At 39.0% G+C, this 135665-nt stretch overlaps 9 protein-coding genes across 17 annotated transcripts; 7 read left to right on the top strand and 2 right to left on the bottom strand.

Annotated features, from left to right (window-relative positions):
- Positions 1–335: 335 nt before the first annotated feature.
- Positions 336–22297, bottom strand: traf2b (Tnf receptor-associated factor 2b). Of its 4 annotated transcripts, none has more exons than XM_017714142.2 (11): positions 22175–22297; positions 18464–18676; positions 17331–17409; positions 16978–17076; positions 11737–11898; positions 10133–10207; positions 9762–9836; positions 6207–6554; positions 2696–2873; positions 1604–1752; positions 336–617 (listed from the first exon to the last, which is right to left on the bottom strand). In XM_017714142.2, the coding sequence occupies exons 2-11, from the start codon at positions 18673–18675 to the stop codon at positions 399–401; spliced, it is 1596 nt and encodes a 531-aa protein (XP_017569631.1). In that variant the 5' UTR covers position 18676; positions 22175–22297; the 3' UTR covers positions 336–398. The 4 variants fall into 4 exon arrangements, with proteins under 4 accessions (XP_017569631.1, XP_017569633.1, XP_017569630.1 ...); XM_017714144.2 differs by lacking the exon at positions 22175–22297 and adding an exon at positions 21720–22019; XM_017714141.2 differs by lacking the exon at positions 22175–22297 and having other exon boundaries at positions 18464–21683.
- coq4 (coenzyme Q4 homolog (S. cerevisiae)) lies at positions 22139–32698 on the top strand. Of its 4 annotated transcripts, XM_037533695.1 has the most exons (8): positions 22308–22440; positions 24225–24238; positions 25409–25555; positions 25816–25912; positions 27760–27862; positions 27946–28075; positions 28351–28444; positions 30812–32698. In XM_037533695.1, the coding sequence occupies exons 3-8, from the start codon at positions 25459–25461 to the stop codon at positions 30993–30995; spliced, it is 705 nt and encodes a 234-aa protein (XP_037389592.1). In that variant the 5' UTR covers positions 22308–22440; positions 24225–24238; positions 25409–25458; the 3' UTR covers positions 30996–32698. The 4 variants fall into 4 exon arrangements, with proteins under 4 accessions (XP_017569638.1, XP_017569635.1, XP_037389592.1 ...); XM_017714149.2 differs by lacking the exons at positions 22308–22440; positions 24225–24238 and adding an exon at positions 22139–22277; XM_017714146.1 differs by lacking the exon at positions 24225–24238 and having other exon boundaries at positions 22284–22440.
- Positions 32699–43976: 11278 nt separating this feature from the next.
- On the top strand, positions 43977–53086 carry bspry (B-box and SPRY domain containing). The gene is made up of 6 exons (XM_017714102.2): positions 43977–44700; positions 46757–46855; positions 47868–48098; positions 49188–49213; positions 49347–49471; positions 51537–53086. Exons 1-6 carry the CDS (start codon positions 44344–44346, stop codon positions 52070–52072), a joined length of 1374 nt encoding a protein of 457 aa, XP_017569591.1. The 5' UTR covers positions 43977–44343; the 3' UTR covers positions 52073–53086.
- A 2115-nt stretch (positions 53087–55201) lies between these two features.
- On the top strand, positions 55202–60733 carry zmynd19 (zinc finger, MYND-type containing 19). 2 transcript variants are annotated; one of them, XR_001858596.2, is made up of 7 exons: positions 55202–55480; positions 56773–56832; positions 57272–57378; positions 57475–57615; positions 57874–58054; positions 59427–59620; positions 59819–60733. XR_001858596.2 is itself a non-coding variant. In XM_017714151.2 (6 exons), the coding sequence occupies exons 1-6, from the start codon at positions 55430–55432 to the stop codon at positions 59568–59570; spliced, it is 684 nt and encodes a 227-aa protein (XP_017569640.1). In that variant the 5' UTR covers positions 55203–55429; the 3' UTR covers positions 59571–60733. The 2 variants fall into 2 exon arrangements, 1 of the variants encoding a protein (XP_017569640.1); XM_017714151.2 differs by having other exon boundaries at positions 55203–55480; positions 59427–60733.
- A 793-nt stretch (positions 60734–61526) lies between these two features.
- On the top strand, positions 61527–74162 carry LOC108437203. 2 transcript variants are annotated; one of them, XM_017714150.2, is made up of 16 exons: positions 61527–61938; positions 62488–62705; positions 63112–63286; positions 63566–63800; positions 64152–64246; positions 65866–66065; positions 66720–66798; positions 66988–67166; positions 67838–68161; positions 68991–69389; positions 70307–70492; positions 70639–70708; positions 72513–72696; positions 72848–72922; positions 73098–73188; positions 73759–74162. In XM_017714150.2, exons 2-16 carry the CDS (start codon positions 62497–62499, stop codon positions 73832–73834), a joined length of 2577 nt encoding a protein of 858 aa, XP_017569639.1. In that variant the 5' UTR covers positions 61527–61938; positions 62488–62496; the 3' UTR covers positions 73835–74162. The 2 variants fall into 2 exon arrangements, with proteins under 2 accessions (XP_017569639.1, XP_037389638.1); XM_037533741.1 differs by lacking the exon at positions 61527–61938 and adding an exon at positions 61999–62114.
- A 206-nt stretch (positions 74163–74368) lies between these two features.
- tmem141 (transmembrane protein 141) lies at positions 74369–77869 on the top strand. Its single transcript, XM_017714103.2, has 5 exons — positions 74369–74524; positions 75219–75285; positions 75522–75605; positions 75765–75872; positions 77570–77869. Exons 1-5 carry the CDS (start codon positions 74471–74473, stop codon positions 77635–77637), a joined length of 381 nt encoding a protein of 126 aa, XP_017569592.1. The 5' UTR covers positions 74369–74470; the 3' UTR covers positions 77638–77869.
- A 5455-nt stretch (positions 77870–83324) lies between these two features.
- On the top strand, positions 83325–107755 carry sapcd2 (suppressor APC domain containing 2). Its single transcript, XM_017714152.2, has 6 exons — positions 83325–84357; positions 90116–90252; positions 97423–97569; positions 102872–102973; positions 103435–103548; positions 105759–107755. The coding sequence occupies exons 1-6, from the start codon at positions 83517–83519 to the stop codon at positions 105885–105887; spliced, it is 1470 nt and encodes a 489-aa protein (XP_017569641.1). The 5' UTR covers positions 83325–83516; the 3' UTR covers positions 105888–107755.
- Positions 107756–118313: 10558 nt separating this feature from the next.
- On the top strand, positions 118314–122741 carry LOC108437173 (uracil nucleotide/cysteinyl leukotriene receptor). The gene is made up of 2 exons (XM_017714096.1): positions 118314–118344; positions 121778–122741. The coding sequence occupies exon 2, from the start codon at positions 121803–121805 to the stop codon at positions 122739–122741; it is 939 nt and encodes a 312-aa protein (XP_017569585.1). The 5' UTR covers positions 118314–118344; positions 121778–121802.
- Positions 122742–126919: 4178 nt separating this feature from the next.
- Positions 126920–131859, bottom strand: LOC108437207 (zinc finger protein 391). The gene is made up of 2 exons (XM_017714153.2): positions 131319–131859; positions 126920–130714 (listed from the first exon to the last, which is right to left on the bottom strand). Exons 1-2 carry the CDS (start codon positions 131518–131520, stop codon positions 129219–129221), a joined length of 1698 nt encoding a protein of 565 aa, XP_017569642.1. The 5' UTR covers positions 131521–131859; the 3' UTR covers positions 126920–129218.
- Between the last annotated feature and the right edge of the window lie 3806 nt (positions 131860–135665).

Here is a 135665-nt window from a genome sequence, read left to right as displayed (position 1 = left end):
GGGCTAATGTAAATGTAGGTAGGTAAATATAGGTATTATTAGTATTATAATATATATTATATACATATTTTGTTTTATAGCATGGTAAGCAATAATGTCATGCACGTGGTACTTAATGATTTTGTGTGTGTGTGTGTGTGTCTATATATATATATATGTATGTATGTATGTATGTATGTATGTATGTATATATATATATATATATATATATATATATATATATATATATATATATACACACACACACACACACTTTATATTATGTATGTATATGATGTAAGCATGTGTTCATGCTTTATATATGTATGTATGTCTGTGTATGTATGTATACACACACACACACACACACACACACACACACACACACACACACACAGTTCAGTCTGTTGCATCACTCACTACAGCCCAGTAAGATCTACTATTGCTTTAATGAAAATGGTATCATCTCGCAGATAGGAACTCTTGCCTGCCAACTTAGCTAGGGGGCAGAAGAGTGGGCAGCCACTGGCGATATTCATCTCACTAATTGGCCTTTGAAAAGATGTGGAGCTGATGTCAGGTCTGAAAGCATCGATGATGTGCTCACGGTTATTCTGGTCTAACAGCATCAGAGTTACCTGTGAGAGAAAAGGATTCTGTAACTGCCCTCATCAAACAGTGTGTTTACAACAGATGAGAAACATAAATCTCTACAAATACATAAGTGATATCACAGAAAGGAGAAATGTGTAGTGATAATGTATTTGACTGCCAGATCAATAACTATTACACAGTTTTTAACAGAAGCTCTATAAAATCTAAAGATGTCTTCCAGAACCGTCACCATATTGCTGTAGTAAGAAAACATCTATAAAACAGTAGCTTTAAAGTTAAGAATGTGTTTTCCTTTACTAATAATGTAATTTAACATAAGATTTTATTCCATGTAATTGTAGACCATTGCTGATGGCTCAATGTTCAGGTGGCATTAATACAGAAAAATGACAGTGACCGTTTGTACAGTACTGTGCAGATGGTTTAAGCACCTGAGAAAAATAGATTTAAAAAGATATTTATCCAGGCAGTAAGAATTTATTTGCTCAAAAAACACAAATTAGAATAAATACCAGTAACACTAATACGACAAGTAGTGATTTTATGTATGTCTGCCAAACCTCCCCTCAAGGAATGCCAGTATTAATTGTAGTTATCATCTGATATCTGGTTTGGATTTTCAATACTTTGTTACATGTCAAGTTGCTGGAATTGGAATTTATCAAATCCCTGTGATGGCTGGTGAGATTGAGGAGAAATGTGGAACTTTGTTTTTCAAACTAGTACACAAGATGTTAACAACTTCTTAGGGAAAAAATCCTGTTTTTACAATATTTGTTCATTTGTATCTATTCTATGACGCATTGTGATTTTTCCAAAAAACAAAAAAAGAAAAAAAAAAAACACTAATTGCCAAGATAAATGATAAGCTAAGGTGCCTATGACTTTTGCACAATACTGCATGTTCCCACTTTTCTTTCTCTGACCAGAGGTGAATCACATTAACCAGACAGCTGTCCAAACAATTGTGAAAGAGTCAGATGAAGTCAAAGGTGAAGAATGTAGTCACCTTTTGGCTGAAAGGCCACTTGAGCAGAGCATCATATTTTCCCCTCATCACCACGAAGAAGAGTGAGAGGTGTGTACCTCTGCCTGTGCCGTCTCCGTTCAAATACAGCCTCAAACACATCTTATAGCCATACTTACTGGAATAGAAGGCTGAAACACAAAACAGTCAGTCAGACTCCCTTTAGACTGAGGGACAAAGAGGCACAACATATTGAAAGAAAAAGCTGTCCATGTGAATCAAAGGGGAATTCAGTCCTTGAGGCAAACATAAAGTGAAACTTGCTTATCATTTGCTACTGCTTTCAGATTTTGATCAAAAGACTGAAAATGAAACCACAACTTACGATCAACAGACTGGCTCATCAAAACACTAAAGCTAGGGTGGGTAATCCAGAAATCAGTGATTCTATGAATGTATTTTGCTTTTCACAAAGCAATCTTGAGGTAGAGGCCTGACCTCAGATCAGATTAATTCATATTGCTTCTAGATCACCATGCCTACTTCTGAAGTGGGCTTATGGATGATTTCATTTATCAAATGTGACATACAACACATACTTTACACTCATAGAAAATGGTGACCAATTCAGTGAATGTGATGAAACATTTCAGTAATTGTTACTGCATTAAAAGAAAAAGGGATATTGTTCAATATAGCCAAGAAATGTAATATAATTTTTTTCTGTGTTCTAGGGGTATCTTTAGACAAGAATAGTCATGTTGCATTTTCTAAAGACATTTATGCATGACCTGCTGATGAATGCAGCATAAGAGCTCAAACTTTGATCATTTGGATCAAACTGTCGTGTAGCCTGTTTCCAACACCTGGTACTGATTTAATCAGGTCAGTGAAAATAATGAATACCCATCTCAAGCTTACACATAAAGCGTTCTATAGTTTTTCATTATATGCCAACAATTTTCCAGGCTAACCTGGCACACCACCTTGGAGCTTAAGACAAATTAAGATGACATATGATTTGACAAAACATGAGAAAGTCTGATTACTTGATTAATGGTTAAAATCATCAGTTACTAATATAAATGAGCCCGACCCCCATTTCAGAACAACTGCGATAAATGGTACACCCACCTGGTGAGAACATGGCAGGGGAACGGCCAGCTAGAGCGTCTTGCCTGCGGCGAGAGAAGTCTGATATTTTCCAAACGAACACACCATCGTAAGTGCAGAACTGTAGTTCTCGTAGAGCCTGTTCAGATTCAGCCAGCTGCAAATCACGCATGGTCAGGGTTCGCTCTAGCTGACGCACCTGTCACACAGACACAGACCAAGGCAAGATTAGCTCAAGACCCAGATTATAATACAAAGCTCTTTGCACGATTCTGCATAATGCTCTACAAAACATTATATTATTCTCTGAAATTAGCATTTTAGCATGTATACTGGTCAGCTACAGATAAACAAGACAATGTAACTCTGAAGTACTTAAAATACACAAAAGGGGTAAAGTGGGCCTTTAAATCAATCAGTTTATTTTCTGCTTTGTGACTGCTTCTGTACTTGTCAAAACTCAAATCTACACTGCTTCTGACACGTCTCTTTTTAAAAATTTTTTCCTTCTAATGTTCAGTTTTTTTTCAGTTGTACAGAACAGAAAGCTCCCCACTGAATTCAGCATACGTTCATGAAAACACCTAACTCTCCTACTCTTTTTATTAATACAGTGGTGAGTTTTTTGATTTGCACAAGGATAAGAAGCATAAAAGCCCATCTATGGGTATTAACTTGGTCTCTGTTGTAAACCGGCCTACTTCCCTTTTTCCAGCAGCACAGTAGTAGATTTCCTAGACTAAAGACTTGGAAAAAACAATTCTGAAGTCTTGAAGGTGGAATTAATTTCTTTGAAAGACCACAATTGCTAAGGGATGGGCATTTGAGGGGCTGTTTGATTTTTGTTTATTTGTGGAGCTGGTTGGATTATTTTCTTAACAAAGAAAAATGTTACATGGCTAATTAAGGTTAGTACTATATCACTAATGCTAACAAGGATCATAGTTATATTTATCTGCATCTAGATCTAGTGGCTAGCAGTCAACATTTTTGGAGTGGCATAGGGACTCCCAAAGCTGCCAAAGGTTTTGCATAATGCATGCTGGGTACTGCAGTGAGAGAGCAATGATATGGACAAAAAAATATGAAAACTATACACACTGTACAATAGAAAATACTACAAAAACACTAGTTTTAGGCTGGAATACCCTTATAATGCTTTGAAGTAAGTGTCATGTAGGAGTTGCCTAAATGTTGTGTTCTACAAATAACTTGTCACTGTGTGAATTTCACTGTATTCCCTATAAATGACCATGACTGGATGGTCACCAATGATGGAAGAGACACTAATGGAGACGTGTCATTGTTAGTGTAGGCTCAGGTGGCTTTGCAGAGAACATGCAGTGAGCATCATAAATGGAATTATACTGACCAAACAGGTAATACAACAAAAAAATGGAAACACCTGTTATAACAAAGGATGAACAATGTAAGATGTATACAGGTGCTGGTCAACGAATTAGAATAATTTGAAATAGTGCAATCATGAAATTCTTTGAATGCATTTTTTGTGCAGAAAGCAAATCAGGTGTTCACCGCACCTGTCCTACTCGTTAGACTAATCACAGAACTCGTTACCTGTAGAAAATTTGCTCAGCTGAGCTTTCCAAAAGGCCCATTTAGGCCATTTAACTGTGACACTGTTGTTTTATTGAATTAGAATAATGGAGAAACCGTTTCATTGAATTAGAATAATTTTTATTATAATTACAATCATCACTTTCTCAGTATTTTGTGGCTGCCCCCTTGGCTTGTATGACTGCCTGAAGTCTCCGCGGCATCGATTTGACCAGCTTGTCGCAAGTTTCCGCACTCACAGCTTCCCAGGCAGTGGCGATGTTCTGCTTCAGTTGGTCCAGCGTAGTAGGCTTTCTGTCGCGAATTTTCCGCTTGACGATGGCCCAAAGGTTTTCAATGACATTGAGGTCAGGCGAGTTGGCCGGCCATGCCAAAACTTCAAGCTGTTTTTTGGTGAACCAATCTTTGGTCGACTTTGCCGCATGAGCCGGTGCAAGATCCTGTTGAAATATGAAGTCTTCTTCGCCGAACTGTTCCTCAACAGTCGGAATCAGGAACGTTTCCAGAATATCTTGATATACGGCAGCATTGACAGTCTTCTTGAGGAAGCAGAGTTTCCCTACACCTCAAGCGGACATGCATCCCCAGACCATAACGCTCTGGGGAAACTTGACGGATCTTTTCACGCACTCGTGGTTGTAGGTTTCGCCACCACGACGCCAGACACGAGGACCTTGGTCACCGAAGGAGATGCAGAAGCGTGATTCGTCACTGAAGACCACTTTCTGCCAGTCTTCAGCAGTCCACTCGCTGTGTTCTTTGGCCCACTTCAGCCGTTTCTCCATTTGTTTCTTGTTCAGCATCGGTTTTACTGCTGGAACGCGAGATTTGAAGCCGAGTTCGCGCAGACGACGGTAAGTGGTTGATCTGGAGACGTCAGCGCCGGTCTGCTTGTTCCACAAGTCGGTGAGCTCGGAAGTGGACTTGAACCGGTTGCTGACTGCGATCTTTCTCAGCTGCTTGTTGTCGCGAGCAGAAGTTTTTCGGACGCCGGAACAGTTGGTGCGCTTGCTGCAGTTTTTCTTGAGAGCTTTGCAGACGGAAGACTGGCTGATGCCGAGCTGCTCAGCAATTTTAGTTTGGGTCAAGCCTTGTTGGTGAAGGGCTTGAATTTGAGCCACTATTCCGGTTGAGAGGTCGCGCTGCTTACCCATGATTGATTTTACAACTTAGAAATTCTACTCAACCCTGACTTTATACTGCACAGTGAACACTCTTCACAGAAAACAAAAATTCGAGCATTTATTCTAATTCAATGAAACGGTTTCTCCATTATTCTAATTCAATAAAACAACAGTGTCACAGTTAAATGGCCTAAATGGGCCTTTTGGAAAGCTCAGCTGAGCAAATTTTCTACAGGTAACGAGTTCTGTGATTAGTCTAACGAGTAGGACAGGTGCGGTGAACACCTGATTTGCTTTCTGCACAAAAAATGCATTCAAAGAATTTCATGATTGCACTATTTCAAATTATTCTAATTCGTTGACCAGCACCTGTAAATTTATTGCAGAGACCGCAATGGCTTTTCTGCCAGTCACGCAAAAATCCTTGATTTTTTTCCCCCCATAAGCTGGATTCTTGGAGCGTGCTGAATTTAAAGAAACAAAACTGACTGAATAGAATCCATTGGTTCATCCAGGGCTGAGGGCCGACCATGAACTAATTCTAGCACATAGTCTTCTGCTGGTGTTTCAATTTTTTATTCTATACCTGTACCATTTATACCAGACCCTACATTCCAAAACGCTTAAATCTTTAATCGAATGTATTCCATGGCATCGCTTTGAGTCATTACCTACGCGAAGATGTGGTGCCTTCTAAGGACTGGCCAAAAGGCACACGGAACATCAGCTGTGCGAAAAGAAAAAAACACTACGATAAACCTGGCTTAATGAACTGCTCTTCTATAATTTGGAGATGTAGGGCATTTTCCGCTGCTGTGGAATGGTCGTACCTTGTTGGATAAGTTCTCGATCTTCTCCTGGTCCAACTGGTGCTGGCGCGTTAAAGCTTCCAGTCTGAGGGCAGTGCGTTCCACCTCTCGATTCAATACACACACTATGTTCTCCAGTGCTGTCATCTTTTGTTGCACACTGGGACCTCCCGCTACATTATGGGCAGCAGCGTGGACCCCTGGCGGAGCTGCATCTTCAGGTCCGCGGTACAGCCCAAGACCAGAGTCCTCCTGCCATTCTCCTGGCCCATCAGAGTGTAAACGCACAGAAGACAGTACGGCCAGCATGAGCCGCAGGTGCTCAGTGATACTGGTCTGCTCGTGTTCGTGCTGTTTGCCATTGTCAACCTGCAGGGGTACAAACAGTTAATATTGCGTTTTTGTGGATTTAATGTTCCAAATTACAGTCATAATATATTTGAACCTGACCATGACCAGTTTTCAACTATATATATATATATATATATATATATATATATATATATATATATATATATATATATATATATATAAAAGCAGTTTAGGCTAAAATATTCATTATAACAAACAATTCATTCACTCAGCTATTTTTGCAGCTTAGTTTCCATGTATAGACTCTAGACTGTGGAGTGAATGGTATGCTTTGACATTTTAATCGTGTTTATACCACATGAATCTCTTTACAATCAAAATCTTTTTATCACCTAATAGCAATTATTTAAGCTGACTGCTGTCATTTTCTGCTGTCCCTAGATTTCTGGCCTACTGTGCTGCAACAAACAAAACGTGAATTGTGTGTGCTGGGTTGAGAAAAATAAAGCAAAATAATGCCATAAATGCATTCTTTGAGACATCATGAGACTTCTGAAAACCAAAAAGTTCTAACTTGGTGCTCTAGCATATAACAAGAGGGCAGCACTGATTAATGTTTGTTATCTATGTGGCTAATTCTAATGTTTTTAGCAGGTATGCTGGTAGAATTAGCACTTTTTTCTGGCTTATATTTCCACTCTTGTGAAAAACATGTAGCTTCTGAACTTTGTGTGCACGCGCAATATGGATTTGAAAATAAAAGTAATGCTAGATACTAAACATAGCTAGCAAGTAAAGTGGCTAATAAGCCAGTTTGGCCACTTGTATTTTTAATAACTGCATATGAAAAAGGAAAGACAAATTATTAATTACAATTATTTATATGACATTTAATCAAGGGTGGAAGAAATCCATACTAACACTATTATTCTGTTCAGTTATAGTTTTGCTTTTATAATTCAGCAATTTGTGTTATGATAATGAGATGATTTTCTCTGTAAAAGGGAAACCCACACACAAAGATATTCCAAAACAAACTTTGTGTTGAATGAATCAGTCATTTATTTTTAGCATGTGATTATGTCTACTGAGATCTAGGTGGGGACTTTTCCAACCCACAGTGGAGCTATATGAATAGTCATGCGGGGGATAAGATAAAGTAATCTATTCAAATGGATTCAAAGAGGTTTTGACTGATACTGAAAAAGTGGTACAAGTCATGCATTACCGGTAAGTACATTAAAATAGTGCACCATGTTTTGACATTCAGATGTGTTTCACACCAAGTGTTGAAAGAATGCTAGGATGCCATGCATGCTTGGAATGTCTAGTCTGGCTCATTAACTGACTAACAACATCAGTTATATGGTGTAATTACAACCTAGGCTAGCCAGGTCTGGTGTTCTGCCAGCCTCAACAGGCCTAATTAATTACTACACATAATACTTTTTTTTTTTTAAACATATTCTTAAAGTTATGCTTAAAGTTGCCGTTGTATAATAAATGTGTCATCCAAGTGTTTTAAGAGGACTCGTATGAGCTCGAAAGACTAAAATTCAGCCAGCTAGCAAGCTAGAACCTGTGTTTTGGTTTAACTGTAAACTACTTTGGCTTTCCTGCTCTTGAATTTTAGATGTCTGTCCAGGAAAGAAAAATTAATTCCATCTCTGTACACAAACTGTGTTGGAATCCAAGCCTTTTATGTTAGCATTTCGTATGAGGTTTAAATGGCTTCATTTTATCCAATCAAATCATCTGTAGTTGCCTTGTTGGTGAACTGGTGAACTGAGGCATTAGGTTGCACTACAAAATGAGAACAGAAGACTAGGTTCTATATTGTAAACATATCTAACCACAACCTGAATTTGGTTTAAAAAAAAAAAAAGTTGCAAGTGTTTAGGATGAAAGGGTTGAAGTGGTGACCTTAGCTATACAAGCAGGCAGGTGCTGGTAGGCTGCCAGTGTTTATTTGTACAGCCCAGCGGAAGAAGTGATTTAGTCTCACAAGGCATGTTATAAAGTCAAGCTTAACAGTAATCTGGACCTGAGTTTTTAGTTAAACAACAACAATCCAGCAGATCAGAAACACTTTGACGCTAATTTTAACTGAGGTTATTTGAGCATACTTAAAGATGAAACGCCACTGTACGTCTTATGCCTGGCCCACACACTTAAAAGGACTTAAAAAAATCTTAATGAAAATGTGCATAACTGACACACAATGACTGATTTCACTGACTTTTTTTTTTTAAATTCTTAGCCACACTTAAGTCATCAAAACTCCCACACTACAAGATTTACTCAGAATAAAACTCCACATCCTTTCAGATTACAACGATGAGTCCAAACCAACAGTCCTGTCCCTCAGAACCTGAGATCTCACGGAATTACTTGTGAACAGACCACAGCAAAGCGCACATTACTGCTAGTTATGTGTGCATTTAGCAGTGTAAAGAAAATATTGTCACTGTCCAAAATAAAACACACATCTCCAAAAGGGTAACTTTACAGGAGAGGTCAAAAACATTCTTCATGTTTAATGTAAGTCAGTGTGAACAGATTTTATTCCAAGTCATTTTGGAGCATTTCTATTGGTCCATTCATCATGAAATTTTCCACTTGATGTATAGGACAGCCATCATCTTCAAATGATGCAGAAAACTAAAAGTCAACAAAAATGGAGATACATGTTTTTCTTTGGACAGCAACTATGTTTTTTTTTTTTTTTACAGTGTTGATTAAGATTTTTTAAATTATATATCTCTTTCTGTTTACCACTAATTCTGCTTGGTTCTCGTTGTTAATCTTTCACACATGACATAAATATTGTGTTTCATTTGACAAAGTTTAATATTAAAAATTCTAAATAGGGCTGAAGGGAGTAGTCTGAATTATACACACTCTAAACCCTGAAATTATCTGGAAAGATAATCATGCAAGAACCCCCCCCCAGCTCAATCACAATCACCTTTTTTATTTAAGCTAAGGTCCAACATGTCATCTGCCCAATAATTAACAGTTAGATAAATTTCCTGGGAAGTCCCTACTGTTAAAACATTTAAAAAGCACTACTAAGTACAAAAATGATACTTGCTGATATAATCAGTTTTCAGAATTCTTAGCTCCTAAAATCAGTATCAGTGATGAATCTGTATAGGTCAGGCCCTAACTGAAACCTACAAGCAAAGTACATAAAGTACTTTACAAAAAAAAATCTACTGATTAAGCATCTATGCATACATGTTATGAGAAAGGCATACACACCACTGCCCTGCAGCCAATTTCGCTGAACTGACAAGCAGACTTGGACTTTGCACATGATTTGCTATGCTCAGGAAACTGTGGAGAGAAAAAAGAGAAAGGTCTGTAATACATGCTCAGAGTCACAATAGGCTGCCTTGTGTGGGAAAAGGTGGCTAGTATGTTAAGCATACCGGTATGACTAGAAACAAAGCCTGCTTTGCTTAAAGGAACAGATTTGACAATACAATCTAGAACATTCATAGTTCAAAGGCCTGTACTAACATTTACACAACCCACATACTGGGGTGTGTGAGGGATGGGAGTTTCCTTTCATGTTTCAAAATGACAAGTTCAATAAAGAACCAACGTCAACGGTTGAAATACCTACTAACCTTTTCTCTGGGGATCTTCTTTTTACCGCAGTCTTTGCACTGGATGGGAAATTTCTGGCAAATTTCATCATGAGCCTGTAACAGAAAATGAATGATACAGGAAAATGGCTTTCAGACATTCCTAAGCAATTAATTCCTAAGAAAGATTTCCTCCCTTTAAACTAGAAATTGCAACACTTTACTTAACTGAGAACCACTTTCTTGGCAGAAATGAAATTCTGTGGCATTTCCATACAATGTTTCTCATCACTGTTGATCTGTGTCAACATTGTTGAGAAACCAGATGTACGTAACTTGCAGTTTTCAATGTGGAAAAACAATGAGGGATGCATAATCAAATATATATATATACACACACACACACACACACACACACACACACACACACACACACACACACACACACACATACACACACACACTTATACAACAGTTAGTTCCAGCCACGCGAGCTGATTGGTTGAGAGACATTCTAACCGTGCTGATATTTCGCCATAACATCACAGGTTTTTACACTATCACTCCGTTGAGACATTGTCGCTAAGCAATGAGTTTGACACCTGTAGGAGACGCTCAAGCCATTTGGATGTTTTTACAGAAACAGAAAACGGACACTTTGAAGATCACATTTGACCCACAGCTGATTTGATCAGACTACACTAACTTCCCAAAAGGTCTTACCACTGAGCAGCTTTTCATTCAGCAGCTCTGACAGAAGAAAACCTAAACAACCTGGAATCAGCCAGAAATGAACCGAATACCATTCGCCAAACGTGCTCAGTGGTAATGACAGCGAGTGAGCGGAGCTCATTATTATGACGTTGCAACAAGCTGCTCGTTAAGGAACTATAATTTGGCGGAAGGAATTGCGAACATTAAAGGAGCCCCCCTCTCACCACCCCTCAAGCCTCCAGGCCCAGCTCCCAGGAGCCCTTCTCCCTGCTCCCCATCCTGCCTTGAGAGCTCTCGGAGCACATCTCCGTTCCCTTCCTGTCCTTGGAATGGCTCTTCTCTCCCCTCCCATCCTATCCCCGCTCCGAGAAGACTCAGAGCTCATTTCCTTTACCCTCCCCTTACGGCCGGGGAAGACGTTGCCGAGGCCCCACCTGCCGGCGAAGACGCCAGCGCGACCCTGGCTTCTCCCACCTTCCCACCCTGGATGAGGACGACGGGGCCGGCCACGAGAAGAACCAGGACACAGAGCGAATCTCGAGCTCCACAGCTGAGTTGCCAGCTGGTGACGGGGAGGCAGAGCAACGAGCTCTCATGCTCTCTCGGCTCAGGTGCTGATGCTGATCTGGCTGGCAGCGTGAGCGCCTTTTAAAAAAAGCTGAGGGGGGAACAGAGAGGGAGGGAGGGACAAGCAGCAGCAAGAGACTGACTGAACAGCTGAAAAGCTTGAGTTAGAAAGATGAAAAGCTAGCCTAAGCCACTGAAAAGTGCATGTGAATTAAAGTAATGGCTGCTGCGACCCAGAACCCTGCCTCCAGCATCCTCCTCGAGTCCGGGGTAGCACATTCAGTGCTACAAGAGGCTACTGTATATGTGACATATATGCAGATATGATAGACACAGCACTTTATCAGAAGTTTGTAGTTATTTACCTTAATGTCTTTGAAGCTGAAGGAGACTTTGCAGTACTTGCAGTTCAGAGTCCTGGCTTCACACTCTCTCTCATTGTGACGGTCTTTGTCAGTAAGTAGGATAAACATTTGGCATGCTTCACACTTCACACGCTCAAACTCACATCGGCCTTCGTGCTGCACCTGGGGAAGCACATACAAGAGGAAATTATCTGTAGATTACAACTATTGCCAGTAATTTTCAACAATTTTAAGGAACTTCTGTGGAAGCTCAAAAATAAGCTGTACCAGTAACCTGATTACACAGAGTTAACCCAATAACCAGGGAAACATTCAACTGCTGTGGGTCTGTATATGGATGAGAATCTGGAAATGAGAATCTGTAATTCTGTGCCCTGTTTTTGTCTTGCATGCACACTGAAGCACGTGTGATCAGAATTTCTCTTCCTCTAGAGCAGGGTTTCTCAAATGCTAACCCACAACGCTGAGCTGCTAAGCATAAAGCACCTTGTATTGGTCCACAGGCTTAGTTCGACCAATAGAGGGTACTGCTGCGAAGAGGGAGGGGCATAGTTCATAGTGGGCCAGTAACAGCATTTTAAGTCACATCAACATGAGTAAAAAAAAAATTGTGCTAATAATACAATAAAAAAAAAAAAAAAAAAAAAAAAACGAACATTTTTAAATAACAAAAAAAACCTATAAACATTAACAGACCAGAAGTAGGCTAAATTAAACATCAGTTTGGGACTAAACAGCCGCAGGCACGCAATGCTTACAGTTAGCTAGCCAGAGATCCTCAGGGCGCTTGCACACATACATTTTTTAGTGCTGACCTATGAAACTTTCTCTTTAGTTTGGTCCATTCTGACATGTGTGGACACTCTACCCATACTCTGGTCTACACCAAACAACTGAACCATGGTCTGGCAAACATCGCAGGTCTTGGTCTGTTTACAGCTGGACACTGTTTAGCTGTTGGTGGGAACGTTGTGTTGGTCAACATCACGCAAGCAAATTCATCATCAGAGCATGCTTTCCTCCTTTTCTAGTAGCACATTAGCGCTGCAGTGTCTGCATAATCTGCTTAATACCCGTCTCTTTACAGATGCTCAAATTGTGCCTGAGGCATGAATTGCTAATAAAAACAGATGAGCAATAAAACTCATTTTGGTCAAGCAAGAGTGACCTGATTGGATGAACTCAAAATTGAACCCCAGTTCTAGAGCCCTACAGCACCCTCCATAGGCCACTTTGAGTTTCCCTGCAATGTGCGCTAAAAGCACGTGATGTAACTTAATGACATGAATTCTTACAGATGACTGACTTGTCACTAACATTTTAATATTTGTTTTATAAATCAGTTTCCAATTTACAACCAAGTGTTACATATCTTTAGCCCGACTTTTTATGACTGCTCCAAAAAGACAGGCTGCTGAGTTACAGTAGCCTTTTTCAGATATGAAGACATAACTGGACGAATAATGATAATATAGAGGTAAGTACAGTATGTGAATATTTAAGATTGTTTAGTTATGTTTTCATAATTAATTCAGCTTTTTTAAGTTCAAGTTCATGTTCCACTACAAGTTTTTTTTCCTTTGAAAGAAAATTGTAGCTGGGGTTCTTTTAGCATGCAGCCTTTGTTCTTTTGGCTATTACTTTTTTTTTTTTCCCTTTCTTTTTTTTTTTTTTTTTACATCCTTGCGTTGGACTCGCTGTTAGCTGTTGTAATCAGTTCCATATCCCTGTTCTTCATTTTTAGGAACAGCGACAAGATTTCCACATATTCTTGCAAAGGGCTTTAGATAAGAGAGACTTCTAAATAATTATCAATTAAATAAATTATCAACATAAATTAATGTAAAAAAATAAATGTGAGTAAATTAAAATTCAGATTATGATCTCCGCATCAGCCACAATAAGGGTTTCTTTTCTGTCATCATATTGGACTCTAAAAAAATATATATATAAATTTGCATTTCTTTTGGACAATAAAATACATTAGCATGTGCAATTGGAGCTTTATGCACGCTACTGTGTTTTCCATCACTATGTAGAAGAAGCATAATGCTGCCTTTAGTGTGCACAAAGTGTAATTTATATTGCTAAGGGCTTACTATTGATTTCTCAGTGTAACACTAAAAGGCTACCACATTATGATGTATATTTCTATTTTTGTTTGCTTGTTAAATAAAATTCCTATTTCTTTAAATGTGACAAACAAAAATGTAAACATATGACATCACAAAACTAAAGCAGAAAATGAATGTGAAAAATAGTTTAGCTAATAGGGGGTACAATTAATGAGTTGTAGCCTATGAAATTATTTTTTTTTCCTTTAAATGGAAATGGATCAAGCTGTTTGACTTTCTCAAGTAGGTTTGAATCATTTACGGCATTTGGCTGACGCTCTTATCCAGAGCGACTTACAATTAGATCATTTTACACAGGAAGGCAAAGGTGGTGTTAGGAGTCTTGCCCAAGGACTCTTATTGGTATAGTGTAGGGTACTTGCCCTGCTGGGGTATTGAACCCCAGTCTACAGCGTAGAAGGCAAAGGTGTTAACCACTACACTAACCAACCACATCAAGTCAAATCAATAAACTCCCATCAAGGAATCAAGGAATCCCATCATTTATAACTGTGCTTACCATAACCTTGTTGATAGCTTTAGAACAGAGAAACCTGCTGCTTAACTGCGGTTTATCACTAGCTTTGATCACAGTGCAATGGGGAAAACACTAAAGCTTTTATCCCTGCTCAATCTCCTTTCCAAACACAGGACGATGACACATTTTAGGCATTTTCCATTTATTCAGAACATCCTTTGAATACCAAATACATTTTGAAGCATACCTTCTAATTCTAATGCAGATATATCCAAGACAACTGATTTGTGCAAATACAAAACAAATCTATAAAAATGATGGGCTGAGCTCATGATTTAATCACATTTGGAGAACAGCATAATCTTGATCTTTGAGAAGTTCTCTTGATGGGAACATTCAATATTCATAGCAATAACTCCATGAGCTTTGTTAAGAGCTGATGAACAGTGTGTCCAAAGAGTTTGTCTTCTTTTAGCTTTGTCTTCATCCCAATATGCTGTTTTATATGTGCATGTATGCACACACACACAGCTAATCATATCACCAACTAGTGAACCAATCAAATGTGCTGCATGTAAACAAGATTATGGGCTATTTCAGTACTCTCCATGGTGTGTCTGATTTCAGTCATAATACACAAGGCTGCAGGCTCAATTCTTCAGGCGTAAACACTGGTGCAAGACTAAAATTCAGCAGCACAAGTAAAAATTTTGCACCACACAGAAGTATGTTTAAAAACCTGTTTAGATATTCAAATATATTTCAATTTAAAATGTTAAGCTTTCATAGGTGCATAAGGAGGAGGGCCTGATTGAGACTGCCCCTTCATATTTAGCCAACAAGCTAAAACTAGAGCCAAGTGGAGTTAGATGGTGAAGGGGCTCGTCAATTTCTATGCAAGCTCTTAGCTCAAGCTCCTGAATGGATGATGTGCCAGCATGTTTCGTTGCGGTAAAATTTAAAAAGGAGCAATATCTTGTACTCAGCTCCTGTATTGCCTCCATCGTGATTTGTAGTTACAGGTGATGATACACTATTGAAAATATGGTTTTGTATATAATATTCAATTTCTGTTAATAGATTTCTCTAAAATCATACACACTGCACCTTTAGGCTAATCAAGTTTCACTCCGGGATCAATAATGTATTCTGATAGTAGTAAAGACATAATGCAAGTGGGAGTGTCTAACCGAAAACCATTGTGATTTACAGCTTGTGTATATATCAAAACAGGACATGAAGTATAAACTGAACAGAAAGTTTGACCTTGGTCTTTACAGTGTGTGTGAAATATCAACAAGAAGCTTCCATGGTCTTTCATTTACTATGGCCATGAATAGTAAAAAAGCTTGAATAGTTACATAAAATTATGGAGAGTGTAAAGGGTAACTTTAGATCAATTTCCTGTTTAGCTTGAATTCAGAGTATACCACTTCACATTTGGCTTGAACAATGCATATAGAAGATCCATGCATAAAACATTCATTTGCAGCCTTTAACAGCTAATCTAGACCAAATGGAAGACTAGAGGTTTAATAAGAACATATTCAGGTGCATCTAGAATGAAATGTTTTGCAAGAATTCTTTTGCAACATCACACTGCATGCAGAGCAATTAACAACGACAAAGCACCCTGAACAACATGTTCATGCAAGTTTAACCACATTTCCGCATTTCTTGCAGACTGAGTCATACACTACATGTTCAACCTAACAGCTACTTGTGGGTTCAACTTCATGAGTACTGATGAAACTGATAATCAAGATATAAATCAGTCTAAATATGTCCAAAAGGAGTAAAGTGCAGTATGGCAAGATCACATGGTAAGAATGACTCATAAGACAATCATTTCATTCTAGTTTTACTAAATTTCAAGGGTAGGAAAACTCTGCTCTGAATATTCATCATGCAATTACTCACAGTAAGGTAATCGGTTAGTCATTTCCAGCTAGATATGACCCCGCACTAAAGTACATCTGAGAGAAGCTTCTTAGAATAAAGGAGGCACTTGAGTAATCAGACTTTTCATAATAATGGCAGTAAAAGTTAATATGCCTTTGCTCTTGCCAGATCTAATCTCAACCAAAAGCTATATTTTGCTGATAGCACAGAAAAAAACATTTCCCCTCACTTCACTTTTATTTCCACGGTTCTTGTTTGACATAAACGTTTAATGTGACATGGATCCTTTTATCTTTATCTTTGAGCAAAAACAGCAAAGGGATTGGCTGAATCAAACAAATAGGTTCATCTCGATCATTTTTTTAAGGGGACTTATCTGAGGTTTTGAGAACAGAGTTTCTCACACTGATACAGCTGTTAGTTATGCTGCCTGTGCGGGTGATTTCCAGAGCTATTTCGTTTCAGGCTTGAACAGTTTGGGACTTTCCACCCTTCCCCCATAGCTCATGCTTCCGCCCATTTGGCGACGGACAGTCTGGGTGTGGGTGTTCTGGTTAAGCCAGAGAAACCTGTTAAACTACAGTCTCTGACTAAACAACAAGCTCTAACTAAACACGCTGAACATACAACTTGGCTTATATTTGCTTAAAACTACTGCCAGGAAATACCTTTTAATGACATGGAATCACTCTTACGTGAATAAACATAAAGCAAGCTGGGAGTGAGGGGACCCTTTGATCATTTTACCTCATAGTCTTTCAGTGTTCCAGTCCAACTACAGCCTTCGTTTGGGCATTTTGCAGGCAAGCTATCAATTTCTCTCCGAGCAGCATTGTCTGGAAATGCCTGAAAGAAAGAAGTTAAACACAGCTGTCATTTACTCTTCCTGTAAGTCAGCAATTCTGCAAAAGCTGTTGCTGATTAACCATGTGCATGTGCCTTTACTGGGCATTTTGTGTTTTTTCTTCCTTCTTAGTACAGACACAGTGAAAGTACATTTCTTGCCATAATGTCTGTAACTAAATAAAGGAGGAGCAGTAGAAGGAATGGAATGCTCGCTCACATTAAGAGTAAACATCATTCAGAGAAAAGCTTCCTACCTCACAAAAATTAAGCATAGAAAGATCCACTTCAAATATACCCTCAGCACGGCAGGCTTCACAGGGTATGGGGCCACAGCTGGTGGGAATAAAACAGGTGATTGTAAATTGCAAACAAATCAGGACCTTGTCCCATACATGAAAGCAAACCATGAGACACAACAGTTGGATTAGCTCAGGATTTGCAATGTAGTGAGAAGAAAGGTGGAAAAACATTTAAAGACAGCATGTAAAGCATCTACACGACACGCAAAGCAAGGCTAAACCGAAAAGTGGAACTGAATCTGCACACTCAGTTTCCAGGAGAAAATTCAAGATTAGAAAAAGTGGGAAACTGTTGACCCATTTTCTTTTAATGAGTTTAAGTCACCACCCATTTCTTAGCATCTCCTTTGGGTATATTTTTGCCTCGTTGGTGAAACTGCGTCATAGGACTTTTCCCCAAATGTTTCAACAAATTAATCAGTGAATGTATATAAGCATGAGTAAAGAAATAAATATATATAATCCATTCTGCTCAGTTCCGCTCCTTCTACTCCTTATTAAAGTCATCCACATTATGTCCAAAACCCACTAGAGCTGTTACAGTTTAACTAAACCACAGATTTCAATCCATTTCTCCTGAACTTGTAGTGGGTCGGGATCTTGCATATATCGTAAATATTGTTGTTGTCATAAGAAAACCTATTAACTCCCATTATTTGTTTTGGATGTTACTGTATTTTTTTACACCACTTAATGTCAGCCGCCCTTTACATTGTATAAATTTAATGACAGATGGACCAAAATGGTTAAAAATTACTTTCAAGAATTTTAAGAATGTTGTTAACCTTCTTACCGCTTTGAAGATACAAGGTTTTCTTACAACAGCAACAATTTGAATGTTGACATCACTAACTTAAAATAACATTACTTCATGGTTGCAGAGCTCACCAAAGAAAGAGCATATGGTGATGACATCCTCTGCCACAAATGTTGGATAAAGGCAGTAAATGACGGAGGAGGAGGAGGAGGAGGATGGGACTGGGTGGGTCTGAGCAAGAAGAAGGAGAACTGGGTGGATCTGAGCAAGCCTGTCTGGGAAGAAAGGTGGCAAGCTCTGGAAGGCATGGGGCCAGGAGAGCCTTGGGTACCTGGTGAGCTGCTTAAAACAGGATACACAGAAGCGATGTCCACACTGGGCTTGAAAGGGCTTCCTAAGAACCTCCTTGCACTGCTGGCACTGGTATTTCGGTTCCATAGACACGGACAGTACCTGCCGTGGTATACCCAGCAATATGGAGTCCACAGAGGAGGTCAAAGATAGACGTGCCATTCCCTTCCATTTACCCGTAATGCTGCTCATCCTTTGAGACAAGAAAGCAAAAACAAAGGAATTCTCATTAGACATACAAAATACTGAACTTTATGACACACAATCCTAAATAAACTTTTGCTATGATTCAATTCGTATTCAAACTGAATAAGTCCATCTCTTAAGATACTGGTAAATAGGAATATGTGCCCGAGTTTTGTCCAGCAGGTGGCACTCAATTAGTGACAAAGGGCACATCCCAAAATGTTTTTCTTGCCTTCTTTACTTGATTTCTTTCCCAATCATCTAGTGAAAATTTGTGAGCACAACAAAGAAACAGAAAGCAATAGAGGATAGGTAAGGTTGCACTCACATGACTAATGGAAAAACCTCATCATCTCTCACCTAAACGCTAAAGCCTTCTGAGAAGAGATGCAAATCAAACCATAAAACCTATGCTATGCCCTTTTGGTAGTGTTTTACATATTAGAAGAGAATTTGTTCCATGTATGGAAACTAGGCGGCGATTTGCACATGGGAAATTGGGTGCAACTCAAAAGATGTAATTATCTTAATTAAAGCCTACACTAAAGTATCTTCGATAAGACTAACTGATCTCCTTGACTACTGGACCTGTTGTAGCACATTAGCAAAGTTGTAAGAAAACAATGAAATAAACAGTAATGAATCAGTTTCTTTTGGAAAGCTCTGATGGCATGTCAACAGTCAACGTCTGTTGCTTAATGACTGCCTGGTGTTGAGACACAAGAGAGTTTTAAGCAGGGGCGAGGTTTGACTGGTCGGTTGCATCCAGCCAGTCCCAACAGCCGAACAGTATAAATCCTGCCTGGTTTCTTTACAGACGTCCATTCAAAACTACCCTTTTTTTGATAAAATATACCCCCCCCCCCCTTTAAGCAGAACTTTAAGCATTCAAAAAGGTAGGATTTTTAAATTATTGTGCACATGACCACCCTCTTCAATCAGCCAATCAGCATTGTTAACGTCAACACGCTGTTTTTATAACATCACTGACACAACAAGCTTCCTTAAAGCAAACAGTGTGGTCCAGAGTGCATACTACCAGGAGTATGTGCACCACTGAGCCAATCCCTATGCAATTTATAGACGCTAATGGTAATGCTGCTCCAGGTCCAATAATACATTCCTGATTTAGGGGACAGCATTTTTGGGGCTACAATATCAACATTGCTGTTTGTTGGCTGTGTGACAAAATTAACTTTTATTTCAACACTTTGAATGAATTAATAAATTTAGTTGCCATAAAGGACAACTGCTTTCCCACTACACTACTCCTACAGTAAGGCAGCCAATTGTACAGATGAAATCACATGTAATATTTTCTCGGTTAGCTAGCTATCAAGCATAAAAAGCCATGGTTGCATTTGCAAGCGCTTTGCAAGTCATGTTTTTGCTATGCAGGAAATTTTCCCATTTCCTTAATCTGCTTGCTCTTTTAGGAGAATCTACTTGCAATGGCATGTCCCAAAAGCAAATCTCAATGTATTATGTAGAGAAGTGATTATCTTGGTACACACATTTTCATTCATTCTCTCAGTATCTACACTTCCAGTAACTCTTACAGCATTAGTGACATGGGGAAATGTTAAAGAAGAAAACTCTTTAGTTCCGAAAGAGGAACAGATGACCACATATACAGATTTGAAAGGGATGTGTCATGAATGTCTGGCAACTTTATGGTTCAGCATGAGGAAGCAAAATGAATGAAATATATGAATTAATCATATGTAAAATCATGCACAATGGATGTGTCCTTTCAAAATCAATACATTCTTATTCAGTAACTCCAGTAACAGCAGAATGCACCACCTCTTTTACCCAAAAACACCACAGTATTACTACAAGATTTTCATAGTGCTAGAGCCATGTCTATAATCTATAAAGATAAAGACCTTCTCTAATATTTCTGTAGTACTGCCTCATTATCTAGAATACATGTGTAGTAATCTGTAATAATTGTCTGAATTTACTAGAACTTTACTAAGAATACCGTAGAAAATCTGGCTATATAGTCAATATATTACTATAGAACTTAAAGTAACACACTTAATAAATTGCTCAATAAACTGTATACACAGTAAGCTCTTACTTGATTCAAAACATGTTATACTTTTAAATGAATTTCACTCAAAATATAACAGACACAGGACTTTACACAGCACATTTCATGAAGAAGCTGTGACAAAAGCATTTGTGATTCTGCAAAAATACACGTTTCACAGCATATCACTGCAATACGAATAACCACACTGTCTAAATTGTTGGACATTATCAGATCATCTGCAGAAATAAATGTGGATTAGGGTTTAAAATCTCTGACTGAAGAAAAATCCTTCAATTCAAAATGCTTGGTTTTGTCATATAAGCTGTATTTGTATAATATACATTGCAAATATACCATGTAATACTGCTGTGCAAGACAGCTTTTTGTTGCGCTGTATTTTGTATATTTACCATATAGTACTGTTGCTAAGTAACCGTTGTTGTGTTTTACTTTGTTTATATGCCTTATATTGCTGTCAAGCAACGGCTGTTTTCTCGAAACCACAGTTATATATGAACATCTAACCTAAAGTTTCTATAGTTCACAAGTTCCAATAAGACTGTTTTAGCACGTCTTTGCTAAATTACTAATCAATGCACAAACTGTTCATCATACACCGATATATACACTGATGTATATATACACAACGTAATTAGCTAATAATTGTTATTTTACAGTATTTCATGCATTTATTTGGGTAGTTATTTCACAGTTAGTTAGTTACCTACTTTTACGTGTTATAAAAAGGAAGGCAACTATTTATGAAGGACATATAGCTTAGGTTACACGTCTTACAGTACGTTATAGCCTTTTAAGCCTAAACGGTTACATGACGTGCTCAAATAGGAACAAGCATGTAGGTTACGTATTTAGCTATCTAGTAAGCTAGCTAAACAACAAGTATTCTTATCATTAGCTTTAGCTAGCTAGCTTACTGAAGGACACAACGTTAATAGACAAACCTATAACACGGAGCTAAAACTGTAACGTCAGGAGTGCATGTAAATACCTGAGTTAGTACCGGTGTGAAACAAAATAACTACAAACAGCAACATCGGTGAGAATAATCGAGGCTAGGTGCTCTCTCCTCAGTATGTTTGCTTCCTTCTTTGCTAACCTAACCTAGCCAGTCTAAAGTCAACACACTAGCGAAAACATTTAACTTCAGTAACTAGAAAAACGTTTCAACGAGCCTATAAAATGATGTGGGTAATGAAGGACCAAACGTCATAATATTTAAAAGAGTATCCGAATTTTGGTTAAGCTTTAGGTTAAATGAATCTGTCAGAACAGAAAGTCTTAACACCAAACTAACAGCCTCCCAGGGATATATTATCGCTACACGAGGCCGGCCTGTTCCACACAACTCCAACCAAGAACCCAATAGAGAAACCGCCCGACGGATGTAAACGCCGTGTCTGGGAAGTAACTGCTGACAGAGACCATATCGACTGCCTCACTTACCAAATTCTTCCTGCAAGTGCAGCGCGACTGCCTTTATAGTTAGGCAACACAACGTTGACTGTCTTTATAACGACAGCAGCTCTACGATTGGCGGCATATCAAGGTGACGTGACGTAAACTAGCTAGCCAGCCTCAGCAATGCTACAGCCACAGCCCGAGAAGCTTCAGGCTCTTCAAGATAAAGCGAAACTACAACTAAAGGATGGCTGCGTTTAAATTACCACGATATACTTACAATGTCGCGTCTCTCTCCGTTAACGGCAAATGTATGTTGTGTGTGCCAACTAAATATAACTTTCTAAATATCTGTCTTAGCTTAGCTTAGCTAGCTTAAGCTGCCTGTCTCGTGTGGAGTATTTCCTTAGTTTGCTGGCAAACTTTAAAGGTGAATTCCGCCGACTTGTCTCAATGTGTAAACTGTTTGATTTGAAATGCAGTTCTGTAGGTTAACTTAGACATTGCAGAGAGACGTCCTGCCTCTGATTTTTATTGGTGGTGATAGGAAGAAGGGGCCGAGACGTCTATAGCGCAAACATAGCCGTTTTATTTACTGTCCAGTTTGACTAGTGGACTTACACATGTCAACGGTGTGTTTATACACTGCTCAAAAAATAAAGGGAACACTTAAACAACACAATATAACTCCAAGTAAATCAAACTTCTCGTGGTAGCATGAGACGGACTCTACAACCCACACAAGTGGCTCAGGTAGTGCAGCTCATCCAGGATGGCACATCAATGCGAGCTGTGGCAAGAAGGTTTGCTGTGTCTGTCAGCGTAGTGTCCATAGGCTGCCTGCAACATCCTTCAGCATGACCGGTTTGGCAGTAATGGTGTGGGGTGGCATTTCTTTGGAGGGACGCGCAGCACTCCATGTGCTCGCCAGAGGTAGCCTGACTGCCATTGGGTACCGAGATGAGATCCTCAGACCCCTTGTGAGACCATATGCTGGTACAATTGGCCCTGGGTTCCTCCTAATGCAGGACAGTGCTAGACCTCATGTGGCTGGAGTGTGTCAGCAGTTCCTGCAAGATGAAGGCATTGAAGCTATGGACTGGCCCGTCCGTTCCCCAGACCTGAATCCGATTGAGCACATCTGGGACATCATGTCTCACTCCATCCACCAACATCACGTTGCACCACAGACTGTCCAGGAGTTGGCGGATGCTTTAGTCCAGGTCTGGGCGGAGATCCCTCAGGAGACCATCCGCCACCTCATCAGGAGCATGCCCAGGCATTGTAGGGATGTTATACAGGCATGTGGAGGTTTGACTTGTTTTAAGGACATTGCATCAAAACCTGTAGTGTGTTTTTCCACTTTAATTTTGTGTGTGACTCCAAATCCAGGCCTCCATTCGTTAATTAATTTGATTTCCACTGATGATTTTTCTGTGATTTTGTTGTCAGCACATTCAACTTTGTACAGAACAAAGTATTCAATGAGAATATTTCATTCATTCAGATGTAGGATGTGTTATTTGAGTGTTCCCTTTATTTATTTTTTGAGCAGTGTATGTAATGTTGTAATGGTACAGCAATAATCCTGTCCGTACTATTTTACTGCGAACGCCCTGCATTGGCCTGTAATGCCAATTTTAAAATGAAAGCAACATCTCAGACATCAGGCAGCATATTCTTAACCACATCATGCAATAACTTTTTGGTCATGAAGTAATTCAGAAGTCTGATTATCAGCACAGTGATTGTGTATTTTTTTTTTTTTTTTTTCCTAGAAAGAAGCATTTCACATCAGACCACTCTGAATGACTTTGTTTACATCTTAACCAATTAATTATGCACACATTTGGACAAATCAGTGGAATTCTGTTAACCCTCGCTCTTAGAAAGAGGGTTGTTTAGTAAAGGGAATGGTTCTATTTAGAGTTATATGCATGGTGAAATGGATCAGACTGATGCAGAATGTATTGTATATGGTTCTACATGGAATATTTTTGAAAATGGTTCTATATAGCATCAAAAAGGGTGGTTCTTTTGCTACAAGCTTGACCATAACAACAGAATAACACTTTTTGGCGCTTTTTTATGTGAGGAATTTTTTATAAGGTAAGCAAAACTTTAAAAGTTACTGAAATAATTCCAAAACTAAATAATATAGTTTTTATTTATTTACAAAGCTGTATTTTTTTTAATGTTCAGTTTAATTTCTTGGTGTCATGTGGCTTCACTGGTTTGGAAAGTGTGCGAAAGATGGGCATATATCTTGAAAATTAGATTGCTGAGGTTAAGGAATGGGTGTAATCGCTAATTTTCTTCAGTTCTTAGACTAAGTAATACCAAAGTGTTTTTTCAGATTTTTTGATATTTTTAAACGTTTTCTGATGTATTAAAGATTAATTTTTTGTGTTTTCTACAATGAAACACAATAAATGTGGACATTAAAATATCATATTTCAGTTGACAGTTGGGCAATAAAGCAAAATATAATATCACAATACCTTTTCACAATACATGATACATATGATATTTTGATACAGTGTACAAGTAATGTCATGTTTAAAGAGAATCGCCAAACAGGACTAATTTTACTCTTCATTTAATGCAACATGCAGTTGGGAAGTATTGATTTATGAATGATATTCACGATAAGCTCAGAAACACTATCATAATATCAAAGCTGATCACGATAACAACAAAAATATGGTCATATTGCCCAACTGTAGTTCAGATTCTTTTCATTACTGTTTACTAAACTGGCACGTAAACTGACTTTTAGAATGAAATAGTGGAGTGAAATAATTATGCCCTACTGCAGTTTTTTCCATTCATACAAGACCACACTGTCATCACCTTAAATGAGAAGAGATAAAAACCCTAAAATGTCTTCACTAGTAAATGGTTTTGAGGTTTTGGCTCAAATAACACACAAATACAGGTTGTCACTACTGCATATTTGTTTCAGGTTGTCCCTACTGCATATTTTCTCACTTTTCACTTTTGGTGCACTGAAACAAAATGTTCAGTATCTGTATTTTCTCATGCGGATCATTTCTCAAAAAGAGATGTCAGCATCAGGAGCATAAATATTTCAGTATCAGTCTGCACACCTCTACCAAGGTTAGTTAGATTTGAGTCATGGGCATATCTACTTTTTCTGACAAAACTCAATAATATAGCCAACTAGCTAGCTAGCCAACTAGTTAGTATGTGGTAACAATGTATGAATGAACCAAATGCATTAAACTAAGGCATTCCTTGAACATCTCTTTGCTGCAGTTTTGGCCAGGCAGCAGCACACCATCTGGAGTTCAGACCACCACTATGGCATGTTATATCCAGGCCACATCCAAACCAGCCCTCTTCAAAAAGCTCTGCTGGCTGTGGGATCTGGAGTAGCTGCTCTGCAGAATCCCTACAGACACGGTGAGGCTTGTATTGCAAATACTAGATTCTTGGATTTAATTGCTGACTGAAATTATCAAAAATTGATTGCCTTTTTACTTGCAATTAAAACTTACTGAAAAAATACTGAAAGGAAATGGAAAAAAGAAGATGCGTATTTATTTTCTGGAAGCATCAACAACAATAATGCACAAGTCCGTTATTGTGAATGGTGAGAGTATCATTGCAATATCATTTCAGTGTCATTGCAAATAAAGAACATATTGTTTTCCTTCCCGCAGATATGGTGGCAGTGCTTGGGGAGACAACCGGGCACATGGCCCTGATCAAATTAAGGAACAGGATGAGGAATGACCCTGAAGGTTACACCATTCTCACGTATGAAAACCTTTGTTTGTAAGGTTGCAGGTTCCTCATATAACCCAGTTACAATGACCTATATGTAGAGCTGATAACAATGTATTACCCAGAGACCCCATGCAATGCTAGACGATATTAATAAAATCATTGTAGTATATATCATGACATACAATATTTAAGATAGCAATAGTAAAGTTTGTGAATTCATGTTTCTGAGTACTGATACTCCTTTACACCAAAGGACACCAAATGTTACCAAACAAGAAATTGTGTTCTTTTTGAAAGTGTATTTTAAAGTGTTCTTTTCAAACAATCTAACATACAAAACAAAATGACATACAGTACCTTGCCAATGTGTTCAACCCCCTTCATTTGAATTACAAATGATACAGATTGTTCCATTTTTTATTGCAAACCAATATGCTCTTCAAGTATATTTTCAAAGTCCAAGTGCATTATTTGTCAGCAGATCTTGAAAAAAAAAAAAAAATCTAAAAATGCTCCTCACCCCTCATTCAACCCCTTCGGACTAGTACTTGGTAGATCCACCTTTTGCTGCAATAATAGATAAATCTGTTTTTTGCACATTTGCTCCAGATTGTTCAGGTTTGTTGGGTATCACTTGTGGACTGCAGTTTTCAAATAGGGCCACAGATTCTCAATTGGATTTAGATCTGGGCTGTGACTTGGCCATTGTAGAACATGCACCCTTTTGGTGCTGTTGGCCTTGTGCTTGGGGTCACTACCCTGCTGAAAGGTGAAGTTTCTCACAAGTCTTACATTTTTAGCAGACTGAAGTAGATTGTCTTACAGTATTTCCCTGTATTTGGAACAATCCAGTCATCCTTCAAATTTAACAAGATTCCCTGTCCCATCTGAGGAAGAGCAGCTCTGCAACATAATTACTGTTGGGATGGTGTTTGCTGAATTATGGGCAGTGGTAGGTTGTGCCACATATAGCATTTTGAATTTTGGCCAAAAAGGTCCTTGTTTTGTCTAATCTGACCACAAAACTTTATCCACTCTAATTATTTCTGGCAAACTCTGACAAAATTTGATTTGTTTTTTTCTTCAGTGGTGTTTTTTCTAGTCACCCTCCCATACAGGCCAGTTGTGTACAGAGCTCTTGATATTGATACCATTGACCTTCACTCCTCCACTTCATTCACAAGTTCCCTTCTTGAGTTTGAGGGACAGGCTTGTTTAGGCAGTGCCTAGGTGGTATGATGCAGGTTCCATTTTCTCACAATTGATCCAGCTGCGCTCACTGGAAAATCCAAACACCCAGATAATATTTTGTAGCCTTGTCCTATCTTGTGTATGTCTCTACCTTTATTTAATTAGAGCAGTCTGTTCAGTGGTACTTGAATTAAGGGGGTGTTTCATCCAGAAAAATTGAACATTTTTATTGATTCACAAGAATTGTAAGCCAGTTGTGTCTTTACTAGGATGATATTTTTCATCTGTTTGAATGTCCACAGAATGGGGTTCAATACTTATGCAAACAGCTAATTTTAGTTAGCAAGTTTTGTCACAAAATATTTTAATTTGAACATAAACCAGTACCACAGTACTTTTATCACTTTTAAATATCACTTTTTAAATAAAGTATGACAGCACAAAATATCAAAGTGTCATCTTGAAGTACAGATGTACAGAAATAGATACTTTTGCAAGGCACTGTATATTTCACATAACTAAGGTCCTGAGCAACATGCATAAAGTACAATATAAAAAGTAAAAAATTAACTAGATCACAATACCCTGATATATATTCATGGTGATATGTTCCTCAGCACTAATTTGAGCGTGCTCGTCTTTGTCATTGTAAAAAAATGTCTTCAAAACTTTCAAAATGTTTTCAGAGAACGTCCAAGGATCCGCCTGTCTACGCTGGACATTTCTAGTATGTCCACCCTTCCTGATGGTTCTCTAGGAAGAGAATATCTCAGATTCCTGGATGAGAATGTAAGTGTAAGAGCACAATTTAATTGATGCATTTTTTATCTGAAACATCTTAGCATCTTAGTGTTGTCTTTGTTCCTTTTCAGAAAGTCACGCCTGACACACGTGCTGATGTGAAATTTGTTGATGATGAAGAACTAGCATATGTGATGCAGCGATACAGAGAAGTGCATGATCTACTGCATACATTGCTAGGCATGCCAACCAATATGCTTGGTAAGTTTTACCAGCGTGATCTTTTAAGGGCGGTGTTACAAAGTCAGTCATATATAGTTGGTTCATTAGAGTTCAGTTTGTGTAGTTTTTATAAGGAAAATATCAAAAGACAATTAAGCACCACTCTTTGTGATTTGTTGCCCATGTTACCACAGTGTCAGATATTGTACAGCACAAATGATTAAGCACACTGTGTATGTGTAGTAGATATTACTTTGTGTATTAATTTGAGCGTTGAAGGAGAGTAATGGGAATATTTTTGCTGTATGTTATAGGTGAAGTTGCAGTCAAGTGGTTTGAGGCTGCTCAGACAGGTCTTCCCATGTGCATTCTGGGAGCAGCCCTGGGTCCACTTCGTCTATCCATCAGGTGAGGCCTTTGTATCCCTTGGGTTTTCATTGCACTGGATAAGAAAAGTACACATACTGTATGTATAACTCCTGTTCTAAAATCTGATTGGCCATGTACAAAGCCCTCAGTGCACACATATGAACACACACATTGATTAAATTCTGTATTAATGTACTGAGTGAAAACCATTAACCATTAGCTTATCATAGGAAAATGTTTTCTTTTGTTGCTTGGCAAACATAGCTTACTGCTAACAAACGACACATGTTATGAATAAATGTACACCTGCTCAGTCATGTAGTTATCCACTCAAACAATTACAATCACATGCAAAATCTGGGCACCCTTTGTGAATTTACATATTTTGTTGATTTTCTAAGTGAACTGTTTACTGTTTATTTACTAAATTTCACATATTGATAATAAAATAAAATCTAAAGTGTATCTTGGGCAAAAATTATGGCACATTTTACATTTTATGTTTTTTTTTTTGCCCAAAATGTTAAACTCAGCAAAGTGTGTTCCATGTAGAGGATGTGTTAACTTTTTTTCACTCAGAAAATCAACAAAACATGTAATCTGACTGGGGACGTTAAAACTTTAGCACACAGTGGTGTGGTGCAGCGCTACAATGTATAAAATCTTGCAGATATGGATCAAGATAATATATTTTCTAATGGCGCTGTTTTGTAAATTCAATAACTCACTTTAGGCCATGTTACAGTGATTTTATCACAGTTAACAGAGTTCAGGCACAACACAAAGTGGAATAAAATCACTAGCAAATAAGCTCATGGCTTATTGCTTTGACAATGCTACATGAAGTATCTCAGTGAATAATAAAATCAATCCAGTTTGAACAAAATAAAAAAGATGGCTTTGTATCCGCTATGAGAATGTTGAACCAGTTACAGTATGATTAAGCCAATGAAGAAGCATTAACTAAAACTTACTGACTGTAGTTTAAGGAACTCTGTGTATTGTGTTTTCTACTGTGTCTTTTTTATATTTTGTTGAAAAAGAATGTGACTAAATCTGACCAAGTAGTGACCATTGTTTCTCACTGGAGGATTCCATCATTACAAAAGAGTTCCACATGTATTAACAGTACTTCCTCTGGATTTTTTTAGTAAATATCTAATGCATTATGGTACCTCATTGCTGACACTGAATTCTTCTGCAGTTCTTATTCGTTTTTACCATCATCTTTTGTCTGAACTGTTCCAAAATCTCTACCGTCATATTGACTATTCACAAAGAATGCCCTGTATTTAATATTTTCTGGATATTTTTCATTGATTTTATTATATATCACCTTATGACTCTTCACTCATTCATGAAAAAATACCCACTGTGACCCCCCATCAGAAGATCACAACTTCAATCCCCTAGACATCTGTGGCCAGGAGAGCATAATTGACCTTGCTTTCTCTGGCTGGATAGGATGGTCCTCCCTCTCCCGCTATCACTTATGTTGTGTTCGCAACATCTTTAAAAGATGCAGAGGCTGGTATCACATATCTGAGAAAAGGCTCATGCTAGCCTTCACCCTCCAAGTGCTGGTAGTATCATGTGACTGGGGAAGACCTAGCTAGCAGATAGAAGTGAATACAACTAAAATTGGTGAGAAAATGGGAGAAAATTTTTAAACAAAAACAAAAAAGAAATACTCACTGGACATTTTAAAGTCCACCTGCATTAAGATTGACTATAAAGTTGTACAGTCAGTGTCCCATCTGTTGCTATGTGCGATATTTCAGCCCCCCATTACCCCATTTACCACTATTACCACTGGTGCCCAGATTATTTAGGTGGTTGGTTCTCTGCACAGCAGTGCACAGCAGTGACACTGACATGGTAAGTGTTATGCCAGTACAAGTTTATCAGGCACAGTGGTATTGCTTAAGTTTATTAAACATGTCAATGGCCAGGGATTCTGTCAGCAGATTTAAGAAGATTCTAAAGAAGGGTACTGCCAGCCTGAGAGAGCTTCATATGGCCTGTCACAATATTGACAATTTATCCTTTATCCGCCCATAATTTTTTTCTATTTTTCTGCAGCTAAATTTGCATTGCCTGCCGTACATTGTGGCTGGGTTTCTCACTTAAGCTATATAAAATTATAATTACTATTGTATGTAGTAGAGGTGGTTTGTGGTAGTTGAGTAAAATGTAGTTAGAACTTTTTCCATACTTTAGTCCTCAATGTTAGGTCAAACATTATGAAGGTAAAAGTGGGACACTTTTGATAATGACTAGTTTGCTAGTGGCCCCCAGGTAAATAAGTATTAGACCCTGTTCTAAACTAAGTTACCTCCAGCTTGAATTAGTGTTCTGTTGTGCTTATAATGGGTGAATTCAGCTGCGTGTATTTGTGTTTTTCAGTCGTCTCCAAAAGCTCATGGGGTCTCTTGGGCCATGGGCTTTGCGCAGTGGCAGCCGTGCGCGTTGTGTACTGAGTGTTTTCTATGAGCGACGCTGGGAGCAGAACCTGGAAGAACTCAGAGAGGAGCTCAACATAGAGCCACCACCCATCAAGCTGTCTGCGAAGAGCAAGAAAGGGTCCTAGCACACTTTTTTCCATTTAAGCTAATAATGCTTTTCCACTGGACAGTGTGGTACAGCATGGTTTGGTTACAAATCTGTTCTATCACGTGTTGTTGCGATTTCCATTGTCATGTGACCCATACCGTGCAGCAGAGTGCATGTACAAATCCAAACCCAGATCGATCCATACCCTGGCCAGATGGTTTTCCATCTCACGACAGCACTTCAGGTGCTGACAGTGCTTCAGGTTCTGATTTAACTATCTAACTTGATTGACACCATGAGATGACTGCATTTAACCGATCAGTAGTCTGTGTCATTTCTAGCCTCAACAGTGCATTCCAGCTTGGAACCCCATTACCCCAGTGAGAAGGGACACTTGTCAGTGGAAGTAATGTGAAAATGCTTGATCATATGTACTGTCCTGTACGACCCTGGTGAGAAAACACACACACATTTTCTAAGCTGCTTATCTTTCCGGGTTGTAGGGGGAGCTAGATCCTATCTCGGCAGTCATTGGGTGGAAGGCAGGATACAGCTTGGATAGGTCTGGTGGGAAAACAACATGGTGAATTTGGTTATCCTTCTTGCCAAGCTACCAAGACTACAAAACTGGCACATATGGGTGTAGTGAAAATTGGCAAGACCATTGATTGGTCAAATACGATCATTACAGAATCAGCAGAACTCCTAAGAGGAGATTTTGGAGGTACCATTATGCAGTTGGAAAAAGACATTGGCTGGATGCTTAAGGGTACAAATAGTTGTGTGTTCGGATTGGTAACCGAACCATGCCTTGCTGCACTGTCCTGAAGAAAGGTTCTACAATTAAGATGTTTTTTTTTATTATTATTTATTTATTAACTATTAATACTAATAAGTATGTGGCCAGATGTCACAGTGTCTATAGGTCATCACAGAACACCTGGTTTTATGAGCTGACTTCAGTTAATTATGGGGTATCAGTTATTAGTCATTGGCAAAACCATCAGTGAGCCATACCATTCCTCTTACTGAACAAAGCAGCTGACTGAGTAGCTGGACTCATATGACACATAGTTGACATAAATAAGAATGTGTCATCCCCCCTCAGCAAACTGGACAGGGGTTTGAATATTCTAGAATGGAATACAGACACAGTGCAGTCACTGACTATTAGGCAAGCTGCCACAAGTCTAGAGGATTTTGCTTTCATTGGATTAATTTCCTCCTCTATATTTCAAGCCTTTAAGAAACACTGTATCAGCCCTAAATGATTAGTAAGTGTCAGATGCTGGTTCCAGCTTTCTGGTTTATGTTTATGGAATGATGATCAATGAAATGTTGGTCTTCTTTGCTTAACCTGATCTTGAGTCATACGGTCACAAGATCTCACATGATCAGCTGTAGTGTTCAGTCTGAATCCATGCAACGTGTGGTCACAGAACCAAATCAAAACACAAAGCACAAGACCAGGGAGAAGCCACAGTATCTGCTACACTGACAATGACCAAAAACTAGATGAGAATTAATTTAGCACTAGTTCTCCAGGCTTGACAAGTAATTGGTAAACATCATGGTTTAAATGAAAAGGTGTTCATAGTCATTGTTATCCATTTTAAAAGAATGTGACCGTTTTTAAACAGTTATCTATGTAAAAATAGTACTGTCTGGACAGTTAACATTCTAAAATGTGTGGGGTTCTTTCAACAATAAACATGAAAAAGGAATTCACATAAAAGCTAATTTCATTCTTATCATTCTTATTCTTTATTTTCCTCACCTTCATCTTCTTCTTTTCTTCTTCTTATTGTTGTTATTGTTGTTATTATTATTAAGGTATTTTCCATGGAAATACCAAGGAAAGACTAATAAAGCCTCAAACTTTAACTGTTTATATCTTTGTAGCACACCGCTACAAAAAAAAAAGCACCCACCACCCACCCTTCAGGATATTTTGTTGAAATGCTATTCATATGGAGCTGTCAGGAGCTGGACAACACTAAATAATAATCTATTATGCATATTTTATTTCTGTCTGTATTTGAGATTTACATGGCAAGTTCCCTTGACTATATCTCAAGTATCCCCACTTGCAGTCAGCTGTTTGAACACACAATCCTCCTTGAGATGATTTTACAATCTGACCACTGGACTAATCTTGGTTAAAGAGATTTAGTGCAGTGCAGTAGGTGAAAGTATTGTGATGTTATATTTATGCCATATCACCCACTGTCTTCAGACATACAGTCTTATGCGTAAGTTTGGGCACCCCTAGTTGATTTACATTTTTGTTAATTTTACACAGAACACACCTCTCTGTAATGATTAACAGTAGCAATATTACCTATCACATAGCCCTAGGCTAAGACCTATACTCAAAGAAAAGATCCCCATTGTCAGTCAAGTACTGGACTTAACCAGCATACAAGGTGAAGTTCTCCAGTTGATTAATGTGATGATCACTTTGAAGCTTTCAAAGGCGTACTGTCATTATGTGACGCAAATGAGAACACTTTGACGTTAGTTACTGTTGACCTGGTATCGCGCACTGCCCGCTTACATGCCTGTCACACCCTAGTGAAATGCTGTTGTCCTGCTGTGGACTCTACTGCTCTACTGACATAACACTCATTATGTAGCCAAGGACAAAACATTTTGTCAAGTCATTTCCTTTTACTTAAAAGAGATTAGGGATGTTCAGAAAGATCTTTTCATGATATGGATCCAAATGGATCTACTGGAGCAATCACTGTATTACTGTGTTCCATTCTAACAATGTGGGAAATTCCCAGGAGAGGCTGAAAACAGGATGAAACAAAAACAACCCTTTTTCTTGTGAAAATTTTAATAGGAAATCTAGTTTCTTTTACCAGAAGGATATTACTGTAATAAAAAAAACAAAACACAGAATTATATCATTCATAGAAACGGATGAGGACAGCTCACAAAAAGCTTGTTGAAATCCCCGGGATGTTTCTGAACATTTTGCGACCCAGATATCCCCACACCTCCACCCCACTCTCCCAACCCTGACTTGCATGCGAGAATGAGAAAGAATATTTCATTCATTTTGTTTAATAAAAACTGAGATGAAAAATATACAACAGTAAATTACTATATACAGGATAAATCAATCCTACTAAAGTAAGTATACATCAATAAAATAAATAAATACTACATGCTCATGAGTCCTAAGTGACTGCTTATGCCATTTATAGCAAGAAATGCACTCTAACACATAGACTGCATGTTCAAAAGTCTCCAGACACATCTTTTAATTAGTGGTCAGTTTGCACCCATTGCTGGCACAGCCGTTTAATTAAGCGCACAGCTCAAGCAATCTCAAAAGAAACACACTGCCAACAGAAAGAGACACTCTGGAGCAGCATATGAACCTAAATGGCATTGTTTAATGCCAAGTGTCTGCTTATAGTGGTATAAAGCCCCCAGCAGAGGAACTGCATCTTTGGAGTGATGGAGCACCATCCAGTACTTTTAAGATGAGCTACAGTCTCATTTGTGATTCAGACCTAATCATCCAATATCAGTACCTGACCTTACTAATGCTATAGTGGCAAACCCTCACAGCAATATTCCAACATCTATTGTAAAGCCAAACCTCCAAACTTTCAAAACTGAAACATTTTTTTAAACATATTTTAAAATCTTTTCATTTTTTATCAAAACATGAAACACTTTAATCTTTAGTCAAAAGTCATGTTAGTCAGGTACACAAAAACTGCCATGTATCAAAATATTTTAATGATGGATCCAGGAGATGCTCCTTGTTACAAATAAGTATACTTCAAAATCTTGTGTCCAACACAGATGCTATCTTAAGCATATAGTATTTTTTTGCTAATAATTTGTTTTAAAATAGCATAAATTATATGTATTTCAGCCGCGTTATATTTTCTTTGGCTACACACTCAATCCTGCTTTGTTTTTTAATTTGCAATAAAATATGAATTACTTTTACTGACTTCATGAAGTTGTAGTTTAAAAACCTTGAACACTGCATAACTGGTTGGACACAGTCAAAAGAGAGTGGACAAACCACAGCAATACAATGATGTGGTTAAGAATTTCACTTTTTCACTTTCACTGACTTTACTTCACTATAAAAAGAGCTAAAGTTTGGAGGCCGTGTTTTGGTGTTGTTTGATCTCTTGTTCCTCACCCGTGTTGCATGTACCACAGTATTTTAAGCCTATGGTTTAAAACTACACTTGAGTTAAGAATGTTAAGACCAGGACAATATTTTGTATTCAATATTACTAACTGGGTTTCAAGCTAGAATTTTGTTAAGCTGTGTAAAATGGGAACCCTTTAACTTTCAGTTAAGCCATTATGGCAAGGACTGATTAGGTCCTAAAAATCTAGATGAACATAAAAATATGAGGAAAAGGTGTCCTTTTTTATGTATGAATTTTAACTACATATATACACTCCTTTAAGCACTTCTCTGTCAATGCTAATTAGCAAACCTTCTGTCACCACAAATGACTACTAATGATGATGATGATTAATGATTATTACTGAAACAGTATAAACATTCAATAAACATTTCAGCGTTTGCTTGAATTAAAGTTACATTTGACAGTAGAATTGCATAGGACTCTTATTATGATAGCATTGGTGTTTCTACTGAACGCAAGTGAGGTTTTTAAGAGGGAGTTAAGCTTGGAGTCTTCAGTTATAATATCTCTGATGGTCAGCAGTTAGTTCTGTATTCTCAGTGGATTTGTTTGATAATTCTGGTCATATTTTAATTCTGACACGCTGAATCTATTGCTGTGTCATGAATGAATCAAGCACAAGGCAGACCTGCTGGCTGGTACTTTGAGATCGCTTTCATTTATAACGTATCTGTCCCGGCCAGAGATCGTGTAGAGAGAATTATGACTCTAATGTCTTCCGGATTTGTCAAACGCTAGAGGGCGCTCCCAAGCGAGTCCAAAATGAATGGGCTAAGATGGAGCATTTGAGCAAAATCATAGTTTATAGACGCTCAAACATTTTTAATGTAAAAGAATACATACATTATCTAAATACAGAACAGCATAAAACATTGCCACACTGCAGTTATATTTTTAAGAGCTTTTGAATTCTGGTTTTGGAAGTTTAAAACAGCGCCACATGTACGTTTATGACGTCATTGAGCACAAATGGCCAATGAGCTGCTCCGCTCGCCAACCAATCAGCACTCAGTAGCGGTAATGCTAGAGTCCTATAGCCCAAAACGTCTTGGCTGTAATAAAAAATAAATGAATAAAAAAAGGCAGGTTTTCTTGGTTCTTTTTAATAAAATACATCCTTCTACTTTCTAAAATTAAAGGAAAGTTCCGGGTAAGAGATTAGAAACTATTTCAACTTTTTGTTTTGAACTGTTTAGCTCCTTTCACTTCCACTCATTGAGGACTTGCTCGTGGGTGCCCTCTGGCATTTTGCAGTCCTGTTTTTGATATAATGGGAGAAATAGGAAGAGGCCAGGCTGGTCACAAACCACTCTGGCCAGAGTCAAATGTCCGTGTGGAAACACCACGGGAACAGTTAACTTACCCTCCGTGCTCAGAACTGTTTGCCAGTAATGTTGCGACCACGACAACACCGAGCCATTAATTAATGGTCTTGAGAACAGACTCGAGTACCTCATTACCCAGCTATAATGCACAACCCTATGGCTAAAGCCCAAAGACTAAAATGTATAAAATTAATTTTGTGGTTCAGTTTAAGATTCAACAAGTGCTAATTGTTTAAGAAAGAAGTTTAGAATGTTTACATTTTACATAACACATATAGTGACCTGCTTTTGAAACACAAAGGCACCGACCTGTCACGATTGGCCCCTGCCAATTTTGTCCATGTGTTCATGTTGTATTTTGGTCTAGTCCGTGTGCTTTTTGTTTTGATCCCAGGCAAGCCCCTTGTTTGGTTACTCCGCCACTGATTGTTCCCACCTGTGTTTTCCACCTGTGTCTGAATCCTCGTTAGCCCTCTTGTATTTAAGCCCTGTGTTTTCCTTAGTCTAGTTCTGGTCTTTGTTTGAATTGTTTGCTTGTATGCTCGTGCTGTTTGATTTGTTTGGTCTGTTTCTCCATTGTAGATTTCAGTCTGTGTTTATTGCGTTATGTCTGTATCCAAATCTATCTGTGTTGACTACATGAACCTGGACTGTCTTGACCATGACCCTGGATTTGCCCATAATAAATCTCACTTATGACCTCACATGCTTCCACCTCCTCGCTCCCCGGCGTTACACGACCACAGTAAAGTTAGTTTTATTATCAATATTCGTCTTTTCTGCACTAATAACATTTGGTCGGCCTATGGTAGTCATTAAAGACTTAAATGACAGTATGACCACAGAGAGTGATGCACACCTTGCCTTTTGCAGTTTAGGTGACTAATGTTGATATTTAATGTACCAATCTTTTTGTGTTAATAACATAGAACTGAGTTTTTTCAATTGCAAGAAAAAGCATGCACTTCTAGACCATGCCTACATCCATGCACATGCATTTGTTTTCTTCCAAATCGTTTTAGTGCCTTTAAATACATATTCTATTGTTCATGCTAACAATAGACACTGTCAAACAATGAAACATCAACAGCTCCATAAACACTGTGTCTACACACATCTGATTGATTATGTATTATTATTATTATGGTTAGAAATGCAAACCACTTTAATTTTGAAAAAGGACGCCGACATGGCAGATGCTCTTATCCAGAGCGACTTACAATTTGCCATTTTTATACAGGTAGGCGAGGGTAGTGTTAAGAGTCTTGCCCAAGGACTCTTATTGGGTATAGTGTAGGGTGCCTGCCCAGATTGAACCCCAGTCTACAGTGTAGAAGGCAGAAGTGTTACCCACTACACCAACCAACCTGTAGCTAAAATGTACTTGCCTAACACTATTGAGCCTTACCTGGAAAAAGTGATATTACCTGAATACTGATAGAGCTAGTTAGCTTGATGACGGAGGTTCAGTAATAGTCAGACATTAGCAGTCATGAAGGTTCAAATAGATCTTTAACCATCTAAAATGTTTAGTTAAAAAAATGAGAGTGTAGAAAAGACAATGTCTTATGTAAGTGGATCAAATCCCCCTCATAAGACTTTTTATTCCATCAAACACTCAGTGAGTCAGATTTATGTTATTTTTACATTTTGAATTTAAATAATATTTAAACAATAAACATTTGTTTAGATGATTAGCAGTGTTTGGTGCAGATGAGTTTCAGTGATGACACACAAACTTTGGCTTTTACTTGAGGATGTAATGTAGTGAATATACTACTTAGATTCTAAATCCAACATTTACTACAATTAATGCAGCTGAAATGCTTTTGAAGATAAAAATCCATAAATATTCATATAATGTAATTATTGCAGTACATTCAAAATTCCAAAGTTGTGTATGATCGCTGAAACTTAAGCGCACCATACACAATTGCTTGTAGTGTTGCAAGTAATACAGCTGAAATGCTATTGAAATTCAAAATGTATATAAGTTAATGAAGTGTGCATGGATGCAGGCGTGGTCTAGGAGTGCATGCTTTTTCTTGCGATTGAAAAACTCAGTTCTATGTTATTAACACAAAAAGATTGGTACGTTAACTAAAAGTCACCCAAACTGCAAAAGGCAAGGTGTGCGTCACTCTCTGTGGCCGTACTGTCATGAATATGTAAGTCTTTACTGACTATCATAATCAAAAGAAGATTATCAAAACTAAAACTAGCCACGGAGCAATGGGAATGACCCGCATTTGAATACAGTACACAAGTTTCATTTCACAGCACATGGGAATCCAGTATTGCCAGTATTTTACCGATGTTATGGTATGAAAATGAAACAACACTGTCCCTCCAGGTGTATTCTTCTGATTTCCCAGTAGCCGTTGTTTCGACTCACCCCCTACAGTCAATGGGAAGTCCGTTAATCGCCAGTTCAGTCTCCAACCAGTGAGATCATACTGGCTTCACCGCGTTCAGTTTCAAATATTCCCCTAAAGATCCAAGCTGTAACTCAGGTGCTCTTTTTGCACCTGCTCCATCGGTCATGCGTTTAAACGCATCCAACTTTCAGAGCGTCGCTTTTCTCCGGCATCTGCGTCTGTCTGCACCAGCATCAAAACAAGTGAAGTGCAGGGTCGACGGCGCAACGTCATCGTCAAAGACACGCAGGGACCGATGACACAACCGCAGTTTGAAAGTCCCCGTCGGACTGACCATTTTCACTCTCTGTAGTCTGGAACCTCCGTTATAAACGTCCGAAACCCTGTGTAGTCCACCTCCCAGGGAAGTTTCAGTGATGTGTTATCAGTAATGCTTGCAGAGAAAGAGAGAGCCGGCTAGAACAGACAGAAAGAAAACAATACGGTTCTGTGTCTCCCTCTAGTGGCATGATGTAAGTGTGACTGAAGGCGGAGATGATGCAATTTGCTGGGACAAAATGAATGAACAACAGACACAATAAACAACTGGAGCTTAAAAACTTTGAGTGCGTTTATTCACACTTAATAATCCGATAACTGCAGAAAATCAGATTTTGTCAGTAATCCGTTTTGTCAGTAAACCGTTTACATGCACTTAAGTAATCAGATACTGTAAACAGGTCTACATAAGTCAGACAATAACCAGATTTCTGCTTTGCAACCAACCAATAAACTCACTGCCGCGGCTTTTTTATACAAAAAAAGTTTACCTGAAAATATGAACCTACATCGTCTGTTATTATCTACATATTAAATCCTTCATTTTGTCAAGCACGTATTTGGTTTCATTATTGCTCCAAAAGTGCTATGCTGCCATCTCGCACATGCGCACACTGAAATATCCAAAAGAAATCCGAGTAAGAGTACACATGCACTGAGAAATCTGATTACTGAGCTAAAATCCAGCTGTCTTTATCAGATTTTTAGAACTTACTCCAATCATGCTGTTTACATGACCATTAGAATAATCAGATAACTGCAGAAATTAGATTATTGAGTGAATGTAAAAGCACTCAGTGATACCCTTGGTAACAAATTAGTTTCATCAGCTTGATCAAACCACTGACTATATATACAATACTTTGTGAGACTGCCCTGCATTTATTTAATTTCCATTTCAATCAGCCATTATGTACAATTCATTTTTCAGGACATTTCTGAGGAAATATAAGATAATAAGGAAATAAGATAATATAAGGAAAACAAGTGAAAAACGGGAATTATACTCACCAAAGTTCACCAAATTATTAAACGATATAAAGAGAGTGGGACACATAACTGTGCTAGACCTGTTAGACCAAAACTGTCACCAACATAACATTACTTACAGCTTGTCTTTGAGAGATAAGAAAAATGAAGCTCTACTCTGTATCAGATCTGAACAAATCCACAGGTGTGACTGTCCATCCTTCCACTTTGAGAAGATAATAGCTTCACATCCCTTTTCAGTTATTAAAAAAAAATTAATTTTGCAGTAGAAGTCTAAAAAATAGTCTCCTAGCGCAAAAAACTGAGTCAGTGGGACCTCCTTGTACTCTCACTTAAATGGCAGTAGGGAAAAAATCTATCTCTAGAGGTTAGAAAGAAGGGTCCAGTCACACTGGAACGATTTGTTTACCTGTAACCCCACCTCCCATCCCTTTGTTTATTATTTAGATTACGTTAGAAAGTATCTAACATTGTACCACATTGTGGAAGATCACATAACCTCACAAGTAGCACTAGCAACTTAACACTTCTTATTGCATTTGTTGTACACTACTTACTGACACTACCAATGTTTAAAGTTGATGGTAAGTGGGACATTTAGCTTTGGCTTTGTGACTAAGTGATAAAGCTTTATTGATGTGATTATTTAAAGGAAGCCATAAGAAGCAAAAGGTTTAACACTTTATACTGATAAGTACTGATGTATACTCTATAGTGTGTTACCCTGGCAGGAGGAAGCTCCACCATCATGCTCTTTAATAGCAGAAGAAGACCTTAAGAAGGACCTTAAAAGTGTACTGAGTATTTTAGAAAAACAGTGTTTTTCACAGAAAAGAAGATCAACTCTGTTGAAGTTTGATGCATTTAAGAATGGAGTCCCAAAATGCTAGCATTCAAAATGATTGATAAAATAAAACACAAACTCACTAGTTTGGCCAACCAACTGACCACCTCTGACAACAATGTCAGCTTAGTATGAACAGCAAACATTAGCTGGTTTGGAAAGTCAGTGATGGATCATAACGCCTCACTGCCATCACTTCTGCCATATCCCTGTCAGAGCTTATCACAATATTCAAACACCAACTAGCAGACGTCTGGATTTCTCTAAAGTTATTTGAGGGGTGAACTACAATACTGTATATTTAACAGAAGACAAACAGAGTCCTCCTATTAGGTACGTTTAAACTGAAAGTGGTGCTTTTGTTTCTTGTTCGATCTCTCATCAATTCGCCATGTTGTGCGAGTGACGGAGCGCTGCTTCAAGTTAGCCAGCTGCTAAAACCAGCTAGCCTGGGAAGCTAGTGGTCTCCTACTTTCCAATACCTCACAGCTTCCTCAGTATACCTTTTGTCTAAATCAGGGCTATAAGTTGCATAAACCCACATCTTTCTTTCACTTTCATAGTTCGGGACTGCACTTATACTAAAATATGATTGGTTAGCACTGTAACAGCACTTTAGTTGTTAGTTTAGATGTGAAAAGCTTGTTAGGATGTACTGAAATAGGCGAGTTCACTTTAGGACAGTACAGTTGCACCACTTATCTCTCACTCACACTTGGTCACAGGAGAACAGGAGGTCTTATATGTATACTTATATATGTATAAGTATATACATATATATTTATATGTATAACTCCACGTTTCAGACGTTGCTAAAGTGTATTTGGCAACTCATTTTACTTGTTGCCCCCTCCCTCCCTAATCATGTCAAAAAACTCAGAAGTGCACCCTCTCCTGGAGACAGCAGAGTGGTGTTGCTTTCCTTGCAGTAGAAAATGCCATCAGGGCTTTGCTAGAATGTAAAAGTGTGCGAATGGTCTGTTATATCGAGGAAAGTTACATTGCCCTAATTATCATTATCGTTTTATCGCCCAGCCCTGCTTACCGTATAGGTGCACATTGTAGTTCTACAATTACAGATTGTAGTCCAGATGTTTCTCCACCCCCTTTCTCCCTGTTCTTCAGTGGCTGAGACCTCCAGAAGACCACCACAGAGCAGGTATTATTTGGGTGGTGGATTATTTTCAGCATAGCAGTGGCACTGATGTGTTGGTGGCACGTTAGTGTGTGTTGCAAGTGGATCAGACACAGCAGTGCTGCAGTTTTTAAATAGCTCAGTGTCTACCTAACAGCATCCTGTGACCACTGATGAAGAACTTCAGGATGATTAACAAAAACTGTGCAGCAACCGATGAGCTACTGTGGCTAACTTTACATCTACAAAACGAATTAACCAGGTAGAAGTGTCTAAAAGAGTGGACAGTGACCGGACATTTCAGCAGCACTGTTGTGTCTGAACACCAACACTACCAAGTCAGAGTCTCTGCAGTGCTGAGAATGAAAGTATGCACAGAAACAAACATTGTCTATAACTGGGCCATTTTGTTAGCATGGAGCATGCTTAAGAGCAACCTATATGGACCTGATCAAATGGACAAAGAGTGCAGATACAAGGTAAGCGTTCTCAAAGTAGTATGTGCAGATAAACATGGGTGAAAAAAACAAATGAAATACCCAAATGAGTGAAGAAGCATAATGAGTTTAGATGATCTCAGATAATCTAAATCATCTGCACTTAGATTTTTATGGTACAAACATCAGTAAATTGTGGTCAAGAGCAAACATTCAATGACTGGTATGCATGTGCGCGCACACACACACACACATCATCTAAGCCGCTTCTCGTTCTGGGTCCCGGGGGGTGCTGGAGCCTATCCCAGCTATCATCGGGTAGAAGGCAGGATACACCCTGGACAGGTCGCCAGTCCATCGCAGGATGCAAGTGCAGTTCTGTGAAAAAACAGAAGAGAAACAACTGAAGAACAGCTATTCCTCAGGTGGCTGACAATGTCAATGCAAAATCAGACTGTGTCAGCAAGAACAGTCCATTAGAGAGGGATATTATAGTGGGGTTGCGTAAATCCCCCATTACAAAGATGAATGCACATTTGAAAGTTCAGTGGTGCAAAACCCATTGTCACTGCTCTACAGAGATGGGGGAAAAATGATAGGATCAAAAGAGTTATCCTTCAACATATTTTCCAAAAGTGAGTGAGTGCACGTGCATCATAAGAATGGTACAGGCCTGAATGTGTAACCTGAATGCGTAGATCCGAGACTCTGTGGGGGCCATTTTGTTAGCATGGAGCATGCTTAAGAGCTAGCATGGAGCATGCTGCTTAGAAGAATGCCAGAGTGTGTAAAGTTGCCATCGAGGCAGTGTGATATATATATATATATATATATATATATATATATATATATATATATATATATATGCTCCGAACAGGCATAACATTATGACCACCTCCTTGTTTCGATTGCACATTTTAACAGCTCCAGCAGTAGTGCTGTGTCTGATACACACACACAACACACACTAACACACCACCACCACCACATCAGTGTTACTGCAGTGCTCAGAATAATGCACTACCCAAGTAGTACCTGCTCCGCTGCTGAAGAACAGAACCAAAAACTAAGAGACTTCTGACTATGAACTTTGAGCTTGGGTAAAAAACCCTCAAGTTGAATGAACTCAAGAAAAGTAGAGCTATTTTATTTTAAGTTAAGCTGTCCTCTGGCATTTATTTTTAACACTATACACACACACACACACACACACACACATATATATATATATATATATATATATATATATATATATATATATATATATATATATATATATATATATATAAAATACACACTGTGTTCTTATTTAGAGTGTAGTATCACAATGTGCCTCCATCGAGTTGACCATTAACGTCAGCCTGCCATAACTTTCTCATTCCGCCTACTGTCAGACAAGTTGTGGATCAGGTGTGAATCTTTAGACGCGGAATGACTAGTATGACTTATAGCTGCTCAGAGAACAATTCCGTTTTGTATTGTATGTGAAACTGGCTCGCCAGCACGAGACTCATCCTTTTTGATGTAAGAACGTTTTTCTGGGTTCAGCGTTCTTCTGGAAAAACTGGACACTCGACTTGGAGCTGGAGCTTCCGTGTTGTACACCTGTGACAGGTAGGCCCGGCCCATCCGCAGAACTGGATGCACCTGCAGCGCCGCGCAGCAAAACAGAGGAGCGCTCCGGCTAAAGGAGCCGAAGAAAGTGTCCTGTTTTCTACTGCAAAGGAATCCAAACTGCCATTTACAGTCCATCCTAGCAGTCATGAGTGCGGAATATGGACTTTGTGACTTGGCCGTGGTGTCGTTAAGGGACACGGAGCAGGAGAGTGACTCTGGTATGCGGGGGTCTTCGGTGAACAACAGCAAGTTTCAGGCTGACTTTTCTGAAGACCCCCGTATAAGTGCGAGTGCGTTTCGTTACTCGAACGGCACTGTGAAGGCGGGCTCTTCGACGGATTCAGCCGTTTCGAGTGAAGTGAAACTGTGCTCCGTTCATGAGTCGGAGCTGGACCGGTACTGTAGCACGGAGGGGAGACTCGTTTGCTCGATATGTGTCACTCAAGGCTCTTGTGAGGGTCACACAGTGACACAGCTGGCTGAACGAGCCACGGCGGTGAGGGTAAGTTATGGAGAGCCGGTTAGCTGCTGTTAAAGGCGGATTAGCAAATAACGAGTTTCTGCCTGAAACTCAATTACATTTAACGTCAGAACAATGTAGCTCAACGACTGCCTTAAACTGATAGGCTAAGTGTGCTCTTTTGTGGTGGTATGTGCTCGAGAAGTCTTCGAAAAACATTAATTTTGTTTCTATCCGGAGGTTTTACTTCACTTTTTTGTCAACAATACAGGTGTAAATTTCAGTGTTGACATTCGACAGCCATTTTTGCTTGGCGGCGTTTTAGCAGACTCACACTCTCCTTAGTTTACCATACAAGTCCTTCAGAATTAGTGCCACTGATTTTAAGAAAATGTTCCATATACAATGCCAGTCTACCATTTGTTTCAGATAGTAATGTTGATAATGGTAAAATTGTGTAAATTAAATAAAAACTTACAACAATATGCATATACTTCATCCTGCCTGTACAGTTGAAGTCATAAATTTACATATATTACATGCATATTTAAACTAAGATTTTCACAATTCCTGGGATTTAATCCTAGCACCTCTTGGGTCACTTAGGATCACTACTATATTTTAAGAATGTGAAATGTCAGAATAATTCTAGAGACGATGATTTTTTTTACCTTTTGTTTCTTTCATTACATCATATTTCCAGTGGCTCAGAAGTTTAAATACATTTGGTAGCGTTGCTTTTAAGTTGTTTAACTAATGTCAAATGTTTCAGATAGCCTTCCACAAGCTGCTCACAGTAAGTTGTAATAATTTTGGCTCATTCCTCCGGACAGGCCTCCTTGCTTGCACAAGCTTTTTCAGTGCAATTTTTAATGAAAATGAGGTCAGTGCTTCATGATGGACACTCCATAACCTTCACTTTGTTGTTCTTAACCCATTTTGCCACAGCTTTGGAAGTATGCTGGGAGTCATTGTCCATTTGGAAGACCCATTTTCATCTTAGCTTTAACCTCCTGGCTGATGTCTTGCTTCAATATCTGCATATACTTTTCATTCCTCATAACGCCATCTGTTTTGTGAAGTGCACCAGTCTCTCCTGCAACAAAGCCCCCCATCAGCATAAAGCTGCCACCTCCATGCTTCATGAATGGCATGATGTTCTATGGCTTGGAAGCCTCCTCCTTTTTCCTCCATATGTGATGCTGGTCATTATGGCCACACAGTTTGATTTTTGTTTTATGAGACCAGAGGACATTTCTCCAGAAAGTAAGATCTTTGTCCCCATGTGCATTGGCAAACTGCAACCTGGCTTTTTTATGGTGGTTTTGGAGCAGTGGCTCCTTCCTTGCTGAGTGTCTTGTTTATATAGATACTTTTGTACCTGTTTCCTCTAGTGTCTTCACAAGGTCGTTTGCTGTTGTTGTTGGACTGATTTATATTTTTCACAGCAAAGTATATTAATCCCTATAGGAGAAGGAACGCATCTCCTTCCTGAACGGCATGATGGCTGCGTGATCTAAAGCCATGATATTGTTCTCTGAAATTTTACAAGCTATTTAAAAGCACAGTATTGTTGTATGTAAACTTCTGACCAAGTAGAATTTAAATATAGTGAAATAATTTGTTTTTAAACATTTGTTTATTTGCTAGTGTCATGTACAAAGTAGATATCCTAAACAATTTGTTAAAACTAGTTTGACGACATGGAATCTGTGGAGGGGATAAATATAAGTTTTAATGACTTCAACCTAAGTTTATGTAAACTTATGACGTCAACTGTATATTAACTTTACATTTAAGGCCAAGACCTTGTAAAACTATGTTTCAGACATCAGGCAATAACAACATATTTATAACCATTTCTTGTAATAACTTTCTATTAGGTAGTTTTTAGAGGCACTAAACTCTTTGGATGTCTCGTTCCTGTCACCACTTTTGTGAATTCTGCCAACTGTACAGAGCAGCACATTTTACGTCAAATTACTCTGAATAACTTGGTTTATATTTTAACAACTTAATTGTTAAAACTCTGTGGAATTCCTCTTTAATTTAAACCTGATGTGCGTAGGTTACTTATTACAAATGTTCTATCTTTCAGAACCAGTTGGTGGACATCTGTGAGAAAATGCAGCTGCAAGCCCTACGGATTGAACGCTTCATACAGCACACACTGAGTGAAAAAGAGAGAACTGTGCAGGTGATTGGTGGGCTTATAAATGCACATACACACACACGTGTGAAGAAACACCTGTCTTGGATGACTACCTTTATCCCAAGGAGATTTTTGCTTCTCCTAAAAACAAAACAGCCTGTTTATTCAACTAATCAAGGTCTTAAGAGTCACCTGATAAGCCAAATGTGTGACACATTAGTACGATAGGAGTATTAACTCCCTGAAAAGGTGCCTTTTCCCTCACCTTTAACCAGTATACAGTCTGATACTGTGTGTTCCTGTCAATTTTATGTAAATATAGAGTACAGTACTGTGCAAAAGTATTGTCATTGTAATAGTTATTATATTCATAATACATACAATATGTACATAATACATAATATAGTCATAATACACATTTCTAAAAATATTATGCAATTTGTTAATACTTCTAGAAAACTGAAGAACTACACCATATCATAAAAACCATAGATTTAGACCAGTTATAGAGAGCCTGTAAACAACAGCCAATGCATAAACTGCGTAGGAACGAGTAGCTGATTGTATGATAGCCCATTATGCTGTTGTCATTTATTATTAATTTGTTTTTAAATATGTAGTTGATTATTCCTTATGTTCTGTTTTTCGTAAACCTTTTTTAATTCATAGAACTTGATTACTGACAAAAATAAAACCAAGGTGTAATTTTAATTATTTCTCACTAGTAATTGTAATTCTTACTCAATAAAAAAAAAATATATATATATATATATATATATATATATATATATATATATATATATATAATTAATGACACAACTATTTACATAAGTAATCATGTAAACAACTAATTGGCAAACAAGTTCAATTAACAATGGTCAAATTGTCGCCACGCTGCTGTATTGCTGGTGCATTTAAAATATTGTGAAACATGTTGTGTAACCTGAAAATGCTCGATTATAATTATTATGTTATATTTTTCCCAAAATAAAGCTTAGTGTTTTAACAAACAACTGCTTATAATTGTTTATAAAGTTGTAATGGCTATGTGTTGCAGGCAGAGGCAAGCATTGCACGGGAGCAGGTGGTGGCTCAGGTGAACGCTGTGCGTGAAGCTTTGGAGGAAGAGGAGCAGCATCTGCTGGAGGCTGTGCACAGGGAAGAAGAGCGTGTAGAGCAGTGTCTTCTCACCCAGCGGGAACACTGGAGCAAGGCGCTGGGCACACTCTCAAATGCCCGCACCAGCCTGGTGCACACACTCACACACTCCACTGATGCCATGCTTGTGGTGAGGGCAAGCAACAAAGCTTCAGTCAGCTTGTTTGCAAGAAATTATGGCTGTCACTATTGATTTTATTAGTAATAGAGTACAAGTAATAGGGTAATTATTTAGAGTCTAAATAAATTAACTGTACATAGCCTTTCAAAAATATCTTATTGGAAAGTTTAAAAGCATTTAAAAGGACCCATATCATGGACAAAAAAAATCCCGCTTTTTGAAATAATATAATCATTTTAGTACAGAGACATATACCTTATCAATCTATCCTTTTCATAGATGGAAATCAATATCCAAAAACAGTCTGCTTTGAATCTTTGATGTCACAAAACATTCACATATATCCACCCTACAGCAGTTCTGTAGTTTGAATAATACTGCTTATTCATTTACATTTATGGCATTTGGCTGACGCTCTTATCCAGAGCAACTTACAATTAGATCATTTTTTACACAGGAAGGCGAAGGTGGTGTTAGGAATCTTGCTCAAGGACTCTTATTGGTATAGTGTAGGGTACTTGCGCTGCTGGGGGATTGAACCCCAGTCTACAGGGTAGAAGGCAAAGGTGTTAACCACTACACTAACCAACCACACTACACTAACCACACTACACTAACCACTACACACATGCAGAAGTTATGAGTGAGTGAATGTTTCAGCCTGGACTACTTTTTGAATGAGCCACAATACAGGAAAGCCAATCAGAATAGAGATTTTTCTTTTCTTTTTCTTTACATATATCAGTCTTAAAGGCATAGTAATAAAAACAGCTTGTTTGATTCTAAAGAAAAAAATTGGAAAATGCTCATGTAAAATGAATTTCAACAATGTTTTTGGTTTATAAATTCACACAAAGGTTATAAATGGACCTCAGGGGGAAAAATACTATGCAATAAAAAAATATAGTCTAAGATAAAAATGCAAGATATAGTAGGATATAATATGTAGCATATAGGTTTTAAAGAAGGATAATTTAATATATGCATTACTGTAAAGCAAATTACCAGCTAATGCCTATTCATCAAGAAAGCTAATTTCTGGTATCAGTATTGAATTGCACTGACCAATGTACTGTGTTTTTGAATCTCCCTTTGCAGATATCCAACCAGGAAATTTCAGACAGGTAATTTCTCAGATTTACTTGCAATGCTACACAGATAAAGTCTATAAAGCTGATTCACAAGTGTGTGTGTGTGTGTGTGTGTGTGTGTGTGTGTGTGTGTGTGTGTGTGTGTTTGTTTGTATGTGTGTGTCAGAATCGAGGAGGCTGAGGGTGTGGGGAACCCCAAAGATACAGAGAAACTGAATCTGAACAAGGATTGCAGGAACAGTAAACTCATGTTGGGGCTGTGGGCTAGTGCTCTCCTGCTGGGATCATCTGGTCAGTACACACGTACAAACAGCTCCTTCATTCTCCCCATTATCCCATAGAGAGAAATCACATTTATTGTCATAGAGATATTTGTATTCGAATGACCTGGGAATGTATTTCATAGCTTAATGCTGACCCTGGCAAAAAAATTAAATCTGGTAGGTTTCATCGCTCAGCATGCCAAATAAGCACTTACTTTTACAGGAGGAACCCATTTAACTGACATGCAAGTCACAGGCGGCTGCTTCTACATGAGAGTGAACATAATGCTTTAACAAAAAACACTCACATGCAACAAGTGGAAAGCCTGTCAATAAACATGCAAGGATACCTCATTTGCTTGCTAATAAATGCTTTAAAGAAAACTCAAAATATTTTGTTTAAAAAGCTCAGAGCAGATCAGCAACTGGAGACCAGCCTGACTTAAGTTTGATAAAGAAAAGTTTTTCCTTTTAGACTGATAAAAACTTAATGTACAGACTTCAAGGTAATTTGTGCACGTGGCAGTGTGGAAAACCAATAGCAGTCCACCTAACAGAATTCCAGTCATTCAGTGACAATATTGATGTACAACAAATGTGGAGGCTGATTTTGAAGCTGATTTGCCATGGCAAGTGATCACAAAAGGTGTTCTGAATTCATGCTGGTGTTTTTCTTCCCAGTATTCAAATGGGGTTTGTATAATCTACAAGGGGAGTCATTTTCCTGATGTTTTACTGATGTTTTAATGGCTGAATTTGAACAGCAAAGAATAAAATACTTCTCTAAGTGGCTCCATAAGTTATGAAATACCAGGTTACTTGGAATATTGGCTATTTGCAAGAGACTGATGTAACCTGGGTTATTTTTACAATTAATTTTAGAGCATATAGTGGCTGCTGTAATCTTTATTCACAGTCTGTAAAATGTTACTGACAATGAAAGATTCAGATAGAACTAAAACTACAGAGATACTCTGGCAATAATTGCATAACCTCACCCCAGCATTAAACCACCAAAACTAAATAAGATCTACTTAGAGTACTTTCGTTTGAGTTGGAGTGACGTTTGTGATCTATAACTAATCTATTAACATTAATATCTGGCCACACTAATGTTCTTGAGGCTAAAGGCAGTCAAATCATCACAGCAATGTTCCAGCATCTAGTCATTCCTAGATTACAACATGCAGTTGTATCATGGGGCTTAGTATGAAGCATTGCTTTCTGACAGCATGCTTTAATCTTTCAAGAAATGTTTAATTTTTCTGATTTGCACTCTAATTTGCAGAGGGTGAACTACCTAATATATACCCTTCAACTACTAATCCAGTCATACATATAGTTTCTGACCTACAAGGTACAACAGCAATGATATGTTCTCACACAGACACCCTGCTCTTCCAATCACATTGTAGTCAAAGTGCCAGTATCATGGAAAACGGAACTTTCCTGGCTTATTTGAAACAGAAGAGTTTGTTGCAGTATATCTAATTTTGTTAAGGTTATAATATAACAAGGTCAAAACATAACATTTACTAAATTAGTTGGTTTGAATTGTTTCTGTCTTGAATTGTGTTTCTTTGTCTTACAGACTGTATAGTCCATCTGCATCTCTGTATACAATGTTAGCCTCCTTTTACCCTGTTATTGAATGGTCAGGACCCCAACAGGACCACCACAGAACAGGTAGCCATGCTGAGAATGATCCACCACCCAAATAGTACCTGCTCTGTGATGGTCTTGTGAAGGTCCTGTCCATTGAAGAACAGAGTGATGGGGCTATCAAAGGATGTGGAGAAACAGATGGACTACAGTCTGTAATTGCAGAACTACAGAAGACAACTACATAATTAGTGGAGCTGAGAAAAATAAGTGAAGAAACAAGCAGGTGGTTTAAATATTAAACCACATTAAAATGATAAAAACTGCTTTTTGATTGAGGCAGCTCCTTTTCCAGACTGCTTATATATATATATATATATAGGTCTTAAAGGCTCAGTAACAAAAGCAGTCTGTTTGGAAAATGTAATGTAAAAATTAATTATGACTGTTTTTGTTTTTCCATACTTTTCCCCACATTGCTTCCTTTGTAGCTCGTGGTCCAGCTCACCTGCACTTTGATGAACGTAGCGTCAGCCCTCTCCTCTCCCTCTCGTCTGACTGCTGTACACTCACCTTCCTTCCCAAACGCCAGCGCCAGGCACCCCCCAACAACTCAGAGCGCTTTGACAGCTGGCCCAATGCCGTCTGCTCCCACTCCATCTCTTCAGGAACACACAGCTGGGTATTGGAGGTGGGTACCAGCGGTGCTTTTAAAGTGGGAGTCTGCTACACCAGCATGCAGCGTAAAGGCCCAGGCAATGACACCCGGCTGGGCTACAACACCAAGTCCTGGGTGTTTTCACACTACGACGGAGACTTCTCCTTCTGCCACAATGGGAAGAACATGACTATAGCAGTGGTGAAGAGGCCCACCAAAGTGGGCTTGCTACTGGACTGGACCACACAGACTCTGCTGTTTTATGATCCAGACACTATGTCCGTGCTGCACACTGTCAGCCAGGCTTTTACTGAGCCACTCCTGCCTGCTTGTGCCGTGGCTGATCAAAGCATCTCTATATTGCACTAAATGCATCAGGTATTCTGAATGATTTAATGTAGGAGAGCCGAAATGCAGTGAATATGTAGCCTTTATACATAGGAAGTATAGAATGTAGAAATATATTGTCACTGTTGTAACAGATTGGTAAAGAGAAGGAAAAAAAATTCTTAACTTTTACTGTAGGTTAACATAATAAGGTTATATTCCAAGTAATTTTTGGAGCAGTTCTGTTGGTCTATTCAGCATGAGAGTTGACACAATTTAAAGGGCAGATGGTGGTGTCAAAGAGTGTGCAAAAAAGGTTACAAGTTTTTGGAAATCCAAAGAAATGTGTGTGTAAAGTTATGAATACTTCATATGATGTCAATGATTAGATATAACGGAAACTTTCTTCTGTGTTCATCTTGCATTGTACACACTACTAATACTTAATATGATATGTGATTATTACAACTTTTACAATATGCCAACAGAATATTTTTGGATATATTTCTGTAATGTGTACTGTTAAAAGTGAATAGTTCAAGACAATCATATAGCTTATTTATGAAGGAAAAAAGACACTAACCAATGATTTAAAAATTCAGATCTTCGAGATGGATCAGATTGAAGTAATTGATTTGTGCCAGATGTCTTTGCATCCTGGTATTATTTAGCTTGTGTTTTATTTGGAATGATTTCTATGCAATGTTGTTCAGAGTGTAAAAAAGTAATGTGTGCCATTTTATATTTATTACTAAAAATGTGTAATGATTGTAATGTTCTGTGCCACTTTAACATGCTTATTTGATTATCATTTTTTCTGTTTTGCATTATGTTTAAAATGGATATTTAATTATAGGACAAGTATAAGATATAATTATTATTTGCATTAATTTTCTTGAAATGTTTTCATAGTATCATCATTGCACATATTTAGAAGGAAGATCAAATATAAGATTTTTTCCACTAACAACTGCAGTAAGACAAAACTGCTTTAAGCTATTCTCTATAGTCATTCCTACATGAAATAAGACAAGGAATAAATGTTATATAGTCGTGTCTCAGTCTCTGTCTTGGATGATTCACCCAGATGTAATGGTGCCTATTTGTCACAGTTTCACCTCTTCCTATAGCTTTTATTAGTAGTTAGTGTTTACTGGTGTGTGGTGGGTGTGGTGTGTATTACGCATTCTTAAGATCACATCTGTTGAGTTTCGACATGCTCGCATTAAGTGGATAAAATAAACAACATACTGGTCTTGCATGTTAGCAAAGGCTCACATTAAATTCAATTAAATTCCATCTGCATTGTGATATGATAATACTGAATGATACCCTCACCTGGAGAAATTGTTACAATTTCATACAAATGTCAAAGATTGAACTGATGTTAAAAATTCTGATATTTCTTTTAGCTGTGGCACTGAAGTGTATTTCACTATGTGACTGACCAGAGAAGGAACATTAGGGTTGATCTCATTTTGACACATGACGTTTTTCATACCTGAATATACTAATGTGAGTTTGACCCGGTTGACTAGTGAAGGTCCTTGGCTCTTGAGCTAAAATATTCCAGATTATGCAAAGGTATACCCAAGCCAGACTTCTACCTTCAGAAAGTCTGGTGAGTTTTTTTGTTAACATGGCCAAGAACTGCCTGCTTTGACAGAATGGGATATTTGACTGATGCACCTAATTGGCACAACAGTCCAAACACGTTAAGTACAAAAATTTTTTTTTTGCAATTGCTTACACACTGGTTGAGTAATTTGGCTCTACACATAAACTAAATAAGACAACAATTACAGATAAACATCTCACTTCTATTCAAAATGAAACTCTGCAATTAAAACCTAATATTATTTTTTCAAAATGGCATTTTTGGAAAGCAAAATTACACACATGCACCATTTGAATTACACTTTCAAAACAGCAGCAGCGTGCTGATGTCCTTTATACCAAACATTTCTGTCTTTAGCACTTTGCACACCTTTTTAAAATTTTCAGGCCTCTGTGAAAGATGGTTTCAGTTCAGTTCATCACATTTCAATGAACACAGACAAAGAAAGGCTCCTGAAAACATTTTCATTTTTTGCCATTGCAGGTTTTTCTGAAAGAAAGAAAGAAAGAAAGAAAGAAAGAAAGAAAGAAAGAAAGAAAGAAAGAAAGAAAATATTAATGGCAATACAATATATAACCAACATGTTACTGTATACTCGCGAAAAAATAGTAAAATTATAGCACAATGGCATAAAAATAAATCATATTATTCTATGAGATTGTAAGGGATGGGGTGGATTGTTTTAGGATCCAACTTTCTTTTAGGGGCTGGCCACATCACCTCACCCACATCGCAAGCAATGTCATCCCTGTCTAGTCAACGAGAAAAGTATCCAACCATGGACTGACTCGACCTCAGTGTTTCCGTTTGCCTCTGCTTTCTGAAGAAGCCGGCGGGCATGTGGTTGGCGATCATACACTGCGCTATAGCCAGTCGGAAAAAATACTGAATTTGATTGATAAATGAGAAGTAAGGGGGCAAATATAAAACTGTGAAGTTATTGTACTTATTGAACCAAAGCAGCCCAGTGGAGTGTAAGAGGTGACAGATTTTTGTACTGCTAAAGGCTCAGACAGTTTTGTGTTCAGTTACTGTATAAAGGTATCCAGGTGTGTGCACGGATGTTGCCAAGTTCAGGTACGTTTTGCTGTTTGAATATGAGCGTTTCCAGTTATTGCAAAACTCTCATTCTTGAACAAAGTAACTGTGTGTAGTTTTTGTATAAGCGCGTTTGGAAATTGCACTCAATCTTGTACTTTGGTGTCGTTATTTAAGGCATGGTTATAAAAGTTAGGATTCGATGTTTTTGTCTAAGACATCGGAAAAAAACTGTAATGCGTCGTGTAAACGATGTTTCTAATACAATCCCGTCTGTCAGGCTTCTTCAGAGTTTCGCGCTAAAATGACGAAATATTCCCGCGCTTTGAGAAGCAACGGCCAATGGCGTGAGGCAAGGAAGCGAGCGGGCGGAGCTTGCGGTGAGATTCAGCTCTCTGATTGGCCGCTCGGATCAAAATCTATGACGCAGTCGACGCAATGCCAGACACTGTCAAATATCTAACGTTTTTATTGGACAAGCCGCTCGGTCTTCTTCAATGGTTGGAGTCTACTCAACAAGGGTTGAGTCCCACCCATTCTTAGCGCTGGCAGGTTTTCCAACGCCACTCAGCGGCGCATCACGGTGGTTTGGTAGCGGGTGGGGAAGAGTCGGGCAACGACTGACCCTCGTATACAGCAAAACTTGGACGGAACACGGGGTTAGGGGTTGCCCAGACTAGTTTCAAACCCACAAGCCACCACGCCTGGTTTTACCTTCCTCTCCATACCTGTGAGCTCGTCTAATGTCGGATTTCAAGCTTGGGATTGTTCGACTTGGCCGTGTGGCCGGGAAGGTGAGCCGAATCCTTTGGACTGCCATGTGCGAAGGGGAGGGGATCACAAACCATTAGCTGGCTAGGTTAGCTAGTAAATGGCTTTTCTAGCAGTTTGTGAGAACATCTTTAAAACGTGACACCTATACCGTTGGCATTACGACACTTATAGTTTTTTATTTGAACATAACAGCTCCACAGCGGCTCGGGTGGAACGAGCAATTTCTCCGGAGTCTTTTCGTCGCTCGAGCCGCCTACTTTGCCGCGCTAGCTACCGAGGCTAAGCACAGCTAGCCAGCTAGCAAAATAAATGAGCTGGTTTATGAAGCCGACTGTGTTGTGTGAAGCTTTCAGTAACTTTATTTCATACTTTGAACGTTTCGGGGCAGGAGATGTTGATGTGGTACTCGTTGTGTTCCGTAGCTGCCGGCTTAATTTAATTAGCATACATGTAATTAGAAGACGTCGGCAGATCTCTCAACCAGGAACCGCCGCAACGTGACTCAAACCGGCATGTCGACTGTGATGAGCTTTACTAGCGAGCTAACCAGCTAAGCTAGCTGGCTAGCTAACTAAACAAAGTACCCATTATATTTGACAGAGCTGTGAAGCGTTGTAACGTTAGTTGTATATCGAAGTTGCTGTTATGGTTATTGTTGTCCGACTGGTAACGTTATACTATGTGGCAACACTTTAAATCAGTTAATTTAGGATATCGATGTACCTCCAGTGTCTACTGCTTGTAATCGGCGAAACGGGCTTGTTGGCGTTATCCGTACAGCTCGACATCCAACTTGGTGGTAGAACCAGGCAAGTCCACTTTGTGTGCCAGGCCTCTCGTGCCGTGACACTAGAGGGCAGCCGGTAAACAGAGATCAATTGGAATAGGTGTGGGCTGGGGCTTTATGACTGAAGGCCTTCGTAGCCTAATGATGCAGGAACTCTTGTTGTCATATGACTGGGCTTGTGTTGGGGGACAATGGCAATCATAATCTGTAATTTTACCATTGCACGTTCGTGTTTCCTGGACTGGGCTAAGCGGCATGCATGCAATCCAGTAACTGTGTGGCCATTTGAAACACTCTGCTTTATCTGCTATGTGAAGTAAACGAATAAATGTATATATTTTTAAGAATAAAATGATCAGTGGAAGTAGTGTAAGCAGCCTGTTCTAGAAGTTTAGACAGGTAAGTGTCTAAACTATATAGTTGTATACTATATACAACTATATTGTGTACTATATCACAATTGTGACTTGTGAAAGAAAAGCCATGCTGTTGACAGCCATTATATATCATTCTGTTCTCTGCCAGACAAAGTACACCCTCATTGATGAACAGGACATACCACTTGTGGAAAACTATGCCTTTGAGGTGAGAAATTAGTCTTCTTTCTAAATTGACTTTATCATTAGCTGTCGATACCCAGAGAAGCATGCAGATGCCTCTGTATTTAAACCTTTTTATGTGATTTTGAGTTTCTATTCAAGAATATTGGCATGCTTTTTCCCCTTGTGTAATGAAAGCAACAAGGCAATAAGGAACTCTTTGCATTACGTTCTGTGCATCGAACATCATAATATTAATCAGTAATTGTTGCTATTTTGTGTGCAAATATAGTTTGTCTAAAGAATTAAATTTGCAATGTGTCTCAACACTTCTAAGGTTGACGTATACTTCTGCCAACATGCTTGTAAGCACATCTTCGCCTGTGCATGTTTGCAGATGCTGAAGTGTAGTTTGGGCTTTAGTTCTATCATTGAAGCCTGAGCTTCAAGCATAAGTTTTCAAATCCTCTGTAATGATTTTTCAGGCTCGCATGGAGGTTGATGCTGATGGCAACGGAGCAAAAATCTTTGCTTATGCCTTTGACATTGGCAAAGGCCGTTGGGCTGCTCGACCCCTGCATGAGTTACTCTGGTGAGTTTGCGTTTTAAGAAGTTTGGCCTTGTTCTCTTAAATAGTTAATCAACATTAAGGTGAATGCTTATATATGTATATGTTGTATGTATGCAGGGAAAAACACAGAGGTGGCATCGCTCCTAGTTTCCAAGTCGTCCACATAAACTCAGTCACAGTGGACAACCGTCTAGACAACTTGCGCCTCGTTCCTGTTGGCTGGAGTCCCAAACCAGAGGAGCTGTCCAGCAAGCAAAGGTAACAGAGTTTACAGGACACTCTGCTGGAGGATTGGTGGCACCGCATTAATTTCATACTGTGTCTCTTGAATTACATAGAATCAAAGAATGCCATTCTCCAGCATAAATACAACTTAGGGAAATGCTGTTAGGCATGTTATAACAGTTTTGAAAAGGCAGTAGTTAAGTAGCTAACACTCAGCAAAGCCTTAAGCCTTTTACTTCACATCTGCCATCTGAGATTTACTTTGTTTGTCTGTGTGTGGTCTTTCTGTAGAGAGCAGTCACTGTACTGGCTGGCCATCCAGCAGGTGCCAGCAGACCCAGTTGAGGAACAGTATCTGGAGTTGAGCCGCACACGCTACTACAACGCTAACGGAGAGCTTGTGGAGGAGGAAGAGTGCTCCTGCACGTACTACGAATGTCATTATCCCCCTTGTTCGCTTATTGAGAGGAGGGTGAGTACTGTCATACTTCCGTTACTGCTATTTGGTGTCTTGAAGGTATAATAAAAGGCTTTTAAAAGCACAACTTTTGTCCAAACTTTGCATAATAGCTCTTTGAAGTATGTCTCATTTGTTTTTGCGCTATGGTCTTGGGCTACGTTAACAAGTCCTGATCTGATTCTTTTTTCATAACTTAAGATTTTATTTTATTGTTTTTAAGATCAGATCTGAGGCACTTTCCTGTGTGTTTCTTGATCATATTTGCCTTGTGGCCCAGCAACCTTAATCACAGCAATCAGATCAGAATTCATGTTTTGCACCTAATAATAAACAACTGACAACAGTTCATGGAAAATTGTGTTGGTGACAAAGGCCTTCTTTGCTGGTTATTTTGTGATTGGTTAGTAGTTTGCGACCAATATGAGCCACTTACCGTGCTAAAATGTACCTTTACATTAGAAAGACTGGATCTAAAATGGACTTGAGAAGTGAGTTTTGTGATGTGAATATTGCCTTATTTCAGCATGCCTACCATGTTGACCATTTAAGGTTGCTGCCAGGGACAACCGAGCCAATTTCTCTCAAAAAATTGGATCTACCTTAAAAATGAAGTTTAGAGACAAGCTAAAACCTCTCTCACCTCACAAAATTGTGTGTATTAATTACTGGATACTTCAGAATGTGGGTTTTTTTTTTTTTTTTTTTTTTTTTTTTTTTTTTTTTTTTTTTTTTTGAAAGAGCAGTTTCAAATGGAACATTGCATTGATCTGAGACTAACTTAATATCAGATCGAAAACAGCAGAGAAAAGTCATCAGTTCAGAATCAGTTATTTGTTATAGGATCAGTTAGTCTGTGATGTTGTTAAGTGTTTCTTCCTTTGTAGTAGTAGTGTGTTTGAGCAGTTTAAGCCTGCTTTTAGATGGTCATAAGTAGTGTAATTAGAAATATTACTTAAACATCTTTTGAATTTTGAAGCTTTTTTTTTTTTCTTTCAAGCTTGCAGTATATTGATTGGGATCTGAAAACGGAAAAGTGTCATGTCATCTGCACTCAAAATACATGAATATCTGGTTAACATTTACAGTACTTGTGAAGCTCCTTTCAGTGTAATTTTAATAGACAGAACAAAATAAAATGGCCTTATTACAAGTTATGTCAGGTTTGTAAGACATTGTTTTAGCAGAGATTACCAGTACTCAGGAGACATATTAACTGTATTCAGTGTAAATCATCTGATGCCATGATACTGTGGTTTTATTGTAACTGCCCAGCAGTACTGTTTTGTGTTAACTACTGTTTTTCTTTCTCTCTTTTTTTTTTTTTTTTTTTTTTTTTTTTTTTTTTTTTTGAATATATATATATATAAATGTATGTTCTCTTCAGCTGCGAGAGTTCAACATCTGTGGTCGATGCCAGGTGGCGCGCTACTGCGGTTCCCAGTGTCAGCAGAGGGATTGGCCAGCCCATAAGAAGCAGTGCCGCGAACGCAAGAGGGTCCTGGCCCTAGAGTCTGAACCTGAGCGGTGATCCCTTGAACACCACTCTGAAGAAAGGTCCTAGGGGAAGGGGGTTTTCGGGTGAGACTTACAGTTAAGATGCAAAATGAAATCTGCTGACTGACTAATAGGATGGGTGACGTTGGTGGGCTAACAGGCCTGTTCAGGGGGGAAAAATACCTTGCTTCCCAGAACTTTATCTCCTTGGCGTGTCTGAGGTGGTTATGGGAAATTAGGGGATTTTTTTTTTAAATATTTTTTGTTTTGTTTTTTTTGGAGGGAGGCTATAAAAGGCTCTACCTGCTGCTATGGATGTGTGTTTTGTGAAGAAAAACGCCATGCCGTCATGACTTCCTCTGTGGACTGTCGACAGTTCATAAGCTCACTCCTTCCTTCCATCCACGCACCCGTCATGAAGTGTTAGCCGCTGGTATCGAGCGACAAGCCTGCTGTACGAAGAGACGGAATAATGGAGTAATGGACCTCTTCACTGTACTACCCTTTTTCCTCTCCTGGTTGAACTTCCTGTGCACATAACCATGCACATGCTCACCTACTTGCCATAATGTTCCCCAACAAGTGTGCAGTAGAGGACTGCGTGAATTCACACTACCAGTATTTGTTCGTGTGTGTGTATGTGCGATGCCATTAATGACTGAAGGACATGGATGAAGTGGTAGAATATTTTTTTTGGTTTTGTTTTTATCTTTCTTTCAGGGGAGAGTGGGGTGGGAGGAGTTTTTTGTTGAAGCTGGGATGTTGTTGCTTGTAGAACTGTTTCCATGTTCCTGTGTCAAGTTTCTGAAAATGCATTACTCTCGGTGCTGCATTACAATCCCAGTTACCCTTCCAGCTTCAATTATGTTCACGCGCCATCACGAGCATTCAGCTTCGAGGGACGTCCTGGAAAAAACTTGAAAATCCACAGTGAAAAGTTGTCTCTTACTAATGTGGACAACGTGTACTTGGATGTGTCTTCAAGTTGACGTTTGGGTTCCCAGTTATTAATTTATAAATCTGTCCTTTGTGTCCACATAAGCATTGCTTATGTAGTCATGCGTTCTTATTTTATTTTTGTATAACCCTCCACCCAAAAACAAGGAAAAAAAAAACATACATGCACACATGTCTAAAGTGCGTCTTCCTCTTATGTGAAGGGCAACTCTACCGAACTGTGATGCGCACACACACATACACACAAATTAGCATGTATTGCAGACATACATGCAATTTGTTGATGGTTGTGTGTACCAATATGTCTATTTATCTGGATGGGGTTGAACACTGTGCACTGAGTATCCTCACTTTTATCTTTTGTCATTTAGGCAGGGAAGATGTGTCCGAATGATTGAGTTTAGGGGGGAAGGTGGGGTGTCTGTCTGTCCTTTTTTTTTTTTTTTTTTCTAAGACTATTACAGTACAAACATTTAAATGCATAGAAAGAAGTATGAAATATGTGAAAGGGCATAATGTTGGTGATAACTGACCATCTCTTGTCACTGTACAATAAAATAATAAAGTAATGATGTGAGAGAAGTATGTTTACACTAGGGAAGCAGGTATACAGAATTATTTTTTTATTTTTGGGGTGGGGCAAGAAAAAAAAAACTATAAACCTACCCAAGTGAGAAGATCTAATAGATGAAGATGCATGTTTGTGTCAGTTTTCCTGGTGTTGCATATTTATGAAAATGACAACTTATATTCAATAGCTTGTTGCTTTTATAACGTAAAATTATTCCATGGCTTTAAGGTTTGCACCTTTAAAACTGATTTGTCCTCATTTGCAGGTGAACTTTTATTTTCTGAGAGTTTAAGATTTTTTTGGTATTGTAATATTGTAACTGACCAAAACTGACCTACCTTGAGTATCTTGGGTACATTTAAATCCAAAAAGAGGTGTAGTGATATAAAATATGTAACTTTTATAGTGCTGCATAGTACTTTTTAAATGTATTTTTACTTATTCCTGTAGTAGTTCTTCATATAATACTTGTGTAATAGCCTAATAATTGTGTGAAGGTGAAAATATATATAAAAGTAATAAGCAGCACTGTAGGCAACTTTTTTCATTGCTATAGATGTTTATAAGGATTAATCTTACTATTCTTTTTCATAAAGACTGTGCTGTTAGCCTCAGGCTAGTTTGATTAAAGTTTCATAATGGCACGTCTTAACAGCACATAAAACAAAATCCACACACCCACTTTAAGTGTGAAGGTTAATGTAATGATTTATCTGCGTCCGAAATTGTAAATCAACCATGTGCTGTACAGTCATGCAAATCTAAGTTCTATGAAAACGAGATGTAAAGTGCTGTTATTACAAATAGGACAGCAAGAGCTACGGGCTTATAAACGAGTGACGGCTGGGCAGTTCGTCTTCCTGACGAGGACTGCGTGAGTAACCTTTACCCAAACGGCTCCATAGGAACCAGCGGGGTGGGGGAGAGGGGCGCTAATATGTACTGCTTTTGTACCCAATAGTCTCAAACCTGCTCTAGTAAAGCCTGCATGTATGAACACGGCACGCTGGCGTTGTACATTTAATAACATAGTCTGAAGATTATCGGAAGGTGAGGCTGAATTGATTAACTTCGTATTCGAATTCCCCGTTCCACCTTAAGCGCTGGAGTGTTTTTCCTTTCCACCTTAAATGGTGCAGCGAAGATTTCGAAAACAAACTGGCGAATGCTGCTGGTGCTTTATTTGAAATCTAGTTTCTTCAGTAAAAGCCTTGCGGTAGCTCTCCTGCTTGTCTCTGTGATTCGGAACAGCAAATAATCATGTGACAAAGACATCCGTTAGGCGGCGAGTGGCAACAATACGGCGCTGTATTTGGCGTTAAACCGTTTGGAGTGATCATGTAACGGCAGTTAGTAACCGCAGTGTGCGTGAAACTTCGTCTCTTTATTATGTCTGTCCTGTTTTACCTTCCATCTTTCGCAGTGCCGAAGGATGACCTGCTGCCCGGCTCCGTGTCAGAGGAGTACCGCTCTCCGCTGGCTGATGTGTCCGAATCTCCTTCATGTGGCGGCTTCAGTGAAGGTTTTGGCCGAAGAGGCTCAAGACAGAGACGGTTCCCTCGCTGATAGGGTTCTTCAGGAGAGTCACGGAGAAAAATGCATTAGGGCGCTTATGCGACTACTAGATTCTCAGGATGTGTGGTTAGTGCCATTTCAACGCCAATGCCAAGAAAGCTTTCATTGATGTAGAATCTTTGTTGTTGGTTTTTTTTTTTAGTAAAAAAAAGGGTCTTCACAGCTGCCAATCAATTGGCAAGTGGTTTAAAGACTAATGAATGGTTCTTTATAGGAGTGATTCACAATTTTTACCTGCCTCACAAAAAAAAAAATTGATTACCTCTAAGAGCTGAAAAGTGTATTCTGAGCAGACACAGAGTGGCCTCAATTTGAACTCCAACTAGCACAGAGAAATGCTCATAAAGCTGTCAGCTACAGTGTGGGGAGAGCCACTTTTATTGCCTGCAATCAAGCACCAGGAGGGTCTGTGTTGATAAGCAGGCGTTTTTGAATGTCTGGTGTGTGTGGATTCTTCTCTGTGATTTTTCAGGCTGTGCAGTATGGCACTTTATATCTTTGGGATGCTTTTGGAGAATGAACTTGTGGTGCAGAAACTTCTGGAGTGGACAAATGAGGACAACAATCTTTGCTGGACCTTAGGACAACTCCTGCTGAAAGACGACCCTGATGTAGTTTTGAATGCTGCTGGAGCCATGGCATCACTGGTAACACTTACTGCAAAAGTTATCTTACACTTCCTGCAACAGACCACCCTTTATTACTATTTAATGGCTGTTTTAGCTGGACATTAAATAAATGGAGAGTGGTCTCCATAGTAGTGCACACAGAAAAAAAACTGAACCCCTTAAAACAAGTTCTTGTTTGTATACTGTTTTAGTGCTGTGCCCATAAGGTTGAAATAGTCCAGTTGATTTGAAATGATCAAGTTAAGGGCTTTTCTGTCTGGTCTTGACACCTGTATGTGTATGATCTTCTAACATTAGGTTGTGACCCCTTTGGGACGTGAGTGGCTGCAACAAGACCACACTGTGTTCAGTCAAGTCCTTGAGAATGTGGTGTGTCTTCTGGACAATGGGCGAGAGAACATAGTTAACTCAGCTGCTCTCATTCTAGCACGACTGTCTCTGTGTGAGATGGCCTGCCGAAAGCTTATATCTTACTCCTCAGCCTCAAGAACCGTCCGTCGTCTAGCACAGTGTCTGGCCCACAGCCACACAGGTCAGTGTTAATGAGATGAAACCCTCAGGCCATAGTGTATTGTTGAGTGTACAAGGATGGTTTTGTTAACTGCTACAATAAGCAAAAGATATGTTAGTGGTTAACCCTTTAAGTTATGGTTCTTTAAGAAAACATTGAGTTGTGCAATACTAAAGGGCTGAAGTTTGAGAATTGATTGCATGTCTGATGAATATATATATATATATATATATATATATATATATATATATATATATATATATATATATATATATATAAATTCATCAGACATGCTATATATATATAATATATAATATAGAATGTGTAGAATTCTGTGCTGAATGTAGTATGTGTTGTATAATTTGCTTTAAGACACTGCTATGAATGCAGCCTTCACTATTGGCCGCTTGTGTGGAAGTGGGCAGGGCAGAAGGATCATTCTGGCTGAAGCCAAAGAATACAGATTGGTAAGAAATACCTGTTTTATTTTCATTACTGTAAACACTGGTGTAGAACACAACCATCACAACATAGCCCTTACGAGATCTAAGGAGCCTTTACAACCTCAGCCCAAAAAAGACATTTTTGAATAGTTGATAATAGATATAAATACACTATATGGCCAAAAGTATATAAACGTTTTCCTGATTGTTGAGTTTGTCTTTTTGCCACACCCACTGCAAACTTGAGTGTAAAATCAAGCACTTATCCATGCAATGTCTATGGACAAACATTGGCAGTAGATTGGGTTGTCCTGAAGAGCTGAGTAACTTTAAACATGCCACAAAATGCCACCCCAGTCACCTCTAAATACTATTGTTGTGAAATTGAAGCATGTAGGAGCAATGACAGCTCAGCCACAAATTGGGCCATTTTCAGGGTTTGGACTAGGCTGCTTAGTTTCAGTAAAGGGTAATGTTCATGCTACAACATATAATGACATTTTAGATAATTAGATGCTCTCAACCTCAGTGCAGCATCGGTTTGGAAAAAGCCATTTCCTGTTCCAGCATGACTGTGCCCCAGTGCACAAAGTGAGGTCCATAAAAACAAGATTTTGGTTTGGAGGACTTTCACTGAACACCTTTGGGATGAATTAAAACATCAATTGTGAGCCAGGCCTTCTTGTCCAACTTCAGTGCCTAGCCTAAAAAAACTATTTTGACTGAACGGACACAAATTCCTACAGACACAATCCAAAATTTTGTGGAAAGCCGTCCTGGAGGATTGGAAGCTGTTACAATCGCAAAGGGGAGACAACTCCAAATTAAAGCTCATGCTTTTGGAATGGGATGTCCAAACAAGCTCTGCTGTAGGTGTGATGGTCATGTGTCCACACACCTTTGGTCATAAAGTGTATTTTATGGATTATAAAGCTAAACAATAGAGTGAAAATCATGCATGGCATCACAGAATGATCATGACATTCACAGTGTCAACAGACAGTCATCACAAGATGTGTGGCTTCAAGCAAACAGTGAGAACTCAACAATGATAAAAAAAAGGAAATCTATTAGCAGTGCAAGCAGTTGATATTTTCAAAACAATTTAAACTCCTCACTATGGAAGCCTGTATGAAGAGGTGTCTCATAATTATGAGTTGCTGTCTCATAACTGTGACTCATAAGTCATAATCGATGCTCATAGACTAAGTGATTTTTACTGTAATAAGTGTATTTCTGAGAATCTCCTTTTAATGAGAGTATGTTATTGAGAGAAAATGTTAAATCATATTTATGGAATTATGAGACACTAAGTCACAACAATGAGATCTTCATAATAATGAGACTTTTGAGCATCTATTTGAGATAGTATCTTGTTATTAAATATGAAATCTGACGAAAAAAAAATGTATACTTATTTTTCAAAATTATTTTTGGTGCTGGCTTTGTGGGGTTTAAGAGTTGAATTGAAAGGCAGGATGAATTCTATTTTTGTTGAAGGCCCCCAGATTTTGTGCTGCACCAGTGATTGTAAAAGATATATTACTTACAAGAACAAATTAATAGTCAGAATGACAGATGGTGATCTGTATGTACTAGGACTGTTAGGTGCTCCTCCACTGAGTTTCTGTTATTTCCCTCAGGCCAGTAGCCTTCAAGCTCTACTGTCAAATGGAGCAGGGCCAGAGGCGGGACAAACGGCCTGCTATGCTTTGAGTTGTCTGGCATCTGAGGATGATGGACATGCCTTGCTGATGGAGAGTTCCTTCTGCCCTGCTTTACTGAATGGTCTGCTTAGCTTACTGAAGAGTGGAGATCCAGACAGTACTTGGTTTGCTGCGATGTGAGTTCCCTTGAACCAGTTGCATTTCACCACATAAGATATGCATTATCCTGCTTACAAAACACCCAGTTTTTAGGTTAGCCAAAGTACCGGAACTCATACTTTTAAAGTAAATAGTAAGTAAAGAACACAATACTTGGTTCCATATACTCAACTTGCAATAACTGCATCAAGCCAGAAAGCCACTTTCAATTGTTTGATTTGGGGGGATTCTCCCTTCACTCTCTTTATCAAGAGGTGACATGAGTGCTCAGGTGAGTTAAGGTCTAGTAGTTAACTCAGCCAGTCTTCAGTGTATAGCAAAACAAAAGAATTGGCCTTACCTTTTCTGGCAAAAGACTGTATATCTGTTTCATCCATCCATCCATCCATCCATCCATCCATCCATCCATCCATCCATCCATCCATCCATCCATCCATCCATCCATCCATCCATCCATCCATCCATCCATCCATCCATCCATTTTCTAAGCCGCTTCTCCGTCAGGGTTGCGGGGGGGTGCTGGAGCCTATCCCAGCGGTCATCGGGCAGAAGGCAGGACACACCCTGGACAGGTCGCCAGTCCATCGCAGGGCATATCTGTTTCAGTGATATAGATTTGTTGTCTTTCTCTTAACTCTATAACTGCCTGTCCTTCTCTTTCTTTCTCTCAGGACTGTCAGAGTGTTTGTGTCTCGGCCAGTTGGAGTGATTCAAGTTAGAGAGCACAGATCTTTGGAGGAACAGCTAAAGGTTCTAGTACTATTTTTTTTATTTACATCTTTAAAATCAAAATGATGTTTGTCTTCAGAAAATCAGTAAATACGTAATGGTGATGATTCCTTTGTTCTCTGACATACCTTAGTACTTTGCATTTTTTTTCTGCAGGTCATCTTGTTTTATAGCCTGCCCTTACTTCTCCATTTTTATGTTCATCTCTAGTGTCTCTCTCTCTTTCCATCAACGGGGCCCGAGTTGCAGGAGGAGCTAAGTGCTTCCCTGAGAAAGCTGATGCGCCTTCCTAAACCATCTCCCATTACAATCCAGCACCTTCAGTCAGGTGCCTACATTGCATCATGGGAAAGACTGGAGCCTGAGAGTGGCCTTGAAGTCACTTATGGGTGAGAGTTTTTTTAGCAAAGATCAAGCTGTATTACTTTTACCTGTAAAGGTACTACAGTAAGTGTTTACTAATGAGATCCATGTATAAATATGCAATGTCTGCAGTTTATAGTCTGTATCTAATAATTCTAGCACAGGTTGCCCATCATTTGCTTAACCTAGAGTTTCATTAGAAAACACGGCCCTATTCAAATTGCAATCACAAAACTAGGAAAATTACACCTCTGTAAGTCAGTTGCAAAATAAATCATATACTACTCAAATGGAGCACATCTCGACCTAACTCTCAACACAGAGGCACTGTAAGCTTCAACATTTTTTTTCTGTCTCTTTTTCTCTGCTAAGCTTGAGTGCACTGTGCTGTTATTGCTACTGAGTGTGGCACCTGTTGCATAATGCTAATATGTACATCCAGATGGTCCTTTCCAGGCTGTCTTTGCTAATTTGGAGAAATTACACCAACACTTTCCACCAGTATTGGCCAGTCAAATACCTTACAAATGACTTTACAAGTAACTTACAGAACATCACCTAGTAAAACAAATTCAGCTTGGCTAGTCCATTTAACCCCGAACAAGGATGCAGCATCAACCAAATTCAATCTGTAATATGCATTTGATAAAAAAAATGTACTGATTATATATTTTCCTTCTTTTTTACTGGTCTGCAGCCTCTTTGATGGAGACACTGTGTTGTACCGAGGCTCTCAGTGTCAGGTCATTTTACCTCAATCCCACCTCCAGTCTAAACAGTCCCTGTCTCTACACCTAAATCTGTCTACCTCAGATGGTGACACCAGTCCCTTTAGTGACCTTGTGGAAATGACCGTGGAGAGGACAAGTGTTAGGCCAGGTACACCACAGGAGCTGCGTATAAGTGACTGCACAGCAACTCGGGTGCGATTGAGGTGGGCAGAGCCAAACGGAAAGGTCAAGCCCAAATCATTCCAAGTCTACTGTGATGATGTACTGGTTGAAACCACCACAGAGCTGGGGTAAGTTCTTTTCTGTTACTGTGGTGGTTATATCATATTTGTCTTATATTTTATTTTTCTCTTGAGGTCTTATTTTAGTACATACTACAATGTCTGTATTGTTTTATGCACCAAAAACAGGCATAATTAATTTTAAGATTACTTTTGTATGTAAATGATCTCTGATTTTTATTTTTTTTTTTCATGACATCAAGTCAAAGTTTATTTATATAGGTGCAAACCAGTTTTACAGAAACTTAAAAACAGTATGTTTTAAAACTTCATGTTTACATATTACTCCAACATATTTCAGGAAAGTAAAAATTTGGTTTTCCTTGATATGGGACCTTTAAAGGACAGTGTTCTAGGCCAAGGTTATACATTACTACAGTAGTTCTCATCACATTTTTGTGTTTTTGTTACTGTGCCCTTAAGAATCCCTTAGAAATCCCTTAGCAATATTAAAAATTAAACTGATTTGTTTTAAAAAGCCAGAGAAATCCAGTTTTCCATGATATGGGCCTTTAATTCTAAAGAGAGACTGAAAAGTAGTCATCTTGTAATTAATTACAACTGCTAGTACATAAAACCAAACAAGGATTAGAAATGGAAACACACACACACACACACACACACACACACACACACACACACACACACACACACACACACACACATCTTCTAAGCCACTTCTCCTTCTGTGTCGCGGGGGGTGCTGGAGCCTATCCCAGCTGTCATTGAGTGAAAGGCAGGATACTGGAAATATACAATAAAACAAAATGAAAGAATATACTTCTGAGCAATTGTATGGCATCAAATACTTCAGGACCATCCTGATTCTCTTCTTCAGGACTACAATTAGCTCTCTGTGTCCTGGTACTACCTACACATTAAGTGTGTGTGCGCTGGGTCCTGGGAACACAGTGGGTTCTCGGTGCAGCACCATTGTACAGACTGATGAGGGTCAGCACCATGCTCCCAGTGGCCTGACGGTGGCCGTCTTGGGACGACACGAACTCCACATCAGCTGGGGCTCTCCAGCTGTGCCGCTGGGGCGGCTTTTCAACTATGAACTGTGTCTAAATGGCTGTGTGGTGTACTTGGGGACAGAAAGGGTGCACACAGCCCGTCGCCTCACTGCTAGCACAAGCTACACCTGCACGGTAACAGCCATCACCTCCAGGGGGCGCTGCCAGAGCAGGCCTGTTACCAAAAGGACAGCAAAGGATGAATATCTGAACACAAACAGGCAAGTTAGTAAGTAATGAAGTAATGTGTTTTTAATGGAAAAATGTGTTTTTTGTGTTCTGAGAACTTGATCTCAAATGAAGAAATGATGCACTTAATGGCCACTTTGTTAGAAACACATGCTTTGTAGATCTACCTTCCTGGTGAACAGTTAGAGATAAGCCTATTTGTTTATGCATAATTTATGTTTAGCCATGGCTGGGTCTATCAAATGGCCAATCTGAGTGACTGCTCAGAGGAACTCAGAAGCTGGGGGCATTGAAAAGCTACTTTGAGGGAACGAAAACAGAAATGTGCATATGTTTTTATTTTAAATGTTGGTTAACATCTGCTTTAAATCTTTTACTAACCATCCAATCACTATTTAACAATACAGTCATAAATAACAAATTAGCAAGTTCATTATATGTGCTTTAAGAGTTTGGGTGGACAGGGCACCCCTCCACTAATGCACTTAGAACCCATCTGTACTGGACATTTTACAATGGTAGATCTTATTTGACCACTGTCTGAATGATGTGTATTGTGTACTGTGAAAGGTTCAGACACAATATTTATTTTTTCTGACATCTGATATGCTGGAACAGACAAAAAACAATGAATGCAATGTAATCAACATTTTACATCAGGCTGTAAAACAACAGCTGGTGTAATTTTACATTTATAATTTAGATTTTAATTATATTCTCCACTAGTATTTAACTAGTTTTAGTAAACTGGTTAAACTGGTATGGTTGTGAGTTCACATTTCTCAGTTAATGGAAATAAAAGGAAATATCAGCTAATACCGATTACCGGCTGATGTTGTTGGCCAGTCAATATATTGATCGAGCCTTAGTTTATATTAAAGTGGACAGTGACTGTATAGACAAATTTGGATTGTGGTTTAATTGATCTCTGTCTGTAATACATCTTCAGGTGTCTGTACACTCCCAGCCATCAACCCATCACACAGCCTTTACCGTCTCCTCCAGGGGTCCGAGAAGTGAAAGAGGTCAAAACCAAGGCCACAAAGTCATCCCCACACAGACGTCTACCCGATGTCCAGCTGACCATTCATCACTACACAGACTCTGACCTTAAAAAAGTCAGGCACAGGTCCTGGTAAAGTGAGAGATTAGTTTGTGGGAACTAAAATACTAGGCAATAACATAAATAGGCAATGATTGGTTTATGACATTTTTCACTGCAGTCTTTGTGCATCTGAATTTGTCAGTAGAATGAGCTGATGGTTATTTTTTGTTTGGCAGGCTGCCCTCTGTGTCAGTGCAGACCCACAGTAATGCGAAAAGCAGATCTAAGCTGACGTCTGAAGTGCAGGTGTGACCAAAAGCTAAATTATAAAATATTAATTGACAAGATTTCGATACATACAGTATTGTGCAAAAGTCAGAGACCACTCTTTTTTTCTGAGATTTTTCTGAAGAAATTAGATATAATAAGGTAATAAAATAATCTACTTGCATACGGAAAAAGACAGTTCAAGATAAACTAGTGAAAAGTTTCCAAAACTCAGGGTCAAAACATGATTAACATGTATAGAGAAATTGGGACTCCTAATGACCAAGCGAGGCTAGCATTCTGTGCTACAATAATTCCAATTACACAACTTGTGCTCTCTTATTTACGGTGAAATACACAGCTGGTTAGGTTTTTTTTTTAATTACTGATGACGTCTGTGACATACTCAAAGTAGCATATTTTGACATATTGTGATGTAATTTATCATGACAGTATTAAATATCATATTTATGCTTCTGTATAGTTTCTGTTCACTGTATCCATACAACCCAAAGCTGTGGGTCTGAAACAATGTGTAACTGTCAAGAACCCATTACTAGAAATTGGCCAATGAGCTGAAATTGGTAAAGGGTATTACTTGGATCATTATAATAGAATATGCAACCAACTTCTAATATGGAAGCAGTTTTCCGCCACATAGGAAAAATATAGACCAGAGTTGTCCAATCTCATCCACAGAGGGCTGTAGGGTTTCTTTCCAGCAAAGCAGGAGATCACCTGATCAGCAGTTTGAAGAATGACTGATTAAATAAGTGGAATCAGGTGTTCTCCAGCTTGTTTTGAGTGAAAACCTGCAGCCACACTGGCCATTTGTGGAAAAGATTGGACACCCCTGCTGTAGACCATATAGTAAGTGACAATAATGAGAAATTTTCTCATAATTAAGACATAGTACCTCATAATTATGGCTTGCTTTCTAATGATCATGAGTAAATGAGTACCGCATAATTATGACTTAAGATCTCATAATAGTGACTTATTGACCGTAATTCTGAGATGCTAAGTCTTTATTATGAGATCTTAAGTCATAATTATGACTTCATGGCTGTGTCCAAAACTGAAGGCAGCATTGTCTCATACATCAGTGCCTTAGAAGGTGACATATTTCCACTGTGTTAATGCTGTTTTTTTTTTTTTTATAACTGCATCAGCGCAAACACACAGTATTATGGCATACTTAAGGCAGCGAAGGATATTTGTACACTGCCTTCAATAAAACATTTTATAAAGCATTTTATTCAAACATTCGACTCAGATGTGACTGGGTGCCTTCCTGTCTCAGAGTGCTGTATGAGTAGGCAGCATTTATTACATTTCAGACAGACAGCATCTCATTATTATGAGAAAAGAGGTCTTAACTGTGAGATACTAAGTAGCAACTATGAGATGCCATACCTCATAATCATAATTCTGTAATTCTCTAATTCTTTATTATGAGATGTTAGATGGCTATATGTTTTTTTCAGCTGCAGAAACACGCTTTATATTATAAGACTGATCTTTGGAGTTGTAGAAAAACAAATTGAAAATTTCTTTAAAAACTAAAAGCAAGTCTTCCAGAAAAAAACACCAACAAAAAGTACAAAGGGTGGAAATGCATTTTGTTGTTGAGGCTTTTGGGTCATTTTCTGTTAAATATGTCTTCTGCTTTTTATCTCACACACAAAATTAAGGGTGTTCTCTGACATATACTATGCTATTTTGTACTAAATACTATAGTACTGCCAGTGCCTTCTAATAACCTTGAGATTTAACATTTTTATAACTGAAGATCATCATGTATTAATATGGTTGCTTTGTGACTTTGATTCAAATTCTTTAGAGGTTAATGGGTCTTGTCAATGAATTGGATGTCAATGCAGTATGGAACCGTGCCAGTGACCGTTCAGATGCAGGAGTGTTTCCAGTTGCTGTTGACCATCCTATGATTCATCAAGAACAGACACTCAGACACCATCAGTCAGATTCTCTGCTAGATACACACTTTACACCAAAGATCAGCCCAGGTAGGAACCTCTGCCTTCTGAGGCAATGCTTTAGAGTAGTACCATAAAAAATGTTCTTCAAAACTTATCAGTCACATTTGCCCTCAATAACACTATTACAGTAGAGTGTGTGTGTGTGTGTCTGTGTGTGTGTGTGTATACAACTCTTTAGCCATGCTGCTACAGTGGGGTTCTGACAGGACAGGAACAGACAGAGGAAGGCTCCCTCTCATTGGCCAGCGGATAAGTGAGTTCCCCTTATAAGTGTTCTGTTTCTTGCCATATTGCATGAACAATACATTAATTCTGACTACTCAGTCAGATATCCCTGACTTTAAACAATGCAGAATTGCAGATTAGTGAATTGTGCATCTGGAAACTTCAGTTTTTTTTTGTTTTTTTTTGTTTTTTTTGGGGTTTAGCTGAAAGTGTAAGACTGCTCCAGCCTGTCTCTTATAAGTGGCCTGATCTAGACCGGAAAGACCACCATCATAACGAAAAACACAGAAACAGGTAGTGATTGGTCATTTGACCCAGATTTTTAATGGAATATGCCCTTCTTTTTCCCAAATTAAAGATGGTTAGAAACATTTGGTTTTTTTTGCCATTTAGCTCCATTTATCCCCATTCATGTCACATGTTTGCAGACATCTGCTACTGATTTGCAGCCAGGCTCCTCTTAAACCAGCACTGTTGTAGACTAAATAGATGGATATCTATTTAGGACGGGAGAGTTGAATGGTAGTGTTTACATACTACATCAAACTTAAAAACAAATGAAGCAGATTGGGTTTTCCATGACATGGGCTTTTTAAACACCTCACAGTGTAAGACCACAGTATGTTCTGTGGAGCCTTCTGAATTGGTAATTGGGGTCCTTAGGGCACCCAGATGGTCCACATTTTTGCTCTATCCATATTTGTTGCAAGAATTTTGAGCAAAAATGTGGTCTGTCGTCTGGTTTGAGTAACACTGGAACCACTGGTGTAGATGAAGAAAATAATAAATAATAATAAATAAATAAATAAAGCATATTCTCATTTCTGTGTTCTCTCTCTCTCTCTCTGTCTGTCTCATGCTTAGGCTTGCAACTGGGTCAAGAGAGCACGGTCAATTAAAGGGAAGACATTACCTTACAGCAAACTGGACAAAAACTTAGTTGTACAGAGCTGACAACTTGCACCATGTTTTTCGATGTAACTTGATGAGTTGTATGTGTTATATACTGGGTGAATTCACGGTGTGTGTCTGGCCAGTAGCTCAACATTTATCTTGCGTGCTAAGAACATGGTCAGATTTAAAGGTAAAACTTCAAGTAAATACTATAAACTACATTTTCTGTTGCATAAATAAAGTATTTTTTTTTTATAAAATGTAATCTTCATCTTAATGTCTTTGGGTAAACGGTGTATTGCTCATATAGTGTGCATTCAGAGTCTCAAATGGCACAAAATGTGAATTCCAGATTAAAACAAGAATGAAAACCATCTTGCTCTGAATTTTGATGTTTCAAGCTACATTAGATGAATAACATTTTCCATTCCCATGAATTTGTCTTTTAAAAACTATTTTAAAAGATGATGTGTATTAAATGACAGCTTTACATGTGATTTGCGGTAAAAATAAATAAATAAAAGCTGGAGTAAAACTACAGCGACGACTCCGCGCCCCGAGGGGGAGACATTCAGTCATGAACTTCACTGTTTAGTAACATCCGTGAGATCAAGCGCAGAAGTAGAAAGACCTGGGAATACATAACAGAGAATTTTATGCAGAAAACAAAATCACAAACGGGATGGTCAACCTAGGACTCACCAAAGTGGACGACGCACTCGCGGGGAAGCACCCGGTGCGCCCTTTGACTTTTCGTTAACTCGGCTGATGGAGTTCTTCTGCTAAGTTAATAGCATCTGTATCTGAGGCCACGCTGAGCGCTGCACGGAGCTATAGGCTCTTATATTTCATTCGTTTCTTATTTGTAGTTTCTAAAGAAAGATATCGAAATTATTACGTAATTAGATTTGTTGACGAATTGTGCTATCTTGCCATAGCGCTTATTTATACAGTGCGCGACGTAAAACCGTAGAATATTTTGATGGCCTAAATGACCACATCAGTGTTTATACATAAAAATACATTTAGATAAAAACGGCACAGTATTCAAAAGGTTGTCGTTATTTAAATAAGAATTCTATTGATTTTTTCCAACTTTTGCATAATTAATTTGACTCCTTCAGAGGGGTTTGACTTGAAATGGTAGACTTAAATGCTTTGGACATCCGGTTCCTATCACAAACATTGAAAAATTCTCATTCAGTAAGGTACTCAAAATTGGCACATTTTGCATCAGACCTCTCTGAATGACTTCGTTTACACCTAAACTATTTAATTATGTGGAAACTTTGAAACATCTGTGGAATTAGGTCTTTGATGGTGTATTCAAGCAGGAAAACTCTTAATTGCTCAGCACATGTGAGTAGAGTCACCTAGTGCTGTAACACTGTGTTACCACACTGTCCTTACCTTCCTCTCACTCTCTTCAGGGTTTGCAAACGTATGCTGCCTGCCAGTCTCGTGCGTTTATGAAAGGAACAGGAAGCTTCATAATCGGTTGGTATGATACTGTTGGACATTTAGTGTGTTTTCACTGGCATCCCAACTATATATTGTTTATAGTGTCACAGTATAATATTAATGATAAGTTTAGTAAAGGTCCTACTACAGTTTAGTGCTTATCTCATGCATATACATTTATGAATACTCATGTAAGTTACTAATTAAGAAAGAAACTATGTGGAAACTGTTTAATGAATGCCCTCCTTTATCATCCTTGATTGATTAATCAGGTACAGCGAGCCTTTTCTTTGCACAGCAAGCTCTTCAAAAGAGACTACCTTATCCTCTTCAGTGGAACCTTCTAGTGTCTATTCGTAAGTCAGTGTTACACAATACAGAGCATCACCAAGCAAATTACAGCTACATTCTGTATTGCTTTTGTTTTCAGCCTATTGCATTCAAAGCTTGTCGAGTTAAATATTAATGCACAAACTAGAATGAAAAACCATAATTCTGTCTTCTTTTTCTGTCAGTGGCCTCCTCAGTGTTCAGCTACTCAGTGACCCGCTGGGAGACTATGAAGTGCACAGACTTGTGGGTATTCCTTGAGAAAGGAGGCCTTCCAGACTCCAACTCATCCAGTATGTATTTGTGTGTGTGTGTGTGAGTTGCCTTTAGAGCTGGGTCATATATCAAAAACTGCTCCTGGCCAATTTACATGCTTTGTTGATTTTCTTAGTAAAAATAAATACACATCAACACAATTTGATGCTTAAATTAATATTTTGGTGGAAAAAAATATATGATAAACATATTATAAAATGTGGCCTATGCAAATGTTATGACACATTCTGTTTTATGTTCCCCATTGTCAGCAATTTGGTCTTAGTTACAATTTATTTCAGGGGTACGTCTCCTAAACTCGTATCCTAAAGCATCCGTTATCACAAATAAGATGCGTTTCAACCTATCAAGGGGCACAAGGCAAGGCTGTCCCTTAAGTCATCTCCTCTTCCCTCTTGCAATGCAACCTCTGTCTTTAATGCTCAAAGCAACTCCTGCATGCCAGGGTATAATTAGATGAGGTTTAGAGCACAAGGATTCTTTATTTGTGATTGACCAGTTGCTCTATATCCCATATCACGTGTTGCTGACATTGTTCAACAGTTGCATATTTTTGGTACATTTTCAAGCTGGTAACTAAATATTTCAGATTAAATGCCTACCAATAAATAATTTAGCTATGATGATGTTCTTCCATTTCACATAACAAAATCTGGATTTAAATACTTAGGTATTAACATCACACACACTTTTAAAGGCCTCTGTGGAGGGAAAAAAACTGTGTTCCTCTTTTAACAAAGCCTTAATCTGACCTACATGAATGGAGCATCTTACTTATAACTTTAGCTGGCAGGGTGGATTGTATTCACATGAATGTGCTGCAATATATATATATATATATATACACACACACACACACACATATAGCCTGGTAGACTGCCATTTAGAATTATCACTTTGCTCAAGAGGTTTCATTTCAAAAGCCTACTCATTAGTTATATCACTGTTGGAAGGAAACCAGAGAAAAACAGGTATTGTTCTTGTATGTCATGCTTTTGCACAATACAAAATAATGATTAAAAAGTCAGTAGTTTTATGTCAGAACTAGAAACATATACAAAATACACTCCTACAACATTTCTTTTGGGATCCATGTAAAAAAAAAAGCTTTGTGGATACGTTCCACTGTATTGCCGCCACTAATTACTTATAACTTAATAATTTTATTTTTCACTCTATTGTTGAACTCTGTTGGGAAAAAAACAGCTATAATATTGCCCTAGCAAGACAAAGTAAAATCCATCCAGTGAGTAGTGGATAAATGACTTAAGTTTATCCCCCACCTTTTAAGTGGTAGACCAGCAGAGCAATAAACTCAAAACAGCTCTGAGGATGAGTGAGGAGGTAAAGACAAAAATGAGGAAAGGTTGTCGAAGAGGCTTTGAATACTTTGTGTACAAGATTCCTATTACATAATTAGCTATAATTAAAATGTAACTATATAATATATTAATATAAATAAATAATGATATAACTATAGTTAACCAGAATTTTTTCCTACATTCTAATATAATTCACACCACTGTAAATAAGTTTTTATCATTTTTGGAATCTTTTTTGAATCTTAGCCCCTTAGCTAAATGTGTAATATGACAGAGATTTTAGGTGTCTTTTTAGTAGTGATATGATATTATCTGTCATATGTAATTGTGATTTATTAGTTTCTGTGAAAAAGCTTGAAAGTTAACTCTCTTTTTTTCTGTTGTTTATCCAGAGGATGGGCCTAGTCTAACAACACCTGCAGATCCCAAAGTCACAAAATATGGAGATACAATGGAGTAAGTGTCAGCTAGTAATATAGTGGATAATATCAGTAATATCACTTAAATCAGTGATCACAATTTTTATTCTGGGTACATGTTTTAGGAGTTTTTAATAGTTGGAGTCAATATTGGCATCTTTTTGGTTGAATGTTTCAAAATGTAATATATGCTGTATATTGTTTTGAGCTTTTTTATGACTGCATATTTGTCAATAAATATGTCATGCAAACCTGCATGTCAGTAATTTTGCAGTTTGTCTTGCTGTTTAAACAGAATGTTCAGTGTACTGGGGGCTACAGCATGGTGATCATTTTAAAATGTTTATGTTTTATGGTTTTCTCACAGATGTTAGTAGATTAAGTACAATTTAGTAGCATGTCCATAGATGTTAGTGCTTATGTGTGGCTTATATATTATGCATTAGGATTTGGCAGGGTAATCAGATTTCAAAAGCCTGATCCTGTTTTTGTGCATTATGTTACTACACAAACGTAATGACTAGCAGTTCTGTATAGATATTGAGTATTTTCAAAAATAGTTATATGCTGTTTAGGGCAATATTTTACAATAAACCTGTATCAGAAACAAAAATTAGAGACAATTTGGAGAAAGCATTTCCTGACAAAGTTTTAAAAACATAAGTTGTCTATTGTGTATGAGGGGGGCACGGTGGTGTGGTGGGTAGTGCTGTCGCCTCACAGCAAGGAGGGCCTGTGTTCAAGCCCCCAGCCGGGTGACCATGGTCCTCTCTGTGTGGAGTTTGCACGTTTTCCCTTTGCGTGGGTTTCCTCCGGGTTCTTCAGTTTCCTCCCAAAGACATGCAGTCAGGCTGTTTGGACATGCTAAATTGCCCCTTAGTGTGAATGTGTATGTCTGTCTGCCTGGCGATGGACTGGCGACCTGTCCTGGGTGTATCCTGCATTTCGCCTGATGACAGCTGGGATAGGCTTCAGCACCTCCCGTGACCCAGAAGGAGAAGCGGCTTAGAAGATGTGTGTGTGTGTGTGTGTGGGTGTGTGTGTGTGTGTGTGTGGGTGTATTGTGTATGATATCTTCTTGTGTGTTGTAAGCCATACAGTTAATTATCCACAAGAATATCATAAGAAGACATGAAAAGTAGGCCCCTTTAATAGTGATGTAAAAGTCTTGTGCTGTCCTAAATATTGTGTTGGCTAAAACATACAAAGCAGTTTGTGAAGGGTAGTACACCAACTTAGAAGAATGCCATTATGCATCTACTCATCTTATGGTAGCTAAGCTGAATCACTGTCCCAGTTGTTCCTTTGGTACATTAGCATGACCTTTAAAAATTATGGTAAAAACTCATTAATTATTTGATTTATGTTAGTCAAGTAAATTACATATTTTTATATTCTAATATTATATTATTATATGTTTATATACATTAAATATATTTCTAACATCTGTGCAAGACCTAGTGGCCCAGCAAAACTGTCACCATCAGATAAACCATACATAAAGCCTTAAAAAAAATAATGAAATGAGATGTGACAGGAAACTTGCTTACAGCTACACAACATGCCTACACTAACATAGTTTAAAATTAATAAATGAAGTTGGTATTTAAAGTTGTGATAGTGTTGATTTTATATTTCACATCTATCTAATAAACTGTCAAATGTAGTGTGTAGAACTGTTAGTAGCAGGTAGCATTCTACTACAGTAGCATAGCATGCTACAGCTTTACACCCCACAGCACTAAAACTTCACGTTCTTAATAATTGTTAAGATTTACTGATGCTCCATAAAATACATGCAAATGTTTAAGAATTCTTTATTCAACATACATGATTTTTGTGTTTTAATTGGTTACTTTAGGAGTGTCTTAACGCTTTCGGCTTTGAGACACAGGAGAACATCAAGCTCCACTTTTACTCCTAATCTGAAAAATCCACAGGTGTTTCTATGACATCCTTCCACTGCGACAAGACTCACTGCTATGGTTTTGAAAGGACGAGTAGCTGTCAAGAAGCCATTACTGAGAAAAGGAAATAGTAAAAATAAAGAAAATTTTCAAATCAGTCAAAGGAGCTGCCAGTGCTCTCAGAGCAGTGGACTGGCCACCGCAGAGTCCAGGCCTCAACATCACTAAATATGTTGGCCATTATTTGGATTGTGAGAAGTGCAGCCAACCTCTAAGGCCAATTTTTGAAGAGCTGAAAAAATAGACACTCTAAAAACTGAACATTTTCATGTAATAATTAGTTTTTTAGGCTTCTGTGTAATTTTCTGTTAAATATCTTTCCTGCTTTTTCCTCCTGGTGCTGAAAAATGACATCTTTAATGGCCATTTTGACTGGAAGTCTAATAAATGAAGGGTGGTCTCTGACTTTTGCACGGCACTGTACATAGAAAAGCTGTGAACATGACATGCATGTTTTGTCCCAGTAGGATTGTGTGAGACTTGTTTATACACAAAGGATAATCTGTAAAGTGAATCATGCACAGTGGGATTAAAGTAGGGGGTTCTCAAACAAGAACGATCTAAATGGCATAATAGCTACTGCCACTAGGGATTATTAGTGAAATAGGATGGTGAAAAGTAAAATCCACAAAGTGTTGATATTGTGCATTGACTGCTTTAAAAGGCCAGGCTTACTTATGTCAATCAAACCCAAAAGATGCTTCTTGTTGTAAAAGTGTGCTATAGCTGCATTTGAAGACATCCCAGTCATTTCTGATTATGAGCATAATTAGATTGCTGTTGACAAAGGGCATCGTCATGCTGAATGGTTGATTAAAACAGGACTGACCTTTTCATTGCAATGGAATGCTAATTAGTAGGAATGAACAATTAGGCAATATAGTGCAAAATAGTGCAATATAATGTTTACTGGGTGAATGCAATGTGCTACTGTAATCAGGCCTGCAGTAATACTGATGCATCATTAGTGTCAGTACAGAGGAGAGGAAGAACAGTATAAATGTACCATCCTAAATCTGAACACAAATACTTCCTGCCATGACCCAATTGCACAGTAACCTTCATATCCTTCTACTTAGTGATACGATTGTTTAATGAAACAGTCCATGGCAGCTTTGGAAAAACAAAAGGCTGTTTTTTTTAGGCTTAACTCTTTGGCTAAGCAGAGGGTCCAAAGTCCAGTCTGGTCTGACAGTGATTAAAAACCTTCTTAGAGCTTAGAATTAATGCCATGGCCTGGATAGTTGGATAGCACATATGCAGGCTTGTAATGAAACAATGGCTTACAAATATTTCAGTTGTCCAAAATTCATGCATAACATCCGGGAAACAGAAATGCTTGTGTAAGGAAAAAGGGTAAGTAATTCTGGATCCGATGGCCTTTCCCTTTTCATTGGCCTTAATCTATACACGGATCTGCCTTCACTATTACTCATCTTTGATTAGAAGCTTTGCGATTTGCAGATCTGAAGCTCTTCCTGAAGAAAAAAAAGGATAAGGCAGTGACCCAGCTCTCACATCGCTCTCAACTTGAACTGAGATGTGGCTAAAGGCAAAGACAAAGGAGAGGGACAGAGAGAGAACAAGAGAGGCAGTGTAAAAACCAATGTATGATGTAGCTTTAGAAGGAGTACAGACATGCAGTTCAGCTACATCTGCAGTATAAGTGTGTGCTGGCATGTACGATTGCATGTGACAGTGAGAGCCACACGAAGCACGGAATAGGAGGTCTGACCAGGCGAGACAAAGAGACAGCTCTTTACAGTGGTCACTTCTTGTTGAAAGCACACAATAGTTCATACTTGATCAAAGCATTGTACTGTACCATTATGGGCAACAGCTGAAGTTAAAATAACTGATGAGAAAAATACTCAAGAAGTTTAAAAATAACTGATATTACATGTGCTTAAAATAATAGCTTTGCAAAAATCTGTTACATGATTTTCCTTATAGCCAAAATGCAGCTGATCAGCCAAAACATGTTTGATGATCAAATTTTGCTACTTTAGTATAGACCTGGAGCTGCTGATTTGGGAAAATGACATGAATAGACTTGCATAGTGTAAGAGAGTTAGACGTTGAATGTTGAATAATGATAAAGCTACAAAAATGAGAAGTAGCATCACATGGTTGACATCACCTGGCACCAGCACAAGTACACCACCAGGTTTCTGTCATACAAGGACTCTCAGGTGGGTCTGGTGAGTCACTGGTGGGAGAAGCATCCAAACAGACATTGTATTGATTTTCAGAGCACATTCACTTAGCTTCTCTACCTGCGTGCATCTGTGTTGTGAATTCCCTTTGCACCGTCTTTGGTTGATTTGTGCGGAATGATACCAAACGGTGCTATGGAAAGAAATAATTTCAGTTATCCGAAACTTCGCCTATATAACTTTAACTGGACCTGAACTCAATCTGAGCCAGTTGAAAGGAATTTTAGGTTTGTGTTTACGGAACCGGTTTGTGTGATTATTTACTTCCAGCGTTTATTAGCATCGTTAGCCGCACAGCTCCAGTTCTAAAGCAAAGAAGCAAAATTTTGACACCAAATATGTCTTAACTGATCAAATGTGTTTGTGGTAGAAGGAACATTTCGTAATGGTCTTGAAGGCCTTGAAGAATCTAGAAGTGTTCACATAATGCCAGACTTCTACATCTGTAAATTTGATGGATTTCTGTGATCCAAGTAAACAGAGTCGGGCCAGAATACTCGGGGATGTATCTTCAGGACCAGGCTAAACATGTGAATATCCTTACTATTACTACTGGCATAAGCATGTTCAGTAACCTTTCCATCTACATGGACATCACTTTTTTAAAAACACCTACTTGGTGGTGTACAGTTAGAGACTGTGGCCCATCTGTAATGCATCGATTGTATTAACCGGCATAGTCTAGCCTTTCATCAATGTCCAGTTTTTTATTACAGAACCAGTTTTACCTGGATATTTCACTCATACACCAGTGAGCAATGTCACTGTGCAAAAACCCAAGCACTGCTGCTGTGGCTGATACACTTGTGGCAGCATCTGGTCAGCAGCAGTCCTGTGGTCAGAAAATGTGCAGTGATAAATGGGGCAGGGAGAGGTTGACATATCGTTGATGACAAAGAAGGACTCCAGTCTGTAATTGTACACCTATATAGGGGGCCTCATAAAAGGGCAATGAGTAAGTATGTTTCTAATGGCAGGTTACTGATTTTTGAGGAGGCGATTTGCAATGAAAATCTCAGCATATCACGTTAGGGTTTATATTTGAACATAGTGAGAGGTTATTCACTATCTACATGACACCATGAGTAAGCCAGTTCTTCAGTAGGCTTTTACCTCAAACCGCAAGCTACTCAAATTACGCAACCGTTACGAAGGGCTGCTATTGATTAGCCTATACAAACACTTGAGAGATACTAAGTGTTTCAAACCCTTACCTTGCACAACTCAAAGCTTAACTGAAAGGTGTATTTCTGAAAAATATATTCTGTTTAGAATTATTTTTCTGACCAATTCTAGTTTTATAGCAAGCCGGGAGCCATTTTCGTGAACAATCACTGGTTAACCGATATTCAAATACATAAAGAACAAAACTCAAACGCAGGGTTGCTGTTGTTATAACCAATCAGCGTGAAGTGACTCTCACTGTGACCAATAGCGGTGCAGCTGAATGGAGCGGCACAAACGCTCCAAAGGGCGGAGCGAATAAGAAAAAAAGAAAGTCTGGCAGAAACTTGTGCGGGAACTGAGTGAGGGAATTTACTGCGAGAGAAATGTTGCTGGGTGGAAAAAGAAGCGAGACTGTAAACAAAAGATAGTTTTGAAATATCCAGACTGTATAGTTCGAGTTAAAGGCTCTGTCTTTCGTGGTTATAGGCTTTGACCTCTGGTCAGAAATAGTTGTTTAGTGCTAAACTAGGGATTACAAAAATCTCCGCAGCTGTGAATCGTCGCTAACTTATGGCTTTGGCTACGACGGACCCCAACTGCAAACGGAACGGGCTGACCAACTCTTGCAGGACTGCTGTCAGAAAAGAGGCCATTCAAAGTAAAACAAGTGGGTTGAAACTAACGAACATGCAGCCGAAGGAAACAGAGTTTGCCACGGACGGTTTACCAAAAGCCTTTCTGCACAGCCTGCGGACACTGTTCGACATCCTAGACGACGGCAGGCGAGGGTATGTACACATATCGGAGATAGAAAGCCGGTGGCAAGGCGCGGAAACCCAGGGTTTACCTGGTGGTGTGCTGGAGTGCTTGAGGCGGGTGAGCCCTCCGCACGGCTGTCTGACTTTCGAGCGTTTCGTTGCGGGGCTCCGGTACTCGATGCTGAACCCCGAAAACAGCACCAAAGCGCACTCCTCCAACCAGCTGTCGTACCCCAACGGCTCCACAGCGCAGCCGCAGCTCCTACACTCGCATAAAGGGGCGGCGGTCCGGCCGTATGAGGGGAAGGTTCGGCCGCTCGGGCCATGCAACGGAGCTAACCTTCATCACAGCCGCGCCTCCTCCTTACAGAGCCGGACAAGACACGAGGACAGCGGCTCCCTGTACTCTACCTCGAGTAAACCCTCCTCCAGCGACTCTTCCACGTACGCTGCTCCTAGATACGGCGGAGGCTACGAACGTACCGGCAGGAGCCTGGAACGCGCGCAGGTCGGGCACGAGCGCACCGCTCACAGACCTGATTCGACTCACGCTGGCAAAAAGGCGCCGCCGCCGCCGCCGCCGCAGCAGCAGCAGCAGAGTCAAGTCCGATCAATCGAGTCACTGGCGCTCGAGTCTTATTTCCAAAAGCCGAGTGAGTTAGATTTACACATTATACACTGTAAAAACGTCACCATTAGAAAAATCAACTATATAAAACCTTATATTTGCAGTTTGCAATTGGAATTCTTTTAAGCTTAACAAATCCGGATTAGGGGTGTAACAGTGAATCGTCATATCTCAATGCAAAAAAATGAGAAGGTGCCTCCCGGAGAATGGGGTGAATGCAGCTGCGTTGTTTGAGCACCAAGTTTACAAACTATCAGCATCCATCGACACCTCCCTCCAGCACTCCTGCTGCACTCGCAGCTCAGGTGTCAACTGTATCATAGTCATTCGTTTTCTGCATTCAAAAAAAAAAAAAAAATCACGAGAATTCCGAATCTTAAACCTAGAATCGAAATCAATTTTTGGTGTATTGTCACAGCCCTAGTACTGATTTAAAACACTCCTATTGTAATAATCCAATCCAATGAACTCAGTGATGTCCATATCTGATATTAAGGGTGGACATTATGGCAAAATATAATATGATACCTAAATACATTTTGACATGATATGTATTCCAATTTTTTGACACACAGACTCAATGCTCTTATAGCACTACATTCAAGAACTGTCATCAAAATGATCATTCTTTTTTTTCACACTGTGCTGCACTAATTCCAGTTACACCAGAGTTCTACAATAAAAAAAATCCAGATTTGATTGTGAATAAAAGTCAAATCAGAAACCAGATTAGTACATTTAGATCCAGGTTAAAATTGTATAAATTACTTGACCAATTAAAATCTGTAGCTTTTTTTTCTAATTGTACTGCATTTAATAGTTGAATATGAATAAGGTAATAATTCTGTTATAATACTATGCATTTGATATGGAAGGGAATGTGGTTTTATCTAGTTAATGACATCTGTATATAAAAATGTATGTAAAATGTTTTTATATATGGTGATTATGATGCTACATACCTATGATAACTATATATCAGTATATTATTAATTAGCAGAGTTTGCTGTTCTTTTAAAGGAGGAATTATTCTTTTTTAGTAAGTTCCCCAATTCAGTGAAAGTTGAATTTACAGCAGTTTGCCGTTTTTTTTATGAATGACAAAACTTTAATTTGCAACACACTTTTGAGCCCTGCTAGTGGCCAGAGAGAGAGGAAAATGTGCCCCAACTGTGTCCCAGTTTTTCTCTTTACTGCCAGGTACTTTCACTTCCCTGAAGAGCTTTTGTAAGAAGACAGTCTTCTCTGTTGTCACTGAAATACACTTAGTGATCCTTAGTAATAGGATAATGCTGCTTACTAGGAGGTCAGATCTTTGCTGCTAAGACCACACTGTCTGTTGCTCTGGGTAGAGCTTTTTATTTCTCCCTGTTCTAGGACCAGTAGCTATTATACAAATCCTAATCTCTACGATTAGAAGATAAACAGATGAAACTGGCCTCAGTACAGTAGGAAAGAATCATGCGTATCACCTAGAGTGTAAGTCCATGACACCCCCACAGACTTTTGAGGGCATGTTTGTACTGGATGCTGTCTCTGTTTTAGATAGCTAAGCTGTTATTATCAGACAAGTGCATTGAGTTGAGCTGGTGATGGAATCTGAAAATTAAAACAAATAGAGAAAGACGTTATGCTGTTTTTTGACAGGTGCAAACAAGAATGGGAATGTTCCCATTTTTTTTTTCATTTTCTTGGTTGCAGACCTTAATTACAGTGCATTAATGACATGTTAAACTTGCTGTTCAGGTCTGAGCCCAGATTTTGAGAATCTTTAAAACTGAACACATTTGAGAGCAAAAGGCAGCTGCACCAGTTTCATGTGTTCTCAAAAAGCATTCCCATATTTTACTTTACATTTTGAGCCTTTCATTCACAAGTGCAACTTTATGAAAGTTGTGAGAGGACAAACAAAACCTATATTGCATTTTAATGAAGCAGACTGCTAATTGTGTTGTAACTTAAACAGATGTCACAGTAACAGGCCTTAAGCAGCAAGACCAGCTAATGCAACTTCTTTGGCAGGCATTTGACATAATCTCTGAATTATGTTTCACAGAAACTTGAAGAATTGTAAATGTATGGTTAAGTTAATTTATGAATTCTCCAGGTTTTTTGCTTTAATGGTAAAATGTTTTTTTTTAAACCTATTTTTCTATGGTAAAGAGTGATGTTCATTCTGTGAATGCTTGGAATGTGATGGTCATGCATCTACGTGACAAGCAGTTCAGCTTTGAAACAGTAACATTCCAAACCTCTGCAGAATTACTGCTGTGCTGACTACAGGGCTATCACGCTGCCAGAAACTGACCAATAGGGAGATGTTAGCTAACCCATTAGCTGCTTAGCGCTTGCTTTGGTGCTTTCCCATAAGAGCACATGTACAGCTCAGTAAACTAAAGTTCCCATGCTCAGAATTGGTGATCTTACCCAGATTGTTAGGGAACACTAAAGCCTGTTCAGATAAGAGAGTGGAGATGGATGGAGGCTGATGGAGGCTAGTCCACAGTCATATAAACATCGGGCTGCTCATTAGCTTGTCCCATGTTCACTCAAGTCAACTCATGTATTGACTCACTAGATGTTCTTTTCCCTTCTCTCTCGCTGTGTTATCTTCTCTACAAATGTCTGGAGCTGTAAATGTGACATGGCCAGAGGCAATCCCCAGCAACAGCAAACCCTGGCACTTACATCACTAGCAGGCAGGCGTGCAGGGAGGGAGGCAGCAGATCAGGTCTGGGTGATGTAATCCCTATCGGTTCAGGCTGTGGATTTGAGCAGATTACTGCACGCTTGGTACTTGAGGCCCGACAGCCATGGAAGACTGCATTCAGTGGGAACCGTGGTCCATTGCAGGTTTTGGGAAAGTGGCCAAAATGGCATTTAAAGATCAGAGATCACGTTGGCCACAGTAATGGCGTGGCAAGGAAAATGCCGTTGGAGATGCATCTTTTTTAAAACATATTTTCTTGTTTGTCAGTGAATCCTCAGTAGGCATGTGTTGATCTAAAAACGTAATCATCACTTAACCTCTTGTTATTATCATGATATTGTATTTAAACAACAACATTGTATGTCTATAATAACACATGTAGATACATGTAAGGTCATTATAATAGCAATAATGTGTTGGGGTTAAACATTCTGAGGATTTCTTTCTGAACAAATATCCCTGATGGCACTTTGTGTAGTAGCACATCAGTTTTTCTTAAGTTCTGGAATCTTGTGTTTTGTCTTGACTCCTGTTTTTGTCTTAATGGGCACCATGTCTTGTTTCCTCTAGATTTTTTTCAGGCCAATTGATGGAGCCATAGTACTCTAGATAGCACATTTGAGTATGTAAGGATAGCAACCTTTAATAAAGGTTGAATAAAGTTGGGATCGCAGTATAACAGCATAGTGGGTACTTATGGATCAAGAGATGTTTCTTTGTATCTAAAAAATCTCTGGAACTTGTTTGACTAAAAAGCTTGTTTTTCAGTGTCCATATTAGCATTATTGTGTGTTGAATATAATGATATACCTTGATTGATGATTGGATACAGACCGATATCTAATTCTCCATAGTGTAAAAAAAACATTGAAGATTTACTTGAGAGTCATAGTTTGGCAAAAATTGGGCACAATTTTCCCATTTCCCAAAATAAGCTGTTAGCCAAGATGCACTGTGTCTGAAGTGTACACCTTTAGTAGAATGGCTTCAGGGTGGCTGCTACTACTGTCTTTAGATATGCAATGTACTTTTGTTTAGCTCAGTCCCTGATGTGTCCTTCATTGGCCCAACTGACAGACACTTTATGCTGATACACTTTCACTACTGTGTTGATCAGACAGACAAGGGCCAGGCAGTGGAGCTTGTTGGTGCTTGTCCTTTACAAGTCACATACAATTGTGAGATTACCAGGAAAACAGCCTCACCCAAGACTACATTCTGTTTTTCAATATGCATTTTAACGCCTTAGAGGTGGAGTGGAGGATCTTTTGTAAGTGTTACATTTGAAAGTTCTCTCACACCCAAAACTCCAGGTTGAGCCATTTGTCAGTGGAAATTAGCATTTGCACCGCAAGGAATGTGTGATGTGTCCTGGGAGGTGTCATCTCAAGCTTGAGACATTATCTCTTCAGAGAAATGGTGAGAGAAGATACTGCTGAGGCTTCTAGACTGACGAGTAATGTAGCTCTTTTAAAGATCTTAAAAACCATAGATGTTTCTTAAGGGTGGTTGAGCTTGGTTGGAGCTTGGTTAGATTCTATACTTGGATACAAAGCTAGATTAAGCATTGTACAACATTTAGTTCTGGCCAAGCAAGCTGATGGGTTGAGAAGCATTCTAAGCGTGTTATTTTGTTATGACATTATGTTTTTTCACAAACTCTGTATCACTCCGTTGAGTGATATTTCACTCCGTTGAGTGATACACGGATAAATTTAAGATCACATTTGACCAACAGCCGATTAGGTCAGATGTTGAAAATGAGACTACACTAAATTCCCAAACTGTCATTACCACTGAGCTATCTTTTCAGTCAGCAACTGTGACAGAAGAACACTTAAACAACCTGGAATTAGCCAGAAATTAACCGCCAAAAAAACTGGGCTGTAAGATGCCTTACAGACTGGCTGGAACAAAACAACAATAATATTGATCTAACAAAAAATTGACAAAACTGAGCTAAATTTGATATTTTGGCAGTTTTGTGGCTCAGTCTTTACTTCAAAAGGCAAGGCTTACAGCAAACTGCAGCGAGTGAGCGGAGCTCATTACTCTGACATAGCAATAGGCTGCTTGTTAAGGAGCTATAATTTGGCATAAGGAATTGCTAACATTTAAACATATTAAATGCTACGTTCACGACCCGATTTATTTGTTTCTTACTTCATTGATTTAACTTGTATAAAAGCAAAAGAATACTTGTGATCATGTGTTATTGCTATAACATCACAGCTGTGATGATCTACGGCTGTGATGTGACGTTATCTCGCGGTAGCACACTTCTCTCATGTTCTATTGTTTATAAAGCACAAATATTGTCACAGTTATGCAGATTAGTTGTTCACACTGAAATTTGACTGTTAAAGTCAGTGTTGACTTCTGTTAAGTTTCTGTAACTTGTCAGTGGTCCTACATCTCTGGTTGATTCCAAGATTCCTTCCACGATGCAGGGAGCTCATTTTCCCTCCCTTAGCTCAAAAGTAAACAGCAGCTCTGCCTCTCACACCCTACCAATTGAAATAACGTACTTCATGTTTTTTTGCTCCTGGTATGCCTTGACACTGTCTTCACATTCCAGCACCTTTAAAAACAGTCATGTTGATAAGTAGTTTTAAAGTGTTCCCTGAGATATGCATATAGGCCTTTTAACCCCAACTCTAACTAAATGTATTAACCGTCAAAAGAACTTTAAAATAGGATTTATATTAAGCTATCTTCTTAATCATTACATTCTACATTCTACATACTAGCATATGTTGACAGGTATTGTTTCATATTACTATGATGCACTAAAATATGTGTTTTGTACATTTGGAATTGTACCTCTGTTTGTGTGTTCTAATTATTCCATCGTCATAGCACTTTCCCCAGATCTGTCTTTCCTTTGTGGAGCGTAAGGCAAGATCAGCCCCCTCTTGTGGCTCTAAGTGATATAACAGAGCCAATATAAGTTACTCCTGTTACTCCTAAGTATCAATTGCTGTATACATTCTTAAAAGAAATTTACTAGAACTATTGCACTTATTCTTTCTGTTTTCCTTCCTTCTTTCCTTCCTTCCTTCCTTCCTCTCAGGTCCTCACAGTGAAAGAGCTGGCCTGCCTCGATCACAGAGTGAGACCACTACAGGATTCATAGGATCTAGAAGGCACGGGAGGACTCGAGATGAGCAGAGACGGCACACTATCACTAATGGAGTTGACTATGAAATGGTATGAAACTCATAGATTGATTTAAATGTCACTGTTTTCCATTCAACTCATCTGATCACACTTATCCTAAATTTTTGCAATTATATAAGCTGCCCCAATATGGCCACTTTAGGCTTATACTTTAAAGGAAACCAAGCAAACAAATATTTGTAAACATATTTGTTACTTGTCAGTGTGTATTCGATTCGACAAATTGTGAAACCTGAAGTCTGCTATTTTGGCATACTGGTGTGCAGTTCAATAGGCTGTTGAGATTTGTTTCTCATTTCTACGTGACAGCAATTTAGAACATTGCCCTCCACTAGTATAACCACACCTACCAACCCTGCCTTTACCGCCGCCACTGCTGTTTACAACATGATTTCACAGCGAACACCATTTTGGACAAAAATAACAATAAATGCACAGTAGTTGGATTTCCAGTGAGTCATGTCTAGTCAGACATAAAGACTCTTTTCATTTGAACATAGAATCAACATGCAGAAAACTGAAAAAAGAGTGAAATAGGTCTTCTTTAAGATACATTGATTGTTAATTGAAATGATTTATATGGCAATTAATCATCAGCTAAAATTTTGTGATTATGGCAGGCCTAGGAATATATGGATATGGTATATTTTCACTGTTAAGGTGAGGGATGCTGCTTGGTAGTGTTCACAGGAGCACTGGTTGAAAACCTGACTGACAGCAGTAAATCCAAACATGTAAAGTCACTGGTGCTGTATGATTTGCTAAAAAATATCTGACTTGTCTAGTACAAAATCATCTCTGCTTTGCTAAATAGCTTTATTCTGGTATTCAACTGTTTTAAACCAGATAGGCTTTGACCTTCAATTCAGTTGCAATGGTTTGTCTTCTTAGATGTCAGGTTTTAATGAGTGTAATTGATTTTTGATATGTGCTGCACTTATATATATGCACTTCTTAATATACAGCAAGTACTATGAAATAGGGACATTAAAAATACAATATGTGAGATGCGTTTCCTTTACAAGCCTTATAGTACAAGTAGAGTGAACTGATGAAATGATTTCTCTAGGCTGCAGACACCCATTAACAGCAACTTGGCTGGTGTTGTCCTTAAGCTTATGCAGATACACTGTTAAAAAAATGGTTTTTCAAGATATTTTGAAAGAAAATTCATTCACATGATTAAAGGGTTATTTGCATCATGAAACTGTTCTCTAGGTTGATGGAGAATGAGTTGTATATAGTTCTATATAGAACCTTTTTGAAAAGGGTTCCATATAGCACAAAAAAGGGTTCCTCTATTGTTACAATGTCAAGCTTGTATACAATAGAAGATCCCTTTTTGGTGCTATATAGAATCCTTTTCAAAAAGGTTCTGTATAGAACCATCTGCAGCATAGTTTTCATCCAATCTGAAGCACTATTTCACAATGCAAAGAACGCTTTAATCATGAAAACAGTTATTTGAGTGTTTGTGCTTCTATATAGAACCATTTTTTTTTACTAACAAACCCTTGAAGAAGCATCTTTTTTAAGTGTAGGTTATAGTCTAAAGAGTCTGACAGAAGGAGTCCGACAGGAGTCAGTGAAACCTACATACTTAATCCATTTTTGGCTTTGTAGACAAGCATAAGGCTTTTAAGTCTTATTAGGGATGCATGTGTGAATCATGCAAACCCCAAACGTTACGGGTAAAAGTATCCTAATAATGTCCCTATTTTTGAGCATGAAGCGGCTAGAGTCAACTGGTTTCAAGTACTGGTAAGGTGCATTTGTGAGAAAGTTGCAGATACGTCTTTTTTGCAGCAGCAATTATTTCACAGGTGAACTTTGAAAAGAGAGCAGCTTAAGAAGAGATCTGAGACTAGCTGTGAATTTCTCCACCTTTTCTCAGCCTTAATTAATTCTGTCCAGTTGCTGCCAGAACTGACAGCCGAGAAATAAGTGGAAAACACTGTGTTGTAGAAGAGCGAGCAGAATAAACTAAAGAAGACTAGATGAAACAAGAGGAATAGAGGAATGTATCAATAGCGGTTTCCAGGGAAGGAAGAAAACGAGTCATGGTGTGTTAGTGTATTTATGATGCTTGAAGCAAGGAATAAAGGAGGGATGTCATGGTTGCGGAACATTTGGGGAAGTATATGTGGGGGTTGATCTTAGAAGTGGTTTATTGTGATGTTTATTTAAGTCTTCTGAAGATCATTTCAAGCACATTGACTGCTGTATGGCTTGAAGGAAACTGGCTTAGGGGGAGGAAGGAGGATTGCAGCTTGCACTCTTATGGGAAGTGAGAGAAGGACAGGGTTCCGTTATTGTGGAAGAGACATTAGAGCAGAGGTCACTAATAGGCGGACCCAGGTCCGAGTCCATACCAGACGCTGTGGTCTGTGGACCTGGACCTAAAACTGTTAAACTATGAAGAATTTTTTTTAATTTCGGTGGGGTGGTGCTATTTTACTCAGCATATCGTTTCTAGCCTTTACAATACCAGTTAAGTGGCCCGGGAGACTAACAGACCAATCACATGTGTTGTAAATATCACACATGACACTACTCGGCCAATCGGATCTGTGCATTACGATGAGCACCGAGACTTGAGTGAGTGATGCACACACAGGGGAGGGACGAGAAAGCTTCGTAGGGTAGTGGTTCTCAATATTACATATTATAACTATAACTATTATAACTATACTATACTATTATATATATATATATTATACTATGATATAGTATAATTATAATATAATTATAACTATAGTCTTGGGAGGTCCCTGATATTTTCTTGCTTCATCACGTTTGATTCAACAGGTCATCTGATACCACAAGGCCTTTGAGTTGAAACGGGTGTATAAGAGCAGGGAAAAAATGTAAATGTCCAGGGCAAAGGACCTCCAAGACTACGCTTGGATGAAATGCAAGAAAAATGAACAACATTCCCGGGAAACAAACCTGTACCACCACAGTTGTTAATATATATTGTGAAGAATGAGAGAAGGTAAAAGCATACAGAAAAGCTAGTATTGCCAAGTTCCCTGGAGTCATCCTTATCTCTCTTAGAGCCAGGAATAGTAGTGTGGTGGATGCCAGGGTTGAGATTTGAAGTTTGAAGCTTCTTGAATAGGAGGTCTGCATTTCCACAACCCATCTGCCACCACTGTCTGAGATTATGTTGACTGTGGGGGATAGATAAGATAACTGGTATTGTGGTTTCTGTGATGATGAAAATGTCTTAGAGGTTTGCGAGAAGTGTATGGATTAGAGAGAGGTACATGTTGCAAAACACAGAAACAGCGAACAGCTTTAAGATGGGTAAAAGTAGTCATATTTGTCTTTTCCTTTTTGGGAGGGTTGGCAGCTCTTGCTTGCCTGCCATGACAATCCTCAGTCAGTACTAATAATGAAGCATAAACAGACAATCTCAGAACATATAAATATAATTGAGAAATGCCAATAAAGAAAAAAAATACTAAGCTGAGTAGTAGGAGTCCAGTGTTTCTACTGATAGTAGGGGGAGAATGAGAGATTGAAAAGGTGCAGATAAGAGGAATTTTAGGAAGTTTAACATTACTCCTTGCTTTTTTCACGATCACAGACATGCTAGATGTTTCACCAGAGAGAGGTTATTGGACACACAGCACGTTTCAGCTATGAATAAGCACTCAGAAATCAGCCAAATCTCACTGTAATCACATGACACAAGCTGATCATGAGACTTTTATGTACAAACAATGTGCAAATAAAAAATGTAGTCTGTGCATAAGCATAGGGTTGGGAGACAGTGATTCTGCAGTGAGAAGGGTAAAGGTATTTGTAAAGTGTGTCACTTGAAGCTCTGATCACTACAAAAGGCACTGAAGTTATAGAGGCACTTGAGCATTTGCCAGTATTGAACAAGCCACTCCTCCACTGCTGTGCATCCATGTTCCTGCTTTTTTTGTTCCCTGCTAACTTTTGTTGGCTATTGCCTGAATCACTTGTTCCTTTACAGTGATGGCCATCTTGTACTTTAGGACTCTTTTGTGTCATAACAGTCAAGTATGTTTCAAAATATTGGAAGGCCTCTGGTCACTCTGGAGCTGCAGTATATCAGAAGGCTGAAGTCTTGACTCTGTTCCTGTCTCACATTAGGAAATGATCCACACCATCAGTCACCTCCGATCAAGCTGCCAGCTTAGAAATTTGTTGTGAAAATTTGTTGGAAGAGGCAAACTGGGGCAAAACCAGTGTAAAAATCATGATTTTTATACTTGACTTAAGTGATTGGGTTTCTCCTAGATAGTCCTTTACTTTAAGCATGCACTGATGATTTTTATAAGGTTGTCTTTAAACTGTTCTCCTTGATGGATAAGCTGATATAGACTGGGTATTGTGTTAAAACTGTTCCAAAAAAATCGCTCTCACACTGGAGTATGGGTTGCCAATACTGCTCTACATTCTCCAGGCCACAGCCTACCACTCCCCGCTTTTCACTCTGCTTTCCATAGCTCTCTATCCCCTCCCTCTCTCTCCCCCTTTCGTCCCTCCCCTCGTCCATTCTGCTCCCCTTCTCTCAACTCTCATTCCTCTCTCTCCCACTTTCCCCTTCCCCTCTCTTTCCCTCTCTCCCTTCCCTGCACTTGCTTCTCTTCCTATCTGTCTTTTCCCTGCCACGCAGTACTCTTGTGTCTTGCGTTGTCTCATCGGTGGGACCAGGCAGGCTCAGATCTCTTCCCCCCTCCCTCTCCCTCCTCCCTCCTCCCTTTCCCCTCCTTCCCCCCTCCCTCGTCCCCATGGTGGTGAGCCGGCTCGGGCCCCGGGGCCTGGAAGCTAGGGAGCCACTGAGGCCAGCCAGTCCAGCCTGGAGTGCTGTCTGGGCAGCATACACTACTGTCTTCATTCCTCTCAGCAGCAGCCTTTACTCCAGCAAGGCCCTTCACTTTTTCTTCTGGGTGAGTGAACAAGGGAGTGGTGGTGAAGTTTAAGGAGTAGTGTCAAGTTTATACTTTCTGGTAGTGCTGGCCAATCGTATCATTTATGCTGTATTGGTGCAGTTTTAGCAGTGTTGATGGATATGTCATTTGCTGGGTGCATCAACATTGTCTGAAAATCTGTATTCTGTCTGGTTAACGTTTACCTCTAAACGCTTACTCTGTGCAGTTCCCTCATATAATTTTAAGGAACTCAGAACAAGAGTCCAGTCAGAACAAGCAATGTCAAGTTTGTAAGACATTCTTTTTGCACAGGTTTGCAGTACATCGGAAGCATGGGTTCATTAATTTTATTAATGTAAGCTAACTTATATATTTAGAAAATATCACTGAATTGCACCCTGTATTTCTCTGTGAGAATAATGGTGCTCATTTTCATGGCCAGGTTGCTATGGAATGGTTAAACCTGCAGGTATAAGGTCTATTGGCATGTTGATGATTAACCTGTATGAAGCTGGTGTTGTGCCAGACTGGGCTGTTGCATTATAGTTGATGATTATTTCTCAGTGGAATAGCACCGATTAATGGACATAAAGCAAATACAGTCGCACATCTGTTTCTTCTTTTTTCACTCTTGCAGCTGACACCCTGCCTGCTATTTCTCTGAAAGTTTAGTCTAGACTAAATACACCTCACAAATGTTTACGTGGCTTGTTTTGCAGCGTGAAGTGCTCTCTCATTCAAGTACGTCTAGCGCTCAAGAGCTGTTTCATTCCAGCTGGCCTGCTAACTGTAGCTTAAGTCCCAGTGCTGTCTGTCAGTTGTCATTGTCTGTCAGGTGATGTCATTGTCTGCCATGCCGTGTCACTTTAATTCTGAATTGGCTCGCTTTGCCTGCATCTGTATTGGCTTCACTGTTGCCTGCACTGCTCCCCCCACCCTCACGCTTTCTTTACAAAGAGGATTTACCCTCTCCCTGGCCCACCACACAAAACACACAGCCTGACACTGTGGACCATGCTTCAATCCAGCTACAAAAGCCCCCACTCCCATTTCTTTAGTTCTCTCTCGCTCTCTCTCTCGCTTTCATGGCATGCCTCGTCTCCGTGGGACTCCCATTCAAATGAGGAGTTGCTGAAAGGGAACTGCATTTAGTATGAATTTGCACAAGGGAGCAAGACTTGCTTTTTACTATTATGAATTTCAGATATAATTATTTGGTCCTAATTGTTGGTTATGACATTAATCCATGTTTTACTTACTAAACTGAAGATAGATGACTTAAATTTCCCTTATAATTACCTTTGCCAATGTATCATACGTCATAATTATGTTAGCCTTTGGAAATAGTTTCTTCTTTGCTTTTTTGCTTTTACTTTTTAAATTATGTCATTAGATAGTCAATAATATAATAAATTATGCAAGGAATTTCTTGCAAGGAATTGACATTCTACAGGTTTGTAGCTGCATTTATGTAAAACAAGATTCTATACATAACAATAACTTTTATTCTTTTTTCAGATTGTAATAAGACTAGTAATAAAAGTAATAAAAATAGTCCACACTTCTGGCTGAATTTCTCCATGTATTTCAATAAGCTATGAGCCAAAAACTCGATCAAATCATAACATGCTTTGGTTATAGATAAGAAAGAACTATGACTTCTAGGCTTTAAATCTTATGTTTAGCAGACTGTTGGATTGTTGCCTTGCTAACAAACTGACCAGATCCTGTGTGTGGCTTGAAGGTCATGGATCATTGGATTATTAGCCTCAAGGGATGCACAAAGATATTGGAAACATGATGGTTTTAGCAGATACTTGCTTATATTTGCAAAAATATTGACATCAGACAGATGCTTAGATTTATTTTTTATTATTATTTTTAAATAAACTGATATTTAATTACATATTTATTGTACTCCAGAAGAGCACAATTTATAAAATGCCTCCATTTTATTTATTTTACTGCATTCTGCAAACAAGTCTTACAGTACTCTGTAATGTAAATCCAAGTGGATCTAGTTCCAGGTTCACCATTTATAGATAAATGTTATGTATTGTCACTGATACCTGCATCAGCATATACATACATAAAAAAATATTGGATATTGGCATAGGCCCACAATTTCCATAATACTTGCATTCCTGTTAGCCTCCATAATATACCCTTGTGACAGTTACTATCATCTTCTCCTAAAAAGAGATTCTATTTTTGGTTTCTTTTGTAAAGGAGGGCTCATGTACTAAATCCTTACCAAATCACTGAACCAGTGTGCTGGTGTCCCCCACAGCTGAAGCAGATGAAGGAACTTGAGCAAGAGAAGGACACTCTCCTGGCTGGGCTGGATGTGGTGGAGAGAGCCAGAGATTGGTACCAGAGCCAGATCCACAACATCACTGAGAGACAGAGGCTGGTTGGACAGAGCAGCCACTGCACAGTATGTATAGTACTGGCTGCTTAAGCTAGGAAAGTAGAGTATATATGTGTGTATGTATGTATGTGTATATATATATATATATATATATATATATATGTACAGCTCAAAAAAATAAAGGGAACACTCAAATAACACATCCTAGATCTGAATGAATGAAATATTCTCATTGAATACTTTGTTCTGTACAAAGTTGATTATGCTGACAACAAAATCACACAAATATCATCAATGTAAATCAAATTTATTAACCAATGGAGGCCTGGATTTGGAGTCACAAACAAAATTAAAGTGGAAAAACACACTACAGGCTGATCCAACTTTGATGTAATGTCCTTAAAACAAATCAAAATGAGGCTCAGTATTGTGTGTGGCCTCCACGTGCCTGTATGACCTCCCTACAACGCCTGGGCATGCTCCTGATGAGGTGGCGGATGGTCTCCTGAGGGATCTCCTCCCAGACCTGGACTAAAGCATCCGCCAACTCCTGGACAGTCTGTGGTGCAACGTGGCGTTGGTGGATGGAGTGAGACATGATGTCCCAGATGTGCTCAATCGGATTCAGGTCTGGGGAACAGGCGGGCCAGTCCATAGTTTCAGTGCCTTCATCTTGCAGGAACTGCTGACACACTCCAGCCACATGAGGTCTAGCATTGTCCAGAGGAACCCAGGGCCAACCTCACCAGCATATGGTCTCACAAGTGGTCTGAGGATCTCATCTCGGTACCTAATAGCAGTCAGGCTACCTCTGGCAAGCACATGGAGGGCTGTGCGGCCCTCCAAAGAAATGCCACCCCACACCATTACTGACCCACTGCCAAACCGGTCATACTGAAGGATGTTGCAGGCAGCAGATCGCTCTCCACGGCATCTCCAGACTCTGTCACATGTGCTCAGTGTGAACCTGCTTTCATCTGTGAAGAGCACAGGGCGCCAGTGGCGAATTTGCCAATCCTGGTGTTCTCTGGCAAATACCAAGCATCCTGCACGGTGTTGGGCTGTAAGCACAAACCCCATCTGTGGATGTCGGGCCCTCATACCATCCTCATGGAGTGGGTTTCTAACCGTTTGTGCAGACACATGCACATTTGTGGCCTGCTGGAGGTCATTTTGCAGTGCTCTGGCAGTGCACCTCCTGTTCCTCCTTGCACAAAGGCGGAGGTAGCGGTCCTGCTGCTGGGGTATTGCCCTCCTACGGCCTCCTCCACGTCTCCTGGTGTACTGGCCTGTCTCCTGGTAGCGCCTCCAGCCTCTGGACACTAAGCTGACAGACACAGCAAACCTTCTTGCCACAGCTCGCATTGATGTGCCATCCTGGATGAGCTGCACTGCCTGAGCCACTTGTGTGGGTCCGTCTCATGCTCAGTGTTGCTTCCTAAGTGGACAGTTTGATTTCACAGAAGTTTGATTTACTTGGAGTTAGATTGTGTTGTTTAAGTGTTCCCTTTATTTTTTTGAGCAGTATATATATATATTTGTGTGTGTGTGTGTGTGTGTGTGTGTGTGTGTGTGTGTGTGTGTGTGTGTATACATATATATATATATATATATATATATATATATATATATATATATATATATATATCCATCCATCCATCCATCCATCCATCATCTTCCGCTTCTCCGGGGTTCGGGTCGCGGGGGCAGCATCCTGAGCAATGAAGCCCAGACCTCCCTTTCCCCAGCCACTTCCACTAGCTCCCTGGGAGGGATTCCGAGGCGCTCCCAGGCCAGCTGGGCGATATATTCACGCCAGCGTGTCCTGGGTCTTCCCCGGGGTCTCCTCCCCGGTGGACTTGCCTGTGACCAGGAGGCATCCTAACAAGATGCCCGGACCACCTCAACTGGCTCCTCTCGACGTGAAGAAGCAGCGGCTCTACTCCGAGTCCCTCCCGGATGACTGAACTTCTCACCCTATCTCTAAGGGAGAGTCCAGCCACCCTGCGGAGGAAACTCATTTCAGCCGCTTGTATTCGCGATCTCGTTCTTTCGGTCATTACCCAAAGCTCATGACCATAGGTGAGGGTGGGAACATAGATCGACCAGTAAATCGAGAGCCTTGCCTTATGGCTCAGCTCTTTCTTTACCACAACAGACCGGTAAAGAGCCCGCATCACTGCTGACCCAGCACCAATCCGCCTGTCAATCTCCCGCTCCCTTGTACCATCACTCGTGAACAAGACCCCAAGATACTTAAACTCCTCCACTTGAGGCAAGAGCTCATCCCCGACCCAGAGAGGGCTCTCCACCCTTTCCCGCGTGAGAACCATGGCCTCGGATTTGGAGGTACTGATCCTCATCCCGGCCGCTTCACACTCGGCTGCAAACCGATCCAGTGAAAGCTGAAGTTCTCGGCCTGATGTCCCCAATAGGACCACATCATCTGCAAACAGCAGCGATGTGACCCTGAGGTCACCAAACCGGACACCCTCCATCCCCTGACTGCGCCTAGAAATTCTATCCATAAAAATTATGAATAGAATCGGTGACAAAGGGCAGCCCTGACGGAGTCCAACTCTCACTGGGAAAAAGTCTGACTTACTGCCGGCCATGCGAACCAAGCTCCTGCTTTGTTTGTACAGGGCCTGAATGGCTCGTAGCAAAGAGCCATGTACCCCGTACTCCCGAAGCACCTCCCACAGAATACCCCGGGGAACACAGTCGAATGCCTTCTCCAAATCCACAAAGCACATGTGGACTGGTTGGGCAAACTCCCATGAACCCTCGAGAATCCTGGAGAGGGTAAAGAGTTGGTCCAGTGTTCCACGACCAGGGCGGAACCCGCACTGCTCCTCCTGAATCCGAGGTTCGACTATAAGCCGGACTCTCTTCTCCAGTACCCTTGCGTAGACCTTACCAGGGAGGCTGAGGAGTGTGATTCCCCTGTAGTTGGAACACACCCTCCGGTCCCCCTTTTTAAAAAGAGGCACCACCACCCCAGTCTGCCAATCAAGTGGCACCACCCCCGATGTCCATGCAATGTTGAAAAGGCGTGTCAGCCAAGACAGCCCCACAACATCCAGAGCCTTGAGGAAGTCGGGACGGATCTCATCCACCCCTGCAGCCCTGCCGCCAAGGAGCTTTTTAACTACCTTAGCGACTTCGGCCTCAGTAATGGACAAGCCTATTCCCGTGTCCCCAGACTCTGCCTCCTCACTGGAGAACATGTTGGTGGGATTGAGAAGGTCCTCAAAGTATTCCTTCCACCGCCCAATGACGTCTTCAGTCGAAGTCAGCAGCACACCATCTCCACTATATACAGTGCTAGTGGCACACTGCTTTCCCCTTCTGAGTCGCCTGACGGTTTGCCAGAATCTTTTCGGAGCCGACTTAAAGTCACTTTCCAAGGCCTCACCGAACTCTTCCCACACCCGGGTTTTTGCCTTGGCAACGACTGAAGCCGCAGATCGCTTGGCCTGTCGATACCTGCCAGCTGCCTCTGGTGTCCTACAGGCCAACCATGTCCGGTAGGACTCCTTCTTCAGCTTCACGGCATCTCTCACCTGGGGTGTCCACCACCGGGTTCGAAGATTACCGCCCCGACAGGCACCAACTACCTTGCGACCACAGCTACAGTCAGCCGCTTCAACAATGGAGGAGCGGAACATGGCCCATTCTGAGTCAATGTCCCCCACCTCCCCCGATATCTGGTCAAAGTTCTGACGGAGGTGTGAGTTGAAGATCAATCTGACAGGTTCTTCTGCCAGACGTTCCCAGCAAACCCTCACTATACGTTTGGGTTTGCCTGGTCTGACTGGCATCTTCCCCCACCACCTGATCCAACTCACCACCAGGTGGTGATCAGTTGACAGCTCAGCTCCTCTCTTTACCCGAGTGTCCAGTACACATGGCCGCAAGTCCGCTGACACGACTACAAAGTCAATCATTGAACTGCGGCCTAGGGTGTCCTGGTGCCATGTGCACTTATGGACATCCTTGTGTTCAAACATGGTGTTCGTTATGGACAAACTGTGGTTTGCACAGAAGTCCAAAAACTGAACACCACTCGGGTTCAGATCAGAGAGGCCATTCCTCCCAATCACACCCCTCCAGGTCTTACTGTCGTTGCCCACGTGAGCGTTGAAGTCCCCCAGTAGGACAATCGAGTCTCCAGGAGGAGCACTTTCAAGCACCCCTTCCAAAGACTCTATGAAGGCTGGGTATTCTGAACTGCTGTTCGGTGCATAAGCACAGACAACAGTCAGGACCCGTTCCCCAACCCGAAGGCGTAGGGAAGCTACCCTCTCGTCCACCGGGGAAAACCCCAACATACAGGCGCCGAGTCGAGGGGCTATGAGAAAGCCCACACCTGCCCGCCGCCTCTCACCATGGGCAACTCCAGAAAAGAAAAAAGTCCAGCCCCTCTCAAGGAGATTGGACCCAGAGCCCAAGCTGTGTGTTGAGGTGAGCCCGACTATATCTAGCCGGTATCTCTCGACCTCGCGCACCAACTCAGGCTCCTTCCCCGCCAGTGAGGTAACGTTCCAAGTTCCAAAAGCCAGTTTCAGCAACCGAGGATCAGAACGCCAAGGCCCACGCCTTCGGACACTGCCCGATCCACAATGCACCGCACCCCTACTACTGCCCCTCCCATCGGTGGTGGGTCGATGGGAGGGGGGACTCATGTAGCTCCTTCGGGCTGGGCCCGGCCGGGCACCATGAGTGAATGCCCGGCCACCAGACGCTCGCTGGCGAGCCCCTCCCCCAGGCCTGGCTCCAGGGTGGGGCCCCGGTAACCCTGATCCGGGCAGGGTACACGAGTCCTGCTTTGTTGTCCTCATAGGGGTGGTTATGGATCACACTTTGTCTGGCCTGTCACCTAGGACCAGTTTGCCATGGGAGACCCTACCAGGAGCTTTTGCTCCAGACAACATAGCTCCTAGGGTCCTTCAAGCACACAAACCTCTCCACCACGATAAGGTGGTGATCCATGGAGAGGATATATATATATATATATATATATATATATATATATATATATATATATATATATATATATATATATATATATATGGTTTAATAAGCTTAATAAGCTTTAATAAGCTTAACTTATACTTATACTTAACTTAATAAGCTTAACGTATACTTAACTTATTATTATTAGCTTATTAAACCATATATATATATATATATATATATATATATATATATATATATATATATATATATGGTTTAATAAGCTAATAATAATAAGTTAAGTATACATATTGAAGGTGTTTATCTGCACACAACTTATATCAACACCTGGCCTTTTTTACTATTAGGCAACACTGCATATTTGTTGTTTTTCTTTTTGTGTCATCAGGATTTTCTGACAGAATCCAGTCAGAGTCGCCTGAATGTCCTTCTACCCAAACTACAGGAAGTCAACCGCTGCCTTAATGATCTCATATCGTACTCTGGAATGGTTAGTCTCCCACATCTTTAGGTCCAGCACTCTGACTGTGTTCAGAAAATATTAGATTTTGGCAACACTAACAAAAGGTAGTTTGATGAATAAGTTTGGAATTAAAGTATTTAGGATAGTAGTGAGTTGATTGAGTTGAAGATGGAATGATGATGTTACTCACGATAAAAGAATTTCATCTTTCTTCATTCTTCCCTTCTTCACTAGAGGACTTGAAAACCTAAAATTGAAGCTTACTTTTCCAGTTAGAAGACTCTGTACATTTGAAATTTGAGAAAAGCATTTTAAGTCAATTTTAGCCTACATTGCTATGTTAAGAATATGTTTCAAACAGTACAAGGCAGCAATTCTTTTCATCTTATCCTTTGTGCTCCATTCAACTGCCTAGTCAATATAAATGCACGTCGTTCATCTAAATTGATGAAGAATAATGGAATCTCTTTCCTCTTTTTTCTGCTCAGTCATTCCCTTCTCCGACCACACAACCGTCTTCCATCTCCCCGAGTGCCCAGCCTGTCCAAGCACCTCCAAAGGCCATCCAGAGACTGAAGGACCAGAACCGCCTTCTCACACAGGTACAACCCATTTCCAGCACTGAAGAAAATTGTGTTGTATGAATGTAATTTAATTAAGCCACACATTTGAATCTGGTGTAGTCAGCATACCCACACTTTATCTCATCAGAAAATCATAAAACAACATTTGACATTTTTTCGCATGGGGAGGCAGGGTAATGTAATTTTACCACAGGACATCTGTTATGTTTGTGACTGATTGGTATTTACTATAGAGATGGAAGTGCCTACATTATTTCCACATTCTCATTAGACCAAAAGAGGTTCCATATGCAATATGCTCCACTGATCAGTAGAAATGTCCAAACATTTAATTTGCTTATGATCATAGCCATATCCATCTGCCTGTCTGCCTTAAGTGAATGCAGTGTGTCAGTAGCTTTGTCTTTAGCTTGGGAATTTAGTGCCACCAACACATAAGATTAAGCATTTTTCTGTCATTTTATATCTTAATGTTTGGAGTTATACACAAAGTGGGGCGGTATGTACCTCGGTTTGATTTGGCCCATGGAGAATGCAGTTGCTTCTTCTGGTGCCTCTATACTAAGAAAAAATAACAAATACTCCTTTTTCACAAAATATGATGAACATTTTACAAGCATGTACTTATTTCTATAGTTTTGTAGAAGGCACAAACCACCAGAATATTTACGGATATAAGAGTCAGTAGTGTATAAAATTTGCTGTCATTCTAATAGCACTAAAATTACTAAGAAACACTGGTAAAAATTCCATTAACTTTCCTTCCCATGTTAAACTAATCATATTGGAATAGTACTTAAAGCATCAGGGAACCTTAATCCGTGTTTTGTTTCTACGTAGGTTAATCTAGCTTGTTCAGGCACACAATTTACATGCACAAAGTATGTCCTGTAAATATGTATTTATGTAATTTTGTACATAAATTCACACAATACTAAAGGATTAATAAATGTGTCTTAAAATGTGGTAAAAATGTATTTAAGCCACATGTGACCCTCTAGAGTTATCAGTTTGGTATAGGTGATACGTAATGTCCATAGGTTGAATCAATTGGATGACAATCAGGAGTGATTGTGGTTGACCCTACCCAATTTAAAAAAGTCTTCACCATCAAGGTCTGGTCTTTACCACACACATTTGTTAGTACATGCCATGTCCCAGTCAAAGAAACTTCAGGGGTCTTCTGAAAAGTATTTGAAAATGCCCAAGCTCATTGGGCTGGATGAGACTTCACCAATATACTGTCAAGCATAAAGTGTACAAACGGAAGAAATATAGTTCTTACCCTTCCCAGGAGGGTTTATCCAACAAAAATGACTTCAAGAGTAAAGCATGTATTATTCTGGGGGATCACAAAGAAACCCAGGGTAACATCTAAGGCTCTGCAGGCCTCTCTTATACGGAGTAATGTCACTTTGAGTTTGCCATCAGGCAAACAGTGAAGAAGAATAGTATTTATGGACTTACAGCATAGAGAAAGCCATTATTCTCCAGAAAGAACATGGCTGCATGTTTAAAATTTGCTAAAGACCACCTGGATAAGCCGGAACACTAGTGAAATAATGTTATGCAGACAGATCTTTATGCCTTAATTGAGAAATGTTACGTTTGGCAAAACTGACTGCAATGTGAAATATGGTGGTGGCAGAATCACGTTTTGGGGCTGTTTTGCTGCTATATTCTACAGCACAATGTTAGGGCATCCATCTGGTAATTGAACCTCAACAGACGTTGGGCCCATTAGAAAGACAGTGACCCTAAAAACACCACAACGTCTACAAGGAAGAGGAATGTAAGGAAGAATAGGCCAAGATTATTTTAAGGCTGGGGTAGGTGCTGAGCAACAAGGAGGGGCTGATCAACAGTTACAGGAACCGTTTGATTAAAATCACTGCTTCTACAGGGGAGTCATACCAGTTATTGAGAAAAGCTCCAGATTAGAGGCAAATCAACGTTTGCTCAGGGCTCGCAAAATCAACTCTTGAGTGCTATGTATAAATATATATATTTCTGTTGTTGGAAGAAAACCTTGTGTCTCCAAAACGATAACTTTACATGAAAGAAATCGTGCACTAAGTTTACAGCAAGATGCCTTATTTAAGTTCCCTGTAGGGGACGTGTTTGTTTGCCCAAGGGTGTTCAGACTTTTGCATATGACTGTACAGTTATTTACTCTATTGTGCAGGTAAACTTAACTAATATCTCTCATTTTCTCTCTGATCTCTCAGGAGGTGACAGAAAAGAGTGAGCGCATTACCCAGCTGGAGCAGGAGAAATCTGCTCTGATTAAGCAGCTGTTTGAGGCACGAGCTCGTAGTGCTCATGACAGCAGTGCGCTCGACTCAACTTTCATATGAGAAGAGCAGATGTCAACCAACATCTGACCACAAGCACTCCAAACCACTGAAGTGACTGCAACCACTCCAAAACCATGGTTCACTTGACTGTGATTTGACCATGACTACTCCTTTACCCATGATTTAATGAGATTGATTGTGTATCACTCCACAACTGTTATATTCCTAAATATTTTGACAAGGACACATTAATAGCTAAGATTAAGACTTAAAAAATTAAGACCTTGAGTGTCAAAGGAACTGGAGCATTATCATCCAGTCTGGGCTCAAAACTCAAACCAACCAGCCATCTTTGTAATGGTTAGTATGTATGGACCTGAATGCTACAACTTACCTTCTACATGCACTGAACAATAGCATTGGAGTCCCGATAGCACCACAGAATGAGCAAGAACAAGCACCGTATAATTAGGATCATACGTGTCACTGATTTTTAATGTAACTCAAGCTATGGTGTCATAAAGACTGATAAGGACTGCTCCAGGACTTTGGACCCGCATCTTCTCCATGCACCAAGATTTGTTTCCCCCATCTCAAATATATCTTTCAGGATCCCAGACACTCCAGGAAAGGATTAAGCAGGCATGTGACAAAGAATGGAAAACACTCTGAATTTCTATTTAATACTATCAGAACATAAATTATCCATTGACTAATAATGCAACTTTGCAATAACTGTGTAAATAGAATTTGTATGAACTCTTCACTTGTTCCTTGCACCCTGCAAATATGAATACCCAGACCACTCCTAACAGATAGATATTGTTAACCTTGGATTGATTTGTGATTCTTAAAATTTGAATCTTTACTCTGTTCCTTGCAAAACCTGGTACTTACATTATAGTATTATCTACATAAAATTTTCACCCATACGTCAGTTATTCTGTTTCAATGGCTCCTCAACTTTGACTTGACACCAGAGTACAAAGAGCTCCACCTGTGAATAAGCTTTTTTGGGTTTGTAGTGTGATTCATTTCAAGAGAGACTGTAATGTAATTTGCATGTCCTGTTCACACCAGGATTCTTCTGAAAGAGATCTGTAAAAGACTCTTCTTCTAAGATCCTCTTCTGTAAGATCTTTTTAGCAAGGAGCCAGGTTCTGAAGGTGACAGGCTTATCTTTTGTATGTGGATTCCTGAATGGGTTCTAGCTGTCATTTATACACCTATATATCCAGGTTCCAAAGCTAATGATATTAAGGAAGATTTACATTTTGTAGTTTAGAATGTGTACATATTCGGGTAGACGTGACCAAGCACAAACTGATCTTAGTCTTGGAAAGCACAAGATAAACCTTTTAAGAGATTTTTTCAGTTCTTAAGGTTAAGAACAAGTGGCCTCAAAATGACAGCCAAATGAACTTACAGCCAGCTGGATGGCAAACTGGAACTAATGCTGAGGAGGTAGAGGCTTGAGGCAGGAAGGATGTTTGCATGTGGAAGAGACTTGTGGTGTGAGCAGAGTTAAAGGAGATGTATTTTGATAACCATTCTGAGGTGGCAAAACCCAGTTCCAGTTACACTACTAGCATGCGTCAGTATGGACCATGTAAGCCTGAAAAATTTAAAATTGGAATTTATTCCACTTCAGTTAGGTATTTAGAGAAGGATGCCTTAGTTTGGATTACATAAATTGCTCCTTGGTGAATTAACTGATCGGTATGTTTAGATGTAATATCAATTCAAAGAAATATACTTCATCCTTCCTGAGCCGGTCATGTTGACATACCCTTGTGTGGTCTCTGAGAGTGTTACAAATTGTGATTGATCAAATATTACATACTTTGGCAGTCAAGCACTAAAGATTGTTTGCATCTTTTTTAACACAATTGTTCTTGGCCTCACCTAATAAAATGCTTTATTTTGTCTTTGTGGGTAGTAGTTCTGAACCACACAAACTAGACAGAAGAGAGTTAGAGGTTCAGCAAGATACCTGATAGGGCTAGTGCCTGATATATTATTCACAGATAAATGGGATATCTTAAGTATCATTATCGGTCTGATATTAGGATACACTGTATGGGCAGAAGTATTAGAACACCTTCACATTACACCCCCAGGAGCTTTTATGATAATCACATTCTGAATCCGTAGTCGTTAATATGGAGTTGGTCCTCCCTTTGCAGCTGTAACAGCTTCTACTTTTCTACAAACTTCTACAAGTTTTCTATAAGATTTTTGACTCTATATGTAATTTTTGCCCATATATCCAGAAGAGGATTTGTGAGGTCAGACTGATTTTGGATGAGAGAGCCTGGCCCTCAGTTCTTCTACACTAATGTCAGCCAGCCATGCCTACAAGGACCTTGCTTTGTGCACAGGGCACAGTCATGCTGGAACAGAAAAGCATACAATTGTCCAAAATGTCTTGGTCTCCTGAAGCTTTAAGAACTGAAGAAATTTTGCAAACTGACAACTTTTTTCAAAAATGTTTGTAAAGGCAGACTGCATGGCTAGGTGTCTGATTTTGCACACCTGATGTAATGGGACTGAATGAAACACCCAAATTCGATGTTTAAGAGGTGTGTCTCAGTACTTTTGTTCATGAACTGTATTAAAGATCAGTTATCCATATCAGCCCAGAATTTCTATATTGGTGCCTTCTATTGGTCAAAATGCTTATACTTTATATAAGCAAAAAGATGATAGCAAATAAAAGTCCATTAAAGATTGAAAGTACATGAAATAAGATATTTCTTGAAAAAAAAAACTGCATAGAGCATTGCTTGAGCTTACATAACCTTATTTGTTTTTTTTTTTTTTTAGAATCTCATTTTAATGATTATTGTATTACAGTGATCACAATGTGAAGGGAGCTGATTTGGCACATCCATACATTACAGAACTTAGCAACTTTCATAGTCCACGTTCCTTTAAGTCTGCCAAGGGCCAGTGTGGCTGCAGGTTTTCATTCCAACCAAGCAAGAGTACACCTGACACCACAGGTTTAATCGGTTGATGTGTTTATTTAATTGATCATGTGTGCTCCTTCTTTGTTGGAATCAAAACCTGCAGCCAGATTTACCTGTTGTGGATAAATTTGGACACCCCTTAATTAAAGAGTCTGTTTTTATTACCATAAGACCATTTATGTTAATGACCTCTGTTCTGATTGACTGCCTTTTTGTTGTGCCTCCTTCAAAGAGCAGTCAGGCTTACCAGTGTGTCCCAGTCCTTGTTGCCCATCCCAGCTTTTTTGAAACATGTTGCTCGCATCAAATTCAAAATGATTTAATCTTTCACAAAAACAAGAAAGTGTATCAGTTTCACCATTTGATATGTTGCCTTTTGCTATTTTCAATTAAATTTAGGGCTTAAATGATTTGCACATTATTGCAATCTGTTTTTATTTACATTTTGCACAGCGTCCCAGTTTTTTTGGAAATAAGATATACATAGTTTTCATATTTGGACCATGTGGACTGAGGAGTGAAAGTTTTGAAATGTTGATAATTTTCAGACATTACATCATACTTTTCAAAAACATAAAGAAAATTCAATTTTCCTTAAAATGGGCCCTTTAATTTGAAACATTATTATTACCAAAGTCATAAAATACTAACAATCCCTGTAATCATTACACAAGTTTCAGGCAAACTCTTCAGGCAAACTCAGGCATGATTTCTTAATTTAACAGACACAGATTTGTTTTTTATCTTCATGTACAAGACTGAAACTATTCATTTGCCATGGTATATGCATTTTATGTCTTGTCTGTCTTGAGAGAGTCCACTTTCTTTCTCTCTCTCAATCTCTCTCTCTTTTTCTGTTATAAAACAAGCAATGCCCTCAGCACTTACCTGTCCCTCTTTTCTTTGCTCATCCATCATCCTTTATTTTCAGCCTCTCTAACAAAATAATTTGCTAATGTTTCCCGAGTGCCTTAGGGATTTTACTTCTCTGGTCTGACCTGCCCGTTTGTACAGTAGAGGATGAGCTGCTGTCTTGAAAAACAAAGGTTTCCAAATTGTTCTTGGCTTGGAGGTATAGTTCTAGGATAAATTGGTCTAGAACCTTTACATTATGTGGAGACTTTTCAAACTATAATGGATGTTTCAGCCAAAATAAATGTAGGGCTACATGCTTATCCTTTTAGATGACAGCATCTGTGTTGCACAAACATTTATCAGTATGAAGATGGACACTTTTTATGTTTTTTAATTCAGAAACGCTGTGAAAATTGGTAGGTTTTCATGATGAGGCTGCTTCAGATGAGCTAAGTTAGTAGAGCTAACAGGCATAACCTTGGATGCTGGTGAGGACTCACATCTTTTACACCAGGTCTTTTATCCAAAGTGGCCAATGTTCCAGCACGTTAGCCTGTCGAAAAATACACAGATCGGTCACTTCATTAAGCAAATTATGGGTGCACTTTGTAGTTTTACAATTACAGACTGTATCTGTCTGTTTCTCTGCCAACTTTTTTAGCCCCTTTTACTGGTGGTGGATCATTCTTAGCACAGCAGTGACACTGACATGGTGGTATGTTACTGAATGGGGGTTTCTGTACATTCTTACAGTCCTGTTGAAACTTTGTCTTTTCCGAAATTCTGTAAAGCTGCTTTGTGACAACATCCGTTGTAAAAAGCGCTATACAAATAAATTTGATTTGATTTGATTTGATTTGACTTAAAGACTGAGGCTGTGTCTGAGTCCCGAACATTAACAGGAAGATTATTCCAGAGCTGTATGAGAAAGCTCTCCCCCCTGATGTAACTTTATTAATTCTAGGTACGAGTAGTGAGCAAGCACCTTGTGATCTAAATAGGCGTGATGGTTCATAGTAGGAAAGAAGTTCACTCAGGTACTGAGGGGCGAGTCTGTTTAGAGCTTTATAGGCCAATAATAGAATTTTATAATCAATGCGAAATTTAACTGGTAACCAGTGCGGGGTTGATAAAACTGATAATATAGTCCAATTTTCTGGTTCTAGTGAGGACTCTGGCTGCAGCGTACTGGACTAGCTGAAGCTTGTTGAGGCTTTTGCTGGGACAGACATACAGCAGGGCATTACAGTAATCTAGCCTTGAAGTAATAAAAGCATGAACTAGTTTCTCCTGTAGAGATAATGCATTTCTTAGTTTAGCAATATTGTGGAGATGCAGGAAGGCTGTTCTAGTGATATTAGTTATATTGCATCGAAGGACAGATCAGGGTCTATCACGACACCAAGATCTTTAACAGATGAGCTTGATGCAACTGAGAAATTGTTAAGTTTAAGTGTTAAGTCAGACAGTTTATTTCTAGCTGCTTTTGGACCAAGAAGCAGGACCTCTGTTTTATCTGAGTTAAGTAAGAGAAGGTTACTCAACATCCAGTCTTTTATGTCTTTTACACAGTCCTCAATCTTGCCAAGTTTGATTTTATCATCCGGTTTGCTTGACATGTATAACTGAGTGTCATCGGCATAGCAGTGGAAATTTATACTGTGTTTACTGATAATGGTGCCCAATAGTAACCTATAAATTGTGAATAATATAGGCCCTAAAACAGAGCCTTGTGGAACACCATACATTACTTTTGCAAGGACAGATGATTCACCCTTTACATTAATGTGTGATGGGGAGCGAGGAGGCGGACACACATGCTGAGATAAGTGAGATTATTAAGGGTAAATCCAGAGTCGTAGTCTAAACGGTCCAGGTTCACATAGTCAACACGGAAAGATCGGGGGACAGACATGACAGACAAACCAGAATCCAATAGAACAAGCAGAGCAGAACTAACAAAACATCCAACACAGCATATAACAAAGACCAGCAAACACAAGGGGCAAACACAGGGCTTAAATACATAAGGGTAACGGGGGAGAGGTACAAACACAGGTGGAGACAATCAGGGGTGGAGTCATGAAACGAGGGGCAGAACCAAAACAAACGCACATGGGCTAAACCAAAACACGAACACATGGACAGGACAGGGAGGGCCAATCGTGACATAATGAATTGTTAGCGATCAGTGAGGTAGGACCTGAACCAGGAAAGAGCTATTCCTATTATCCCTGCAAGGTTTTCCAGTCTATCTAGTAAGATAGCGTGGTCTATTGTGTCAAATGCTGCACTAAGATCAAGAAGAACTAGCAGAGACACATTTCCTTTGTCAGAGAATAATAAAAGATCATTTACAATTTTTACTGTACTGTTTCTGTACTGTGATGTGGTCTAAAACTAGACTGAAAATTTTCAAATAAATGATTTCTATGCAAATAAGGGGTTAATTGTTTTGCTACCACTTTTAGATATAAAGGGGAGATTTGAGATAGGTCTATAATTTGATAAATTGCAGGGATCGAGGTTTGCTTTCTTAATCAGTTGTCTAATTACTGCAAGTTTAAAGGTTCTTGGGATATATCCAAGACTAAGAGAAGAGTTTATTATTGACAGAATATGCTTGGTTATTTCTGGTAAAATTTCCTTGAGTAAACCTGTAGGAATCGGATCTAAAATACAGGTAGATGATTTTGCAAAAGAGACCGTTTTAACTAGTTCATTTTCTTGAAGTAATTCAAATGATTCCAGCCTCTCTGCAGTGATTATAATATTCTCAGAATCTAGACTAGCATTATTAGGCAGCAGGTCTGTAGAGTTTAACTGTGCGTTTTGAATTTTCTGCCTAATTATTTTGATTTTATCACTAAAGAAATTCATAAAATCATTGCTGCTATAGGGTAATGGCATCTGGGGTTGAGTAACTGTTTTATTCTCTGTTATTTTAAAAATTGTGCTAAATAGTAGTCTAGGAATATTCTTATTGTTTTCTATGAGAGAGGAGAGACAGGCTGATCATACCTGTAAATGAAAAGGAGGTGTACTTAATGAAGTGGCTGTTATGGTGTATATTTTCAGTTTTTCTGGCTCTAGCTAACATCAGCTAGAGTAGTTAGCCTAGAAAACAATAAAGCTGCGACCATTTCTGCTTTCTCACACACATCCTTAACAACATGTCCTTGGCCATGCATTCACATTACGGAGGTTTATTATATGTATACTGTTACTCATAAACATGAACATTTTACAGTCCTGTTAAAACTTAAAATCAGTTTTTCACTGAATTGTTGGTGTGTATATTTTCTCTGTGTACCTGTGATTAAATACAATGAGTACTCTAATAGTGATTTCAGTATTCAAATACTCATCCCTCAAACAGTTAACTAACTTAGAATTGTGCTTACCCATTTTGGGGGCTCCTTCCTTATTTCAGCATGACAACATGCATGGTCCTGACTTCAACCCTATACATTACTTTTTGGATCAATTACACTGCCTACTATGAGCAAAGCCATATTGCCCAACATTAGTGCCCACTAATGCTCCAAATCTATTGGAAAGCAGAATTTTTTTTATTGAATTTTTTTTGGTGGAACTTCTCACTCATCTGAGAGGGCTGTAATATAGCTGCTATGTTGTGCATTATGAGCTGCCCCATTCAGATTGTATAATGTCTCTGTGTACACCAAGCCTCTTTGACTAAGGTATTGCTGTATGTGTGATTATATGCTAGCATCAGTAGAAAAGCAGCTCTTTCCTCACAGATGGCAACATAAGCAAGTGTGGTGAACTTTATAGATTGTGGTTTTGCATTACATATTGAAGACATTGTGAGCTGAAATTTGTCATGCAAATATGAACAAACATACAGTTCCATCTAAGCTTTGGATTATTGACTTTTGTATTCTTTTTTCAGTGTCACAGAAGCCCAAAGCATTGTAAATTCTCCCACATGCTTAAGAGTTGGCTAAGTATTCTTTTCATCAAATGCTGCTCCTGACCTTTGCATGTAGATGATGCTTGTGCAACAAGACTAGAAAGTAGACTAGTTCATCACTATTCCTGGGCCAGCCAAATCTTTCTGCAAGTCGTTGGCAGTGATGTGGGGGTTTTACTTTGCATACCTAACTAGCCTACAAGTTTTTTTTTCAGTGAATTTTCTTAGCTTAGTCTTTCAGATCTTGTCCTAACTTCGACAGTTCTTAACTTCCATTTCTAAATGACATTTCAGACAGTGAAAACAGCACAAAGCGCTAAAATATCTTTTATAGTTCTCTCTTGCTTTGTAAGAGTCAGTTATCTTTAGTTTCTGATTTTCAGTCATCCAAATACATAAGCCCCTAGGAGAGAAAATCTGAGAGATTTTAAGGGTCACATAATTTATTATGCTCTGGAATTCTCTAAATCTGACTTGAATTAAGGGGTCAAGAATCGACTAAGCTGTTATTTATAACAATAGTAGATTGACTGAAAGGGCACTCAAACTTAAGTTTGTCTGTTCCATCATTTTACACACTTTCTTACGAATAGGTATGGCTGAAACAACTGAACTCAGTCATCATGAGTGGTGTCCACATACTTATGTCTATATAATGTACTTTATCTTGCTGGTAAACAGAAAAAATAAACTGTAAATGGAAGACTGATAAAAAGATGTTTTAAACTGACCTGCTGCTCTGGGATCTCAGTAATAAAGAGATTAATCTGGACATCATCTAAAGCATCAAACTACAAAATTATGGTTGAAGAATTCTTGTTACAAAGCATATGAATGTCAAATAGTATGCTCTTCTTTGAAGGATCACGTTTAAAGTGCCTAGCTTTGTGCTTAGCGTTTGTTAACTTGAGGATGCTTGAGACAGTATTACCGAAAGATCATGAGGCATGGCTTCCAGATGTTATCTCTGAATAGAGCAGTCAACCACAAATATTCCACCTTAACATTATGTAAATGAAGAAACAGATCTTTTTTAGTCCCTAGGCAGACCACAAAGGAGAATGGAAATAAGTCTGTAGACAAATATTCAAATATCCCAGCTTTTGGTGGAGAATGTCAGGTACTTACAGTGCAGTCTACAAGAAAATGCAGAGTCACAATATTTGTTGATTTTAATTTCCAGTACACTGGATTTGATAATAAACAATGAACCATGAAGTCAATGGGCAGGATGCTAGGCTTAAAGGAAAATTTCTCTAAAGGCTACTTCACAAAATGGTTACAAATTCTGCCTGATGACATTGTTTCACAGTAGTTCTACGAGTTTTTGGTTTACAAAGTTTTGTTCTATAACGTATTTTTTAAATTCATTTCTGGCAGGGAGGAATATGCAAGGCATTATAAAGCAAAACGATGCCAAAAGTGAAATTAGGATTTGCTTCTATTTTTCCATTATCAATATTACATATAAAAACTCAGAAGACACTTGCAGGTTCACTGGTCATTTTTTATTTCAAACAGTGGTTATATTTGCATGGTAGACATTTACAACCCCTGGTTCCTATCACCACCATCGTAAAGACATCTAAGCCTGTAACTTTGGCCACAATGCACTATTTCACATCAAACCATTCATAGTGACTTTGTTCATCTCAATGACTCAAAACATTCTAAAAACATGAAATTCTTCTTTTATTTAAGGGCTTTTACATCTGTTTTGGGTGAACCATCACAGTCTTTTAGCCTGCAGTTGATCTTGTTGTGGTCTTCTTGTAAAGAAGGTCTTCTTGATCTTCTTGTAAAGAACAAGCCTTGACCCTTGAGAACATGTATCAGCTGCCATGGCTGACTATTTAAGAAAACCCACAACTCACCACGCGTTCATTAATAAGACCCATGGGGTTCTTCAGTTAGGATTCAGCATAATTGGCCTCCTTTGTGTTGAGTTTGGGAGACGAAAGGTGACACTGTCAATTTGAAGAAGTTCACCACTGTTTGAGGAAAAAGGCCTTTGCTATTCAAGACCAATTGAAAAAGAGACGGCCCCATCAAAGTTTAACTGTATCTAACTGTCTGACAGACAGAGCTTTGAGTAACCACTTGGCTCAGAGCTGACTGGACTCACAGTGCCAAAAGAACAATTATATAACACAAAATCCCATCTTGAGTTGTGCTTGTTCAGTCACATATATAAGTATTCTCTTCTGGTGGGGATGTTTCATGTCCTGATACAGAATGTAACAGCTGTATGGGAATCTCTCCTTATAGGGGCATAGAGGCAGTGATGTGAGGAGTTCCCTCAGTTTTATATGACATAATATAAACCATGGGTTTTTAACTACATACTCAAAAATCATCCCATAAATTTGGCCATCTTGCTTTTATGAAGATTGGAATGGTTTTCTGAATATAGTTGAAACCTAATCTTCGATGACATAGTTAAATCTTGTGAAAGTCCTCTTTAAAGGAGAATTCCATCAAATTTTCTTTATAGTGGTGGTGATAGGAACCAGAAGTTGCAATGATTACAACACAATTACTATCCAAAATGACCCATGAACCTACAGGAGTTTTATATGTAATATTAATAATGGTAAAATACAGCTAAATCTGTTTTTTTGTAATACATTTATCTTGGCCATTAACAGATTTTTAAAAATATGCCAAAAGCTTATCTCAAAACCATCATAACACAATGTTTCAGGCATCAGGCAGCATATTCTTACTCATTTAGTGTAATAGCTTTCTGTGAGGGAGCTTTTAGGGGCATTGAGTATTTCAGATGTCTGGTTCCTATCAACACTAATTTGAACAGCATTTCACATCAAACCACTCTGAATGAGTTTGATTACATCATAATAGTTTAATTATGCAAAAATGTAAACAAAATTCCACTTTAGGTTTACAACATTATGCATTTCGCTAAAATGAATACTCTTGATTCTCAGTAAACTGGGAGCATCATGTCACACATATTGGTTATGTGCTATTAAAATGTCAGAGGATTTGAAGAGGTATGCCAAATTTTCACTAGATCTGAACTAAATAAATATATATTTTTCACATCTGCTTGAAAAACAACCTCTCAGCCTACAGTATTGATATTTAAATGAGCACTAAGTATTTATTCCTTGGACAAACACTAAAATTAAAATAAAAGCAAATAACATTAATATAATGTTCATTGAATCATTGAACTCTTGAATTGGCTAATAAGCGCTTTGTTAAATTAAATTAGATGTGCTGCTGAGGTATTTGAAAAAATCTCTACTACTAAATCTCAGCTACTTTCACAAAACAAGATATCTGCATTATTTTTACCGCATTAATATTTATTATTTGCATTTACTTAAATGTCATATAGTCTTTCTAATGACAAAAAACACACTCACTGCTGAGATAAATGGTTTTAAGCAGTTTGCTTAAATGCTAAGACTTTTGCACAGTATGTGCAAAGACGTATGTCTTTGAGACTTGAAATTAGTCAGCAGGCTTCATCACCTCCATGTAACAAATTACACTTTGTTACATTAAATTTCAGTAGGGCGCCACTGGACGGTTGCATCAGGTTGTTTACCTCCAAATTTCCGTCAGGCTCCAATGGCAAATTGCATCATTGCCAATCGGTGTGAATGATGAGGACTTGCCAGAACATGCTCTCCAAATGAACCAGTGCAGTGTCTCATTCCATAGACCCCATAAATTGGTCAAATCCTAAACAGTTAGAAGAAAACAGTGAATAATAACTAATTAGGGAGACAGTACAATGCTGAGCAAACATAGTGGTTATGGTTAGAGGGCCTGGGCTGGAAAATCTCCATGTTCCCCCCTCTCTGCAGGAGACTTCACTGTGATTGGGTGCTCAGGTTCCCCATGGTGTTGTATCATGGGTGCTGGGTTGTCCTCTTTAGCTGAGGTTTGAAGAGGTCCTATGACAGACAATCAGATGTGCATATTCCAACAGGCAATTATCCTAACAACTGGAGTACCATTTTCACGTGTGTGGACCTCAAGCCAGAGGAGAAATATTTTCCCATAACACTGGTGAGACTGCAGCTTTTTCTCTCTGGTTTCTCTGTCCTAAAAGTATTCCAGAAGCTTGCTGCACATCTTATTTCAGCTGTAACAAGTGGCGCCTGTAAGTACATCCTCAAAAATGAAAGTATCGAAAGAGTTTTTGGAGTGGTTTCATAAGAGGAACCACTTTTGCTTCCATAAAGAACTGTTAAAGAATTGTTTGTAAACCAGATATTTTGAATGTGAAGAATATTTTCAAATGTAAAGGCAATTATTTGAAGTTCTATACTATACTAATTACATTCTAATTGAAACTAAGCCAAGAATGTGTGTTTTTTTTTTTTCAGAACATTACATGAAAGCTTTTGACATTGCACTGTATTTGGAAATACAGCGGATTCTGTACTACTTCGTATCTCTTAAATGTATTGTGGAACATATAAATTATGATTTGGTAGTTCCAATTCTGCCTACACAGCAAGCTGTTGGAGACAATGAAAGCATTTGTTTTGCCTAGGGATGGAAAGGGATCCTGTGGCTCATGATTTTGTGGAGCAGATACAGAGTCATAATCCATATCTGTAAAGGCTTGTGGTTATGAGCACATTTCCTTGGAAACAGTCAGCAGGAAATATTGTTGGTTTGCATGGTTGTCGCAAGCCGTGGCGGCTTTGTTTTCATTTGCAGGTCAGTGGGTCTCAGTCAGTGGAGTGAATCGGAAAGAGGTCACACGTAGGTATGGAGGCATGTTTATTCATACAAAGGCATTAAAGACTAATTGAGAACATAGTTTGGTGAGCTTAAGCTGTTGTAATAGCCGTGTGACTGTTTCAGCTTGTTAGGGTACAACTGTCTTGCTTGCTGTTAGCAAAAAGATGGTAGAGGTAGGTTTTGGATGAAAGCTAATAAAGAGAATATGTTGAATATTGTACTCTTCTTCAGAAAACACTTTAATGAATCAAGACCTAATGAAAATGATTGAAATAAAAATATCTACATAATAAAAATGTACTATGATGTATTTGTTCAGTTAGAATAGACAGCTGTAGATGGTTAGTTGACTATGTATCAACTATGTACAAGAAGGTATGTGCTCTTGAGGACAGGACACAGCACTGTAGCATTTGTCTACTTATGTGCTTTTCAGTAACACTTTATTTGGTGAAGGTTTATTATTTATTAGAACCATGCCCTTTGTTCATAAAAGACAAAATTACACACTGTCACATGGTTTGTTCACTATGTGTTACGCTTTATTCAGTATAGCATGTATTAGTACATGGTTGGAGGCCTGTTATGTGAAAGGTCATAATAATTACATTATTAGCGGTAATGATGCAAAATACACATTATTATTACCTAAATTCACATCATATTAGTGGAGATTATTACTTTAGAGCTAAAAAGAGTTTAATAAGGCAAAAATACTTTCAGATGTGCTTTCTATTCTAAAGTGCAGTTTTAGTGATCACTACTAAGAAACTAAAAGTGTTAAGTTTTACATCACAAATTATTTCTTATGTACTTGCATAGTGACACTACTCAAATGAACTGTATAAAACAAAAACAAACAAAAAACATAAAATGTGCAATAATGTACAGGTTCATGTGAAATACATAGCTGGAGATGGTTTAAAGAGAATTCCTCTATCTTCTGCATAATTAAGTGTTTAAGATGTAAACATCAGAGTGGTTTAATGTGAAATGGTACATTATAAAACCACTATAGTAAACTGAACAAACTAGTTTTATTAACCAACCAAAACGAACAGTGAACCTACATAAGTCTTGTGAGTTTTTATGTTATGTTGATAATAATAAAACTGTGGTAAATCTGAAAGAAATAAGTTTTCTTTGGGGATTATTTTGCCTTACATGTACCTCTCCACTCTGAATGTATTTTTTTAAAAGCATTTTAGGCCAAAGCTTATCTCAAAACTATTGTAAAATGTTTCAGTCATCAGGAAGTGCATTTCATATAATATCTTTCTGTAAGGGGAATTTTAGAGGCAATAAATGCTTCAATCTTCTGGTTCCTATAACCACCACTATGACTCAATAATTTTCTTTAAATTGCAGAATCCAAACCTTTTTATAATGCATAAATGTTGAAAATTCAGTGGAATTCCAACCCTTTGTATGGTTGCACTGGCATGTCTAAAGTTTTACTACACACTTCTATAACCTAGGGAAAGCGCAAAGGGTTTGCATTTTAATTAATGTATTACTGAATAATCAGCTGTAGTTTGTAATAAGCTTGGGATTTTAGGGGTTAACTAGCAGTAGTATCAAGTAAATGGAAGTTTTGCATAAATACAAAATATGTGCATAACATTGAACAAGTTTTGGGCATTGCTTCTCAGGAAGTGTGATTAAACATAAATACAACATTACCAAAGTTTTTTTGGTTAGAAAAAAAGCTATACATTTCTTTGAATATAGCTAGAACACAGGTTCTGTTCCAGCCAATGCCAATTTATTAAATTTCATCAGTAACACATATGATTGTGTAATATAGGATTGCTTAGCTGAAGCTTATGTACATAAAATCACAATGTGTTGTTTATTATTTGTATATACTTTTTTGTTTTGTACTATTCTGTTACTGCCGTAATATATAGCTTTTCACATCGTATTCTTAGATGCGCAAGACTTCTGCACAGCGAGGGAAAACTGGACATGTTGTCACACTTTCTTATATTTCTTGGCTACAAGCTAAACTAATGTAATAAATATATAAGTATAAGTTCCAGTTTTTTGTATTCAATGCATCTTCATTTGTTCTTTCAGTATAGAGTTATAGACAGTTACATAGAAGGTGTGCTCTCTGGGTGTGCTCTGTAGGAAACACTATGTTGGGTTAGTTGTAATGCTGGATTTTTCAGCAAGTAAGTACACAAACCAAGTCACTGTGAACTGTTAACAGTCATGTTAACGGTCTTAGCTGTAGTTGGATCGATTTCTTCTGTAACTTCACCTGCTTCAATTTTTTTTACATTACACCAGCTGGTGTGCTACTCCTCTGTGCCTTTCTTTTATCACTTCTAACCATCTTCCTTCCTTCTTTCATTCTTTCAAAACCAAATTTCTCATTACAAATACAGGCTTATCATGCTCACCTAATATCCCTGATGGCACTGCATAAATTATTGTGTGAATCTAGCATGTTAAAAGACACACATGCACACATAAGCTTTAAATGTAAAGCAAATATACACTCACCAAGCACTTTATTATGAACAACTTATATCTACACTCCTTGTCCATTTTATCAGCGCCTCTTATCATATAGTGTGGTCCGTCTGTTTCTCAGCATATTTTGTTAGCCCCCTTTTACCCTGTTCTCTACAGTAGCTCATCTGTTGCTGCACAGTTTGTGTTAATCATCCTTTAGTCCTCCATCAGTGTTCAAAGGGACGCTGCCCATAGGAAGCTGTTAGCTGAATATTTTTGGTTGGTGAGCTATTTTCAATTCAGCAGTGCCACTGAAGTGTTTCAAAACGCCCGCAGCACTGCTGTGTCTGATCTACTCAGAACAGCGCAACACACACTAATAAGCTACCACCAGGTAAGTGTCACTGCAGTGCTGAGAATGATCCAGTGCCCAAATAATACCTGCTCTATTGTGGTCCTGGGGGGTTCTGACCACTGAAAAACAGAGTGAAAGGGGCTGACAAAGTATGCAGAGAAACAGATGGACTACAGTCTGTAACTGTAAAACTACAAACTGATCCTATATGGTAAGAGGAGCTGACAAAATAGATAATGAGTGTAGATAAAAAGAGGTGTTCCTAATAAAGCGCTTGATCAGTGTTTAAGGTCATATAAATCACATACTTGCCCCAAACTGACATCTGTGTTAATAGTGGCTACATTTTAACTCTAGCCTTAACATAGGACTGCTGCTCTGTTCTATTCATGATAAAAATATTTATTCCTAACAAAGTCTTAGATAAAATGCATTGTTGATATTTTTAAGATGAAAGATAATAACATCATGTTCACCTCAGATTACAGTGCCTTTTGCCTCATGGGAACATGAAGTTACACAAAACAGCCATTCAGTTTTTGAGTAAGCACCTCTGTTGTGGAGGCATTAACAAAGTGACAACATTTGTATTGTCGATTAATATTCTTTTTCTATTTCATCCTTTTCTGGGAGCCCACAGAATCTGCTCCATCAGGTTAAGCAAGATGGAGACACCAAACAATGTCAACAATTCCCTGCTCCTCATTCACCCTTCTCACAACACTTCCTTGGTGGACAAGACCATGTACGAAATGTGCCAGCACATGCCTGAGGTCATCTTTTCCTACCTGGGCTTGCAGTTTGTCAACATGTTCCTGGGTATCCCTGCCAACCTCATGGTGCTCTGGCTCTTCCACAAGAACAAGGGTGACTCGTCCACCTCAGATATCTTTATTGTCCACCTGGCTGTGCTGGACACCTTCTTCTGCCTCATCCCACCAATGGAGCTGGCCAACCTGGTGTACCTCACCACCAGCAACACCTGGTATGCCCTGCGCTTCTTCTATGGCATCAAGGATTCCTCGCCGCTCTTCTTGTCCTGCATCTGCCTGGACCGCTACATGGCTGTACGACACCCAATAACCTTCACCAGACTGAAGGACCGTCCGCATCGGCCGGTTTGCGCTGGTGTCATGTGGCTTATCATTCTAGCTTACGCAGTGCTAAAATGTATGGGAACCATCCCCAACTTCGACAAGGTCTTTACAGTCATGATCTTGGCGGCCTTCACCTTCATGGTCTTCTGCAACATCTCCATACTTTGGGCCCTTAAGCAGTCCGGTCCAGGCCGGGATGAGATGCATCCGGTGAAGAAAAAAGCCTTTAAAATGGTCCTCATTATTTTGGCCATCATCGTCTTCAACTACTTCCCACCTGTTGCTCTTTTTCCATTTAAGGCCTATTTCCCTCCCGAAGTGTTCAAATGTTACATCCACTACATAGCCTTTGGGTTCATGGACATCAGCAGCAGCATTCAGCCGATGCTCTACCTGTCCAGGGAGCAGCCGAGATGTCCAGCATACTGTTGCAAGTGCTGCATCATCAAAAAGACTGAGGATACAAACGTAATTGAGACACCTACAGTGTACACTATAACTGAGTAAGATCTTTCATAAAAATATAAAGCAATTTGATTGTCAGACTGTGAATATATGTAAGCAGATACATGTATATAAGTGATTATTTTGTGGTTTGTGTCCTAGTTAAACCCATTTTCATTAGCTAGATCTTTATTTGTGCATATAGATCCAACACTGGACAAATATTTTTCATTTAACCCATTAATGCATGATATTGCCATGTGGCAACAATGACTTTGTAACATTTTTTTGTCTGACTACAATGTAAAAGTGAATGTTTTATCTTTTCCTTTGAGAAACAGAAGGCTTTCTGAGTAACATGATGTACATATATATTTGATCATATGCCTTCCTGTTTCATTATTTTTGAAGGTAACTATGTTATACAGTGTCAGAAACTAGAGATTCAAGTCTTTTAACTACTGCCCTCTATTGCTTTGTGTTGCCATATGTTAACAATAAGTTCATTCATTATCTTTGCCTGACTATAATATATGTCAATTTTTCTTTCTCCTTTAGGAAACTGAAGGTATACTTTTATTTGATTATATCACCTTTTTTAACACAATCTGTGGGTGGGTTAAAATTTATTTTCCATACATGAAACCAATTTTGATTTTATTGGTTTCAAATTAAATAATAAAACAGAATTGTTGCCAAATGGCAACAGCATGTGAAAATGAAAATGCAATCTGCAATATACAATATCAGAAAAGTAACACCTCCTTTTGACACACCGAATATTTAATTTTTTCCATTCTGAGTTCATTTTTATATTTCTATTCATTTTATTTCAATTAATTTTCAATATAAAAATAATCTTTAAAAAATGTACCTGCATTTCATAATTTATGCAGAAAAGGATTATTACAAACAAAGGACAAACACAAATGTAAATATGTTTATGATATCACAATGACATTTATTGTTGGTTCTTGTTTCTACTTGTTGTATTAATAATAACAAAGATAATAAAGGAAAACATGCACATCTTCTAAGCCACTTCTCCTTCTGGGCCATGGGGGAGCTGGAGCCTATCGCAGCAGTCATTGGATGAAAGGCAGAATACACCCTGGAAAACATCTGGTCTCAATATATATCACTGTAATGAACAACAATCACTCAAGTCATTAAAGGTCAGTGAATTCAGGGCAAATACTTTTTATCCTAATGGAAAGCCCAGTGTTAAATAAAACTAATTTTCTAATACAATTTTAATAGGAGTAGTCCACCAATTGTTTTCAAAATGTATATGTTTATGTCACACCACCACTATGAATGTCAGCAGGTTTCTGTAGAGCAGCACTTCCCATCAAACTAATTTGAATTACATTATTTACGTCATGATTGAATTATGCCCTGCCCTGTGATGGACTGGCGACCTGTCCAGGGTGTATCCTGCCTTCCACCCGAAGACTGCTGGGATAGGCTCCAGCACCCCCCCGCGACCCTGACGGACAAGCGGCTTAGAAAATGGATGGATGGATGATTGAATTACACAGAATTTTAGACAATTCTGTGAACATCCTTCTTGATTAAAGTACCTTTTCTATACTTGCATATTCACTTAACTTTCATAACTCTTTTTAAATGAACTTCTGTACATGTCATTTTCATTTTTTTATCTTCTGTTGCTATCTTCACTGCAAGGCCCTTTATTTACAGTAGTTCACATGCAAAAATGAAAGACTAGAAAAGCTTTACAGAAAGAGAGGCCTGATAAATGCAGACTGTATGAACTGTGACTTCTCATTTCTGATGGGCCTGTATATTAAAATTGATCCTTTGAAGCAAAGCAACTACTTGACTGTTTCTTTTAACTGAAACTCTTGCCACATTTTATTAAATGACTCATTTCTTTTTTTTATAGTTTATATTCATTTTACTTGAGTATATTTTGACCTTCCATTGTGGCTCAGGAATATTCCTGTAAAGATAAACAGCAGGTACAGGTGTAGTCATACATTCACATTTAGATTTGATCCTTAATACTGGGTTCACAATCCAGTATATTATGATTTCCCATTTTTTCTTCTTTTTGGATATTTCACATCAAATAGAACATGTCATAATGGACTATAATTTGTTGAGAAATTACTAAATACAAACTTTATGCAAATAAGCTGAATGGCAACCAATTATATTGTTGATAGCTAGCACAGAAACTGTTTGTGTCCTGCTCATAATCAAGCTATATATCAAGTAGCCACGCTTTAATGCGCATGGAGCTGAAGATATAACAGTGGTGAAATACACTTGTGTTTAAAAAATGGCAAGTTATAGTTTTAACAGTATTAGAATGCTGGTATGGCTTAGCTTTAGCAATATGATCCCAAAACAAACAAATGTAAAAATGTTCAGCAGTATCTTATACAGGGCAATATCATTTAATTTAAAGTTTAATTATTTAAAATTATTTTTAGCAGTTGCAGTTAAACAATCTTGAAATCTGGGGACCTCCACTTCCCACACCCATGGTCTCATGAGGTCCTTAACTCCAGCTATAATACAAAAACTAAAAGCTAGAGCTGAGAAAAACTTAAGTAAATGGCTTGTATGTTCATGTTTGAACTTGGTGGCAGGGTAAGAGCTAAAGATCCTTCACATACTTTGTCATTCCATATTCAGGAGCCGTTTATCAATTTTTTGCATCTGCAGTGGACTGTGCTCTCTTTAAGCCACCTCAGGCCAGGTCAGATGTCCCTGTGCACAGGCCCCGTCAGTGATCCATATCCTGGATGGAGTGATTTGTTGATTTTTGTGCTGATAGTTCGCAAGCTTTGATGCTCAACCTATGCAACTGCACTCAATCATTATATTGAGACAATGTCCATTCTCCATGATGCATTGTCTTATTTTTGCATCACACTACATCACCACGATGCACTGTTACACCCCCAACAGTAACTAAATGTATAACAAATGCAATTTCATTGCTGGCCTCTGGTGAATAAAAATCACAATTCAAACGATAGTCAAAAACATACATTATATTTCATCTGATGTCATTTGCAACAATGGTTTCATTTACATGTTCGAATAAACGTTACACAATAAAATGTGTACATACATGAATTTTCATCAAGTCTATTAACCTTTCTTTTCAAAGTTACTATGCAGGATCAGATACAGTACATTCTGCACAGCCTAAAGTAGTCCTACATTTTGTTTTGTCACAAAGATCTGTCTCAATAATTTATATGAAGCATACCATCTTTTATAGCATCACAACTGTAAGCTTCACTCAATCACACTTGCAAGGCTGAAACTTCTCTTACGTAGCTTATTCAAGCTTCCACTGTATTTACTGTTGTGCTTGACAAATATCTAAAATATAGCACTGACTTCAAAATGTGGGTTGCTTCATGTGGGGCAACCGAGAACATACACACGAACAGTCAGAGAAGTCATCTAGGGCAGCAAAACACAACTTACCAACCCAAGAAACAAAGTCATATGCAAAGGTTTGGGCACCCCTGCCCAAATGACATTTTGTTTTATCTTCTACAGAGAACATAGTTCTGCAAACTGTCACACACAGCTACTGTTTATTTGCTTAATTTAACATATTGGGAAAAAAATTAAACATAAAATGCATCCTGTGCAAAAGTTATGGCACACATTGTATTTAATTTCTTTCCAATATGTTGACCTCAGTTAATAAATAAAAACTGCAATAAACCTTGTAGAAAAACAATATATTTAAGTGTACAGGCTAATTTGTTACATTTCTGACCTGCTAGATCTGCCCCAGTCTACTGTTAGTGCCATTTCCAAGAAATTGAATTGTCTTAGAAGAGCAACTCTTCAGCCATGAAGTGGCAGACCATGTAAACTGTGCGCAGCACATAGACATTACATCATAATTCTTCCCAAACGTTTCTCAACGTTCTCAACTCCCAAACGAGTTCCAAACCGCCTCTGTAACATCAGCACAGAATTGTTCACTGGGAGCTTCATAAAACGGGTTTTTGACGGCCGAGTGCCTGCATACAAACCCAAGATCATTATGCACAATGGCAAACATCGCTGGAGTGGTGTAAAGCACGCCGCCGCTGGACGCAGTTGAAATGCATTCTCTAGTGATGAATCACAAATCACTGCCAGTCTGATGGATGAGTCTGGCAGGAGAATACAAGCCTATGCATAATGTCAACAGTTTGGACACTTACACACTCCCAGCCAAACATTGGAGAAGGCCCTTTCCTTTTCCAGTATGACTGTGCTCTTGTGCACATAGTGAAGTCCATTAATGTTTTGTTTTTTTTTTTGTGGAGGGCCTCCACTGGCATGTACAGAACCCTGACCTTAATCCCTGAACACCTTCGGGATGAACTGGAATGGAATGTCGACTGTGAGACTTCACGTCCAACAGTACTTGACCTCAAAAACGCTTTTGATTGAATGGGCACAAATTCCAACATACACACACTCCAAATCTTGTAGAAAGCCTTCCAAGAAGAGTGGAGCCTGAAAGGCTATAAAGCTAATCCATGCTGCTGTGGAATGAGATGTCCAACAAGCTCATTAAGGTGTGATGGTCCAGTGTCCACATACTTTTGGCCATGCAGTGTATTTTAACAGCACTTAGAAAATCACCAAAACGTGACATGACCAGGGGTGTTGAAAATTTTGCATAGGACTGTATACCAGACGTTCTGCAAGTTTGAAATGAATCCAGTACAAGTGAAAAACAAGATTCAGTATCATCTTTGATCATTACTTTCCAGTCACTGTAACAAAAACTCATGTCTCATGAGATTCATGATGCATGGATCTTGCTAGTTCCAGGAACCATGCACACAGCTAAAAGCGTAACTAACTTGACAAACAGCACTATGATCTGTATACGTTAGTCTTCACACTTCCACGTAACACTAAACATATAACCAATCGTTCTAATAACACTATTGCAGCAGAAAGAGATTAAACTGACTATATTATTAAAGCACCTCCCTGCAAATGACAATCAGCTTTCAAGACTGCAAACAAACGCATTCTATTATTTCCACAAGCATACCCCTACATTACATCCTCAGTTAAAAAAAAATGAGTGTCCTCACGCTGTTGCAGCAATTCCTGATCATGTCTTTATCAAATACAGAAAAGGCATATTCTGTACAGCATAATTAGAGCATAATTCAAATCAAAGTTAACATTTCTGCACTAAATGTCCAAAAGTATACAAACAAATCATCTGATTAGCGAATTGAGTTACTTTAAGTTGCAACCACTGCTGATATTGGTATTCAACTGTGCAAATAATTGTGATTAGTTCCCATAGAAAAGCAATAGCATTTGGCTGTGGAGCAGTGGAATTGTGTTCTCTAGAGTGAGCACTTTGCGTTAAGTTGGAGTAGCATTTGTGATCCAGAACTAATCATCCAACATCTGCACCTAATCTCAGTAATGCTCTTGTGGCTGAATGCAATCACATTCACAGCAGTGTTCCAGCATCTAGTATAAAGCTTTTCCAGATTCAACTCCCTATTGATCATCTTAAATTCAGAAGAATGCAAAATGTCTACAGACTTTTGGACAAATAATGAATCTATATAGAAGTTATTCACTACTTATAAATATTGCACACATGACCAGATTATAGTGAATGAAAAACAGAGGGGTCCTGTCAGCAGCAAAGCTTGGGCACAACTGCCCTTCCTGACAATACATTTAAGCAATTTATTATGTTTACTATATTTAGCCTGACATATTGTGATGCTCAGATCTAATTACTCTAAAATATAAACCATCTTTGGTTAAAATCTTAAACCTTTCCTTTGATTAACCATAATTACTACACAGACATTAAAGGGATAAAAACAATATCAAAATGCAATTACGTAATATAAAAAAACAGTTAGCAAAAAAGTTAACGGGTGGTAACTTTGTAATAAGGAATGATAGAAAGCAAAGCATATTTAAAATAAATATAATGGGTATTTTTAAAGGAATGGTTCAAACTACTGCGATTTCACTCCAGATGTGGTAAATCAGCAAGCTTCTTTAGTGTTGCAATGAAGATATGATGCCAGTACAGCTAACATAATGGAAGCTTATTCCATATAAATGACATAATATGTAACAGACTTGCTTATTTGGTTTTTGATGCTATTAAGCACACTGTTACCTATAAAAATAAGCAAAGCTTCATCACAGAGCTAAAAACACAAGGAGAAACCATCTTGAAGCCTGAATTTTGTCTGTACTTTTGTCAAAGCAAACTTCAGATACCAAACATGTCTTGGCTAATCCACTGTACATGGGGTAAGGAGAAAGTGTGTGAATTTGCTTTCTCGCTGAAGTATTCCTTTACACCAAGCCCAACGATTCACTACTGTCTTCTTCCATTTTACATATAATTAAATTATGGATTTAATTATATCCACATTAAATGATACATATATTGAGTCATTTACATAACATTATGTCCTGTATTACCACCTTCTAAAGTATTGTGCCATCTCCACAATATTCGCAATCCACATTTGTGAATTTTCACTATTCTGCATTTTTCTTTTTGTCTGTAGTGTGAAGCGTCTGCTGTTTTGTCTGTGATGACTCGCTTGTGCCTGTCTTAGTATGAAGCTGCTCATGTCTCTTTAGATGTCCAGTTCTGCTGAAGCTCTTGTTGCAGTGTGAACAGTTGTAGAGTCGTTCTCCAGTATGAGTTAACTGGTGGAGTTTGAGGCTGCTGGCCACCGTGAAACTTCGACCACACTCGCCACAGCTGTATGGCCTCTCGCCAGTGTGCATCCGCTTGTGGATGGTCAGGTGGCCAGCTTGGCTAAAAGTTTTGGCACACATGTCACAGCTGTATGGCCTTTCGCCTGTGTGGATACGGTAGTGCGTTTTAAGGTCACCCATTCCATTAAACCTCTTTCCACATTGACCACAACAATATGGTTTCTCTCCAGTATGAATTCGGAGATGGATCCTCAGATTGCCAGCATTCGAGAAGGTCTTGGCACACACACTGCATGCATATGGCCGTTCGCCCGTATGAGTTCGTAGGTGGACTTTGAGCTGGTTATGCTCATTAAATCGTTTGCCACAGTGTGGGCAGCAGTAGGGTTTCTCACCAGTGTGTATTCTTTTGTGTATTCTGAGCTGGCCCTGATGCCCATAACTTTTTCCGCATAAGTTACAGGTAAATGGCCTTTCGCCAGTGTGGGTGCGCTTGTGGTTTCTCAGCAGGTCAGCTCGACTAAAACCCTTACCACAGATGCTGCAGGTGTGTGCCCTTTCCGAGCTGTGAGTCTTGAGGTGGATGTTGAGCGATGCCATGCGACTGAAGCTTTTGCCACAAAGACTGCAATGGAAGTTCTTGCTTTGTTTGACCTCTTTCGAGTTTGGACTTTGTCTTGATTGGTCCCTCCTCGTTTCAAGTGTCTCCTCTGATTCTTCAGCCACCCCAGCATCTGACTGGTCCTCTGCTACAGCATGACCAGTTGGACCATTAATCTCTGTCTCTGATAAGCTGTATGCTGACCTTTCGGTTTTGTCACGGCCCACATCTCTTCCTTCATCCTCACTTACAGAACTACCCAAATGTGCATCAGACACTATGGTTACCTTAACCTCACTGTCACTGGCTCTGCAGGGGTCTAAGGGAAAGCCAATTGGACTGTAACATTCAGAGGTAACACAGTTCTCCTCAGGACTTTCTACTTTAATACACTTAGTTGTGAAATGAATAGGTGACTGACACTTTGAGAGGTTGATGGCAGAGCCATCTTCACATTCAGGGTCAATCTTTACATATGTTAATATGGTACTTGACACATGTTTGTCTAATTGAGTTGCTCCACTTGCTGGTGGTTGAGGGCATGACTTCTGTAAACGAGCCTTTGAATCTCTGGATAGCCTTGGCTGATCTTCACACTGTCTCCTATGGCCTGGGCCTCTTTGACTGTTCTGTATGGATGTATTCGTTGGATTATGAAGGGAAATTTGTCTTGATAGATCCAACCCAGAAACAGCAACATCCTCAATCTCTGCAAAGCAAAACAATGTCGTTATATTAGTTCTGTACTTACAAACCCCTCATATACCATCTGTCTACAAAAAGGGTGCACTTCACTGACAATGTTTCAATTCATCCCTCTTTTATTTAAATATCCCGTAAATAAATATTTGTGCAACACGCAATAACATGCCACAATCTCATCAGTGTTGAGAATGACCGACCACTAACAAGCTCATTGGTGGTCTTGCGGGGGGGATCCCAACCATTTTTGAAAGGAAAAGCTAACAAATTAAGAGAAACAAACTACAATGTGTAATTGTAGAGCTACAAAGTGCAGCTTTACATAAAGCCATACAGAAAATGGAATTATTTAAAATATGAAGAAGAAAAATGAAAACAAAATTCAAAAGGCGAACCTGTCCTCTTCTGGAGAACAAGGGATTAACTTAAGGATTCAATTTCAGAAAGATACACAGATCATAAAGAAAAAAATAAGGCCGGATAAACCAGGTTTGTGCGTCGCTAATATTAAGTCTTCAGGAGGTTTGAAGGATTATTGATTATGTCAGACATGCAGCCACCTGGATATTTGCTAAGAGAACATGACAATTAAAACGTTCAACATGTCGTACCGGCCTTTACGTGGCTTTTCAGGGACTCTTGTGTGTGTAGTCTTCTCCTAAGATCTTCGTTCTCCGACGTGATTCGCCGAATTTCCCCCTGATACTCCGACAATGTCTCGTCAACAGAGTCCAGGATGTTACCAACAGTCGCTCTGAATATTTCATTTAAAGAGGACTCCAGAAAAGCTTTCAGATTTTTTGAGCTCGCCATTTTTTCAGCTTCTGAAAAGAAACGACGAGGTCCCTACGGCAAACACAAAGCTCCTTCAGAAGGTCGCCCTTTGGTTTGGTTTAGCACTCGCAGTCGAGACGGACGCTAGCTTCGCTAAGCTAGCTAGAAACGTTACCGTCTTGCGGAAAAAGCAGCAACTATTACACAACAGAGTGTAAAAAGCACTTTCTCACTGACGGCACATAACGCCAAACTGTCCAGATTCTCTGACACGAGTACTGCCTCTGTCTTCTACCTCTACTCAGACTTTTTCGCGTGAATTGAGTGAACAGACATTGTTCACTGATTTGTTCTACGGCGGTTGGACAGTTACGCAGGTGCAACATCTCTCACTATCGCCCCTCCAGGTTTGGAGACGAATAGTTGTATTCCGCCTCTGCCAGTATTGCCAACTCCTCAGTAAGGAAAGCAGCCATTGGCTGTCCTACAAGTCGCTACAAGTCGCTAAATGACGCCATCGCCTAATTTGCGTAACAGTCCATTTGCGTGTATTTGAAGCTGTAGAATAAAGGAATAACGTTGTGGGAGATAAAAAAATTAAAAATAAAAAACACCCTAAACATGTTACAACTACACATGAACTCTGAATAAATTAACTTCTTCTGTTGATTCTTTTCTTTGCCTTTGAAATAGGCCGTCACTCAAAATAACTTCATGACTTTAATGCTTTGTCTAGACCCACATTACATAAATATCTTTTACGTAAATTACATAAATCAATTTTGTCCTGTGTTGTTAAATGTCCATCCATCCATCCATCCATCTATCCATTATCTTCCGCTTCTCTGGGTTGTTAAATGTTAACATATCAAATTTAATCAAAAGACAGTTATGTGGGGTGGAACTGCTACTCTACGTTGGACCCTCCTCCCTTATCCGGGCTCCGGAACGGCAAAGTGACCTTAAAAGAGACACTTTGACAGAGGTAATTAGTTTTTTTTTAGTTTTTTTAAAATTTTTTATTTATATTCACATCCCGCTCTATAAATAGGGGCTAAATATACAAGGTCGCTAAGTTGACAACACTGGTCTCTGCTTCGCCCATGTTCCATTCCTACATAAGAAAACACATCTTATCAAGCTCAACTGAAAGCATTGTTTTCTTTTTATCACAGACATTGTATCAAAGCGTTAAAACCCAGATCTACACATCTACATAAGAGGAAGCTGGAGTGACACAAAGGGATCCAACATTCTTCCTCCCATTTTCTACGTTTTGCTTGAACTTTTGTCTTCTGAGGTAACGTTTGAACGGCATCAAGGACCAAAAAAGCCATAATTAATTTTTACATGACCATTTTCCCAATTTTATCCTTTAGAATGAAACAAATTAAACAAAAAAGACAAATGATACAAAGCGGTTTTGTTGCTGTGTCTTTAAGACTTATTATGTGCCCTGTATTGTGCCTCACCACGACCAAACGACACAACCGTGAATATGAAATTGGTTCCCTTTGCATCTGTAAAGGTCTCCACTCTTCTGGCTTTCTACAGGATTTTAGAGTGTGTTGGTGAGAATTTGTGCATATTCACTCAAAACATTGTAAGGTCAAGCACTGATATTGGACAAGAAGACCTGGCTCACAATCAAGATTTTAAGTCAATGGTGTCTATCGGACAAATTTATCTGGCATCCTATTTAGGGCCACATTTAAAGTCACATGAGCTCTTCAGTGCAACCCATTCTACTACCATGTTGATTACATGTCTATGTGCTTGATTGTATAATCTTGTAAGCAATGTATATCACAGAAGCAAAAAACAAAAAAATTAGGAAGGGTTATTTATATCACTTATATCACTCTCAAAGGCACAATATTACAATTTAATTGTAAGGGATGAGGAGAGTTTGGAAAATGGCCATGTAAACATGATTCATGACTGTTTTTGGTACATAAACCCACATAAACGTCGCAAGTAAGGCTACGGTAAAATACAAGACTAACACAGAATATGGGCCCTTTAATGTTAAATGGTATGCTGCAGCTAACTTGTGTATATCAGCATCGTATTAAAGTGTTCTGAACGTGGAGAAGTGTTGTGCATTGGTAGCACAAGTTTACAGGTAAGATTTAAGGTCCTGGGGTTTCATAGTGGAAATGAACCAGTGATTACACCATGTAACAATTTTCAAAAACAATTTTGTTCCCAGTTGTTAAGTGTGTTTTCCTGATTGTGTGTACCATAAATGAATAGAAAAAAGTTATTATTCCCTGTAAACTTTGCTTTTGTGGTCAGCACAATGATATTTTGAAATTGATCTATTTTTAAGGATATTCGCCATATTTCAAGATACTTAAGAAGCTTCTGGAATTGTGAGAACTATCAAGAAGTTTCTAGAACTGTCCAGAATTATCTAGAACTTTCTGGGACTGTACAGAATTGTAGGTAGCTGTATAACTACAGTTATATAGGGCCACTATAGCCCTTCCTGAGAGACGGAGAGACATGATCTAATTGATTGGGATTGCATATTAAGTGGGCAACAGCCATCACAGACAAAGGGGAATTGACCTAGACAGACAGGTGTGAATTCATTCTCTATTCAGATTCTGATAACGACAGTACTCACACTTCACCCCACACCCATTACAGGAGGAGCTTAGGAAGGACCACTACTTTCAAATGTATATATTGTGTGTTACTCTGCTACCGGGTGATCAGTCTTGCTCTGCTGAATCCTCAGTACACTCTTGTACTGTGGAATAAAGATTGACCATTTTTATCGAGTTCGGAGAGACATCCTTTTTCCTTACAGTACACAGCAACTTAGTCAATTTAGATGGCATCAAGAGGTTGCATACATCCAGCAGACGCATTTTGCTATGTATGTGGCCATTTTATAAAGACAAGAGCGAAAAGTAGTAGTGTGGAAGCATCTGCTAAGATGTGTGAGGCCTACAAAGCATACTTCGGCATGCCTGTTGGTGACCAAGACAAACCATGGGCTCCTCATTTCACATGTGAGCACTGCAAGAAAACTCTTGAAGGTAAGCGGATAAATGATACTCTCTTAATAGCAGATTTAAATTTTTATTTTGCAAAATGTTTAAATCAGTTAAAGTTTAAAAGAGCTTTAATTAACACCTTTTCACATGTTGTAGTTAAATATATCAAATATACACAGATATATTTTATTGTTTGATATATAACAGATTTCAAACTGTGTTAATATCGCACATAGCACTAGTCATTAGTGTGAAATAGGCCTAAATCAAATTCTCAATCCAAATTTTATTTTGTTTGCTTATAGGTTGGTACAGGGGAGAGAAGAGAGCCATGCATTTTGCTGTCCCAAGAATTTGGCGTGAACCGACTGATCACTCAACAAATTGCTACTTCTGCATGGTGGACCCTTCCAAACGTCGCACTGGCAAAAATGCAACGCCTGTAACGTATCCTGACATTCCTTCATCTATTGCCCCAGTACCACACTGCCCTGAACTTCCTGTACCAACACCTCCAGACAGAGCAACACCACCTTCAGAAGAAAGCAGCAGGTCAGACACCCAGGAAGATGTTGAAGATCACGATTTCTCTTCATGTGCAGATGAGGAGCGGAAGCCATACTACCCTAACCAAAAAGACCTCAACGATCTGATCAGAGACCTTGGTCTCACCAAGTCCAACGCTGAGCTTCTGACATCAAGGCTCAAGCAATGGAACTTATTAGATGAAAGCGTCCAAGTCACAGGTCAGAGGAAGCATCACCAAGTTTTTTCCACCTTCTTCAGTCATCAAGGCGGACTGTGCTTCTGCAACAAAGTCTATTCGAGGCTATAGGTATCACCTGTAACCCGAATGAGTGGTGTCTCTTCATAGAGAGCTCATGCAAGAGCCTCAAAGCCGTGCTGCTTCACAATGGGAACAAGTACCCATCTCTTTCTGTAGCTCACTCGGTGCACCTGAAAGAGGAATACACCAGTGTCAAGATGTTGCTAGGTGCCTTGAAGTATGATGAGTACGGCTGGGAAGTTATTGGAGATTTCAAAATGGTGTCATTCCTGATGGGCCTCCAAGGTGGTTTTACTAAGTATCCTTGCTTTACTTGCCTTTGGGACAGCCGGGATACTAAAGCGCACTACCACAGGTGGGACTGGCCTCAGCGGACAGAGTTCACTGTA

Source organism: Pygocentrus nattereri, chromosome 23, assembly GCF_015220715.1.
Source record: "Pygocentrus nattereri isolate fPygNat1 chromosome 23, fPygNat1.pri, whole genome shotgun sequence".
In the NCBI taxonomy this organism is placed as follows: Eukaryota; Metazoa; Chordata; class Actinopteri; order Characiformes; family Serrasalmidae; genus Pygocentrus; species Pygocentrus nattereri.
The sequence above is the reverse complement of the archived record's forward strand: the minus strand, read 5'-3'. Positions and strand labels throughout refer to the sequence as shown.

Coding starts and splice junctions, on each gene's coding strand:
- traf2b (XM_017714141.2), bottom strand. CDS start 18,720: ATGTCTAATGAGAATTCCTTTGTTTTTGCTTTCTTGTCTCAAAGGATG. Junction 10,208..11,736: donor TCAGCTTCAAAGACATTAAG/GTAAATAACTAC, acceptor TTTCTGTTACAG/GCTCATGATGAAATTTGCCA. Junction 6,555..9,761: donor AAATTGGCTGCAGGGCAGTG/GTGTGTATGCCT, acceptor GTACCCCTGCAG/GTTGACAATGGCAAACAGCA.
- coq4 (XM_017714146.1), top strand. CDS start 22,377: ATGGCTGCGTTTAAATTACCACGATATACTTACAATGTCGCGTCTCTC. Junction 25,556..25,815: donor GCAGAATCCCTACAGACACG/GTGAGGCTTGTA, acceptor TCCTTCCCGCAG/ATATGGTGGCAGTGCTTGGG. Junction 25,913..27,759: donor GAAGGTTACACCATTCTCAC/GTATGAAAACCT, acceptor AAATGTTTTCAG/AGAACGTCCAAGGATCCGCC.
- bspry (XM_017714102.2), top strand. CDS start 44,344: ATGAGTGCGGAATATGGACTTTGTGACTTGGCCGTGGTGTCGTTAAGG. Junction 46,856..47,867: donor AAAAAGAGAGAACTGTGCAG/GTGATTGGTGGG, acceptor TATGTGTTGCAG/GCAGAGGCAAGCATTGCACG. Junction 49,214..49,346: donor AACCAGGAAATTTCAGACAG/GTAATTTCTCAG, acceptor TGTGTGTGTCAG/AATCGAGGAGGCTGAGGGTG.
- zmynd19 (XM_017714151.2), top strand. CDS start 55,430: ATGTCGGATTTCAAGCTTGGGATTGTTCGACTTGGCCGTGTGGCCGGG. Junction 56,833..57,271: donor TGGAAAACTATGCCTTTGAG/GTGAGAAATTAG, acceptor ATGATTTTTCAG/GCTCGCATGGAGGTTGATGC. Junction 58,055..59,426: donor GTTCGCTTATTGAGAGGAGG/GTGAGTACTGTC, acceptor TGTTCTCTTCAG/CTGCGAGAGTTCAACATCTG.
- LOC108437203 (XM_017714150.2), top strand. CDS start 62,497: ATGACCTGCTGCCCGGCTCCGTGTCAGAGGAGTACCGCTCTCCGCTGG. Junction 67,167..67,837: donor GGCCTTGAAGTCACTTATGG/GTGAGAGTTTTT, acceptor ACTGGTCTGCAG/CCTCTTTGATGGAGACACTG. Junction 72,697..72,847: donor TACACCAAAGATCAGCCCAG/GTAGGAACCTCT, acceptor ACAACTCTTTAG/CCATGCTGCTACAGTGGGGT.
- tmem141 (XM_017714103.2), top strand. CDS start 74,471: ATGGTCAACCTAGGACTCACCAAAGTGGACGACGCACTCGCGGGGAAG. Junction 74,525..75,218: donor CACTCGCGGGGAAGCACCCG/GTGCGCCCTTTG, acceptor CACTCTCTTCAG/GGTTTGCAAACGTATGCTGC. Junction 75,873..77,569: donor TCCAGACTCCAACTCATCCA/GTATGTATTTGT, acceptor TTGTTTATCCAG/AGGATGGGCCTAGTCTAACA.
- sapcd2 (XM_017714152.2), top strand. CDS start 83,517: ATGGCTTTGGCTACGACGGACCCCAACTGCAAACGGAACGGGCTGACC. Junction 90,253..97,422: donor ATGGAGTTGACTATGAAATG/GTATGAAACTCA, acceptor TGTCCCCCACAG/CTGAAGCAGATGAAGGAACT. Junction 103,549..105,758: donor AGAACCGCCTTCTCACACAG/GTACAACCCATT, acceptor CTGATCTCTCAG/GAGGTGACAGAAAAGAGTGA.
- LOC108437173 (XM_017714096.1), top strand. CDS start 121,803: ATGGAGACACCAAACAATGTCAACAATTCCCTGCTCCTCATTCACCCT.
- LOC108437207 (XM_017714153.2), bottom strand. CDS start 131,520: ATGGCGAGCTCAAAAAATCTGAAAGCTTTTCTGGAGTCCTCTTTAAAT. Junction 130,715..131,318: donor GAAAAGCCACGTAAAGGCCG/GTACGACATGTT, acceptor TTTGCTTTGCAG/AGATTGAGGATGTTGCTGTT.